Here is a 144,179-nt window from a genome sequence, read left to right as displayed (position 1 = left end):
TCTCTCCCGCGCAGCCACTCGGCTGGAAGAAGTAGCAGGAATTCGGGCGAAGTTTCCAACAAAAATCCCGGTAAATCTGTTTTCTTATTGGAGCTCATTGCAGCTGTTTAAAAAGAAAAGTTGTGAACCGCTTCCTAAAGCATGTGTGGGGGGAGAAGGAGCCTGAATGGTGTGGGTTTTACTAAGTGTGACTCTGTAATTAAAACAGGTAATTGTTGAGAGATACCATAGGGAGAAATACCTTCCCCTCCTGGACAAAACCAAATTCCTTGTTCCTGAGGAGCTGACCATGACACAGTTCATAACCATCATCAGGTAGGTACCGAGTCCTGCAGGGAGGGGTGGGGGAGTTGTGTGGGTTGTGGTTCAGGAGGGTTTGCTGCTGCTGCTGCTCTCTAAGCAGGTATTTTCTAGAACTGTCCTGAAACACCTCGCTTGATTTGGTGAGGAGGGGGATGAAGGTGTTAGCAATGGCTTCCCTCTTCTCCAAGTGTTTAAAAAAATCAGCAGGTATTTTCTGAGGTGATATTTTCCAGGGGAAAAAAAAATGTGGTCTGTGCTTTTTGGGTTCATAGTCTTCTCTCTTGTCCATAATTGTAGTGAGTAAAGATTATATTAGACTCTGGTTCTGCTTTCTTCTTGCTTGGTGATCATGGTACTGGGACACCAGTTCTGTTTTGTGGCTCTTACTGCTCCTTGTTGAACTTGCTCACATTCAAAGCAACTTGGGTGAGAGTGGCACAAAAAGTTCTTTTAAATTATTCTTTATAAAACATTAATGGGTAGAAGTCTCCCAAAATATTTAGTGATGGTCTCTGACAAAGTAAAAACCATGTGCTTTCCAGTACACTTTTTAAAGCATGGGAGAGATCTTTCTAACTACTGTAAAAATGCTTTTGGCTCTCAGACAACTTAGGTTATGATCCTTGTGTGTAATGTCTTTGGAAAGACTCCTTTGAGGGTAAACTTTAAAATAAGAGTAACAGACCCTAATGGAATATTTTGCCACAGCTGTACTACAGAAGCTTTTTTTGTTTCTGCTCAGCACTTCTATCTGGTAATTGGGAACTCAAAGCCCAGGCTCTGTGGCACTTGGGTCAGATGTAAGCTGCCCTCAGAGCACAAACCTTTCAGCTTCCAAGTGTACAATTTACTTTTTGCTGGTGAAGATATTAAGCCACAGAATTACTTTACACAGCACTTCTTGTGCATAGTTCACGGAACTTCTCTGCTTTTTGTATTTCATAGACTAAAGTCAAGACTTTATTAAATTTAATGCTTAATTTGTCTTCACTTCTCCTCCCTTCTTCAATTAGAAGCAGGATGGCTCTAACTGCTACCCAAGCTTTCTACCTGCTGGTGAACAACAAAAGCCTGGCCAGTATGTCCTTGACAATGGCAGAAGTGTACAGGGACTACAAAGATGAAGATGGCTTTGTGTATATGACATACGCTTCCCAGGAGATGTTTGGATGCTTTTTACCTGCTGCTAAAGGGAAAATGACAGAATGCCTTCCAAAAACCTAAGGTTGGGTCCATGTGCTGCAGTGAAGCAGTTTGCTACGAATCATGCCTGTGACATGAACCTCGGAGATGCTCCCTCCAATTGGAGCTCTTGAGCTCTGTAGTGGGGAGTCATGACCCAAAAGCTGGCAGGACCAGCTGAAGACAGAAGCCGTGGTACACATTTCCTAGATAATTGGATATATATTTTTTTATGTTTGAAGACACTGGGGTTTTTTTGAACTGCACCTCCACTATTTTTTTTGCAATATCAGTCTTTATTATGTATCTGATTTTTAAGGTGTCCTTAAAGCCTAAGTAAAATAAACAAGCTTTTAAATATTGAGTTGAATGCTAGTTTTAATCTGGGGAAAGCTTGTAAAAGTCTGTCTAGGAGAAGGCACTAGAATAATTCTGGGAATCTGAGCTCAAGTCCCTCTTAAATGAAGCATCGATTGCTCAGCAATTCTGAATTTTTGAATGCAGTAATAAACTTTCAGCTGGGTTATGTGGGAACAAAGTGGTTACTTCTGTGTGGCTGTCTTGCACTAATAATCTCTTGAACTTAAAGCTCAAGAGCAGACCTGCCTGAGCTCTGAGCACTTCAAGCCTCTAAACCAGGGGGCTTAGAGGGGTACCTGCCTTATTAAAGATGGTGTTTGCTAACTCATGTTTCACGAGCTGAGTTACAAAGAAATCATTGACCTGACTGACTCAGTGGAAAGGCGAAGGCTATGTCAGCATAGGTTATGAAAACATGTGGGCTTTGGAATCCCAGAATTTTGGATAAATTTCATTATGCTTGTAATGGAAACAGTTTCCATTGCACAAAATGAACTCAAATAGTCATTTGTTACCAGCCCTCAGGGAAGCAGAGACACCTGTTTGGCAGGAGCACCACACAGCAATGTTGAAAAGCTGTAGGAGTCTTGGGGTGGGGAGAGCAAGGAGAAGTCTTGCACATTCAGGCCCTCTTGCCAGCCTAAGAGCTGGGCTAATATCTGGCTTCACTGGCTTCTCTGTTTGTTTTCCTGTCTTGTGTGATACTTGGTATATGAAGAGAAATGCTCTACAGGTTCTTGGCTGGAGAAACTTTGTCCGACAGGCAACTTTCTTTGGTTTGTATTGTAGTGGCCAAGGTGTAAGTGTTGGTCCCTCCAGCATTTTTTGACATTAGGTTATGGTGTCTAACAGGCTGAGCCACAGATCTAGCCAAAAAAAATGGTACAAGGAGAAGGTCAGCTGCAGATGAAGACCATCATTATAAACCTGTTTAAACTGGCCTGCTGGACCTAGAGAGAAGTCCTGTGAGCTGGCAAAGCTTCATCACTGGGTAAGTCTAATAGACTTGCTCTTCTACAAGGTATTAAAGCAGATGGGATTAACAATCAAAACCAGTTTTCAACAAGTCTTGAAATAAACTAGGAGTTAGAAGCCCAAATCAGTCATCCTGCTGGTAGAGCTGCTTTGGTGTGACTAAAAGTTTTGGATTTAACCTATGGTCTTTTGAAGTGCAAGGAACAAGGATTAGAAAAGAAGCTAACAGAAAAACTTTGCTCTGACCTAAGTAGCTGAGATAGCTGCAGCTGCTTCCAATGTAGCTGCTATTTGTAGAGCTAATATTTGTTTGAGCAAATACCTATTGAACAGAGAGAGGTACCTAGTTTTTTGCAATGAAGGACAGCATGCTGTGGTATGTAAATTAATAGCTCTTTTCAGCATAACCCTAATGTAAAAAAAGAAGGCAGAGATGTCAATTACTGTAAAAGATCTTGATTTCTATATTACTAAATGAATTTGTGTTCTGTAAAACCCAAAATATCCACCAGAGAAAAGAAAATTCTGAGGATACTTTTGTTTCTGCCATAGACTATGCACTAAATCCTGGAATTTGGTGCTCTGGCTTTAAAGCACCTGTGTATGTACATGAAGTAACCTATTAGATTGGGTCCACAGCACACAGTCCCTTGTAAGATCAAGCACTGTGTTCTGTCTTCAAATAGAAAACCAATCAAATTGAAAGACACTGAATATAAGTGTGGGATGAGGGCTAAAATTGTCCTTTTTGTTGGGGTGTGTGTGTGTGTATTTAGAATTGTGTAGAACAGAGTTCTATGGAAGATGCAACTTTAATTAGTCAAGTGTAAAAAAACAAACCAACCAACCAAAAACCTCCCCCAAAAAAACTGTGAAAAAACCCCAGCTACTAAGCTGTTTTTTTAACTTCACGGTACTAAAAAAAGCTCTAATATTCATAAACAGAAATACTGATGGCGTTATTAAAAGAATCATAGAATTGGCTGGGTTGGAAGGGACCTCAGAGATCATCAAGTCCAACCCTTGATCCACTACTGCTGCAGTTACTAGATCATGGCACTGAGTGCCACATCCAGTCTCTTTTTAAATATCTCCAGGGATGGAGAATCCACTACTTCCCTGGGCAGCCCATTCCAATGTCTGATCACCCTCTCCATAAAGAAATTCTTTCTAATATCCAACCTACACCTCCCCTGGTCCAACTTAAGACTGTGCCCTCTTGTCTTGCTGAGAGTTGCCTGGGAAAAGAGACCAACCCCCACCTGGCTACATCCTCCTTTCAGGGAGTTGTAGAGAGTTTAATACATAAAGAGAAATACATAAGCAGCTACAATCTGAGGCTGCAAACTTGCTGCATAAAAATGGTATTTTAATGAAATGTCATTCATGTCCAATGTGTGTCTGCACAGTGACTGCTCTGGGAACAGGACAGCTTTCTTGTTTTCAGAAGACCTGAATGAACTTCACTTCTGAGACTCATGGTGTGGGCTTCACACACTCTGCTCCTAAGAGGAACTGGAGTATCTATTAAAGAAAACCACTCATGAGCTCTTGGGTTTGATAAAAAAAAATAATTGTACCAATGCAAGGGCATGGAAATAAAGTTTTTTTCTGTTCCTGTTAAGACTAGAGATTCAGCTGTCTGTACTTTTCCTTGTCACAGCTGATGTCCTACAGCCATCTACAGACTGTGTACAATACTTTCTAGAGTGCAAATTGCCATTTGCTGCAGCAAGGCAAACATAACCTCAGCTTGGGCTTTAGCACAGAAGCAACAGAGGGAGCTTTCCAAACTGTTTGGATTTAAAAAAAATACTTAGTATTGTGTGTGGTTAGAATAAATAAATAAATGGATGAATGAGGATACTAATCTTTCCACTCAAGTAATGCAGGAATAAATCTTGTGGACTTAGATGGGCTTTTTATTGTTTTTTTCTGTGCTAACTACTTCCAGATGGTGGTAGCTTCAGATTAAAATTATTAAAGATTCACTTTAACACACTAAGTGACAGACTGTATCCTCCTCTTCAAATGAAATTTTTGTTTTGCTTACATGAGATACAGTAAATTAAGAAGATAAAATATAATAGGACAGAAAATAACTTTCAGCATTAAGCTGCAGGTAGAATCTATGGAGAAAAAACCAAACCAAAAGACTTAACCAGGAGAGAAAGTATTTTTCGAACATTCTCTTTTAACTTTTGGACTGTAAAGTGGGGGGGAAGAGAAGAAGGGTTTCTGTGGAAAACTTCCAGGGGATCCCTGGAAGGTGACTGATTTCATGTATGTTACAGAGCAAGCTATGTACAAAGCTTCTAATGACACATACACATCTCAAGGATCAATGTTCCAGAAAAAGCTTTAGACCACTCTTCTGAGTTTTAATATATCCTCATCTTTTTATACAGTTTTGCATCAACCTGTCAAATTTTAGGTAAAGATAAAATTTATGCCCTTTGGATATGTTTAGCAGCTTTCCTAAGATTAAGATGCTTCATAACAGCAGCTGTACCTATTTTCTCTCCCTCATGTTTTTAGGTTGCTTCTTAAGAGCACAAATTTCTTAGGTTTCTGCTATTTGTTACTATAGAGTCCCCAGCATGCAAAGACAGTTTGGTCATATGATAAATAAATCTTACCCTAGCTTAGAGGAATGTGAATGTAATTTTAACGAAGGTTGATGATGTCCTTAAGGGTCCTATCCAAAAAGCCTTAATCGTATCACTGCTGCCTCTTGCTTTCCACCTGATGCCTCTCTTATGACTGTAATGTTCCTATGGCACACAACTGTAGCAGCACAGTCCAGGTGGATCTTGAAGAGCATACAGCAAGATGTCAGAGTTTAAAAAGCAGCACTGTCCCTTCCTCTCCCCAGCAACAGATCCTAGGGAGGGAGGGAGTGTGCCTGACCAGGTGCACATGGAGTTGCTAGAGGAGGCAAGGACTGAGGAGGGGCTGCTCAGGCCACTTAACACTTACATCATGTCCAGCAGGGACTGTAAAGAGCCTTTACAAGGCTGCTTATGATTTGTTGGAGGGTGGGCTTGGCTGGGGGTGTTTAATTTTGCAAGTATTCCAAGATTCTGACTTCACTTTCTTTCTGTGTGTAATGGCATGATCTGGATCCTAACTAGACCTTCAGCCCAAGCCTGTTGCAAAGATGAGGAGTCTATCAAAGGCACAGTCCTTGAGGTGCTGCAAAGCCAACTAGGTTCATGAGCCACCAACCAATAGATCCCTGGTAGACCCAAAGCTCATTTCCCATTCTCAAGAACAGAGTCAAGACTTTGTCCTGCCAGATGGATTTGCGGGGAAATCCATCTGGATTTGCAGATGGAGTGGGGCAATGTATTAAGCATGCATATCAGTGCTTCCACCCAAAGCAGCTGCAGCCACCTATTCTTCACAAGCCTGTGACTGACTGGAAAGCCTGAGCTGCAGTATGACCTCACTGAGGCAACTCTTACACCCATGAGCTCACAAAGAGAAGTTATGAGAAAGAAAACACACATGCTCACAGATGGAGGGTGGATATATCCATTTCCTGCATAAAAAGCAAACTCTCCCAATGGAAAAAAACACACAGGAGGGTGCTGAAAGGAAGACATGACAAGTAAAGAAATGCTGCTCTTGGTGCTGGAACTACTTCACAAGGACACTTGGCCTGTACTCTGAGAACTTAAAAACTTAATGTCAAGTGGTAGATTTGAATATGGACTCTGATTCCCTCCCCTAAAAGGGAGGAGGTCAAAAAAAAGGGACATCTGTGGTCAAAAATCAAAAATCAGATAATGATATGAGCTGCATATTTGTATGCTGGCTGCCTGAGGAAGGGTAACTAATTCTCCAGCAGCTTGATGCATTAGTCATCAACAAAATAAATGAGTAATCAATAGGAAAAACAGCTGCTGTGCTGTAGGTGAAGGCAGGATCACCAGATTAGTGCAGACACATCTGTGTTGCCTAGACTGTCAGGGTAACCCAAGCATTGCATGGGGTTATGAAGATAGTTTTGCTACACAAAACTATATTGGCTCTGTTATAAACCTGTCAAAACTGTCAGGAGAGGCCACAGGAGAAATACCGCATTTTTCCTGTAAGGCAGCTGGATTTGGTTTGCCCGTCAGCTCTTCCCCACCATCCTCATGCTCACTGACTTTTGTTCCCATTCTTTCTTTGGAAATTGAACACAACCTTCTGTGTTTGCAGAACTTGGGTACAAATTCCAAGATTGCTGAAAACTATGAATAATAGGCCCTTAGTTGCCATGTAACCAACTTTTAGGAGAATTCACAGCTGTTCTGTTATTGTAATTCAACCTATGTTGGAGCCACAAAATTTGGCTACACTTCAGCCTCTCTCAGGCTTCTAAACCTCTGTTAGGTCTGAAGCAGCAGTTTAAATGGGATGGCTGAAGCTGTTACTGTTATTTAGGTAGCTCCCCCCTTTCAGTGAATTTGGTTGAGACAGAGAAGGTCTCACATCCCTTCTTGAATCAGCTGAAGAACAGCTGTGTGTTTTAGCCTTGCTCAGCAGTGTGAACTTTTTTTGCTAGAGGCACATCAAGGTAGGTTAAATGAGCAGCTTAATTTAACATCCCAGCTGATCCTGCTGATTCTGCCATGGAAGGAGGGTGCCTCACATGAGTTCACCAAGTGGCAGGCTGGTGAGAGGTGACAACCTCCAGGGAAAGATAGGTACAGAGGAGGGATGTTACAAGAAACTGACAGGGGGAATGGCTACTGGTATCTGTAAATCTTGGAAGATGATATATATGGGTCTGCAGGCTCAGCCATGTCAGAACGTTAAAGGAAGGTTTTCTTTGGCTCTGACATCCAAGACTGCTGGTCCATTAGTCAAGGGTTGAGCAAGATTAGTCATGAGCTTCACAGAGTAGCATCCTTTATAACTCAATGGGTACAGCCTGGGGGAAGCCTTGCTATGATTGCCTTTTCTCCCTGAAGAGGCTGAGCCACACACTCCTCAGTATGCACTCCAGTAGCTCCTGTCTCCCTGGACCTGGCACAGAAAATTAACTTTTCCCCAGCTAGAATCTAGGACCTCTGTAGGTAATACCCAGTCAAAGCAGAAGTATGTGGCCAAGGAGAGAGAACCCAGCTCCCAAACTAGACCCCCAGCCTCCCTTTCCTTTCTGAAAATAACAACCCAACTGCAAGATCTGTGAGAGGCTTCAGTTTTACTAGTGGAAAAATTAGGCAAAGCTCTATAAAGCAAATGCAGCAATTCTCCAGTAGAAGCTGGAGCATGCACTGAAATTACTGCCTGGAGCCATAAAGGCTGCAGAGCTAAAACTGCCATGCTCCAGTTCATGGGAGGAAGCACTTATCCACAGGAGGTCAAGTACTGTAGCAGGCATGGAAGGTTCTCTCCCTAATTTTTTGTAAAATTTTTCTTCAGAATATGTTTTTTGTCAATTATCTTGTTTCTTGAATCACACTGCTGTATTTTTTCCCCAGTAGATTAATTTTACTTATGCTGGTTTGTCAGCAGGGAAAACCCAAATCTCACCTTAGGTTTAATATGAGGGAAAAGAAGAATGAAACAATATGCTTGGTGACTTTACAGTTACACCTCTGTAATTAACATAAAAATTTGCATTATATAAGAGAACAGACACTCAGGTAACACTGAAAAGCCACACCAGGGTTATTCTATTCTAGATATGTTTCCTCATTTTAAAATGTGGTGAAGCTTTTTGCTAATTCTCAGCATAGGAAGTCTTATGTTTTGTAGGGGGGTTTTTAATGTGTTTTGGTTACATAAAAATGAGACCCATACACTTTTTATCAGGCTATGTCTTATGATCCTTTTTAGTTTAAGTACTGCATAACAAGCTATAGTGGGATACCTGTATATTGCATTATAAAAACCAGTACATAGAGATGCACCAGGGAGCAGTTAACCAACACATGGAGGAAATAAATCTATAATAATTCATAATATTTTGCATGTGTAAGATCCAGGGCTGACCAAAAGTAATTTGCAGAATAGACACCCTACATACATTTTCATCAAAGAGAAAAAGTAAAAAGAAACTGAATAAAGTGAGCAGTTAGAAAAGATCTACTTTATCAAAATGTCTCTCCAAAAGTACTGGAAAGAAGTCAGCAGAGCTCCTGCAGGAAGTGCAGTGACATTGCACTTCAAAGTATCCTTCAACACTTTCTATCAAAAGGGGGGACAGAGGAAGATGAGGATGAATAGCTGAAACACATGCACAGAAAAAATCCATCCTGATGTGTGTGTGCAGCAGAAACCATACACCCTGACTGCTTGTTACTAATTATTTCCTCAATGCAGCAGTCCACTGTTTGGTAGCTAAATGAAATAACTACTTTAATAAGTAATAACCTCTTAACTCTCCTTGGGCTTATACAGAGATATAGAAACTCTGTTCTGCATCCAAATATTAGGGAAGTGCTGAATAGTTTATTTGAAAGAACTATGGTAAATGCAAATTTAGGAAAAGCAACAGCAATAAGAAATTAGACAATTTTGTACATTTGTGAGTCATAGTTCTGAGAACTACTTTGCCCATCAGTCAATTTAGAATTTTACTGAACTAAGAAAATACTAAACCAAGGCTGCCTTTAGAACGTTTGTAATCAGAGGAGCAAGAGTACAAAATTTCTTGTCAATGTATGTGAAACTCACTATGTTACTGTTGTTGTTGTTGTTAAACTCTCTGGAGAATGTTACAGTCAAATTTAAGTTATGAAAGTCAGTCACTCTGCAAACTAAATTTTTTAGATCGATGTGTTTAGCTTCTTATTTTCATGTAGAGCCTACCTTTCAGGAAATCTGTTAACAAACCTTTGTTTTTTGTGAGATTAATACTATAAAGGAGTTGAGGTAGCAGAGACAGCACCTATATTCAGGACATGTGAAAATAAAATCATTTGGACAGCCCAGGACTTTTCTCTACACTTCTATTTTCTGACCCTTTGACTAGGCCCATGAGTACTGCTTGTAGTATTCATGTAGTTATCAAAGTTAATGCCACACTGAAGTCTGCAACACAACCTTAATCAATAACTGAGATATTCTGAACAAGGTTATAATATGTAAACAATAGGAATGGGTGCTGCAAAGTTATTCTTGGTCTAGATCTGGGACACTAGACACTGGAGGAAATAAATCAGATTATTAATAAAAAAATGTCTGCAGCAGGCCAGAATTCAAGGCTCAGCCAGATCTCAGTGGTCAAAATATAAATGTCTTTCCAATTAATGAATCTGTTCCAGTGTCCATTTCACTAATTTTAAAAAGAAAACAGTGATTCCAAAACTGTAGGTTCGGAACTAATCCTGGTGTTTTGTAGAGTTTGAGGTGAACATGGTAAATCTAATCAGCTTGGCATCTTATCACATAGTTGTTGCTACACCTGAATACTTATGTCTACCAGTAAAAGAAGTAGTGATATAAAAAATATGCTCAGCATCACACTTACTGATACTTCTATTTATGCATATTTTCTTATTTCTGTTATAATCTCCAGAATAAATTGCTGAATATCTGTTTATTTAATGTTACTTTTTAAGTGTCAAAATTAAGCACTTTATAAAGACCGATTTTTACAAACCATTAGAAAGAGATGTTTTCTTTGTAACTAACTCCTTGATTACTTTGCACCAGAAGTCATGACTGCATTGCAAAAGAACACAAAGAAAAATCTATACAAGCTGGAGATCTTTCCCCTGACTAAAATTTTAATCATCTGCTTGACGTCATGGAACTTTACAAAGATTTAATCAATGTCAGCTCCTGCCTATTTCTTCTTAGCATGCCTTGCTTCACATCTGGTTTTTATCTCTGGTTAAACAAATCAGCATTTATGGAGTTTACTACACAAATTGAGAAGTTTCTTCTCTTATCTCCTTGTCCACATACAAAGTATTTGCAAATAGAGTTTGTGCTCGTCTAACACCCTTATTCTCTATGCCTTCTAAGCAAATAAAGACATAAATCCAAGGGGAAAAATTTCCATGTAATAGTTAGTCCTTGCATGTTGTTGGTTTTGCAGTAAGAAACATAGAAAATGGTGGCAAAGATTTTACCAGGGTGAAGAGGGCTCCCATTACTGCCCAGGGACTGTTAAAGAGGGGTAAATGCAGAAAAGCTAATTCAGGCAGGAACATTCAGCTGCACAAATACAGGATGGAAAACAACTGGCTGATGGCATTTCTTCTTAAAAGAGTCCATAAAATATACTGAATCACAAGCTAAGAATGAGTCAACACTATCATGATGCTGTGAAAAAAGCAAACACCACACTGGGATTTCTAAACTGGATAGAGCCTTGCAAGATCTGTGAAAAAAGCTGAAATCATGTGTGTAGTTTAGGTACAGCACTCCAAGAGGAATATGAAATAGCTGGGGATTCAGAGGTTAATGACAAAGAGCAGAGTTTTAGACTATGTCCTATGACAAAAGATGGAAGAACTGAGGTGGTTTAGCCTCATGAAGGAAAGGCTGGAAAAGGGATGTAATATGCCACACAAATGAAGGACTCTTTGAAAATGAAGGGATCTTTTTCTCTTGTTTACATTAGCTGTCACCACCCTCACAGTGAAGAATTTCTTGCTAATGGCTAATCAAAATCTACCCTCTTCCAGTTTAAAGCCATTACCCCTTGTCCTAGCCCTACATGCCCCTATAAAAGTCCCTCTCTTCCCTGTAGAACCTCTTCAGGTACTGGAAGGGCCCTCTAAGGTCACCCTGGAGCCTTCTCTTTTCCATGCAAAGGGGCAGGGGAAGATTTCTGGAGGCCTTTTCCAGCCCTGGTTTCCTTTGATTCTATATTTTCTATTAAAATACTTTTGTTCCTCAGACACAAAAACATTTTTCTTGGTAGAGAAAGTGCTTGGATTACAGTGCTAGATCTTACACATGTGTGTAATCAAAATGAAGGGGGATGCAGAACTGTGGAGGGCACATGGCATTCTCTTATATTGTTTTTTCTTTTCTCTGAAGAAAAAGATAAGCTAGTCACTGTAGCACAGGGGAGGATTTGTTCCAGGAAAACTTCTTGAATACTGACAGGCAACAACCAAGCCCCTCCATGCTGAGAGTTCAGCACTGATAACTGAGCAGCTTTGAGGTTTCTCCCTTCCTGCTACACTTGCTATTTTAGTGGCACTACCATGTGCAGCTATAATATATTTTTCATTTGTAACAGCCCAAATCAAGGTTGCCACTCAAATACTTCTGCATGTGTATGAGAGAAGCAAAAGTTGAGAAGGATGCCTAAGAAAAGGTTTGTGACACCATGAACTCAACTCCTTCTGTCATGTCCAGCCTGGCTAACCCAAACTGACAAAAAATCCTTAAAACAGACAGTTAATGCAAATGTGCCACAGATTACTTATTTTTTAGAAAGAGGTTTTCTGGACCTTGCCTATCTCCTCATCCTTCATCTGAAATAGGGAACTTCTTTATTTGGATTCTAAAAATATTTAGAAAGAAACAGCACACCACAATTGCAACCAGAGTAACAATGGCTGAGGTGTACCAGGCTGTTAATATTTTACAAAGCATGAGATAGGAAGTGAATTCATGACCATTGCAGATTATCTGATTGCTTTTCAGCAGTTCCATCAAAAAAAAAAATCAGCCTCCTCCACTGTTTCCGCAGACTTTCACAATTCTCTGTCTGGTCCCTGGTTTTGTATCTGCCTACCACCTCGGCTACATTGTGAATCATAACATTTTTCCCCACTTTTCAATTTCTGTTTATAAGAGAAACTTCATCCTTTGATATCTGTCATAAATTAGAGACACTGTGGGTGAAGATTTATTGTGATGTGTGTTTGTCTGGGTGTGCACCTCTACGATGCCTAAAATCTCTTTACAATCACTAGGCTGAAAACTTAACCAAAACCAGTTTCTCTTTACACATCACCAACTTACCACACACAAAGGATGTCCAGGCTACCTTACTTTTATAGCTCTCCTTTCCATAAGCTTATACAGATGCATGTGTATGGGCAGGGTTCCAACACAATATGAAGTTACTTAAACCCATGCTGCTGCTGAAAGTATTAAGGCTTGAAACTAACCTGATAAAATCCAGGTTCATGATCCTGCTGTCCCCATGAAGTCTGCAGAGCCCCTACAAATGGAGAAAAATCTTTGATCCTTTGGGCAGTCATGTAGGTGAATCCTACAATTAAGGCAAATATCCCTAATAAAGAAGTAAGGATAAAGAATGAAGTTATGCTGTTTTTGCAAGAGTCAGAATTGTAATGGCAATTACCATTGCTGTACCATAAACAAGTCACAGCTGAGATCACTTAAGACACTAGAAAATTCAGAAAGGACTAACTGAAAGAGTAAATGAATTAGCAAAGGCAAACACAGCCTGACTTGATCAAGGGCTTGATTAACTGAGTTTGAAGGGAGACAAATACTGATGCTAATGTGCTGAAAATATATATTGTCTAGAAGAATGATCAATAAAATTACAGTTTAGAATTAAACAGGTATTATATTAACATTCTAAGTCTTCCAATTAAACTGTCAGATGTCTGCTTTGGTAATACACAGCATTTTGAGTAAAGGACCTAGAAATATGTACTCGCTAGTAAGCAGATCTCATAAAAACTCTTGAAAATTGGGTAGTACCACCAAGTAGTTGTACTTCTAATTCAGTTCAGTATAGCCATGTCTCTATGCCTCTGCTATTTTTTAGCACAGCATTTTAACAAATAATCTACAAGAAAAACAAATCCATCTTCCACACCATAAATTTATCACTGGTAAATCCTGAAGTTGTCTCAAAGAAAACTGATTAAAAGTGAAGGGCAGGTCACTGCTACTGGGTGATGTGCAGGTGAACATACACAGTGGTAACAGAGCAGCCCCACATAAAGTCTGACTGTAATTACAGATGGCACTGGGCCTTGTCTTGTAGAAGAACACAATAATAATATTATAGTAGCCACCATGTGCTGCCAGTCCTCAAAAAAAAGATAATTCATCCTTGGACATGTGTACAGGGAAAATAATTCAGTCTTACTTCTGCACCTGGCACTGGATTCACTGATGTTATGACCAGTCCATTGCTTACAATTTAGGATTGATCTTGCAACTTGGAGAAAGTTCAGCTAATGGTCAAGGGAATGATTCAAGTGTCGGGAAAAGAAAACCCAACGTGAAGTGAGAGGTTCTAGGAACTCAACTTATTTATCTTACCTAGGACATGGATAATAGATGGCTAAACTATTCTTTTAAAATCATTGATAATTTAGGCTGGAAGTATTGGATAGTGGTTTTCTGTCCAGCAGATAAGTGGATGACAAGATCCAGTGGGAAGGCATTTTGTTTGGTTTGGTGAAGGTAATGAGTACAGACACAATCTATATAAAAGTAACTGTATTTTCTCTCTCAGAATTTTTAAATCAAGATTGGATGTTTTTTGAAAAGTGACCTTTAGTTCAAACACTCAATGTTAATGAAGCTTACAGCTTACAGCTGTTCTACAGTAAAAAATATATAACTGTTGAAGACCTTTTATTATATTTATGTGAAAATTAGCAAAAGAATAGGGAAGTAGGAGACAGAGCAAGGGAGAAAAAAATTGGAATAATCAAAATAGTCTTATTGCATTTAATTCTTGAATTGATTGTTTTGATAAAGGTGTCTCTATCCACTGCAGTTTTAATAGTACCTTTCATTCCTTTTCTTGAGCTAAAAGCAACATTATTATGCACTGTCAATGAGTAGAAGTAGTTCAGGCACACAGCTGGCTGCACCAGACAGGTCACAGTTTGTGTCCTGTTTGTAAAACCTGAGGCATGATTTAACTTCCTCTTTCAGTCACAGCTCCAAAGGGCCCAGATACATCCACAATTGAAAGCTAAGAGAGAAAAGAGAACGTTTTGCCCTTATGTTTTAGGATGACCTTGGGGTCATCCAACAGGGGACATGTGTCATTTAACATTTCTCAGTTCCAGTGACCAGGACTGACATGGAAGAATACAAGAGTTAGACAGAAGAATTGAAGGGAGATGTTCTATGTTATTTCTACTTAACAACCTATGGCTGCTCAAATGTGAAAATGGTACAAAAGTGTTGATTTCATACAAAGAGCAAAACACATTACTTTCATCCAAGACAATTTCTCTCTCAGATAAAACCAGCAAATACGAACTGTCCAAGGGAAAATGTAGTCATTTTCCATTCATGACAATCCTGTTTACGTGGTTTTATCACTGCCACTCTCCTTATCACCTTTTAAAAATACAAGCCCACACATAGCCACAGACTTCTGGTCTGTGCCTTTCCCTCTGACAGTTTCAGTGGGGCCAAGCCTTAAAATTGCACTGTGTGAACTCCTCCCAAGACACAGCACCATCAGTTGAAATAGAGAAGCATTAACTTCATCCTTTCAAAGAAGGAAGACTAAAGAAGGGATTAAAAGATGCTTTGATGCTCATGATGCAAGGGTGTTTCTTGCATCACTAGAAAAGACCACTCAACTGGTCTGGTTACCTCACAGATTGTCATTTAGAAGATATAAAAAATGGAATGGTGCAGGAAGAATTTTCATCTTGAACAAGAGGAACTAAAGCATAATGTACCTTTGAAACAACTTTTCTCTTGAAGTTCTGGTCCATCACTCCCAAGATCTCTTTGACTGTAATACCTCACATATTCAGCTTAATGTTTGTTCTGTTCCTACTCACAGATTTATCTTTATAATGTTCTTGCTACTTTCAAACACATATGTTGACACTGTTCTCCAAAGTGGAGTGACAGGCACAAAAACTTGGAGTAGCTGGAGTGGAACAAACACAATTCTCACCTGCTTATCAACTTCCTTGCAATAACTTCTAACTTAAGCCCCATCAATGAGTTGGCACAAAACCCTTTGCCCCTCTGAGTCCTGAATCTGATCTGCTGCTTTCTTACACCTCAGCTCCTCCCTTCCAGCTTTCCTCTTTTCTGAATCTTCTAGATAACTTCGCACTCTCTCTGCCTGCCTACTCATGGACACTTTGCCCCAATTAAAAAGCTAATTGTTTTAATGGAGCCATGAAGAGAAGATCTGCCATTTTTAACCTAAAAGTAGAACATGCTTTGTAGCTTTGTATTTTTCAACTAGTCTGTAAACTCAAAGAATCTTGGAAATTAAAGTTTGCTTTGGTTTCCCCTCTATGAGACATCAAATCTCACTATACTGTATTAGCGACAGCTGCTATTCCTGGCTTTATTCCACTCTCAAAATGTTTTCTGTCTTGAACCATATGTTTCACATAGAGTTATTTAAAGAGTATCACCAGCTAAGCCTGAGATGAATCATCTCTTCTACAAAGGTGTCGTGGGATATGCGGCAGAGTAATAAGAACATTAACTTGGTTACATAGCATAAATAAAATCCTACACGTCAGTTGTGCGTTGCTGTGATAGAAAAAATGACTCAAATAAGAAGAAATCCTTACTGATGTGGAATGAGCTTTCCCAGCCTAGATTAACTAAGAGTCAGGGAAGTTGTATCTTTAAATGGTAACATAATTAGGCCTAGTTTGTGCATATTAATTACAGGGGCAGTGTCAAACACATTGCTGGATTTAACTGCTAATATCTACAAGATTTTGTCCTATTTTTGTTTCTTGTTCTGGTCAAATGCCAATTTTACTGGCATAGAGGTGAATAATCAACTTTATCTCAGTCCCTCATTCAAGATGGCTGTCTGGTTTTCCTTAAGATATCTCATTGAGTTTAAATGAGATCTACATAAGATTTTAGAATGTCTCAAATTCAGTTTGCATTAAGGAAACTTTTATGCACATTTGGCCTTTGACAGTATGAACTTAAATAGATTTCTATTTTCTTCACATCTCCTGTTTGCTCTCACCACATCCTATTTTCTATGAAACATGCAAACTTTATGCCAGAGCAGAACCACAGACTCTCTTCCCAAGTAAGAATCCAAATTAGCTGACAAGAGCATCGTGCTCCTTCTCATATCCAGGTCTGTCCTGGGCAATCTGGAATGTTCTCCTCAGGCCTATTGCACCTTAAGGCAGTGGAAGGACTCCTCTGCATCAGCTCCAGGATGCTCATCAGCTCTGGGCTGATGGCACTCAACAGAAGTGGCAGATCTGTATCCTGATCTCTTTTTTTTGGGGTGTTGTTTACTGATGTACCATATAGGACAGGTATCCACCTCTACCTTTAACTGTGAAATGCTGGGAGATCTTAAGTGATCTTCATGCGGAGCTTGGGATTTATGATAGCTCCTCCCATTTCCTGATAAACTGGTCTCTTCTTCAGCCCTAGGTGTTGTTTTCTCTGAATCCTTGAGATCATGGATATTCTGGCAGTTCAGTTCAGTGTAAATCTACAATGCTCCATAAAGGGATAGTCCTTCCCACTTCTGCACCTTTGGGCCTTTCTGCTTATAAAGCAAAACTCTTGTAGCAGTTTTTTACTTGACTATTATTGTTAGTTTTCAGACAGCTAAAGTTCTTCAGCCTGGTTCAAAGGGTTTCTGTGTGCAGACTGGAGGTAGGACACAGAAAGCAGCAGGAAAGAGGCAGTGGGTTACTGGAGAGAAGGCAAAACCAGTCCCTTCTGGCAGCAGTGCAGACATGTGCTTCACTAAAAGTACCCACAGAACAATGGCCTAGGATACCTTCTCATACACCTGTAGGGAGTTTACAGTAAATTATAACCTAGCATTCTGGATTAATGAGGCCAGAAATTTACAGTCTGGTCAAATTGAGGCAGAAGGTGCTTTTCTACATCTCTTCTCTAGGCTATGAGCTCTCGATAACTTTGCTAGAATGTATTGTTTTGAGGACATACTTGCCCTGTTATGTAAGAGATGTTACCTTTCCTAAATATTTTAGAAATGGTCACCTTTAATAATACTTGCTCAAAGCAAAGTTCTTGTGACTTTCAAAAATAGAACAACTAAAATTAATAAAGTTTTGTTTGGAAAAAAAAGGAGTCATTAACGAAAGAAAAAAAATATATACTTCTGACTGAAAACATATCTGCCAGATTTAACCACTTACCAGCAAGATGGGTCCATTTTTAGTGGGACATATGCAAGCAAACTAAAAAGATTTCAAAAATAATCTATCATTCTTACCATGCTTTTCAGGGATTATTTTGCCTCACATAACCTGTAACAGGTATTTGGTGAGCCAAAGCTCTGGTCCAGTCAATCCAGGATCTAGAGAAGCCTGGGTAGAGCCACAGTAGTTTTGAGCAATGTTCAAAGTTCTCAGGTGGAGCAGCTACTCAGAATACAGGCCAATCCCTGGATTAAAGAATAGTTGGCTGCTCTAATTGATGCTTGGTTTCCCACAGTCCTGAAGTCCAAACTGAAAAAAAAAAAAAAAATTAAAAATAAAGTTTCTTTCAGATGAGATCTATGATAAGTAATGGGTTCTCCTGCAGCACAACTGGACTAGACCTCCCAATGCACAATGCCACATCTATTTTTGGTAAAAGACAAATGGAGCCAACTGAGTGATCTCACTGGCTAGTAATTTCTTTGAAATATTTTATCACATACATGAAAACACACTGCATCATACCACTTCACAAGCCATCTTTCTTTTATGTTTAATTAACTTACAGGATTTTTCTGGATGTTTAAACTCCAGTATATGTGACTTCAGTGGCATTATAGAAACCATTAGAAATCAACTCATTTTGTAATTACATACCCACGTAGTTGTCCAGGAATGAAGTGCTGGAAAAGTTATTTATACATATGCAAAATTTAGAGGTTGAGCCACAGGTATTTAAGAATTCTAAATGATTCCTAAGGATATTTCAGCCTCTTCATCTCCAGCATACATACAGACAATACACACATTCATACCTGAAGTCCATCTCATAATCAGGTTACCAAGTTTTCCAAGCTTAAATTGGTAGCACATAAACAAGGAACCCACAAAACCAAACCAACTCTTGATGCTGATTGCTAGAGCATGCCAGAGCATTGCAGAGCATGCATTTCACAACAGACACAAATGTGGGAGATTTAACATTTTTGTGCTCATTCTCCTGCAGACACAGCTGAGGAATGTTCAGACCATCTCAACCCCAGCCATATTAGGATAGCATGAAGTATGCATCTCAAGCTCAGAAGCAGTTTTTTAAGTCATACTGCAGACACTGGAGGCCTAGACATATAACTCACTGGACTGATGCATTCTTGTGTGTCGTCCATTGATTTAGTATTGTGCAAAACAGAGATGCATCTTTGCTCTCCTGCTGAAATGCAGGAACTGTTTTCCAAGAATATGTTTTTAATACCCAAAGTTATTTGCAAGCAGAACTTCCAGGGCCAGGATGAGATGCAGTGAGATGAATGCTTGTTCCTGGAATCACAGCTAGGGTGAGTTCTAATGGGCTGGACAGCCCTCCTGCTTCCTGTCACATTTCTCTACTATTTGATCCTTCTCTTTTTAGATTTCCTGGCATAGAAACTGAAATGTAGCAGGAGAGGAAGTGGTGTTCCTAGACTTCCTAGAAGGTAATAGTGAATTTATAGTCATCCTTACACATTGAAGGTTTTGGCTTACATGCTTACACCATTCTTATCTGACCATCTGAGACCAACAGCAGAGGCTTCCATTAGTCCTATAGCCAGGTTTCATTGCTGGTGATTTTCAAGGTACTTGTTAGAAGTGTAGGACTGGGAGTCAAGATTTTAAAGTATTGTTTTTGAGTCTGCCACTGGAAAACAGTAGATCAGTCATTAATTGTCCCCAGCCCCAATCTTACAGTTTCTGGGTTTTTTCTTTGTTTTTTCTTTTTGGTTTTTGGGGTTTCTTTGTAGTTTTTTTGGGTTTTGGGTTTTTTTTGGTTGGTTCTGTTTGAATGTTTTGTGTTTTTGTTTTGTTTTTAATGAGGACAGTACTGCTGAACTCCAAGCTTTGAGATATGCTACTAAAAAGTGACTGCAACTCAGAAAGTACCCTCACTACAGCTGTATGTGCCACAGTTATTCTGATCAGCATGTAAATACTCTAGAAAACATATATATTTAAGGAGATAAGAAGGTATATATAACACATATATCCATTATATATATACATATATATACATATATATTATATATACAACATGTATATTATAAAATAATACATATGTAATAATACATATATATAGCTCATTAGGTAAAATAGGATTGTTATGGGGTAACTTAATCTACCTGTCACATTTGATAATTTGTAGCAGCATTCCAAGCAGAGAAACCCAGCTTCTTCAACTTATCTGACTAGGTGTATTTGTGAATCACTGGTAAATGGTTCCTTCCTTAATATCAAATTTCTATAATCACAAAGTAAATGAGTCATACAAACACTATTAATTCCTCTCCACAGAGAAAAGAAAATCTATAAAGTCCAAGTTTCAGTTCAGAAGGCACAAGTTTAAATGTCGTTTATGTACTTTTAATGTGTGTAATTACTTGGTCTTCTGTATTGCTTATAGCTTCTTTATAGCTACAGTGGGCACTCTTCAGTAAATTTATCATTTAGTTTTCTAGAAAGAAGTAGGAATGGAGCAGGAAGATAGGGCTGAAAACTCAGCTTTGAAACATTCAGAATTACTTAGATTGATATAAAAAGGAAAAATCAGTTTCCTCATTAAGCATAGAAAGATACAGAAAACCTGGTTCAAAAGTCTCTAAAGCCACAACTTGGTTCTGGAAATTTTAATAGGAATAGGGACTAGGAATAGGCAGACCTTCAGATCTTACACAGACTTAACAACTATGACTGTGAGCAAAACTCAGGCTTCTGTTCAGCAAGCCACAAGAATACAAAATTCAAGGACAGCTTGAACCATTATATCCTCATGAGGTTTTCTTGCTGGTCTGAAAAATGAAATGAAAACCCAAATGAAAATAGACTGAAGTTCCTTACAATGTAGACACTCATTACATTCAGCTCCAACTTGGTTGCATTCAGCAGCTGGCACCCTGTCATCCCAAGTGGTCACAGCCTGCTGTAGACATCTGTTTGATAAAAAAAATCTTCAAGAGATACTACAGGGTGTATTGTTATCAGAACAGACCTGGAAGTTGCAACTTGAATAGTTTCCTTAGCTTTCACATCCTTTTCAGATATTGGCATTTAATTTTAAAAATTAAACTTAGCCAGAAAACTTTACTAAGCCTTTAATCAATTTATTCAAGGAAAGTTTAGCAATACTGAATCTTCCCTGCTGCAGTTTTCATTAATTATCCCATTTATAATTTATATGTTCTTTTTTGCAGAAACATAGCTCATAGTTATGGGCTGACATCCCATCCTTCCTTAGTCTTTCCTAGACTAAACAATGCCAATGCCTTCCATCCTCTCTCTAGACTGTTGTTCATTCTTTTTACTTCTTCCTGGATTGTCTCCAGTGTGTCTACATTTTTATTGAGGTATGGTGCCCAAAACAGTGCATTTTGACACTGGAGAGTGGAAGAATTAATGTGCACACAATACATAGAACATTTGTACTCTAGGATGGTTTTATTTTGCTTAAACTTGGTAGTACTTGGTAAGTACAGGGAACTTCTTTGTTTATTAAACTGCAAACTTATGTTTGGAGAGAAATCAATTTTGTTATGAAAACTGGGTTCAGGTATAGGTTTGTGATCTTAAAGCCAGAAAGCTGTAAACATTTATTTGCTTTATTAGAGGGAATAGCAGCAAACAGGGAGGTAACTCTGATTTACTGTCAGACAGGGTCCCTATTTAACAGATCCTCTGGCAGGCTTGGTATCCAGAGATGGATGCCAACTCTCCTATTTTGTGCTTTATTAGAATAGCAACAAATATTACTTAGCTTCCTCAACACAAGTTGTGAGTTGAATTGCAAGAGTTTTTCCTCCCAGGAATTATCAGAACATTGATAACTTCCTAGCTATATACACTGTTACAAATTATACAGCCTTGTTACCTGCAGGGTACCTTTAAGCTGAAACACTGTCTCGCTGAAGCAAATTGAAACTTGGATTTCACCATTAGCTCTAACACTTTCTAGGCACCAATTTGTTGTTTGTTGTTTTATATTTTGGTCTACCAAAATGGTCTTAGTGTTCTATGAAGACTGATGTAGTATAAATATTTATTCTAATGAAGAAAACAAAAAAAGAAACCCACTAATATTACTTTGTTCTGTTGCCTTAAATGACATAATTTTTCACAAATTAATGGGTTTTGGTACCAAAAGTTATGTAATATTTCCTGTTGAGAAAGAAGGTAGGAGAGATGCAGAAGGGCAAAGATGTCCTAAGTGTTGGTAACTTACTCCTTATTCTTCCACAGATTTCCTGTATTGCTTGAGCAAGTGATTTAACTACCCTGCTCCTCCTCTTTCTTGAGCTATTTCAGTAAAACAGGCTTATATTCTTTCAAAAGGAAGCATTTTCCCCCCCATTTATTGTTAGACTATTTTCTGACTGATAATAAAGACCATGAGACTTTGTGAGTTATCTTTGTGCTAAAGTTGTTTATACCCAATTTAATTTCAAGACTTTACTACCTTCAGGGATGCAATAACATTGTGATCCCATGTTCTTATCAGTATTTTAAGCCAAATTTACATTTTATAATTTTTTTTTCTTCTTTAAAGTAAATTAGGATACACTCACTAGCAGTGCTGAGCTGAATCAATAAAAACCACAGATAAATACTACCAGATCTGTAGCAGTGCAACCTTTGCATACACTCAGTTTCTTCTGTTAAACTGTGGTTCAAAATACATAAAAGCTTTGGGTAACAAAGTGGTCAAAGTGGTTAGAGTTTTAAGGCAAGTATTGATAACTGTTTTATGATTTAGCTACCATATTCTGATATTTCCTCAGCTTAAAGTTACATGTAAGTCTTCCCTTCTTTGCCCTAGTCCCCATTTTGATTTATTTATATGTTAAAACATCAACATTTCTTTTGCAGTGACAAGTGGAGGAAATTAATTTTGTGGGTTTTTTCTGGAGAAGTTACACGAACCTGCAGCAGTGATTTCCCTGAACTGAATGTTTGCATCTCTTCAATACAGTCTGCTGAAGGTTTCTGTAATTTTCTAAGGTATAAATTATTCTTCTAATCTTACTTATATTCAACCTTGAAAAGTTAGTTCACTGTAATTTCTGTTTTCATTCACACTTGTCTTTCAAGCTGTAGACTTGCTTAGTAGTGCTGGCATAAAAGTGAAATAATAACTTCAAATATACTTCATCTAGCTTTCTTCTGTTATAGCAAAGAACCAGATTTGACCTGCAATCTCACTTTTATTTTCCCATGCAGTCATACAGCTATATTAAGCACTAAGACTGAGTGACTGGATTCATGAGAAAGTTCCATTTTACTCAAGACTCGGTGACTTCAGTGAATCAACCTATGTGTCTACAAACACCAGCCCACTGTGCTGAATCTGTTCTGTCTTTGCCCAGTACTAAGTGCTGTACCTCTTTGATAATATTTGAGCAACAGCAATATTGTTAACTGTTCTGTGTTAAATGGGACATGAAACATTTCAAAGCATTAACTATATTTTTTATTCTGATCTATTTCCTTATTTGCATTTGAAATATTTGCACATGGAGCTAGAGGCAATCACTGTAAGTCACTCAGATGCCATAGGTACAGGACTGTATCTGCTAACAGGTTCTGGAGGATGCTCACCGAGAATGCTTGTGGATTCTCAAACATCATTTTCTATTGCCTGATGCAAATTTTTCTTGTTGAAGCTTTAAAATCATTGCTTTATATTTTATGCTAAGTAATATGTTCCCTACTTGGTTCTTATCATTTATGTACCTGGATAGGATGAGTGATGAAGGGCCTAAGTCTTCAACAGACCTGGCTGGCCATACAAGGGTTGCCATAAGCCAGTCTCCTCTCTCCCCACAAATGCTTTTGCAGGTATGTCAATTTATATATATATATTTTTTAATTTAACTTCAACTACGTTCTTTTATATAACCCATGCTGGAAATGCTTTGCAACAGTGTGCATTCAGCAATGCAGCATGATCAAACTGTGAATGAACCAGAGAACACCACAGCTTAACTTTAGTGACTCCTTGGTTTGCATTCTGTACCTCTCAGCCATACACAACTGGCACTCCCCCCCTATTTAAGCACAATGTTTTAAACATGAGTTTGCCTATGTCACAAATTATCCTTGGACATTGTAGATTTGTTTAATTCAAATTTCATATGGTTTTAATCTCTCCTGGAAGACAGCTGATTGTGGTAGAGCACTTCAGGAGTCACAGAATAGAAGCTCCTGTCTAGACATGCAGCAATTCACAATAATCCCTTACTTTGCTGATCTGGGGTCACATTTAACTCCACTGCAATTCCAGCAGCAGTCCCTGCCTACAAACATATTCAGTGTCCTGGACACCCACCTTCCTCACAGAAGAAAGGTTACACATGCTCTGTTCCATTATATTCTTTTCTCATCCTGATGCTGCTCTATGCTAGCTTTAAAAGGATGGAAACAGTAGAGACTGCTCCTCATTTATCCTGAAACACAAAATGAAGAAACTGCTAGAGCATTAGAATGGGTAAATTGAATTAGCAATTGACATTCAACACGATGCATTCTGAAAACCTATTAATTTGCTCAAAATACAAGTAATTGTATTTAAACCTGGAACTGCTTAGACCTAGTGCCGAAATGTGCTCTCACAAACAAAACCCTGTTTGTTCCTCTATAACTTTGTATCATTTAACCTTTGCTCCTTTTGAGAAGGGATGCTCTTTGGCTATAACAGCAGATTTCCAAAAGCTTAGGGTTTGGGTGGGGGTGAGGGGTCTGGGGGGGGTTGTGTTAGGCCACAAGATAATATTGGATTAATATTGGATAATACTGACCACAGTGTGGTCATTGTGCAGTGGTTTGGAGCCAGGGGTATAGGAGGGTAAAAGAACAAAACTGTACTTCTCAACACACCGTGGTGGCAGAAAGCTTTGATAATTCATCAAAAGTTAGAAGGTAGGATTCTAAATATTTTTTTGCAACCATATCCTGGTTTTATTTGTTACTAAACTGAAATTAAAACAAATGTTACTAAGTTTCAATATGGAAGAATATACGTAAATGTACTGCAATCCAAAAATCCGTGACCCTGGAGCATTCCCCTGTACTGGCACACTTCTGAAAAAGACTGAAAACATCCTCTGCTGTTTACATTCCAGTTTAATGTAAGCCTTTCTATATTAAAAACTGAAATTGCAATATTTCCACAAAGACCAAGTGCTGCTCTGTGATCTGTGGGATGTCTGTTAGAAAGTAGTAACAGAGAAGACAACAGAGTTCAGCTCCCCATGACCACACATCTTCCAGTGGTAAGCTATGGGTGATATCATTTCAGGACTCTGGCACTGGCAAAATGTGCATGCCAGACACAGGAAACCAAGAAAAATAAGACAAACCACAGAAGCATCCAAAATTGTATCATTTTTATAGTTTAGTGAAAAGATTGATGTCCTCACTGAGGCTGACCTCCAAGTACTAGATTTTTAAGCCAGTGCAAATATTCGCTTATTTTTTTAAGTCTCTGAACATTCATAGAATATTAGACACAAGAAAATCTGGCTTGCTTTAGATCAGCTTTTTAAACCATTAAGCAGTCCCTACTTTGCTTACCAAGACTGGATCAGAACAGGTTTTTTAATTTATTTTTTTTTAATACTCATTGCCTTGTAAAACAAAACACATTGTTCCATGGTTTCTTGTACTTAGCAACCATAATCTCAGAAGTCTGTGTTCTCTATATTTACTTTAGAAACTATTTATAGATCAATACTTACATTATTTAGTTCTAGTTAAAAAGTTTTAAGTGTTAAAGTTTCCAAGTGTTAAACTTTAACTGTTTAAAAGTTTTTAATTGTTGGTTGCAATTCATGTAAACATTAAAGATTTTGTATTTGCTAATAAAAAAACAGTTTAAATATATTAAGCTAGCATTAATTTTAAATGGTCTTTACTGCAGAAAAAAATTGAGAGGTAAACTAAAATTGGATTTAATTTAAGCAAATTATATAGTTTTTTTTAAAAAAATTATGATAACAATAAAGATGTGGTTGTTAATCAATCTCAAAACATACATATTTACATAGATTCATTGAATGAAGAAATTCTGTTGAAAGCATATTTGCCAACTATTCTACTTAAAGTTATTTCCATTTGTGTCACAGGACTGGTTTTTATAACAGGCATTTTTCCCAGTTTGGCCATAAATTCTAAACAAAAGAATAATGAACAAGACAGCTATGGTCTGGATTTTCAGAAACATTACCTTCTGTACTAAACCAGAATATTATTTTTAGCCAGTATTCCTAACCTCTATCTAGCATCAACTGCTTCTGTAGTTCCAGGTGTGACAACACTGCCAATTAGCCAAATTAAGGAGTCAGTACTTCATTCCCAGAATCTTTCCCCATTCCTTCTTAGTCTGATGAGTATAAATATAATGTAAATATATTTTTTTTCCTCTACTTACCATTAACAACTACAATCATTACCTTACTGGATAATAATTTAATGTATGTGCTGTCCACAAATTAATGAATTGTAGTAATGAATCAATACTAGATGCTGTTGAGCTTCTCTCAGATGCCAGTTCTTGGCTTTTTGAGTAGCAGCTTTCCAAATTTTTAAGGTTTGAGCACTTGCATGGAGAAGTGAAAAATAAAATTAAGTATCAATCCAAGTACAATAGAGTAGAATCTCCCCTACCATTGGGCTTTGTGCCATGTAAGAAATACTGTTGTTAGTCTAAACAAGCATTTAAGCAAGTCCTTAACTACTGTAAAAATAAAATGGTATCAAAAGGTTCCATGTAGCAGCCTTTTTTTCCTTTAAAGAAAGAATAAGCAATTTACTACAAGTGGGGTCTCAACTTACAAGCTTAAGAGAAGGAAAAATATTGAGAAGTGAATCATCCTTGTCCTGAGATTTGTGGTGAACCATAACAGAACCTCATGAAATGTGGGCTTCTCCATTAAGTGACCACAATTTGCCTCGTGTTCCACTGTATGTGAATTTGAAAGTATTAATGCTCTTAGTATATTTCTACATAATTCAGAGCATCATATAATTATGCTGCTGAATGTATAATTTTTAATTTTCATTTGCATTAATCTTGAACAACAACCTGCTGCCTGATTTATCATAATTCTTTTATCTTCCCTTTGAGCTAGGTATAGCAGAAAAATCATGTGGACAAGGATAATTTTGATTTCATTTTTTTTGCATCCCTTCAATTACTTGTGTAAACAAAGGTAAGTCACCTACCAGAATACTTCTTCATTGTAGTTCAGAACTGTATCATTTTGGGTAACAATATAGTCTCAAAATTATAAAGTCACAAATACATAACTAAGTAAATCAGGCTAGGATTTGGAATATGCCTCAAGTCCTTTGTCTCTGTCTCTAGACAGAAACATTCTTCAAATATCTGCATACTTACCCTTAGAGAGTAGAGCTGGAACATTTCTTATTGCACGAGGCAAAGCATAGGAAATGAAGAAGTTTGCCCAAGGTGACTTCAGCGAGAGCAGCAGAGCAGGAATTCCAATTGAGTTCTACAGACACATGAACAACTTCAGTCTCCTGCTGTTCCAATTTATCCAGCTTGAAAAGAAGCAGTAATCATCTGAAAAATGCCTTAGCCAACACTAATCTTGATAATTTGGTTAACTAACTATGAAATATTGTTAAGATGCAATTTATTTTCTGTTTAGTACTTGCAGTTCTCTCACTTGTAAGAAAAAAAAGCTTTTCCATAGCTCCTTCTTTAAAAAGAAGATTAATCAAGAAGGCTTTTCAAGTGGAGACAGCAGGAAGGGCAATTGTTTTGTAGGAAAATACTACCCTAACACTTTAAAACTGCTTACTGCAAGCACTGCAGGAATTAAAAACTTATTAGCCTTAAGTTAAAAGCTCTTAAAAAGCTCAAACAAAAAAAACCCTCATATCTCATGCATTTTCAAGTGCAATCCAACTCTGTTTTCCTCTCACTTGACAGCATTTCAAAATTGTTTGGAAGCTGCTAATTAGTAAGAATGTAGTAAAAAATGTTTGATTTTTTTTGTGGTTGTTTGAAAGTTCAGTTTAAAAATGAGAAAGCAGGAAACTTCTCTGCTGTTGACAACCAAAATATTTAGTGGTCTGAATAAAATTGATTCATTAGTCTCATTTATAACCAGTTCTGAATTGGCATAAATATACTGTGTAGTGGCAAACTGCAAGGGGCAAACTGCACAGGTTTTTTGTTACAAACAATACAAGTAGTTTATTTTAAAGAAAACAGTTAGTACAATTGCACAAAATAGTGCAAGATCTAAGCCTCCTTTCTTTCCTTTGCTGCTACGGAGATACTGACACCTTCTGGTAGGGAATGATGTAGCCAGCCAAGAGCTTTTGATCCACCAGGTGGTAAAGTACTGACAAAAATGAATACTCCCTTCAATTTACCTGTCTTTGAAAATACAGGCATAAGCAGTTTGTCTCTTCTGATGATCCACTAAAGCAGAAAACAAGTGGTCCTTTGGCTGGAAAGGCAGGCAACAGGCAAGGATGAAACATTCCAACTCTCACACTGATAAATTAGAGGAAAGCAGATTACTTCTAAGTTTTCCCTTCAAAAAATTGTTGTCATTATTATATTTGTAGCAACACAAGAATTCATTCTAGGCAACTGTTCTATCATTGGAAATATAGAGACATTTATCCCTGGCTTTTTGTCTCATCATATCAGAGAAAAAAAAAATCCTCATTGAAGACCAGTACTGAAACCCCCTGGCTTTCTGGAGTAGGGATTTTCTATCAGTGTACATGCAAGAGGAAGCCTGTCCTAGAGCATCATTGCTTTGACTCCTTATAGCCCTCACCTTCAGCACAAATGGAGAAGATTGCTCCCACAAATATACACATAATCTTCTCCTGTAAGCAGCTTCTTTGTAATTTAATATACCTGGACACCTTGGTTTCATAGATGCAAATTTTCTTACAGAAAAAAGTACAATTGAAAAGAAAAAATCCTGCCTTCAATAGGCAATTTCCAAACTTCACATTTTTGCAAAGAGTTGAAAGATGGAAAGCTTTCATCTCAGGAGTGGGAAGTACACACTTCACAGGTTAAGATATCATGTTGTACCTTCCTCTGCTGCAGAGAGATACTACCCTTTCCTACAAAAAGGGAAAAAAAAAGTTAGATATAACTTCGCAATTACTCAAATCCTAATTAAGGACAGATATCTGAAATCCCATCATATTATTTCAGGAAAATTTAGTAATCCAAAGCAAGGACATTAGCTTCCTGGATTCTTTTCTCTTAGCTGACTGGCTCTTGAAGACTGGTTTGTTGTGAGGACAATGCTCTTTCCTAACCCTTAGCTCTAAGGACTGATCTTTTGTTTAGAGATCATTCTATTAACATGAGAATTTGAGGACCAAATATTTGTGGTATTCCTTTCTGCAGGCTCCAAGTTATTCCTACCAATAACATGACTGTATTTAAAAAAAAATCATCTAACTGTTGAGAGAGCTGATCTTACTCTAAAAGGAAAAAAATAGTTATGAGAGTGCTGGAAGTATAGTGAAGGCTGTTACAAACACTGAACTGCTTTATTCCCTTCTTGGAGCCAGATTAGACTCAGGAGAAAAAAGAAAAAAAATATCAGCTGTTAAAAATTAATTTTGTCTGTGTAAAGGCAAAGCTATTGCTGTTCTAGAAACTTGGATTTTGTATGTGACCTACATAACATGCCCAGGGGTAGGTGGAAAAGGTTTGAACAAAAGTGTAGCATGGGACTTCAAATAAGAGAACATAGCCAAAGGATTTTATTCCATTCAGTACAGCACTATACCTTTCAGTTCATGCTTTTATAAAAATGATGACAAATTACTAGTCAGACTAAAATATAGAGTTGGTTTTCAAAGCATCTTTTCTATATTGACGAAATATCCAGAAGGTAAATTTTGACAATGATTAAAAGCACATCCAATAGTGTACAGCATAGGATTCATTGGAATATAGCTCTCTGAACATGGCTACATTCTGGATGATTAAAGATTTCTTCTTCTGTTTCTGGAGTGAGCTGTATATTATCTTTGATTGGAGACAAGGGATCTGACTTTTTACAGGAGGGAAGTTTTTCATACTCTCTGCATGAAAAAAAAAAAAAGACAAAACAAAACATAACATTATGATTGATCACTGAAAGTGATTCCAGCTGTTGCAGTTATCCTGTGACAGAATGATAGCTATTAGCTTTACAGCTGAAAGGCTGCACATACCCCATACAATTCTGGGTTCTACACCCTCCTCCTTAATATTTAAATCTTCTGAATGTCTGTAGTTTCATGCATCCCACAGTATTTATTTACCATCAGACTATATCATTCTTAAGAAAAGGTTAATTTAGAAGATTTTAAAATCCAAAACAATAAACAGAATACCCAGAGCTAAGTAAGTCATGGCAGTGAGAAAAACCTTTAATAAAATATAGAATTCCTTAAAAGCTAGTTAACAATTACTTTATTTACACAGAAGTAAGTAGCATATACAAAAATACATACCTCCAGAAGGTATCTAGAATTTACAGACCAACAAAAACTGGATGAATAAAATTTGGATGTTGGGACCCAAACCTTACGTTCATCAACAAAGGAAAAGAAAGCCCTCTACTTGTTCTATCTGTCCACATTCTGACAAACCAACACATGAATTTTCTTCCTATGAACAACCCTGATCACATTTCTAATTTGAAGCCAAGTAATAGAAACACACACACACACACACTTCCACTTCCTCTTTGAAACTGCCATCCTTAGCATACGTCAAGGATAAAGTTTTCTAAAAATGTTAATAGCACAAGTAATATTTTCTTTGAGAATAATCAGTTGTATAACAGTCTACCATATGGCCTAAACTTTTAAAAATATAATACTAAAATCTGACTTAAAACTTGCTTAGTCTCACATTTACTACCAGTGCATATCTGTACAAAGATCTCACTTTCACAAAGAGAACACTTTTTTCCTACTCACATTTGGTTCCAGGTTAGTAAAAATAATTAAAAAAATATTTAAATAAGATTTATTTATTCAAAAGTTAAGATTGCTACTTATAGCTGGGAAAACTTTGCCACCAGTTTTTACGGGAGCCTATGGGAACTGTGTAAGTTAAAAATACACACATGGGTTTTTGTGTTTTTGTTTTTGTTTGTTTTTTTTTTAATAATCATTGTTCTTCAAGTTCAGACCTTGAAGATAATTTGCAGGAACTTGAAGTTAGCCAAATCACCCACCCAAGGGAAAGGAATATCCTTTTATAATGTGCAAAAAGGTCTCATAACCAGAGACTTCAGCTGATGAAAATATTCCACCAAGCCACCATCATCTTGAAAGCAGAACAGTTCTGACAACCACCCATCTCAAACAGTGAGAAGCACATAAAATTAAATAGAAACAACACACTACATTTGCCAACTTTTATACAGCTTTTGCATTTACACTAAAAATGCCTTTTGGTATTTGATGTCAAACAATGATAATATTGCTTGTATAAATTATGTTAAACTAAGAACACTACATTAGATTAATTTTAGCTGAGAGTTCTTCCTGGTAGAAAAAACCCTACATAATTAGAAGAGTGTATTTACCACAAATCATACTTCATGGTTATATCAAGCTTAGGAAATTAGAAATGGTATGTAGAAAATGCCTATCTTAAGCTATTCATTGAATTGGGTGAAGACAACAGATGTAGAGTCTGCTTTGAGAATAGTTTTTTTTGCAAGAAGCATACAGAGTGCTAAGGTTCAAGAAACTCACCTTTTAAATTGGAAGTTTTTCCGGAGTTCACCAATGGTGATTTGGGGTCCCCTCTTATTTTCAGCATCACAGTGATTTTTCTTCTGCACAGGTGGCTGTTTCCTACTTAATCCACTTACTTTAGCTGGTATCCAGGGCTTGAGCTTTGTTACAATATGTGACTCTACACAGCTGGATTTATGTAAACCAGGAACCTGTGAGATTTTAATATAAAGCACAAATAGTTAAAATAGTAAAACTATCTACCAAATATTTTATTTCTAATCTGTTTACATGAGAGAAAACCAAAAACTCCTCTTAGAATTCTGAAAGCTGATATTGAAAAGCTACTCTTTGACACTGTGATATTAATGACTCCTTTTTTTATGAAATCTAAGCAGAGCACACATATCCATGTGATTCCAAGGATCACTAGACCTCTAGTTGGACTTACTTCACAATTTCTGTAAGTGGAACTCAAAGTGGCTGTGCTTGGCCAGAAGAGCTCTCTCAAATGCAACCAGTTTGAATATATGAATTAAAAGAAAAACACATGGCTTCATTATATAATTTATCCTAGCTATTTACCATTATTAGAAAACGTGTGCCTCATTTTCAATTCACTTACCAGTTTCCAAACAGTGAATCTATTTTTTTTTCTTTGTACAAGTACATGAAAATCATTGTGACATGACCCAATTCCTATGACCATTTCAGTCAGTGTGATTTTTACATTTTACATTCTCATCCCCTACCAAAACCTCTTATATTTCTGTCATTTTTCTAAGGTCAATATCAGGCTAACTGGCTGACAGCTAATCAGACTCCTGCTACCACACTTTCCAATACTGACACAACATTATTGATTGTTTTTGCCTGCTCAAGCTTCATGCTTGCTAACGAGCTTGTTTTAAAAAAAGGAGCACACTAAAGCTTGATCTGCTGGATTTTCTCCCTGTGAGTATAGCTTACATTTCATAAATTAAAAATTGACCTTTTGCTACTTGATAACTGTCTTCCCATTTGCACTATATGTGCATAGTCCTAGCACAGTACTTAATTACATGTAATATACTTTTATATCAAGGTAAAATTTTCTTTGCTAACTATGCTCACAGGTGGCAAAAGGCCACAAATGACTTATTCATATTTTCCACCATTTTTTTTCTTAAATATGCTTAAAGTTTTCCCCATTTTTTTAGGAAGAACTGGAAGAACATTTTACAATTTGAGCCCCATATTGTAGAATTACTGAAAATTACCAACCTCTAAATAATCACTCACTTCTAGCCAGCTATTTAGCTATTGTCTGTCATTATGTGGACTCAAACATTAATAGCTAAAGTACAATACCTGCAGAAGAGATGCTGATTGTCAACAGCTGTAAGTTATTTTACAGCTGGCTAGTTTAGGGCACCTAGGTTGTAAATAATGCTAATATTTCCCATTTGGATAATGTTAAGAAAAAAGCATTTGCTCAAAATGGATCATCTTTTCTATTTTGCTGAATCATCTTCAGGACAGCTCAGCTTACTTTAGGTGCTTCACTTAACTAATGCAAATAGCTCTTCCTCATCCAAGTATTTACTATAAGATATTGGCAGCCTTTTCTTCAAAGAGAACTTACATCTCAAAAATAACATTGCATTTTGTCATTCCCTCCCCTTGACATTTCTTAAAGGTTTTCTTATTGAAATAAGAATGTTTCTACCTTAATACAGATCTTGAAATTCCAAATAAAATTTGGGGGAAGAAGAAAAAAACAAAACCAACAACAACAACAAAAAATTAAAAGGCAGACTATAAATTGGATAAGAATACTAGAAAGAATAAAAATAAAATCCTAATACTTCTTGTTTTCTAGTATTTTGCTGGTTATCACCTCAGCCATTTTGCAACATGTGCAAAGTCACCCAAAATTCTACATTTCTTTGTGATTCTGAATTACAGCAGTTATGACTCCACTAACACAAATGTAGGCAAAGCTGCAAGTCAAACACCCACTAAGTAACCCCACTTCAATTCTGGCTGCTTGTGCCAGTGGTCTCACTGCACCATGACTCTCAACAGCCTGAGGAGAGTCTGGGCTGTCCAGAGTTCCAGAGAAAATAAGTGTGGGAAATTCCCCTAGTAGCATCTTGCTTTAAATCAACACTACTGTCCTCACAAATTTTCAGCAGATTGCTGCTGCCTGAAGAGCTCCAAGTATCCTGAAAATCTGTTTTTATATGATGCTTCTATTACTTCAGTACTTCAATACTGTGTATTCCCCAATATTTAGTTTATTCATTCTCCTAATATATATTTAAGGTAAAACATTAAACAAAACATATTAAATAAATTCTTTAAAAAAAAGTAATAAAAGTCTGAATCCCAGAATGATTTCATCATCTTTGGGAAAAGCAGAAAAATGCTAATCTCATGAAAAATAATAAATTTTTGTAATCCAGTGTTCCAGGGGAAAAAAAAAAAAAAGATGCACATTCCAGCTTAATACAGAAGCTATTGACAGTAACCACAAGATGTCACTATTGTACAAAACACAAATTTGTCAAAATGAAGCTTTTTAGTCTGTCTATGCAAAAGAATTTAGTAGGGGTGGATATAAAAGAAAAAAAGCATTTTTCTTTCATTTATCAATCTTTTGGCCAATTCTGACAATGCCTTAAGGAGTGAGAGTAGGTCTTAGAAGTGTTGTAAACTAGACAACAAAAATTGGTTAAACTCTTAAAAACTACAAAGACAAGGCACAAGTTTACTCTTAAAACATCTAAGAGACCACACAGAAGTCAAATAACAGGTGCTCAACCAATAGGAACAATAACTGAAACGCAGGCTCTGAAGTAAAATTGACTGTCCCTTCCCTATTGACTTGTTAGTGTCTAATAAGGCTTTTAACTAAAGCAACTGAACAGCAAAGGTTGGCTAAAACCTTCCCAGATTTTGAAATTTAAACATACTTTTTTATTTAAAGAAGAAGGAGACTACTAAACTATCAGATTTATCAAGCCAGGCAATGAAATTAGGTTGTATCTTGTGACTGTATCAGGATTAGGAAGATGACTGCAATTTTTTTTTTTTTTTGCATCATAAAACCTGTGCATTTAGCACATCAGAGAAAAATTAAGATGTTTTTCTTGCCTTAGGTTGGTTTATTCTTTTCTAACAAAGTTTCTAAAATCCCCAAACAAGGTACAACTGTGATATCAGTCATAAGTGGCCAGGTAACAGTTCATTTCAGCTCTGATACAGATGAGGAAGCATAGTTTTCTCTTTTCAACATGTGCATTACTTAAGATTCTTTCTTAAATAGTTCTAGAATGACCTAGGAGATATCAAGACCTGATTTTCAGTGTTTAGTAGAACTCATAGTAAACTTAAAAGAACTCTTACCTTGGTCTTTATGTTCACAATTTTTCTACCAGTTTGAGCACCAGAAAATACTGGAGACCGATTCCGTTGATCATCAGCCATTTTTGACTTGGAGTCAGATTCCTTCATTGAGAGAAAATTAATTTTGTTTTAAAAGTTAGGATTTTTTGTTGTTGTTTGTAGTTTGGGTTTTCTTGTTTTGTTTTTTTTTTCTACACACAATGTATTTTTTTGTGTCTACACGTAAAGGATAATGTTGACAGAGATTTTAAGAATTTATACGAAAAGCTGGGCTTAGGCTCAGCAAGTAACACTATGGTGACATTTTTTTTGAAAGGCCTTCTCCATGGACAAACAAAAGCAGAGAAAAAAAGCTATCCCACCAGATTTTTTATGACCCACCCACTGTTGTGATAGCAGGAAAGACTGAAATACTAAAACCAGAGAGCAAACTTGATTTCAGCTATTAAGTCAATCCATGCTACACAATGATGTTACACATTGAGAAGGTTTGTTAGCACAAGCTATGTAATCTGCAGGGTATCATTTCAAAGAGGAGACTTTTCTACCTAATTTATAATTTACAGGGACAGCAAATGCTGGAACAACATCTAGTTATCTTACTTCTGCATTTGAACTGTTGATAGATGAGTCTTCTGGTATTTCTGAAAACTCCAAGCTGCTCACTGATGTTTCACAAGACCTTTGAGACTGTGATGACGGCTCAAGTTCCATTACAGAGGATTCCTCCTCTGATCCATCACACACTGCCCCACTCTCTGGTTGTGCCCCACTGATCTGATCTTCCTGAGGTACAACACAGCTGCTCGTCCCCTGGTGAAGCTGCTGTGAAAATACAGTATGAGGTGGACCAGGATTTCCTGAATTATTCACAAGACTGCTCAGCCACCGGAAGCAACCTTTCTGGGTTTCTCCAGGAGGTGTACAGACAGTCCTTGCCAATTTTTCAGTATCTGAAAGCTGAGAAACATCTTCTGCAACATGTTTTACTTCCTGTTTCTGGCAATCCTGCTCAGCATCTTGAGTTAGATCACTGTCATCCTTCTTTGCTCTACCATCAAACATAATCTCGTTATTGCAGAAAAACCTGAAGTAAAAAAAAAAAAGGTGAAGGCAAGGGAGAAAAAAGTTACAGCAAATAAGTATTTTATCTCCAAAACCCCACAGGTGTCTCTATCCATCAAGTTGATTTTTAAAGTGCCCTTGCAGACACAAATTATTTTCACAATGGGCTAAATCTTAGTCCCTTAGGAAGCCATTTAACAGATAACAGTAAAAGCAGTGCAGAAAGTATCTGTAAACATGTCATTCATTGGCTGAAATCCTGGCACAAAGCCTTCTGCATCTTAATTTGGGACCACAGGTACATGTATATTATTGTATAAAGAAGTCCAAGGTATTATTTTACACAACAGTGAATATTATTTTGCTATTTACTAAAATATATTATGCAAGCATACCTGCTTCTTGTTCCTGGAACAATTACAGCATCCTTCTCTTTGTTTTTCCTTTGTAGAAAGAAAGCAAATTTATTTCTAACTCTAGGCAGGGAGTTAGAGCTTTCTTGAGTGACAGAATTCCCTGAAGAATCATGGCTTTGTATTGCTGAGACACTCTTTTGTGCTTGACCATCATCAGCACTCTCCTTCTTCAATTTTTTTGCTTTTGAAAATGAATATTGGTTCAACAGATCTCCATCTGAGATTTCCTCTAAATCAAAAGACAATTTAAGCATCACTGTTGAAGCAAGTTCTAGAATTAACCAGTTCTGAGATAACTCAGCATTACCTATTTACTCTCACAGGCTTAAAAATATTACAGAAGTCTTGTGGGAACATCCTTGACAGGACAGCTCAGAAGGCTTTAACACAGTTGCTTTCTAGTACATAGGTTTAAAAGTAATTTTCCATTGAAAGACAGATGTAGTGAAGTCAACCATGATATTGTCTGGGTTTTGGTGGGGGTTTGTTGTTTTTCTGGGTTTAACATTTTGAAAACCAAAATTAACTTGACTTAAAAGCAAGTTGCCAAACTACAGATTAATGAACTGAGGAGTGGGAAGATATCAGGAGTCAGAGGAACAAAAAAGGAGCAGTAGTACCATAGTCAGAAAGCAAAGGAAACAGAGGTAAACACTTAACATACCACATAAAGACAATGGGAACAAAGAAGTGCCCTTTCTATTACAAGCTGAAGTTTACTTCACCACCTGTACTGATGTGGTGTAGAAGAAAAGACAGCACAGATTTCCTAGGGAAAGTTGGAATTAAAAAACCCATACAAGGGACACAGGCAGCACAGTGTACAGAAAATTGTCTTTAAACTTTCTGTCTGCTCAAACCTCAGCTCTAGGAAATAGGCTGCCTTCATGTCTTCACAAGCCATTACAAGATGGAAATTAAAACAAAAATATCTAAAAATAGAACACTTACTATTAAAAAAAGCAAAATTAAAACCAAAATTATATAAGAAAATCTAAAACAAAGTTAAAATCAAGTGCTCCTGAAAGTTTGCTGTCTCCTTTAATCATTTCAAAGGCTTTAGTATTATGGCTGAGTCTCACAGCTTGTTGAAAACAGAATACAGACAATAGAAATTAGAGTTTAGACCTCTAAAACCTCATGCCATCAAACCAAAAATAAAATTGCTCCTTTCCCCACCATCTCTGACTTTTATTTATATACTTATTTTAATAAAAACATACCACTCCTTGGCCTTTTTGCAAAGAGCTCTTTGCCTGCAAATTTTAGGCTTTTAACACTAATTATCTTCTCCATGCCTCTGGTTGTTGGTTTCTCTGGTAAGTACATTTTATGAGGAACAGCATCTGCAGCAGGGTCAAGCTTGTAGTCTCTGCTCCAAATGCTATTTACATGATTTTCATGTCTGTCATTCCAGCCACGACTTCTCTGCTGCACAGGCTGAAAAAATAATTGATAAACAAGACATAGGATTATAATTTTGTTTTCAACATAAGGTTTCCTCATTTAGAATATTAAGATGCTTTCACACGTGCACACCAACTGTTGACATAATCTATACAAACATTTTATTTTTCATTCCACATCACTCATACTTCCTACATAAATTATTTTTATTTTGTGCTACCATAACTTCTTCATTACAATATGGCTCAGGAGAGCTGCTATTCATTTCAAAGTTAAAAGTTAAAATTTTATTTCTCTCCAGAAAGGCTAATTTGGGAAAATATTTTCCTCAGAGTTGCATACTTGGAAGGAATATACATTTCAAAATTTTTTTGAGAATTTTCTTTTTAAAAGCAGTTAGTTCTGTCAGTAATACTAAGGACTAATCATAAAAGCTTTAAAGTCAGACAAATATTAAAGTCAAATGCCTTGAAAAGTAAGATTTTACCTATACATAGAATGAGAAATGTTTTTGTGAGAGCACACAGTTTCTGTAACAGTAAAATACCTTTCACTGCCTACTCAGCTGTGGATATCAATCATTTTACCAAATCCAGATCTTAGTATATAGCTTCTGGACAAAATGTTACCTGTGCAGTGTCAGGATTATAGTTATCAATTTGTTCCATTGTATCAATATCAATGTTGCCAACAGCAATTTGAAAAGCAGTATCATCACCAAAATGTCTGTCCCCATCATATTAAGGGAAAATATCTGAACATTACATTAAATTTCAAGAACCTCAGCATTAAAGTTGGACTAGGAGGATCCCATTTTTACCCCAGCAAACACTGCTAGATTAACCAAAAGCAGTGATCCTACTGCACATGGCTCAATCTGATGCAACAGATCTGCAGCTTGCAAATCATGAAAGTCAAAAGGAAAACCTTCAATGATCAGCAGGAGAGTTACCATTTTTCCCCTTCCTAATTTCTGGACATGCTAGAATGACTTTAAGAACACAAAAAGGTAACAGCTACTTCAAAAGTTCTCCTCTTTCTTCATTCTTCTACTCTTCCATGCTGAAATTTCCTGACCCACAAATGTGACAAGATGCTATTTGTTCTATAGGAAAAGACCTCTGACAAAACAGGGAGTGCCTAGATTAGGGAATGAGTTGAACCCAGACTGCAAGAACTAAAGTGGTAGAGATTGTAACACAAAAAACATACTTAGAAATTAAAAAGAGTTGTAAAGCAACTCAAACAGTTTAAATATAACTTGTATTTAATGAGTGGTTTTCTAAAAAAAAAAAAAAAAAAAAAATTTGTTCATGTTAGGTTGCCCTGTTACTCCCTGGAATTTTTTTTACTAATTAAATCAGAGCAAAAGGGAAAAGAAAAAAGCCCCAAGCTTCCTAAGATTGCAGAAAAGCCAGACTTAAGGCAAAAAGAGATGTAATAAATAAATAGTTTAAAACTCCATACCTTCTCACCCTTCTTCCCCACCCACCTTGCTGTTTCAACACAAAAAGGATACCGTCCTGCATAAGTGAGTGCTTCTGGATCAACATCATCACCATACCCATTCAGAGGAACTAATTTTCTCTTGACAGGATCAAAAACTAACTGATAAAGGAATGTATTATTGGCTCGTGTAAAGCCCTGTATGTATTCTTCTGATACTGTTATATTCATCTTCAAGTACTGCCCCATTTTCTTGATAACCTGTCAAAAAGACATTGCTTAGCTGCTTTAAGTATATTACACAAAAAGTTAAATACTTGTCCATAATTAAGTATCATTGCTTTTCATTAAATGTAAAATGTGTTACAACAAGCAGAATCAGTCTAGAGGAGGACAAGCAGAAGCTTTGTACATAATTTTATTTCTCTCACGCCGAATGAAGTAACTTGTAGTAACTGCAATTATTTGCAAAGACTTCCTGTACAATAATTAAAAAAAACTTAATGTAAGTATGGAACATCTCCTTAAGGTACATTTGTTGAAATTAACACATATCAAATTCATATTACCTTCATATTACCAGAGCACACAAGCAATAGATGGGTGTTTTCAAGGTATGAAGAAGCAGAACTAATCAGATTTCTTTGCCACCCTCCCCCACTACTCATCATAAAAAGACCAGATTGATTTGATAGCTCCTCCTGTATATTGCTACTACTATTAATTCATCGACCTCTATGTTTTTCACTTTCACAGAATGCAGATTAAGTTCTTTTGAACATAGTGTTTGTCATACTGCCAGAAGAATCACTCCTCCCTAAGTAAAACATCAGCTGTGTTTTTGTCATGCATCATAAATACAGGCAAATTTACCCCTATCCTTAAGAAATAAGAGTTCAAATAGGCACTGTTGGACTATTTGATACCTTTGGACTGACTCGTGACTTTTCAACACTGTTGGAAAAGAGCAGTGATGAATTGCATGACAAATTGCTAAGTAAACAGCTTTTCAAGTTATTAAATACTGATATTTTGCTCAAAACAAAAAAAAAATATACAATAGCTTCAAGGAAATGATGATTTGTACAGGGAAAGTTTGAAGTTCCCTTTTTATTTCCAAAAAAGTCAACCAGACCAGTTGCTTTGATGCCTGCACTGTATAAATTTTTTCCCACAATACTTTAATATGTAAATGTATGTATCCATGTGTATGTCATTAAATGCAAAACAGGAACCAAGTAAGATTCCTGGTCTCTGACCCTTCTCCATGTTGACAGAAGTGTACTTATGCATATGTAACAGAGTTAATTAGCAGTCCTGATAACTAATGTGCAAAAAGAGAAAAAAGATCTGGTAATGGGAGGGAGAAAAAAAAATACAGTCTAAGAAAAAATTAAGTCTATCCTCAAATACAGTATTGCCTTGAAGGATTAGAAAAATTATTTAAGTTCCCAGTGGTATAATGAAATACATAACTTCAGCAGTTCAGTAAGTTCAGCTCAGCATAGGTATAAAATTCTTCTTTTAGCATTCTCCTCAAAATGGAGGAAGTCACGAACCTCTCTGATTTCAATTCAGGGTTCATTTCATATATACAAATATAGGCTCCCCCCACAAAGCAAAGCCAAGTTTACCTTTATAATATCTGGATTATTGGCTGATTTTAACAACTTGCATGCTTTAGCTAACCCAACTCCATGAATTGATGGGAGATAGTCACAGCCAGAAAGGATGCACATGTAGCGGAATTTCTCTTCTGTAAATACATTTCCGAGCTGCCTGCAGTTTCCCAGCCGAGCCTGATCTATCTCTAGGCCATTTCCAAACTTATCAATTTTCAGAAGCACCTGGAAATTAGGAGGAAGTGGAAACAATTTTCACCCACATAAACTGGTTTGTTGCTTAGTGTAAAAAACATGGTAAGTGCTATTCTGGTCCATTTTGTTTCCCTGTTTACCGAAGAGTAAATCTATACATCAAACACACCTAGCAACTAAGAACTCTGCTTTTGAGATAAGAGTGAGAATGAAAGGCTATTAATATATTCCTCCATACCTTTTTACATCCAAAAGCTAAAAGATCAGAGTCTTCTGTAATTATAGCTTGAACCATGCCAGTCTTATTAAGATAAGCCAACTGAGCGTCAGCTTCATAAGGAGCAACAATACAATCAACTCCCCGGGTTCGTGCAGCCTGTACACAAACAAAAAGGGTAATTAGTGGAAAATTATGCAAAGTACTTCTATGCTGAGACATTTGAAAGCAGAAGAACCCCCACTTCAAAGAACTGATGATGTTCTTACAAGCCTGCACTTCCCACCCCCTCCATTAGCCTAGTATTTCATTTTCATTTTAGACCTATATAGACAAGTTTACAAAAATAACCAGTCCTGCTTTTTGTATCTAAATACAGGTGCCAGCTTCAAACACTTCCAAATTATTCTAAAAGTGCACTAGAACAACTGGAATTCTGTTTTGATAAATGTGCTATGATGGCAGTGAAAGGATGACAAAAAGCTACTAGAAAGGTTTTAAAGCAGCTTCATTTTTTTCAGTAGTCTATTTGCAGGAACTATCCAAGGGAGAAAAAAAAAGCAAGCAAGCAAACAAAAATCATGCTTATTTTTTGGGTGACAAAAGTCAAACTGCAGGTTCTATCACAGTCAGTTTACAGCATTAACAGGAGATGTGTTTCAATTGACACTTGATCATTTTTTTACAACTGAGCATAGTAATTCCAAAGTTAAATTTTGTTATCAATTCCTAATATAAACCAATGTATGAAGGAGAATTAGAAACTAAACAGGGGGCATTGTCTTGTCTTGCCGACATAGAAGAGGTAGGGATGTAGCAATACAGAGTAATACATGCTACCTATTCTGTAGGGCTTTTTTATAACTGTATCAACAGCAATGACAACTTACTTTAATAACTTCATGAGCCATAATGTGTGTAACATTTACACTGCGCCCAAAACATTCCCTAGCTTCTGAGAGTCTCCCTTCCTGCAACAATTGTTTCCCCTTCAGAAGATTGGCCTGACGCTTCCTAAAAAATAAACAAAAATATCCACCAATCTCAGGTTATTTTTCACTTAAAACAACCAGTGACATAAACAACTAAGAGACATGCAGAATAAGGGGGAAAAGCAAAACCAAAACAAAAAATGTTTTGCAGATGAACAATTCCCAAATCTCTTCTACTGTGTAATACTTTAAAACTGCAAGTCATTCTATTGACAAGGACACTTAGATTAGCATGCTTATATTTATAATGTATTGTCAGAAACCAGCAACAAATGAAGACCTGAAATCAGCAGTGTAAAAGAATAGATGCATTAACACTCAAGTTGCAGTAAAATAGATTTAATAGAATCTGGAAGAATCTGACACCAGATACTTCTGAGTTTAGAGGACAGAAGGCATAATTTGCTTCATTTCATAAATGGGAAATTGTTCACTCCACAGTAAAAGAAGCACATGTCCCATGGGAATTTATAAATACAAACCACTAGTGAAAAATTCTCACTGTTGCAGTAAGAAGTCCCATTATACAGGGATGTGAATCCAAACCTTATTACTTGTAGAGATATATGAGGAAGGTGGTATTATTTTTAAATGCAATTATATTAGGAAGGAATATTTTTGAACAGAGATCAGAAGCAGGGGTAAACCAAAAGCCTTTAAAACTCTACAGGAACCAATACTCTGAGGTGTACTTCCTCTATAAAAGTGCTTTCATTTATGAAGTGCAATTCTATTTTTGGAATAAAACCTCTAAGAAGTTTGTGTAATTTTTTTAAAATATAATAACACTACATTGCAGGAAAAATTAGCAGATTACTACCTTACTGAATTTTGAGGTTTTTCAACTTTGAAAATTAATGATCCAGTTAAACATACTGCTTTACTTGAAAAATCAATACAGTTCAGTACTTACTCTCGTCGGGCCTTTTCCACTTCCTTTTTAGATGGTAGAGTGCATCCATCAAATACCAAAATTGGTTTAATTCCAAATGAGAGGAGCATATCAACAAGTTTCATACAGAAAGCAACATAACTGTATCAACAATAACAAGAGAAAGGAAAGATATACTTTATTGTTAAACAAGTCTATTGCATTTCTTATGTTTGCAGGAAAAAAGAACTAAGTTTAACACTAACTGTTGTTCAAAGATCTTAATGGGCTGTGTATTTCCCCAGCATCACAAAAAGGGTAAAAACATTTGAATGCTGTTGGGTTTTTTTCTTTTTTTTTTTTTTACAAGTCAGAACTGCTCCCTACTCTTACACTAAATTAAATAAGAACTTGAGTAGAAGTCAGTTTGACTTGCTGCAGCACGATTCAACACTGCCAATGGCTTTACAAGTTAAAATATGAATCATCTTTTTAGTTTCAGCATCTCAATTCATAATGGCCAAGGAAACAGAAGGCAGAATAGCACTGTGCATTCTATTTCCCCAAAGCCTTGTGAACAGCAGACTAAATGCACTTTAGGGGAGCTGGAGGAGTGATGGGGTATTAAAATTCTCTTTGTAGAGCTAACCTCTCCAGGCAGTAGATACACACTACAAACAGACATGAAACTATATCTTCCTATGCTAAAAATACAGGCACAGTACTGAAAATATTCCAGGAGTTCAGAGGAGAGTTCCTCAAACTCTGTTTTAACATTGAAAATGGTGTACAGACCAGGAGGCAATCCTCCACTGCCTTCCAAGCCTGTGCTTGACTAAAAATATTTGTAGGGGATGCCAGGCTTTATGTAGTCCTTAGAACATCTGAATTTCTTCCTTGTTATTTCTACAGATACATATGAGATCATTTAAGCAGCAGCACAGCACTAAAATCAAATAGATGCTGTAAACACTAAATGCTCAATAAAATAAAAAAATAAATCAAGATTATATATTGTCTTTTAAGGACAACCTTCCCAGCAGAGAGGAGAGGGAGTGAGCCAGGAGCACTTAAAATCTAAGGACATTGGCATCAAAGAAACCGTATTTAGAGCTACAAAACATAAACCAAAAATAGTGTATAATACCCCAGTTAAACCAAATTTTAAAGTGTGGTTATTAAAGTGTGGTTAGAGTGCCAGTAGAAGGCCAGCAATGACGTGTGCGGGGAAACAAGATTTGGTCATAAAATATTCATGTAGTTAAATTCAGCCACTGCAGTTTCTTATGACTCAGTGTGTCTCCTGTCAATTTCTTTCTCAGCTGAAGTGCATCCTATTCTCAGGACTCAGAGAGCTCCACTCCCTTGAAGAGCAGGGCTAGATGAAACTCTAGTTCTTCATACCAAAAGAAACAGGGGTCAAAGTTTTGAACCCATTGCAAACCACCAGCTCCTTCTTGACTCCAAACATTTAATCAAAATTTCATAAATTCAGGTCTGCCCTAGACTAACCAATGTAGCTTTATTTCTGAAAAAGACAAAGATTAATCTCTATTTAAAACTACATGCAACCCAGAACATGTGTTCAACCCAGTTTTCCACGGATGGGAAGAACTGATGCAATCTGATTTAAGTTCCAAAGCTGAACTTTCAATACAACCACAATTTACATTAATTTTGTTTCTTAAAATAACTGTCTGAAATACCCATGTAACATTAAAAAAGCTACTTACTAAAAATACACTATAGTATGTAAAGCAAAAAACTTGCACCTTGTTCGGAGCACAATACACCCATCAGAATTTCACACTATTGCTATCAGCTTTTGTCACAGCATTATTTACAAAATAGCAGCTTGTACAAATAAGGTTCCTGAAAATAGATGCTATGAATTGCATCTACAGAATCTCATCAAAGAGATTAGATTGTATTTGAGAGTAAGACAAGCTGGAAAAAAACCACTAAACTTGCTAGTGTTTTAAACAAAAATGTTCCAAACAAATATATTTTAGAGGGTACTTTTCTCTCAATCTACACTTGATGTGTATTTTGTACAGTGGGAAAGCTATTTATGTATAACCCACATACAATGGGGGTTGACAATCCAGAAGAAACAGTAAGAAGTGAAACTGCTTTAATTTAATTTTAACTCACGAAACGTCAAGCTGACAAAACTTTGACTGGTAAGAGAGCCGTGATGGAAACGTAACCAAGACTTACAGATCTGTGGGCTCTCCTCGGGCCAGCTTCTCAGCACAGGCATAAGCGCCTTTGTGCAGCCAGCAGTACGTGTCCACAGCCACCGCCTGCCCTTTGTATTTCTTCACGTGGGTTGGCTCCGCAGCCTCCTTGATAAACTGGAGCAGGCCCTGAATCCCCATAATGCTGCTTAAACTGCTGTCGGGAAAACACAAAAAGGAGAGCAAGGCTGAGCCTCCATCTTACAGCCGGGCAGGTTAGGTCAGGGAGCAGACAAAGACCTGAGACAGGAGAAGCGCCTGTGTGCCTGCACCCAGCGCAGCTCAGGCTCCTTCCCACCCTCCAAGGAGACCCAAAGCGGCTCCTCCGGCCCCGCACACGGCTCCCGGCAGACAAACGGGGCCGGGAAGGCGCATCAGAGCCTGCGGGCGTGTCCCCCTTCCCCCACTCCTACATGGGGCGGGCGGGGTCCTCAGCGAAGCCTCTCTCAGGGGGAGACAGGCACGCACCGGCACCGGGAGCGTCTCCTATGCGGGGCCGAGCGGGAATAAAGCGGGGCTCGGGGCCGCCTCTGCCATGGCACCGCCACCCCTATCCCGGGCGGGACGGCACTGCCTAGGCCGGGGAATGGGTGGGGGTGACAGAGGGGCCAGGGGGGAGAAGGTGGGGAGTGAGGGGGTAACAGAGAGCCCGGGGGGGGTGACAGAGAGGGCCGGTACCTGCTGCAGGGAAGCGGAGGCCCTGCCCGCTCCGCTCCGTTCGGCCGTGGCGCGCGGCGTCCGCTCGAGGCTTTCAAGCAGCGCGCGCTCAGGGCATTGGCCCCGCCCCACTGCAGAGCTGGACTACAACTCCCAGGATGCTCCGCGCGGGGAGGAGAGGGGTGTGAGGGGTGTATGGCGGCCCGGGAGGTGCCGGTGTTGGTGCCTTGTGTTGAGTACCGGGAGCTTTGTGGAACTTTTTTATTCGAAACCGAGCTTGAGAGGTGAGGATTTAGGGAGAGAGTGTTTGTAGGGGGAAGCGGTTATGAGGGGAGTGGCGTTAAAGGTGAGCTCGCGAAATTTGCGGCTGCAAAAATACTGTGTGTGCGTCCTGGGTGAGGAAATCGGGGTTTTAGTTTGGAGGAGAGGAGGCTGAGAGGAGACCTTGTTGCTTTCTGCAACTACTCGTAAGGAGGTTGTAGGGAGGTGCGTGCTGGCTCTTCTCTCAAGTGAATGATGATGGGACCAAAGGAAACGGCCTGAAGTTGCACCAGGGGAGGTTTAGAGTAGTTGTTAGGAAGAATTTTGGTTTTTTACTGAGTTATCCAGGCACTGGAACGGGCTGCCCAGGGAGGTGGTGGAGTCACCACGCCTGGAGGTACTGAAAATCCGTGTAGATGAGGCAGTTCATACTCTAGTGGGTATGGTGATACAGATATTTTATTTGGGAGGGGGATGTTGATGGTTGGACACACTGATCTTAGAGGTCTTTTCCAGCCGTGACAGTTCTGTGAAATACATGAAATACATGCAAATTCAGTTCTGCTTTCTCAGTAAAATGTTGAAACACAGTAAGACCTTGCTGCCCTACTTAGAGACTAAAGTGTGTGTTTGACAACTTAGTGAAGGCAGTGTTTCCTAAAGCAAGTTTTCTGTAATAGTGCACTAAGTCACTATTGGAGAAAACTAGTCAACATCCCCCAAAATTATATCATAGTATTACTGTTATTTTCAGTTCTTTCTCTCCTTGTTATCTGGTCACATCTGTACCCTGGTATGTAGAAAAGTTTTTCAAGTAATTGTCAATTAAAAAATTCCAACAAAATCAACAGGGAAACCCCCATAGGAATAAGAATGCATTTGTATCTCTTGCTTCTTAGAATATTTGTGTGTAAAGAAGGTAAACACCAGTGAATAAAAGTTACTGGTCTAAGTAGAGGTATGAAGAAGGAACTTCAGTAACCACAAGTTTTTACTATTGCTGTAACCAGTATTCCAAAAGAGTAATTTTGAGGTGGTGGGCATACTGAACTATCCATTTCTGACAATATTCCTCAGAGTGATTGCTCCAGATCATGTCTGACAAGGAACAGGAAAATTACAAACATGAAGTATACTGGCATCAAAAGGCATCACAGAATTTTGTCAGGACAAAGGAATGAATCCTGCAGGTAACCCAGTGAGAGTGGAAGCAGGTCACTGTTTCTAAAGAGGTGAGGGACAGGTGCTACAGTAGTTAAACCCAAGGGTTAATGTAAGAATTGATGGTCAAAGTAAGAATTTTAAACCTGTATTTACATACTCCTGTAACTGCTTTCATTTTAAAAAAGCCCTGAACATCCATGTGCATACTGAAATCTGAAGTGTGCACAGGGGAGTTTTACAGCAATAGTCCAACTGCACACAAAAAATCACACAAATAACATCTTTGTTTCACAGATCTGTTTAATGCTTTGGGACATTTCATGCATGGGATTGAGTTCCTACTTAAGCATTTGTTGCAATATCTTATTCTGCCTATTTGATGCATTAAATCCATAAGTAAGCCATAGTTTGATAGACAAAATGTGCTCTGCACATATCACAGACCAGGACAACGAGGGACTGCAGTGCCAGACTTTATTTCCTCCTATTGGTAACAAATAAGTAGAACCTGGAACAGTCTCAGACTGTTCTTACTCCTGATGTTTCTTGTCCTCAGGAAATACATCCTGCCTCTCTAAAGGGAGCAGGTGCAGTCTAGAAATTCAGTAAAGAATGGAGAAAGAATCAGAACAAATGAGAAACTATGAATGCAAGACCAAATTGTGCAAATTTTCTCTGCACTCATAAAAACCTGCATGGCTGCTTCATTTATTGAGCTTTTACTCAGTTAAGACTGGAACAGATACAATAATGTGTGCATGTTTCTAGCTGCAAGTAATGAGTTCACTGAACCAGAAGGCTTGTGAACACTCTAGAGTAAAAACTACTCCTGCACTGGAATAGATGTTTTTATTTATTGTTTTTCTGAAATTAAAAAAGAAAGCATGATGTTTAACTGGTTCATTATGTTGTAGTTAGTGGAGATCTGTGAATCTGGTGGTTGAATTCTGATTAGGGGATATGCCTGCTTCTATCAAAAGAGTTTGAGAAATCATGGTATTATCTTGGAACAGAGAGAAAACATTAGGGAAAAAAATATAGTACCTCATTTGAAATTTCATACAGTTTGAATATCTGGTCCATTTGTGATGGTAAGCAGGAAATTACTTATTTCTATGTATAAGGTTTTCCATAACTGAGCAACATGATCGCACATGTCCCTGAAGGCCTCATGGAAATATAAATGGCTTGAATAGCATAAGTAAACAAATGTTGCATAAACGCATCAGCTAGTAGAACTGCTAAAGTATGTAGCAGACAAACCTTTCTTGGGGCACGGCACTTCCAAGTCAAGCAGGTGTTCTTGCCCAGGTGCACAAACAATGCTCTGATCTTGCTGCCTTTAGACTTGGCTGGCCTTGTTCAGTGGCCTTGTTCAGTGCTTCTGCTCCAGACTCAGCTCACCTCCTCCTCTGGCTGCTCCAGAGTGAGATGAGCATGCATTCAGAAGTTCTCCTTTTATTGACCCCCCCAATGCTGCTTATGCACAGCTGGGATCAGCCCAAACTGGGCACAGGTGGGCTTAACACAAGCTTACCCCTCCCACCTCGTAATTAGCAACACCTGAGTGCCTCATTTCACTACAAAAGTACAAATTCACTTTAGATTACCTTGAAGAGGTTTTTTTTTGGTTTGTTTGTTTGTTTTTTCCCCTCAGTTTCCTCCACAGGTAGGAACTATGAGATGGACTTACTCTTGTGTCATGTATCTGATGTGTCCTGACAAGATCCTGCTCTCACTCCAGAAGGCCCAGCCAGGTGTGGAAATGAAGAAAACATTTCCTAACAGTGGGCTGGGCAGAGCACACAGTTCCATCCCCCACAACAGGATGAGTGTCAGCCATCTTATCAAAAAAAAAAAAAAAAAAAAAAAAAAGCATCTCAGGTGTTACTACTGCAGTTCCACTGCAAAAATTTAAAGTTAGAAGTTAAAAACAGATTTTCTGGATTAAAATGATAAATGATGAGTCTGAGTTTGAAATATGTAATGAAGATTCTTTTTCTTGTTAGTCAACAGAGAAGTATGCTTAAAACAAAAGTTGCACTGAGAAGTATATCTAGGTTGATATCTACCAGGTAACAGTTTCTTTTTCTGCTTCCCATTTTGAAGTCTATAGTTCTTTTAATAGTTTGACTCCATTACAGGGATGGCTGAGCCAGCATGGCAGAAAAGCATTTTTTCTGGATAGCATGGACAGGGAGGCTTAAAGTTAATGCAATTTGGTTTGACCACATCTAAATTATTAGTTCTTAACAATATTGTGTGTGCACTGAGAAATGTATAGAAATAATTGGGCAGTGGTAACAGCATAAGATGTTTTAAAGATAAAAATACTGATTAAATCCCTCTTCACTGATTCTTTTTTCCACTCCATGACTTTGCCTGTATTTGACATGCTCCAGAAGTTCTAAATTCAATTACAAGTAGAATTCTGTTTGGATTACAATCACTTCTCTGAATAATGTGTTCATATATCAAATCTGACTTTTTTTTTTTCCCCTCAAACTGCTGTTTTCATAGAATTATAGAATCACAGAATAGTTTGGGTTGGAAGGTTTAAAGATCATCTAGTTCCAGCCCCCTGCATGGGCAGGGACACCTCCCACTGGATCAGGTTGCTTCAAGTCCCATCCAGCCTGGCCTTGAACACTTCCAGGGAAGGACATCCACAACTTTCCTGGGCAACCTGTTCCAGTGTCTTACCTGCCTCAGTGAGGAATTTCTTCCTAATGTCTAACCTAAATCTATTTTCTTCCAGTTTAAAGCCATTATCCCTGGTGTGAGAGTAGACAATGTATCCATGTCGTTCAAAATTTCATCTACAATTCCATTAAATCTTTTTACTATTTTCTGTAAATTACATTGGAAATAGACATAAGGTGAACCTCAGAGTCAGAAGAACTGGAGCCTAGGAACTTGCATTGAAGGAAGCCAGAGCTACAGAATCCTTGCCCAGCTCACATTTTCTTCTTTGATTCCTTTATCAGAAAACCTGGATGCCTTGAGCCAGAGATGCAGTTTGCTACAAATGTCTTAAGCCTGCTTATTCATGACCCTCCTTCATTACATGTCATAACTTCTATAAAATAATGGAAATTGTAAACAGGGAATCAAAGGCTTTGTTGATTTCAGTAGAGTTGTCTTGACTTATCCTGGCTAATGCCCCAGAACAGGACTTGTAGCCTGTATGACTTGGAACACTATTCCTCTGCATCCCCTGTATGTTTTCCAGAAAATTCTTTAAATATTTTTCTGAACTCTCCAAGTCTGCCCAGTGTGTGGGCTGTGCCAAGTTTGGGAATTATATAGAGCTCTTCCAGTTGGGGAATTTTACAGAGCTCTCTCTATATATAACTCTAGGCATGATTGAGCTGTGCTAACAGTCTGTTTCAATCCTTAACAAGAAATTGCAAACAAACCAAACTGCCACAGATAAAAAAAATTTGGCAGGTGCTGGGAAAGGAACAACTGTGTCCGGGTATTTAAGGTAAGAGCTTGAGACAAAGGAAACCTGAGTCCTTCTCAGGCAGGTGAGCAAGCAGCACCCAGGAGTCCTTGCTGTTAATTTATTTAACTTGGTGCAAGGCCCCCTTGCACCTGAGGTAAGCTGTTCCTACTCTTACCTACTCTGCATGTTTAGTCTATTTTTTCTGAAGAAAGGGATGTTGAATAAGGCTTGGAAATATTCCTTTCTCCAACATTTCTGGTAATGGGAACTGTGAACTTGCAGCTGAAGTCTGTGTCTCACAGAAAACTAGGGAAGCATGAACCATACAAGGACTTGGTTAAAAGCTCAAGTAATTTGGCTAATGTAGATTAGAATCTAATGCAGATTAGATTCTCAGGGATCTAATTCCAGCCCACAGACATTTTTATGGGACTTTCAGCCCAGAAGAAGAGAGGAAGATAGATGTTTTCTTTTTGTGTGGCTCCTCAGTGTGGACCAACTCTGTGGGCACCAGAGGTTATCTCCAAAAAGCCAGCAGGATTCCCCTATAGGGGGAAATGAGTATTTTGCTGAATTATTAGAGTGAAATGGCCCTCTCTTTTTCAGGTGGCTGATAGGAGGGTTCTTCTATACTGCACCCTGCCCTCTGAGTATTACTGGCTGCTCTCATACATGCTCTCAGGTGTTCCTTACTGTCTCCCTTGCCTGCTCTTCTTCCCCTCTGCATTTCTGCAGGTGACACAATGATTGGGACAGGACAGACAACAGGGGACCCTGCCTCATCTGCAAATGCATCCATTTACAAACTTGTCATCTCCTATATTGGGCAGTTTTTCTAAATCATAAAAGTTTAAAGTATCCTTTTTTATTCTGCTCTGCACTGATATTACTCACTCATTTTACATCCATCCAACACAGTTACACTCAAGATTCTGATCTCTCTGGAGATGTAGTGCCTGCAAACCAGGAAGCACTGTCAGCATCTTGCTGAATTCCAGCTTTAAGGACAATGGCAGTGTTAGTGAGGGCTGAAACATATTTTGGCTCCTTTGAAGGGAATGGAAACTTGAAAACTAAAGAGTATAGAGTCACTCCTTAGTGCACTCACAGGTACCTATCTATAATGCTGTTAAGGCAGCTTAAAGCATGATGAGAACCAGTTTCCATTTGGTGTTTTTAAAGCTTGGTGGCACTTTTTATCAGTCTGCTTGTTTTAGATAAGCTGAATGCTGCTCTGAGCAGACATAGCATCTGGTTTATGTAACCATGTGGATAACAAAGATATTTTGCACAGGCTGATGAGATACAGATGTTCTATCAGATTTTGTTAAATTTTTTTTCCCATTTTTGTTGGGGAAAAAAAGTGATTTCATATATTTCCAGATAGGATGATGAAATAGGTTTTGTGCTTTCTGGGGAAATGAAGGAGGCTTAGTGACCTACCATTTCCCTTGCCTTGTTATTCTGGGAGAATCCTCTCTTTTGGAAATACTGCATCAGTTACATCTAACCACGCTGTCTGTTTCTTTTTGTTTCTCATTTAAGTACTGTTCTATGTTACATGGGATAAAATTAAAATAGATTCATCAGTAACTAGTTTTTCCAGCAGCAGCTGAACAGCCTCTCATGTCTTCCCAGCTATAAATGATCTAAAATCTGTCTCTTGCTTTTATGTAGGTACTGATATATTCCATATTGCTGAGTCTTCTAACAGCAAATGAAGAATATGTATCTGTTCCTCATTTCCATTTTATATTTGCTTTTGAAAGTCACTGGCACCAAAGAGATTATATTTGGTCATAATAATTTCACAGAATATCAAGTAGGTAACATGAACCTGATTCTCTCTGTCCCACATGGTGGATCAATGGAACCCAAAGACATCCCTGATCGAGAGGCTGGCTGTTGGGATGAAAAGACATCCTCTTGTATTTTCTGTCATGAGTGTCCTCTTGGAAGTATTAAAAATTCTAAGAAATGCAAAGTATCTACCAATCAAGACAGGTACACGATAGAAGTGGCTCGGGCTCTTGCTGAAGAAATCAAGAATATCACTAATGGCTTCTTCCCACATATCATTATCAACCACCTACAGAGGTTCAAGATGGATGCTAACAGGGACAAGGCTGAAGCCTCCTTTGGAATTCCCCAAGCAGAGCATGCATGGGAGGAGTATATGGGATTTTTGACTGCTGCAAAATCGCGGATGACAGGGGGCTTGATTCTGGACATCCATGGACAAGCACATCCTGAACAGTGGATAGAATTAGGTTACACACTTTCAAAAACTTCCCTTAATTCAGGCATCTATTCTGCATCATTTTCCTCAATTAGCCATCTAGCCAGTCAGCTAGTCAACGTGTCTGCTGAAACTTTGGTTGCAGGGAACAGAAGTTTGGGTAACTATATTGAAGAACAAAAGCACAGTTATGTTTGTGTGCCTTCTCCATCCAATCCTAGCCCAAATAATGGGAGCTATTATGCTGGTGGATACATAGTAAAGACTTTTGGTTCCCAAAGTTCTGGCACAGTTGATGCCATTCAGCTGGAACTACCCCAGTGGGTGAGGGCAGCTGAAGAACGCTCCAGGTTTTGTAAAGCATTAGCAAGGGCTGTAATGAAATTCTGGCAAACTAACTACTGCAGTCAGTACAACCAGGAATTTCTGCCGTGCTGAAAGAAGTTGTTCTGCTAAGATGCCATTCCATAATGCTGTAATGATCTGGAACAACAGAACAGCTGATGCACCTGGAGCATTTAAGCCTGCAAGGTAATTGTGGATGCTGGTGGAAAGAAGATAATCTGCAAAGGAGTCCATTAACATAGATAAAATCCACAGCTAATACCATCAAGTCCATTAACACACAGCTATGTACTCGAGCCAGCATTGAAAAGACTGCTTGAAGATGAGTGGGTATATTGGGAAGTATCACTTGCCTGGCATGCTTTTCTCTGTTTAATTTCTTTCTAGTAGCATCCTCTGTTCTTTAGCATACAATAAAAAACTATTCTTCTTCTAATGAATCCTGTGCAGTGACTTAGTAGTGTGTCTGTTCAAAGAAATGAAGAGTCTCCACTTTTCTTGTGACACTGAAGAAAGACACACTGTCATTGTGTAAAGCATTTGGGACTGGAACCAGCTTCCATTTGGTGTTTATAAAGCCCCAGAAGTTGGAAATTCCCCAGCATTACAGTTTACTTGAAGACATGCAGTCTGACCTACTTCAGGTTTGTTAATTTAATGGATTATGAAAAAACTTCTGAAAGGATTATAGCACTAATTTTTTCACAGTTTAAATATCACTGCAGTAGGTTAGTAATTGGGTAGAAAGCTGCTAAAAACAACACATACATGTCATGCATTTTGGACTATTTTCCTTGCAGTATGGTTCCCTCTGAGAGCTGACTATTGATTTCATTCAGCATAGGATTAAATACTTGATATTACTGGGAATAGTCCCTTCTGCACAGTGGTATGCATAGACATGAGTTCAAAGCAGCACTTGGAAAACAGGCAATTGATAAGGAAATAAGGAAATTAATAAGGAAATAAGGAAAACCAAAGGGAGTGGGTGACAAGACTGAAAATAGTAACATTTTAAAAATTAAGAACTTATGAAATTTTAGCAGTGTTAAAGGATTAGTTAAAAGGAAAGAACAAGTAAATAGTCCTGAGAAGGTAAATAAGCAGTTAATAAACTGAAGAGCAGTAGGATATCTTCACCTTTCAACCACAGTGAAATACTTAAGGTCTAACTATAAATAGGGAAAATAACAAAAAGAAAATCTTACACAGTTAGAAAACATAATACATAAGAGCCTCAAATGGATTAGGAGCTCTCTGAATCCTAATTGTTAATTTTTAATAATATTTAAAGACTAGGCGATTTTCAAGCAACTGGAAGAGAGCTGATGTAGCTGCCTTTCAAAGGCAAACAGGATTCAGGGAACTGCAGGGGTTTTACCTTTCATACAGTAACTGCTAAATCACAGGGGCAGAGGAAGGCAACACAAATAGTAAATGACAGATTATCCTTAATCTGGTGGTACTTGGTTTGTCAGAACATGCTTGATTTTAGTTTTAATCATGAGGTTGGTTAATGTGGGTTGACTCTAAGCACCCACCCAGTTGCTTGCTGCTTCTCCTAGTGCAATGAAGCAGAGATTTGGAAGAAAATAAAGAAAAGCAAGAAAAGTCATGGGTTAAGATAAAGACAGTTTAATAGGTGAAACAAAGCTGCACATGCAAGGAAAGCAAAATCAGGAATTCATCCACTACTTCCCATCAGCCACTTCCTGGGAAGCAGGGCCCCAATATGTATAATGATTATTTGGCAAGACAAACACCATAACCATGAATATGTTGATTTCCTCCTCCATTCCATGAGCATTTATTGCTGAGCAGGACATTAATTATATAGTATGAAATCTCTCTGGCCAGTTCAGGTCAGCTGCCCTCTCTGTGCTCCCTCCTAGCTTCTTGTGCACCCCCAGGCTACTCACTGGGGTTGAGAAAAAAAACACCTTGATGTTGTGTGGACATTGCTGATCAATAGTGATCAATGTGTTGTCAACTCTGTTTTAATTACAGATCCAGAACACAGCACCATAAAGGCTGCAATGAAGAAAATCAGGTTTATCCCAGGCAGACCCAATACAGTTGATCATAATAATTTTAAACACTTTCCCACAAGATATTTTGCTAAAAAAGAAAAAAAAAAAAAAAGCAATATTACCTTATAATCCATAATAGCCCTGTAAGGAGCCAAAGAGAGGTAAATAATTGTAAGTCATTGTATACTCAGCTCATCAGAAGACAGTCTTTCCAAGAAGGCCAGCAAATCAATCACTCTTCATTACCAATAATACAGAAAATCTGCTATTTTCAGAAAAAAAAAAAGTAGGTAATAATGGCACTAGTTACACGGATTACCCTAAATACTTACTAAGGTGACAGGCTTGGCAAGGATTCACAATTTATCCAGATAAAGGATGATAGAATACTTATTCTGTGACCTGTGTCATGTTATGACACTGTCCTGGAGTGCTGAAATGCCAGGAAGGATTTAGGGAATCATGAGAGATAATTAATTGACTATGAGCTCAGTATGTACTCTTCTGGCTCAGAGGATGAACATGGGTTTGAAAACACAAGCAAGGAACTAACAGGCAGAAACAGCAGGGCATTAACTCCTAGTCACTTATCTGATGCTCATGAGGTTGTGAGTATAAAGTGGGGTTCTGAGGCAGACAAAAAAAAAAAAATTATCATGGTAATGGAAAAAGATAAAAAGGCTACAGAAATCTGCCTTGTAATGACAGACTCACAAAGGTCAAGTTATTTAACTTTGCTATCAAGAGTAATTGGGAGGCTGACAGAACCTGGGTAAAGGAGATCACTGTGTTTTGCTTCTGCCTTAAAACCAGCCCACAGAGCACAAGCATTTTTGTCACTCCCTTGAGTTCCTGTTTCATAGGGGCTTTTTGGAGAACCCTGAATCATATACTGACCTTCCCTTAAACACAGCTACTGTGCCTTAGGCTTGGTTTGTTCTATATAATAAAAATGATGAAAGTAATTGGAGTCAATTGAGTTGACCTATGGTGTTTTCTACTGTTTTAAATCTGCATAGCTAGGATTTAAATTGGTCCAACAAGGGATCAGGATTTTGTCTACAAACTTGAAATGACTGGCAGTGAATTAATCAGAAAAACTAATTTTAAAAAATCATACCAAAAGAGAGTTTCCCTACTGTGACATGTTAGTGGATGTGTAAAACAAAGTAACTTAAGCCAGAAGGAATCTGAACTACTGAAAATGAACTTTTTGGGTAATATGACCATTTCATTCTGTTAAAGTTCTGGTCAAGGCATCTTCTGAACAAACAAAAATATTGGCACCAAAAGATATTAGAATGATAATTCTGAAGACTTGTCCACATAGCATTAATGAAACAATTGCAAGATTTGCTTGGCTTTTGCTTTTTCTGTAATTATTGTTTAATTAATAAAGTTAACCTAGCAAAAAATAGTTCAGTAAAAGATGCATGTTCTGTGATGCTGTGACCTAAATACAGGTATCTGTAAATAGGGCTGTTTCTCATTATTTGAAACTAGTTCTCAGTCTTCCTTGTGTCCTATTGCCACATGATTAACAAAGAAATCTAAATGTTTCTGGAAAACCATGAGTAGGATACTATGGCAAATGTGTGCTACATATGGAACATCACATCAAGCCTTTCCCTATCCAAGGACACCAAAGCTCCTGAAACGTAAGAGGAAGATTAGAGCAATACTTCTGGAATAACTTTTCTTGTTCTTCAGAGAGGTCTTATAGATAGCAAAAGAAGAATTTCTGCATATTTATGTCTGAATCTTCAAGTAGTTAATCATAGGATGATGCTTTTCCTTCTTAACCATAAAAAATGACTGAGATGGGCTTATCTGTGAGTATCTTTTTATAAGTATATACTGGATTTATTAGAAGTTTTTGTCTCTATGAAGGACTTGAGTAGAAGTAAAGATTTGATTTCTATATGTACTATTTAATAATGAGATGGATTTAAATATCAAAAAAAAAAAAAAAAAAAGACCTGCTAATCCGTTTTCTGAAGATGGATGCTATGTTTATTTGTCTTGCCTGTGTTCTCCAGTGGGAATGGACATCTCAGTTTTGTCTAATTGAAGATCCTAAAAATAAATTGCAGAATTTCAAGAACTAGTGACTTGATACTATTTTGTACAAAAAGTATTTGTTGTGCATGTAGCTCACAGAAATTGTCTGATCTCATTTTATTGTAGATCCATTGCAGTGCTATTGGCAACAGCATAGTTGCCCTTGAGCTGCCAAGGACCTCTGTGTTTTATTTTCTTTTTCTACAAGAAAATAAATCATAGATTTCCAAGGCACATTAATGGTCAGAAGAATAGCATCTGTGCTAATGATTTGAACACTGTGCTCCCAGCTTATCTGTATTCTGAAATACTCTGTAATGCTGCATGCACAAGCATTAAGTTGTGTATTTGAATGCAAAATATCCTATTTATGCCACCTAAGAAGCCATCTAGATGTTAGGAGTCTAATCCAAGCTAATTCTCTAAGTATCCTCTATAGAGAGAGAGCAGCACCTCTGCTAGGAGTGATTCTTTCTATCCTACAACAAATGGGATACAGAAGGCTGTGGAAATTCTGGTCTTTCTCCATAGAAGGAACAGTATAGGAAGCCTGGCTAGACAGCTTGCAGTAAAACACATTAATAGAACTTAAAAAACAGTATTAAATTACAATAGCCAAAGCTTTGTGTAGATAAGAATCAATAGTTTTTGGACAGGCTAAGAGCTGAGTCTGAGCAAGAAGTTGAACAGGAGAAATAAATGTCTGGAATTCTCACTTCATAGCATGCTCTCTGCTTTTGACTCCCCAACCTTCCACAAAATGGAGAATGGAGTTGAACAGGTAGTAATGCAAACAATGGTAGAAAATTAAATTTGGAAGCAGACAGTTAATAGAATTTCAGAGTATGTGATTGCAACCATTTCCTAGTGCGAATGGCTTCTGCTGTATGAATGCTTCTGCAAGAGGTAGAAAACACTTCTGCTTACCTCATAGAGAGGAAGAAACCCAAATGCTGCACCAGCCTCTCTGTTTCCAGACACGTAAGTTTCCAAGGGTTTTCTATACATCTGACCAAGGAAAAATCAGTGCATTACTAGGCTAAACATAATGAAACATTACTTCTGTTATTAACTGCATGGTAATCTTCATGTTATATGAAAAAAATCATTATTGTGTAGAGAGGTTATAGTTTATGTACAGGTTTTCTTTGTACCATGTAAAGGCTGCTGTGAACTTTTTTTAAAAAAAAACATTCTTCTGTTATAGAAAATGCATAACTCTCTAAGGGACACAAAATCAAGGCAGTTAAGAGCAAAATGCTTTCTATCACCTAAATTAAAGCTGGTTTTAAACACTTAGTTGTCTCACCTAGTAACACTTTGGATAAGCTCAATAAAAGAACCACTTTCAGTGTACTTGTCAGGTTGAGTGGATGTATGCTACCAGGAGATAGTGGAAATCTAGCCAAGAGGTAATGGTGTAAGAACTCCCTCCCAGATGATAGTTTCATTACAGGGTTTGTCAGTCTGCCTATCCTTTGGGCTTTGCAAACCCCCAACACTTCAGCAGCCAGTTAGGAGAGATGCAGATGAACAGCATTTCTGGTGTGAATTGTTGAAAACTTCAAATATGCAAAAATCCCTCAGGTACCTTGACATCCACACTCACATGAATTCTGAGACTTGATATAGCTGTGATTTCACAATTTATGGTCCTCCAAAACAGGAGAAAAAAAAAAAAAAAGCTCCTACAACTTGAAATTGCACAAAATTCTCCTTGTTTCTATCAAATTTGATAACATGTTTAATTGAACATGTTTATGTTGCTTTGAGCAACCTGGTCTAGTGGAAGGTGTCCCTGCTTGTGGCAGGGGAGTTGGAACTAAGACAATCTTAAAGGTCCCTTCCAACCTATGAATTTGAAGTGATTCAGAGATTTTCTACTGACATTTTTCACAGTCTTACTGGCACATTACTAATTGTGCTGCAGTAGTAACAGTTGAAGAGAAACAGCATCTTCAACAATGTAAAACATTCCAAAAGGCATCTGTTCTGGTGTCTGTTTGCAAATTCTGAGTATTACTCATGCATTAATTACCAGGCATTACCCATTTCAGATAGACAGGACAAGTGAATTATGGTGAGCTTATCATATACTCTAGGTGTTTTGCACACCCACTGAACTGCACACATCTGGTCTGTAGTGCAAACTGGAGTCCACAGGTTTGTTCTAGTCTATAAAAAAATGATCAAAATGAAACCTTTTTCTCTCAATAGCTCAATCAGAAGGGGACTCCAGTGCTAATGTGTACCAAGTAACTTCTGCTATGATACCTCCAGTGAGTCTTCTTTTCAAATGACTATGTAACACCCAAAGCACAGCCCACCTCTAACAACTTGTCCCACAATGTTCTCAAACACTGACTGTGCTACAGTAAATTTCCTGTGTCATATCCAGCATCAACATATTTTTCTCACTAGCACTGTTCTCAATTACACAGTGCTGTATCTACAGCTATGGAACAGCATGGGACTAATGTTCACCTGACCTTAGTTTGTAGTGCATGCTCCAATGGCACAAAAGCAGCTACATTGGTTTCCCTGGGGTTTAAACACAGGCCACTGGAGATTGTGGAGCTGTGCAGCATCTGGTGACTGGTATGACTAAGGGAGCACATCAGCTTGTTGTTGCCTTGGGGTGAAGTGACAGAATGCCTCTAAATTTTATGCTTGACTTTGCTTAGCAGTAAGTAATCCACTAGCTTCAAATAGTGAAGCACCCAGCTGAGATGAGCTGGGTGCAATGGAGGAGAGATTTCTGTTGGATCATGTCAAAATTCTAGGGTTTGGTTAAACCAAATAAGTGAATCAGTGTGTACTACCTTCTGAATTGGAACTAGGAAGTGTGAAACAATGAGAATTAAAATGTGAGAGCTCATGCTTAATTTCTAAGTAAGAAATGCAATAGCATTTCCTGTGTGTTGCACAGAACAGAAATGAATTTGTCAGATACTTCAGCTACCTTTGGAGAAGCCAGAGATTTGAAAAACTTCATGTCTGGAACTACATCTGTATGTTCAGGCTTTTTTAAAACTGAAGGTGATCTGGTCAGTGACTTCCACCTGTACACACAAGACAGCAAAGATCTGACACTGCTCTCAAAAGGGCAATTTCAAATACAACATTCTTAGCTGGCTTGAAAAAATTAGTTTTTAGTATGAATTATTCCATATACCTCCAAGATGCAATTTATATTAGGATCTTCATAAGACCTTCATAGGTGTCATGAAGTGCTTCACTAACACTTTGTCAATCCAGATATTGACTTGTCCTCTTTAGGAGGTTGGAAATGTTAATAGAAAGAACACGAGTTACCACAAGTGGGTGCTAACTTGCTGTCTGATAATGTTTTTTCAGGATTTCTCTCAGTTCTGATTGTAATTCCTGTATGCCACTTTCAGAGCAAATAAAGCTTCCTCTGCTTATAGATCTGTTTTGCAAAGTTTATCACAAAAAGAAATTATCTAGACCAGGGTGTCTGTTAGTATAGATTAACACAGTTTCCTTTATAATCAGAAAAACTGAGTCAGATCAAAGAAGATAAGTAATTATAAACTACAAAGAAACTGACATTATTTTATACGGGTACATCAACCTGATGACATTTTTCAATAGATCACCTGAGCTGCTTGGTTGAACTGTAAGGAGCTATGCTATTCAGCTGGGTTTTTACCTTCTCAGGTCTATGCACATTTGAAGAATATCTGTTAGTAGCATTTATAATCTGATTTGTTCAATGAAGTCCTAAAATATAACTTAGTAAATTATATGACAGCCATCCAATAAGCAAATTGTAGTATTATCTTGAAGATAACTGACTTGACTGAAGAGAAGGCCCTATATCCTGTAAAGAAAAAAACCCTAGTATCTGTAAGTAACACAGCCTTTTGGCTGATGATTGTCTCACTATCATCACACTTTTTAATACAATTAATCCAGAGCAGTTGAGTTAGTCCTGAGGTGACAGCACACAGAGTATATAAAGCACGATAAAACTGAAACTTTCTGTTGTGCAGTGTGCAGCTGCCTTTGGTTTTTTCAGTTCTCTGTACAGTTAAGCAGGCTTCTCATTTGCTTCCAGTCCATTTAATTAATATGGTTTAAATGTATAATAGCCTTTATTGAAATATTTGAAGGTTCCTCAACGAGTAGTCACAGTTTGACACAGGCATGTAGTTTATGAAAAGTTTCATTAAGGTTAGCTGGCTTAGTTTTAGTATCTTTGATTCTAGAGGTTCAAACTAGCTGCTGACTATTCAAAAGGACCACAGGGATTAATCATGCAGACACAGTCAAGCACTTCTCTACGTTCATGAGTTACTGTTCTGACTTCAGTGGGACTGCTCACAGCAGTAAGAACTCTGTGGAATAAGTGTTAGCAGGATACTGACTTAACTGGGGTAACAATAAAGCACCTTTGAGATTTCCCATTGTGCCAAAGTACTTTGATTAAAAGGCAGCCTAAGAATGCACATAATGTATGAAACCTTACCACTAAACCATGCATGGATTTTTAAGCCCTGAAGTAATGTTTCCCATATTTGGACTGCTTTGTTATAAATGACCATGTGCATCTTGCCTTTGAAGATTCCTACCTCATAATTTATGTCAGTTTGGTCAATCCACTATTACCAGGGGCTCCCGATGTGTACGTATATATACATATATATATGTATATATAAATAAATGTATGAGATCTTACTTGTCCCTGTCCAGAATTAGAGGATAGTCAAGCTTCTTCATCTCCATCCGTTTACTTTCCTCTTTCATTACTGTAGGAAACTCATGAACATCACAAGGCAAAATCATCCGACTGATGTCTGATAATTCAAATTTCCTAGATTGTCCGAAGTAACCAAGATAGTTTCCTTGCTTGGCATGCCAGAGCCTGGAAACATAGTAGAAGCAGTGCAGAAAGGAAAATTGGATACTTTTAGAAGGAGCAAATGTGACAAAATACCTGTCTACATTATCAAGTTCAACAGCTGCTCTAGAGTTCAGTATGCTAGTCATAAAAAAAAAAAAAAAAAAATCAACAAGTTGAAGTCCACTGTTTCTGATTTAAGTAACTCCAAAGTAAAAACATCTCAGAAGGATTTGGTAAAAATCATAAAGAAAATAGCCCACTTTCAAATGTCCTCTTTAGCCAAGAAGGAATTACAGTTATCTATAAAACATCTTCAAACGGCAGTGGTTTAATCGCATAAGCATTGGTTAAATGCAATTCAAAGGGCACATGTCAACCTAACAAGTATTGAAAGCTAAAATGGGATTAGAACAGGAGGTAATTTCTAAAATGATGAGGCCATTACCTATGCATTCAGGGTCGCCTTGCTGAAAGAAAATTATAGCCTGCAAAATGTCTGACTTCCTGAGAAAACTGGAAGTGTTATATTAAAAATTACTTCTTTCAGGTGCAGAACAGAAAATGGACCAAATATAATATTTTATTTAAATTCTAGCATATATAAAAATCCAACTAGAAGAGGAACTTCAGAGACAAATCAACTGATTGGCCATAACAGTAAGAAGTATTAGTCATTTTTTCACCTGACTGAACCATCAGTGGATGCTGTCACTACCACATTTTTCTCCTCTTCATAAAATAAGCCAACCACTTCATTAGCATGTGCTGTCCAGCAGAGCTCCTCCTTGATTTGCTGAGGGAAACAAAGCAACATAAGCACATTTCAGGCAATTCTGCATGCCAGCAGGGTTGCCAGCGTAGTGGATTTACTAGAACTACTTTCCGAAAATTAAGAGGTGAAAAAGTAATCCCTTCATGAAACAGCCTGCAAATGGTGTATAGTAGAAACATCAGTCAGGGGACATGGATAAATTAATTCTTAACATAGCCTTTTTGAAACCAAGAGAATAATGCTAGCAGCCTTTTACTTAAGTTTGTCATGTTTTTCACAGCATCAAGTTATAATTTCAAGCAGAAGACATGACCTTTATGTGCAGGAAACACTTTTAGTCCCTGTAGAGCTCTGAACCCATTTTTCTCTCTGTCTCATCTTGGTATACTCTTCAGGTTAAGAAATCTGTCAAATTGTTCCTTACTTTTTTACTATTTTGTGGATCTTCTAAGAATGAGGCAATGCTCCAGCACATAATATCTCCCTCTGTTTCAGAAAGGAAAAAAAAAACCAAAAACCACATCAAGACATTTCATTAATGCTAAACATCCACTCTTTGCTACCATATGCTCTTGGTAAACACCAGACAATATAGCAGAGACTACAGGTCAGTGAATGCTATTCTCAGGTGAATGTCACTATCTCATTGTCAAGCACAGAGTAGAAAATAATGGACCATTCATTAATATGCAAAGAAGTATGGATACTCCTCATGAGCAGTGTGTCCTTAACTGTGCAGGTTTGAAATGGAAAAACAAAGTTTTTTCCTTAAATGACAAGAGTAAAAAACTGAGAGACATTTTGTCAAAACAGTTATCTACTGCACAGACAAGGTATGAGAGCTTCCTGTGGATTAAACTATTTTTCAATTCCAGTAAAATGGAAAACGTTTGATCAATTGTGTATGTAATGAAAGCTTAATGTTTTATAACCTTTTAGCACCCTCTTTTAAAGCTAGAATCAAAGAATCACTTTCCTTATGGGCCACAAGTGCCATCTCCTGCCTAGGTTTTCTCTTTCCCAATAAAGTTGCCTCTTATCTCTTATTTCTACCACAAATCAGAAGAACCTTCTGTGTAATTCTAACCTTCATACTGGTCACATTTGGTTTCTAGGACTTTACATTGCCAAGCAAGCAGAGAGGCTGACAGGGCAGCTGACCTTTTCCTAACATGGAAAAATCTGTAATAGGGACAAGAAATTGGTAGTAGTGCTGCAGAGAAAAAAAAAATGGTGCAGAAGGCAGGAAGAGCAAGTGCATGGTGTCACAAACACAAAAGGACAAAAGGAGAGTATTAGAGGAATAGGTAAAAGGGTGGAAACATTTCCACAACTAATTAAAATCCTGTTCCGTGCGTGCTGCCTTCCTGAACTCATTTGCTGAATTGAATCAATGGGGAATGGAAAATCCTCTTAACTTTCAGCATTAATGTCAAGCTACTGCTGGGTTTTGAAACAAATGTGAAAAAAAACCTTTGCTCCATCCAACTTCTGACATTGTAAAAGAAGGAAGCTGGCAGGAAGAGTTCTAATAGGTATTTTAGAAGAAAAGTGACACATTAAAGGATAAAAATCTCATATAAATCTTATATGACAGATGTAGAAGAAGAAAATTGCCCGGATGATTCTAAAGGTTTGGAGAAAAATCAGACAGCAAATAAATTCTTGGACTTTCTGCCAAAGGAAAGCCAGATTTGGTGCAAAATTAAAAGTCTAACAATGAGCTCCTAGCACAGACCACATGTGCTTCTTTCCCTACTTAGCAGAGTACTGTTGAAGCCAATACTGTGTACTCCAGATCAGTGCCAGAATCATGGTCTTGCTACAGCCACAGGTGCAGTCTTTAACTTGTTTTTATTATAATTAATGTGATAATAAAACTGATAAAATTTTTCCTTGTTTTTATCAGTAATCTTTGCCCTTGGTATTAATACAGTAATTCAATTGAAAAGTATATGCAGGGCTTGTGAATAAAGAAAATTGTAATTCATTTATGAAAACAATTCCACTGATAATGATATTAATGTCATGCTAAGCTTTAAGCTAACATCTTTTCATACCAGAAAATACCCTTTTCAATTATTCAATTATTCTATTATTTTCAATTATTTAATCATAGCTTTGATTAAGAAAATCTGGCATTTGGATTTTCGTTTCCACATTTCTGGCTCATTATCAAAAGGATATTTTTGGGTTCTCTAAACTGCCCTGAACAGGATGACTACATGTTTGCTCACCCTTATTGCCTGCCAAAAGCATTTCAGTGGAGATGTCTGTACATAATGCTGTCACAGGAACTGAATCATATTTTGAAAATGGCAGGAGTTCTTTCAGTAAATTTCCCTAAAAGAAACAAACAAACATAGACATATTTCTCTCTATAATACATAAATAAAAAATAATAATAATAATCCATGCATTAGAAGATGAATGTTATTGATTTAATCTATTCAGTGTTACTTAGCTCATATCTATTCAGAAATCAGCTTACAAAGGAGTTTCCTAATAGTGAAGAAGGCTGGGATGTATTCTTCTTCTGCTTGCTATCTCTTCTGCATCGAAAGACCAAGCTATTTCACTCTTTAAGCAAATAACAGTCCATCTGTCCCCACGCCTGCTTTACCACTTTTCTCTCATTTACTGTGGAATATCATCAGTATACATCTCATTTGGTACTGAAATATAACTTCATGCTGCAAATGGACCCATGATACCTCCGCAAATTTGTTATATTTTCAAGCAAGGTTTTTCTCCATGAATGTATCTTCAGGTTTAAGAGGAAGTGTGAGAGAAAATCTGGCTAATAAGGGCAGTTTTGACTGTCAGACAGGTAATGATGATGACAATCATGTCAGTGATCACAACACCATCATCTGAACTTGGAGATTCCTAGAGGAATCCAAGCACAGTAATATATCAACCATGAAGGAATAAAATGCAGCAAAGCCCACACTTACTGTACTTGGGAATATTTACTATATTATATTTTTGCATAAAACATCTGCAAAGACAACTCACCACCCTGAAAACTTACAATAATGACTTGCCTTTGATGGGATTCCTGTTAAATCCTTACATGGTTACTGTGATCCCTGTCTACCACAGTGACCTATTATCTACCCAGTCAAGTTATGGTACTCCCCCTTCTTTCTGCATTTATTCTTTATCTCTTTTTTTAGAGTAAAATGGTATCTGGAACAGTCTTATATGTTTATCTAAGGTTATATGGCAACTAAGCCATTGGCTTTCTGTTGTATGCTTTACAAGCTGATTGTAGCTGTAGACACTATTTATTTTTACACTATTCTCTATTTGTAACTCTGCTAGTGCCAGCTGGCTTGTGCAGTGTTCCAGAAATATTTAGTCACTTCTGAGAGTAGGACACTCTGCCTTAACTATCATCCTTTCTTAGAAGGTAAATGAAGTGAGTGAAAAATCAGCATCTAGGTGTTCACATAATTTTACAGTAATTTTTTTAATAAATATTTCAAATCATGTCTCTTTATTGTCCACTTGCCATTACCTTCTGCCACAGTCATTAAAGAAGCACAAATTTGTTCCTGCAGAAGAAATTAACGAAACCAACAACAAATAAAGCAATACAAAATCTAATTAAAAAACATGGTTCCAAAGATTAGAAGAGTTACCTTCTCAATGATCCAGTCCCATCCCAAAGACATTGAGAAAGATACCTGAATACTCCATATGCAGATACAGCCATCTTCATGAGCAGAAGCCAATAGTGGTGAGTGTCCTGCTACATGTTTGGATAACTGTGCCTTTGTCTTCAAGTATTGGGTATTCTTATACCTACTTGTGACTCCTGCTTTGGAACACAAATGATCATAAGTTTTCTCAACAATTTTAGTACTGCTTTTGGATGCACAGAAATTACATAACTAGAAAGAAATAATTTGATATTAAACTCCACCATCAAGGCTCTAAAGGCATTACAGATGTGCATAAAATACAACTGAAAAGAAATCAGCACAGTCTTCATATCTTATCTAAACCAGCATGACCTATTGCTTCATGGTGTGGGGGAACCTTATTTAGAGCAGAGCAACAGATACAGCAGAAATTGCAACCTCCAGTGAGAGTGGAAAAGGAGCAGAAGACAATGGTCACTAGGACAGCTGAGAGGGAGTTCTGCAGCCTGTGCATGAGGCTTTAAGAGATTACTATTGATTCATCAATGAAATAAGTAAGTGCCACTTAACAATTCAGGAATCACAGCTTTCTATGCTTACTTATCAAGCTCAAACCTTGCTAAATGCAAGGTGATGGTCACAAAGAACCCTTTTTAAGTTTCTGCTGTGATATCCACAGAGCTGGAGATACTGAGGGTCCCATGAGGGTCCTCAATGAAATGGACTTTCAGTGGATGCAGGACCTAACAGGAGTGTCTGCTTCATTGAGTACCTACAAGGCTTAGGGATATACTATTTTCACTGGTTTGCAAAATAAAATCAGCTTAAATCCACATTTCAGATGATCAAATTTCTTGTTATTGGGAAAGCCCATTTTCCAGAAGAGGCTATCTAAGGGATTCAGAAGAACCAAGAGGATTTGCTTCTTGTGAATTCACCAACTCTGTTGGCACAGCTTTAACTGACACTTTAACAAGTCCTTAAGAAATTGGCTTTCTCTTGTTTCTGTTGTTTTGAGGATATATACTATAAAGAAGCTTTTTGCTTCTAAAATTCCATCTGCTTTTGCAGATTTTGTTGGGCCATTCACTCATACATGACTCAAGCTGGCTATTGCTATACTGTTTCAATAATTAATTACTTTATTTTTGTGGAAGATAGTTGACATTCTCAAATTCTGACTGGTTTTTAGCATCATGTTAATTTTGAAAAATCAGCCATTAAGCCCTTGCACATCCTGGCGTGGCTGTTGGGAAGCAAAATCAAGGATGAGTAAAAAACATTTTTGTGTTTCCTCCATGTAGCAACTGTATCCCAAGTACTCTAAACATACTTTGCCAGACAAACAGACAAACTCAGTTTCTGTGGTAATCTGGGCAGAATTTAAGGAACTAAATAATGAAGAAAATGGAAACATCTTTCATACCTGCTGTTAGTTGAGTATAATTTGCATCGCTTCTTGAATTTTCCTAAAAGCAAGGAATAAAATGTGACAGAATTAGAAAATGGAACTTGGGTGTAACTACAGAACAGCTCTCTAGGTGGAATTATTTTAAGAACTTATTTTTTTTAATTAAAGGATTCAAATGTTCCCTCAATTCACATTCAGTCAGAGACAGCACTGAGAGAAACATTTCATCTGAAGAGATCCAAAATCACAGATGAGCAAATTGCAAATGAAATTAATTGGAATTAAGGAGCATGCTGAAGGTAAATTTGAATGAATAGCATTACAAGCAAAGTAAGTCACTTACAATCATGTGAACATAACCTAGATCTGTTAGAGATCATGCAGTCTTGTCACTGCCTTGAGGAAAGATGAGCAAAGTACATAAATAGCACTAATATTTACCCCATCTGAATCTTCAGCATCTGAATTCTCATAGTTTTTCCTTTGTGCATTACTGTATAGGCTTCTGAAGTTCCCCAAGGCTGCCAGTAATCAGTATGCTGGCCTCCAAAAAAGCCAACTCAAATAAGGCAGGAAAAACTATGCAGCCATGAGAGATTGAGGTGTTTTAGAAGAGGAAAAGCCACTTCAGTCCCATACTGCCTATTGATCTCTAAGGCTTGAGGTGTTAGGTTTTTGCAGAACTTTTTAAGATCTGTGAATGACAGTCCATTTTCTTATTCTAATGACTAAATAGCACAGGACATTGTATACTTTATTTTATGAATGACTTTTAGGTCTATGTCTACTGGGGTATCTATGACACCATCATGCTCTGCTGAAACAAGATGCTGGAAAGAATCTGAGAGGTAACAGGACTTTCATCTTTTTTTGGCTACTTGCTATTTGTGGCTCTGCAGATATAGCATGTTCTCTGGCATAAAAGGACAAAATGTGTCTCAAAATTGTAATGCAAAACTGCTCAGATTGAGACTCTAGCATCCTGATGGTATATTATAAAAAGTTCTCATGCTATCATTTGAAAGCAATATATCCAAACAAATGTGGCTGCAATGTAAATGGAGTTCCACTTTTATTCATGTATTTCATGATTTGTCTGCTTTACCTTACCCTTTGAGTTCTTCTATTCTTCTGTTTGAAAGTCAGGATTGTAAGTGATATGCATTTGATGAACACTTTGATAATCAGCTGTTCCAGCTATCATAGAACTATCTGCCTGACAATATATTCTTAACTTCTCACTTCATTCAGCTTTCAGCTCATTTTTCTAATTCTTGATGTAGAGTTTTGTGCATGACTTTATGGAGGAATTTTATTAAGCTACAGAATTGTAAAACCAAAATGAAAACAGAAATATGTCTTGAATGCTACTGAATCCATCAAGTGACTATACCTACCATATGATGGTCCAAAGAATTGCTCTTGTACTCTGGAGTGACACTGGTACTGTTCCTCACAGCAGCAGTAACAGAGGGCTGAAACCTTTTTTCCCTATGTGAGAGAAATTATTTAGATCACTGACATTCCTGAAGATACTGTTTGCTATCTGGAAATCAACATCATCCAGTGTAATAAAGCATAATAAAATAGTACCTGAGTTGATTAAACTAATGGTTGTTGTTTTCAAAATTAATCCAAGTAACCAGGCATTATATGCATATTACACAGCCCACCTCTCCTGACAGGATATTTGAACAAATTAAATCCAGAATAAATCAGAATTAACAGTGGTGTTCATCTGCAACAAGTGAAGGGGAAAAATTCCACGCGTGCCAATGGCTTTGTTGCCTTGCATTTTATACAGTACTTTGCTCTGCAGATAGTTTCCAACTAATCATTGAAACTTTTTTTCAATCTGTTAAAATAATGATCAGAAATGGGATTATGTAGAAGAAACTCAGGAGAAAAAATTGGACATGATCTACAATGTTTGTATTTCTGAGTCAATTAAAGTTCTGACTGTGCTAATAAGAGGTTCTGATGACATAACTTAGACCAACATCACAGCTGCTCTATTGTTGACAAGAGTATCAGAATAACTGAAATATTGTGAAATGCAGGAAATGTGCAGCTGGGGTACTTCACTTAAATTTAAACAGGTGGTCACAACTTTGTAAATTATCAGTGTTTGATTTTACAAACTTGGTGCCATTCTTGGACATTGTGTGAGTACATATGACAACAATCAAATTCATCCAGGTACCTTCCCAGTAGGTACAAAACAATTTAAACCTATATTATTCAAATACTTTGTAGGATCCTCCTGCTTAAGCATAATTGCAACTTTTCTTGATTTTTAAAAAATTCTGTTTGTGAATTGTAATCACCACATGTTAATTTAGCTACCACTTGTTAAATTATTAAGCTAAAATGTCAAAAGTCAAATTTATGTTCAACTAAGTGTTCATTGGTACATTTAGGCTTGTAGTAAATTCATAAGATACTCGAAGGTTTTACAGGAATGTAGGACCATAAACCATCTTATCATTCAAGAGAGCAAAAATTCTGCCTAGTTGCTAAAGACCTTAAAGCTGCATAGGTATTTAAACCATACCAAGACCTTCTGGCTACCATTACCTTTGCATATCCATGGGAAAGCAGCACTTTTAAAGTCATATACATGTGCAAATTCTTTCTCTTCTAATGAGCACATTTGGCTAAAATTTTGTTCCCCATCCAACACTACCAACCTTTGCCAGCTTCTAGTTCATTTTAAGAGGCTGCACAGTTCAATGAGCTTGACTTTGCTGAGAATATGCTAATGTTTGCTAATTGCTCATGTATGCAGCATGTTTGCTAATACAGTGAGGGCTGTATCAGGTTTAAAATAAAGAGAAAGATTTCTGCCACAGAGTTATCTCACAGAGATAAGAACCAACGCATCTACAGTACATCACAGGAAAACTAATACCTGACAAAAGCTGAGTTCACTTGAATCACTCAAAGGAATTGAGACTTATGAGGGGATTTAGAGGGCAAAAGGATAGCTTAGTGGAGTGGTGAAAAAAGAACATGTAATATGGATTGATAAGCATTACATAAGTTTAAGGATGAGAAACCCTATTAACTGGCTTAACTCAAATTGATTAAATACAAAGAAAATCTCAATCTAAATCAGTTATCTTGGACAAACATTACATCATTCTACTACAGCAAAATTCCAAATGGCTCTGTCCTGGGGTAAGATAAAAAAATCATGGTTACCTGGAAGAGGAAGAACTACGTACAAGGAATAACATGGCATTGACTCCAGATGCTTGAAGAACAGAATCCTGGCTGCCTTCTTCATTTCTAGATCTGAAAATAAATATATTTGTACAGGTTGTGTCCAATAGGTTGTTTATTTTAAAGTTAGACTTTTAATCTTAGAGTTTAAACATTTCATTTCCCAGAACACACGTCACACAGTTTTAGGCACAGTTTTTAGAATCTGTTTAACAGTAATGATGGATTAATGTGAGTGAAGGCTTGGTACAGAATGTGCCTGTGCCAGGAAAAACACAAATCTGATGGAATGATTGACATTTCATTTAGCCAAGTATTTTCTTGAGAATTAGCAGTTAGGAGAAAGGTAAAGTAATTTCTGTTAAGTAGCTAAATAATGTTAGAAAGTACCTCGTTTCTGGCATTCAATCCAGCCATGTAAGACTGGGTAAAATGTTCTACTTGCAAAGCTTTTCTGTCTTCCATGCATCCACATGAATTGACTCCCTCATACATAAGGATGCAAAAGCAAAGGAAGAGCCAGAGCCAGAACTACAGTTCTGATTATTTCTCTTGGTACAGAAAAACTCAGCTCACTTTCTCACACACATGACAAGTTTACACGTGAAGGATGCCATGAAACTATTGGGTAGAATAGTTAAAAATTGACTTAAAAAACATGTATTCCATCACCAACTCAGAAAAAATGCCATCCCACTGCTCTCAGTCTAACCAGACATGTTGTTATTGTTCACTTTCTTGATGAAGCAGCTTCATCAGCGTAAGAATATCTGGAACCATCCTATGCTAACTGTGTGTCCCTTTCTGTGAAAGACTTTTACTCCTAAGACTCCAATATCACTTCAGATTTCTCCTTGTTGCATGTGAGTTCTGGTCTTCTAGGTATGGACAATGAAACTGATGATGTGGAATATCTGCCATTATCATCTGATGTAGCATTGTTCCCAGATGTCCTCCTAAACTTCCAAAATAAGGATGTTTGAATAGCTCAGTAGCAGCCTCTGTTCACTGACAGAATGACTTAGTAAGAGTTTCCTTCAGTGGCAGTGCTGAGTTATGTTAAAACATGATTCTGAAATATCTCATCCATCCCTCTAATCACTCTCTCTTGATCACTTCTCCAACCTGCAATGTCAGGACTAGCTAGCAAAGTAATTTGAAGTGGGAGAGAGGGGGCCCACATAAATTGCTACTTTGACTTCTTCTTGTCTGTCACTCTTGACAGTTGTGTATCTTAGAATTTGAAAAGTTAGTATGAAGTGCTGGAGATAAAAATGCTCCTGAAAGCAATACTTACAGGCATCTCACAGAGGCAGATCCAAAATTCCACAAATTTATTGCACCACTTGTACTTCCTGTAGCTATCAAACTCCATCCTTCTACTTTTAAAACATCAAAACACTTCATTTCCACAGAAGATTCCAAATTCTACAAAAAACATTAAAAGAAATTCAGTAGGAGCTATGAGGGCACTGGGCAGTGAAATGTTTTAACTATTAAATAAACAAGGTGCCTGAATTGACAGATTGTTTGCCTTAATTCACAACTGCAAATTCCATCCTGTTCTAACACTGTTATTTGAGCCACACAGAGGCACCAGAAGAAGCAAGGAGTGATAGCACATCCTGCTGCAGAAGACAGAGGTCTCCAATTAGCAACCTGACCTGCTATCTACAGCACAGCTGCAAATAGAGCATGTAAACAGTAAGAACTGAAGATGAATCACAAGTAGGTATCTATGGAGATAGGCTCATGAGGTTAAAGTAATAACTCACTGAGCAGAGATATAATGACCTTTCCAGAAGTGTAATCCAGATCCGTTACAGAGTTAGTGGAAATACATAAAACAAAATTTAAGCCTTGTGGACTGCTCAAGTTAAATTGTTTCAAGAATTGAAACATAAATTTGACATTTTAAAAAAGCAGTAATAAGAGAAAATGCAGTGACTTAATACCTAGCTTGATCTTTATGTGTCATTATTACTAAAGGTCAGTCTAACTATAGTTATAAATGGCATTTCATTTCTACAAGACTTTATACAATAACCTCTACTTATTATCTTATACAGGAGTGTGAAGTATATGTCCAGAGCAGTACATTTAGAGCAGTGCTTAATCATGGTGACAACCATGCAATGGATTATTAGGCAGACCCAGCCCTTAGAAAAGATCACATTCTTACATGATTTATTTTAGACCTTCAGTGTACTGGAAATTAGAGAATACTTCTTTGGTTCTTATGCTGTTGTTAAATATGAAATCCTTGAGGGCATAGTAAACATTTTACTTTCTAATTTTCTGTAAAAGATGTGGAACTTTGAAGTGTTTCTCACCTCTGTATCACTCCTCAGAGGACTGGTGTCAGAACGCAGCTGAACATCTGGAAACAAACCAGCTGTTTCTAAAGTGTCAGGCTCCAGTGACAGCAAAACAACTGGATTCCCTTGTGGAAATGACACTGCTTCAGGAAGCATCCATGTGACATATAGATGTGCTTGATCTGAGTTACCCTATTAAAATAACTATCTTAATGAAAGAGGAAGTAAATTATTTCTCTACTTATAAGAAAATTACCAGCAAACATGTCTCAGAGGCTTTTTTTCTCTGACAAAATACAAAAACTATTACAGCTATCACCCAGTGTATGCATACACTGCAAACTGAAGTACCAGCCAGATGTTACAGCTGAATTTAAATTACCTGCTGTTGTACTAGAAGCTGTCCAATTATGGAGTCCAGAGCTTTTGATTTTATTCAGTTTAACTACCCCCTTAAAGTAAATTGCCTCTTCAATTACAGCTGCTTATTTCCAGTTCATATCCAGTTCATATCTACCATACCAGCAAAAGTATGGTTCCAATTGTGTGATAAGAACAAGCTGTGGTCAGCCACATCCCAGAGTCATTGATCCCTCCTCATTGTGCCTAGAGGCATCTTGATATTTTTTCTGACTCTAACAATTCACTTCAGTATCTAGTTTCTGCTTTAACTTTTATATTTCTGTTCTCTTTTGGAAGTCTTATTGAAATCATCCCCTTAGGTTTTCTACTGTTTTCATAGATGTCTTCAACTTCAGAAAGAAGTGATGATTAAAATTTTAGTATTTCTTATGATGTTAAGTTTATCAAATAAGAAATACCTTTGGGGAAGAACAGAAAACTGAGAGATCTATAGCAGATTCCTGCAAAGGATGAACAGGTTTTGGGGTGCCAGTCAAGTTTACCTTGGTAACTACTACATTCAGAGACTCTATACAAGGCAGTAATAACAATGACTGGTATTACTCATAATCACTGAAACATTTATATAAAAAAGGTATTTCTGCAACTATGTGGTATTAGTGCACTTGATTTATAAAGACTTAGAGGAGACTCATTTCCTCACCAGCCTGTCAAGGTGTACTTTCACATTGTGTTAATGATTTAACTATTTCAGTAATAACACTGGGGTATGATGTAGTAATTAAAAAAAGTCTGACTTTCAAAAGCAAGCACTGTATGAAACAGCTTTTTATCAGCAGGAGGCTCAAAAGGAATAAACTATTTACCAAAATGAGAACTCGGTTTTGTTTTTTCTCTAAAAGTATCATCTATCTAGTAGAAGTTATTACTTTTCACAAATCTTGCACTTGTTCCCTTGCACATAGTGGATTTAAAGTTTTGGAAGGATTTTTCCCAAGTGCAACATTCCAATCTGAGGAAGAAAATTCTACAAACACTTGGTTTGTCTGAGAAATTAAATCCCAATTATTGTGAGCTCCAAATGTATGCTGTTACTTTTAGATCAGGGGAATCAGAACAATCTCTCAAAATCAAGCCAAGCACGTCAGTCATCTGATTTATTACTGTCTTTTAAATTTGTATCACTTCTTATGCAGCCACTGTCATACACTAGTAATTTTAGACAAAAAAGAATAAAAATCCTTCAGCCAAAATCTTCAGTACTGAGTATTATGTAGGATAATACCATGGTCACTTACTCTCCATAGAGGAAAAATATAACAAGAGGGGTATTAGGCTGCAGTTGATGAGTTTCAAAGTGATGCAAGTGTACAGGTCTGAGGCTTCTGAGGCTTGTGAAACCAAATCCTGAGTCATGGGAGCATCCTATGAGTAAACATTAAATGAAGCCTCCATGGTGTACAAATGACTTGGGTGAATCAGCAATATCTGAGCCTGAGAACTTCATCTACTAAACTGGGACAGTGATCCCTAACAAAGGACAGGTATCCAGAACCCAAGTAGGCAATGCTGTGTCTTCTGCTGGCAAGGAGCTCAGAGAGGCTGAAAGGCAGTGGTGAAGGAGGAAAAGGCACAGCTGCCCCATGGTAACACAGCCCTAGGCCTGAGGTGCTGTTAAAAACCAGTGCTCTGATCAGTGAATTGGGGCTAAATTCATCAACAAGATTTGCAGGAACAGTTCTAGGCAGTCTTGGCTGCTGGTGTACTAAGGCCTCTTTAAGCAAGGTAGATACTGTTTATAAGAAAAACAGCAATATATTAAATCTTTAACTTTAAAGGGTCTATAACTCCTGAAACTTCGACCTCAAACAGAAAAGCAAAAGCAAGGAAAGAAATTATCAAATTGATGAAAATTAACAGTAGAATAATGAACATATTAACACTTTAAAAGGCAGAAAGCTAATTTGATGACATGCAGAGACTGGATTGTGTCTTGACAGTTTCTAAAAGTTTATCTGCTGATTAATGGAAAGGCTCTATTTTACCTTGAAAATCATGATCTACATAATGAATTTTGGAGAAAAAAGAAAACAAGAAGAAAAACCTGAATAATTTTCATCTTGCCACTCTTCTCCAAAACAAGAAGTGCATGTTGACTCTCTTTAGCCTTCAGATAAGCTATCTTCAGCAGACAACATTCATCTTTGCTGTGCTGGGCCAGAGGCAATGCTTTAACTTCCTGTGCACTTTCAAACTCCCAAATTTTCACTGTTCCTACATTTGGATGAGAAAGATATACAAAAGGGAATCACCTGTGCTTCAAAGAAATTTGCACTGAATCAAACAGGGAAAGAAGATTTAAAAATAAAATCCAGTTGAAGGTTCAGCGCTAGGTGACTGATACTTCAAAACTGTAGAAGTGAACGTCTAAGGAAAGCACCCTTAGGGCCACAGAACTCACCAGAAAACATCCTCACTAGTAGCCTCACTATTTTTCCATGGTTTTTCCCATGTCAGTTTTATAATTCAGCCTGGGATAAAAGACCAGTCAAGCAGAGTGTGTGCTGTCAGGCAAATCATTTCAGTTTCTGAGCTACAGCAAGGAGCGGAGGGACCTGATTGCTGGACTTGCCTCACAGAGCTAGCGAGGAGGAGGAGCTACAGTATTATCTCAAGTGGAACAGTTATTATGTGTGACTTCACTTTTGTAAAACTTCATAGCATTCATCTTCTCTTGTGCTCTCAAGACCGCTAAAGGGTGCAGTCTCTGCTCCCAAATATAAACAAAAAACCTTAACCAGGTATGCTGTGTGGAAAAGGCCATCTCCTCTTCCTGTGAGGCAGCTTTCATGTATTTCATACATTGAGAGTACGTCGGGTGTGTACTCTTGAACATTAGAATGTGAAAGGAATTATTCAGTCATGTTAACAGATTACAAAATTATTAAGGTTTGCTGCAGAATTCATTGTAATACTTGTGTATTGGAGAGGTCTTGCCACATTACCTAAAACTGATGCACACTAACGTGCATGCAAAAAATTCAGGATACATAAAGTTATATTCTAGTGTTCAGTGCCTGCAGACACTGTAAAATTGAGCTTACATACAAAAACTGAGCAACTACTGTTCTCCGTGTGCTGCAAGTTAGTTACAGTGGGGTGTACAGATCTAAATCCTATGAGGAAACTAAAGACCAAGAGTTTTGAATATAGTCTTCAGTAGAGCCATTGGCTAGCAAACTACCAGACCCCAAGCAGCCAAAAATCATCTTGATATGATTTTCATATCAAATAAAACACAACCAGGACAAGACTCCTCCTGCTGCCTTTTTCCTCAGACCAATAGCTGTGCATTCCTCTCATCTTGAAAGAAAGTCAGTATTTATTCTTCTGTCAATGCAGTGGTCAAGCCAAAGAGTTTCATCTTCTCAAGCACTATATAATTTTAAATAAAGGTAAGAAAAATGGAGTATAATTTTAAAATTGTTTTACCGTCATATGCCCCAGTAGCAAGATAAAAACCATTTATATCAATGGCTGCACAGGTCACTTCAGTATTCCCATGTGCATCTTCTATCTGATATATTTGATATCCTGTTTCTAAGTCCCAGACCTGAAAAATAAGACCATAATTATTTGTACTGCATCCCCCAAAACTCACCACAAAATGTGCTGTAGCGTGATTGAAGAAAGACAAATACAAATTTTCACACCTCTTAAGTAGGTTCTCTGTTACAAGAGCACACTACCATGCTCTTTTATGGAAATATTAGTATGATTTCCCTGAAAATGTCCCTCTCCTCAGAGAAGCCATTCTGGCAAAGTTTGAATCCATTTAAGAAGACCCTTCTTAAGTCAGACAGACTCTTAATAAATATAATGAGTTTTTAAAGTGCAGAAGCATAGAAATCTAACTAGAAAGAATGCTTTGAGCTCTTCTTTCTATGCTGAAATACTATGTTTTAGCCACATCAGACTTTAATAAACATTTGGTCCAAACATGTAGGAATAATTACATCTGATAAAAAAAAAAAAAAAAAAAAAAAGCAATAACAAAAGCTGAGACTTTTCTTTCAGTTTAAACTTACACTCACCTTCAATATTGACTTAGAGCAGATAGTGAGAACTTGTTGAAAAGCTCGGTTATAAACCAGAACACTGATGTTTTTTTCATGTGTCTGTGGTATTTGTCTCGTATCTTGTATCATATGAGTTAGGGGATAAATTTCAATGACATCTGAACCTGCAGAAGGTGAGAGGAGTGAGAATTTATACATTTTATGGATTGTACCAGTTACTTTCACTGGATATAAAAAGACTTGTAAAAACTGTAGGGTTTATTTGAGTTCTTCTGAAGAGGGTAAGGAATATTGCCTGATTCTTGAAAATATCTATTCTCTAAACCAGAAAACATTCCTATATGCTCCCCAAAAAGCACCAGTTAAAGAATGGAAAAGTATTTCCCCTCTTTGAACACCTCCCTGCCCAATTTTGACAGTGTTGCTACCCTGACTCCAAATCACTTGAAGCTGTAAATCTCCCAGTGCCAGAGTGGGGTGTCACAGAATGGAATGAACCCAAATAAATAAATCTCTAATAGTCAGATATATCACTAAATTACATTCTGGTACCTTCCTTCTTTGAGATAAAGCAATTCTATCTGCAGACAAAGATGATGCCTTTCTAGTACTCTCCTTCAAAAGTCAATGCAGGTCTGAATGTTTTTTTCCAAACACTTTCCAGGGCTCTTGGATCAGAAAGGTTGCAAAGACGGAGAAGCAGGTGAGGAATAAAAGAGAGGATGAGGTTTTTAGCATGCAGGCTCACAAGCCAGCCTACACCTTCAGCCTCCTATTTCAATTCCAGTATTACTCCTGATCTGCCAGCATCAGACCAGCAATCAGCAATGAGCGTGCAGCAAAGGACAAAATTGCCTTCTACTTGGCATGAAGCCAGGCATAAGAGGCCAGCAGCTTGGAAAAAGGCACAGAAAGAAACCTGTGGCAATATTCAAATGAAGCATGAAGGTGAGATGTAATTTATGGATGTTAGTGAACTGCTAACTGAAAATCTCTCCAAAGTCAGGTACATAGTAATGAGAATTAATTCTCCCACATAGAGCCTCAGTCTCTTGCCCTATGCAAGGAGGCAAGAAGACATAAAATTAGCCTTCTCATGGACACATTAGCAGAGTCCAGAACCCAATTTTTACAGATATTTAGGCACTACTCCAATCATTTTTTATAATGGCAAAGTTATCTCATTTTGTCAAGGATTTATTAATGTACAATCCCTACATTGCCAAGCCTTGAAAATCTCACTGACTTAAATTTGAATTCCAGATCACATCTATATCCCTGAATGACTAAAAAATATTTAAAACTAGACTGATTAATATTCTAGTCATTTTTTAAATGAGACCTAGAATATAAAGAATCTTAAGAATTGCATTGCTTACCAAATGCCTAAATACATATAACAATTGGAGGGCTCTAGTCCATGTATACATTTTGTCTCCTAACACGTTTATTGGTACAAAGATTACGTAGAAACTACCAGGTCACTGAAAAGAAAAGGTTTTTACATTCATCTTCTCAGATTTTACAAGGTTTGCAAACTTTTTGCCTTGTTCCTAATGCGATGACAGAAAAAGCTCTCTCCAAAGACAATTACCTTATTGGCTCATGTCTCAGGCCTCTGTAGCTCCAGAACAGGCATAAAAGTTGTTTTTTTTACAGTGACTGTCTCTGGGGCAGACAAACCTTGCTTATTTCCAGAGACTCTACCTTAAATACAGAAATCTAACATCCTTAGTGACATCTGTAAAGCTCTGGTCCCTCAGAGTCTCCAGGTTCCTTGCTACAGAGTCATGAAACATGACACAGAGCCCTTGGGATGGGTTTCCACAATATTTCATTCCTGATCAATTGCACAGTGGGTCTTTTGATGCCAGAGACTGAGGCATGCTCTGCAGCTACTGAATTAAATAGGGAATTTGGACACACTTGTGAGAGCTCCACAGAGCCTACAATATTGCTTTGATCTCCAAATGGGAGGAAGGTGCTAAAGGAAGAGCTAGGGGAAGATTAGGAACTTAGTAGCTTTCAGGAAATGACAATGCTACAGAACAATATCTGTAGTTTAATTATTCTACGGAAGGCTTATCTTGCCTTCTGAGAACCCTTTCTCATTTCCTCTGGTTCTTGCTGTTAATTCCCATGCTGCATATTTTCATGCATATTTCTATATTGAAATTAGCACCATGTGTTACAAGACCCACTTTAAAATGGTCTTAACATGCAAATACCCTTACCTCTCAATCTTCTGTACATCTCACATATCTTATTCCTGTACTCAGCTTCAGTTAAATGTAATCATAATTGAAATCACATTCTAGGAGGAGGGGGATGCTCCCACACATCCACTGCAGTAACGTACCAGTGATAAGTGTGCCATGATCATTGTCAAATACCATGGCAATGGTCTCCAACTCTCCAGGAGTCCCTTGATTATCATAGAAGACCTGCAGTAGTGAAAGGGTCTGTATATCCCACACTCTAAAAATCTAGAGGGAGAAAGATGACAGAAAGTCTAATATTTAATCATGACTGGATTTTCAACTTCTTTTTTGCTTGTATGACAGTATTATTATAGCCTTCAATGAAAATCACATTATTAAGCATGTTACATCTCAAAATAAGCAAGAAAAATACCAAAGCTATCTCTATGCCCTTTTTAATAAGAATAAAAGACACGGGAAGGCTGGGTTTTGTAATCCTGACTTGACAAGTCCACAGCAGAGCCAGATCTCCTGAGAACTGGTTCTACTCCCTCATGACAAGAACTCCATTGACTCCTGCTTTTCAGTCATTCACAGATAAATGCTGAGTGTTTAAAACTTGTCTTTGAACTGGAGCATCAAACTGTGTGCAACAGCACAAAGAAAAATTTCATAGGGTTCTGGATAAAGAAATTACTTAAATCTTTGAATGGCAGCAGATCTTTGGGCAAATAAGGACCAGGACATACTGCAGAAGGATCATTTTTATGCATTTTAGTTCTTATGCTCTCCATAAGCAAATGCTACTGACCACAGCTGTAGTACTACCCTGTAAGGAGCACTAGATATATTGGATATATATGATCTTTGAGTTACAAAAGAAAATATAGTACTTGCTTTAAACTCCAGAATTACTTATAAATAATAGTATGCTAGTAACATTTATTCATCCTATGTAATCAAAAGCTGTGTTGAGTTTACTGCTATCCTATGCAAACTGCTCTTGAACCTGTAAGAAATTGTCACTTTTTTCCTCAGATTCCATAGGTTTTAGTGTGGTATATTTCTTGCAAGATAATTTTACCATGCTCTCAAAAAGCAGAGCAAAGAATGTAGAGCTCTTTCACATGTATTTCATAAAAGTTTTAATGCCATAAGCTGCTTGCTAGGACCATTAACAAGTTATGCCCCAGGAAAGGACTTGCAGAAAGCCTTGTATCAGAAGTGCTGAAAACTACTATTTGATACTTAACCCAAATTCAGTACAGTCAGACAGCTACTGACCTAGAAACGATAGTGACTGGTGGAAGAAAGGTGGACTAAATTATCATTGAAGACATTTGATTTACAAAGCAATTCCTTTTAGCTCATATTGCCTAACACCAACCCAGACAATCTGATGGGAAGAGCTCTGAGGAGAAAACAAGAGCATGACTTCTGTCAGCCTTATAAAGAAAACACAGTTACAATCAAATTCACTGCTGAAAACTCAGGAAATTCAATTCCATGATGTTACTCACCTTTTAATACAAAGAACTTTGAAAGCCTGAAAAAGCCCTGAAAAACAGTGTCTGCAAATTTGGGATTAGATGATTTTACTTCTGCAGAATACCACCTTCATGTGCCTCACTGATCACATCAAAACTTTTTTTTTTTTTTCTTTTTCTTTTTTTTCTTTATGTAACTTCTCCTACTTCTATCGTTTCTTTCCCAGTTTGTGGGCAGGGATGGGGAAATTACATACACCACATTTCCACATGAGTAACTCCCACACATTAGCAGTACACACACCCATTACCACATTACCATTACCAGTATGGCCACCAAGTTCTGTTTCTGCTGTTTATCTTTATGAGCACACAGGACTGAACACAAGTTCAGGCACAAGGAGCAGCAGTGAAAGACATGCTGACTGGGAAATTAGGTGACTGGGGGGAGCTGCCTTAGGAACATTTAGTTAACAGAAACTTTACTATTCTGCTTATTTATTGAAGAACTTCCTACAACAACCTGACAAATGCCTGGAGCCCCTGAAGCCCACAGAAAACACATTTTTTTAATAGCAGAGTATTTTTGGACTATGTCTTCTAAAATCACAGAATACAGACTTTATTCAAGCAAACAAATTATGGAGGAGAGGGAGTGTGGAGAGAATGACCTTCACTCCTTTTGGAAACAACTTCTTTGCCTCTTCCTACTGCTTCCACTTCACAGGACAAGCTGAGTTATACTGAGCTACGTTCTATCTACAACAGTGGCTCATATAAGATGTGTATATTTGCATAAATAAACATTTTTCTCTCAAGCACCACTTTCTTTCGATTCCTGAAACTAAAAACACAGAAAAAAAAAAAGGCTGAACTATCTTTTCCATCTGATCTAAAGCCTGTTTTATCAGCATGCAAAAGTGGCACCACCCCTCTCTCCCGTTTTGCTTAATACATACACAGAGGTAGACAAAGAGCAAAAGATTAATTTTATCAACTAAAATGGGAAGAGCAGAGGGACACAGAGTCAAGATGGGAGATAAGGCAAGACAGAACTGGTAAACAAATATTTTACATGCTCTCAGTTCAAGCTCAGGAACACTTATCTCCTGCTGGGTAGTTGTAAGGATGCCACTGTGGAAACATGCTTTGGCTTTGGAAGAAGTGAATCCTCTTCTGCCCCTTTCTATCTGTAATTAACTGAGATAGAAAAGCAGTAAAGAAGACCAGGATGTGCTGACACCCCCTCCTCCCTGAAAAAAGATAATCCCTTCATATTACTGCTGGTTAAGAATAAGAAAGTGACCTTAAAACACTGCTCTAAAAAAGATATCAACAACTCTCAAAATAAAACAGCAGCTTTCTTTTAGTGCTTCTAAACTCTCATATTCTGCTGATACTTTTGGTAAGTCAGGGAAAATTTGTTTTGGTTTTGTTTTTTTTAAAAAGACAATTTTTCTCAATTTTACAGAATGACAATGCAGCAAGTCTTTTAAACAACTTATGCAAAAACATTTGTGCAGGAAAAATCAAAATCCAACCACTCCAGAGGCAGAAGGCAGTTGCAGAAACCACAGCATTCACTGTAGGTGTAGGCAGAAAGAGTAAACAAAAATTAAAGCTGATTTTCTGTTGGGGTGGTTTGTTTATCTGTCCCTATTTGCTAAACTATTCAATTGTTTCAGAGGGTCATTGAAGGCATCATGGTCTAAATGAAAAAATTTACAGAGGATATCTAAACCCTGGAATAAAAAAATCATGAGGCATGACACAGAGGTCAAACTGCAGTCCTGCTTCCCGTGTTATTTAATAGAGTAAGTTGTCTGCAGAGAGTGCCATTGTGAGTCTTGTGATCCCTGAAGGTGATCCTGCAAAGTACAGAAACTCCCTGTAGTTATTAGAAGACTTAGGAACAAATTGATGTCAATGGGATTACTTGGGAGGCTAAGACAAGAAGGATTTAGCTCTAAGCACATTAATGCAATGTGGTGCAGCAGATGGTACTATAACCAGTGCCTTATTGAGACTGTAATTTGGTGAAGTTCAAAGTTATGAACATTTCAAATCACTTCCTCAGATAATATCATTAACCTGGTAATATATAAGATCACTTTCTTTTTCCCATACAAGGTGGAATACTAACAAGAAATCAAACAGGATTATATGCAATACTGAGTCTAACTATATAGGGATGAGACTGCAGGAAATTTACTCTGTGCTATGCAGTGACTGAGCTTGTGTACAGAATCTGGATGTCTGTCTGCACAGTGTGCTTGGTGTGCTGACAATAGACCTGACTCCTAATACAAGGATGAAATAACCATCAACACCTCTGGAGAAAAGTTTCATGCGTATTTAGATGATGTGGGTCGGAAACAGGAAGCTAGAAGTGTAGGACAGGTAATTGCCCATGAAAATCTAGATCAGAAGAGAGCAAAAAAGTCATGTCTCTCCCATCAATCTTCAGCCAATCTTAGAATAATGTTGTCACCTTAGACATAGTCTTTGAAGTAATTTTCAAGTATACAACATTTCATTTACATTTTTAAGGTTTGTTTTTTCTTCATTCCTCCAAATAAAATAAACAACCAGAAAACTACAGCTCTAGAAATCTATTTTAAAACCAGCTTAAACCCTAGATTCTCAGTTTTCAGGCAGAAGAACTATCCAAATCAGCACAGATTGAATATAGATCTTGCTCTGTTTCCATCTGCAGCAAATACAGATCCACAGAAAGCCAGAGCTTGGAAGGGACCTTGAAAGATCATCTAGTCCAACCCCCTGCCAGAGCAGGGCCAGCTACAGATTATTTAATACTTTAACCATCAAACACTTGCCCAGAAATAGAACATCTAATGGATCACTTCCCTCACTTATGCTGAGAATACAGGACAAGCTATTCATGAAGGAAATTTGTGCATTCTCAGATATGCTGAGAAACAAAACAGTTTTGCCAAGATACAACCATAGCTAGGACAGATAATTTTCTCAAACAGTCCAGCTGTGTGCTGGCTGTAAGCATGTATCTTATACACCACATAAACCTAAGAACTACAGAAGGAAAATGTATGTGCCAAAAAAGTACATTTAAAATTAGTCCTAGAATAAGAGAATTTTTGAGGCTGGAAAGGACCTCTGGAAGTCCTATTGTCCAACTGCACTGTTCAAATGGGGCCACCTAGAGCCAGTTGCCCAGGACTGTGTCCAGATGGATTATGAACATATCCAAGGATGGAGACTCCACAACCACTCTGGGCAATCAATGCCAGTCCTCGGTCACCATCACAGTAAAAGAAGTGTTTCCTGATAGTTCAGATGGAACCTCCTGTGTCCCAATTTCAATTGCCCCTGGTCCTGTGAGTGGGCACCACTGAAAAGAGCGTGGCTGCAACTTCTTTGCATTCTCCCTTCCAATGTTTATATTTATTGATGAGATCTCTCTTAAGTTTTCTGTTCCATAAGCTATTTTTTAGATCTTTTTTTCAGACTACCAAGAGAAACAGGGTAATTTGCATAATGTTAAATGGGACAGGAACAAGCAAAAAATTGGTTGTTACACTGAAAGTCCAAAGAAGAATATTTGATGTTCTTGAAGGATTATGAAATATAAAAGAAGAATAAAATCTGTATTATCTGGAAGGAACAAGTAAGCCAAAGAGAATAAAAGCACAGCAGAAAGGAAAGGATTAACTTTTACTTTCAAAGAAGGAAACAAAAAAATGATCTGATTTAGATGTGGCCACATAATTTCTGTTATGAATGGCTGGAACAGATTTCCCAAATGCTTCTTTTCCAAATTATCTTGATTCAATTTAATATTTTTGAAATACAGTAAATTTCAGTAACCACTGTGATTAGCAATGGTCTGACATAAATTAACATTGTGTTTCCAGCTCAGTTGCTCTCATTTTTCGGGAAGAGAAAGCACTGTTTTATGAATATATCCTTCAAACAATGCCATATGCTTTCAAAATAGGTTAAATAAACATCCACATTAACCTAAAAAGGCACTGATATAATCACCTGCTCAGCTCCAGACAGGCTAAAGACATTTATGACTTCCCACTGGGATATCACACAGACAGTTTTCCCTTATCAGATCTGGAGAGAGAGGTCTAGAGATTAACATTAAGGTTTGAATAGATTTGCAAAGGTCAGAAAATACAAAAATTAACAGCGTATCTTGCCTCCCTGTATCTTCCCTAAACCACTAAAAATCTGCCCTTTGTTTATGTAAGAATAAAACTAATATATATATATATCACAGAGTTAATTTATTACGGGCAATCTTCAGCAAAGAAGTGTTCATGTGCTTGCATCAAGTTGCATCAGATTTTAAAGAAATTTTGAATGGAATGAAGCTCTGCCATGCCCCAGAAAGAGAGGTGAGAAATCAGCCTGTTTATTGCACTCCTCTCCAGCCACGTGTAAATGTGTGCACTTCTCTTTCCATATTCACTGCAAATTAAATCACTTTTTTAAGGAAAAAAACCTAAGATTCCCTTCACAAATTTGTGTTGTTTAAAAAATTACACTGTACAGTGGTATAAAGGCTGGGAATATGCTCTTTAACCTAGCCCTACTGAACATCAAACAAAATTGATATTGTTTATATTGACTGAAGTCTGTATGCTCAAATCTTGCTCACTGACTCATGTAAGTCAACCTACACCATCACTGGAGGTGTTCTAGAAAAGTCAGTGGAACAAATGATGAAGCAAGTTTTGGCTTACTGACAACCTGACATTGTACCCTCCACTGTTCTAGCTGTGTGAAAGAGAATGGTTCTCACTGCTTCACAGCCTTTCAGCACAAGGACTGTGCAGTCTGCTCTCATCCCTGACATTTGCCTTCATTTTCTTGTTTCCACAGGGTGTTCTGAGTGTAAGATCATCTTTCAGTGATGTCCTGCTTCCTGCCACATCACCAGGTTTAATAGCCACTGTTGTGCTGTCCCTATGACTAGGGTTTTTTCACCTCAGCACTTCCTGAATGTGTTCATGCAATTCTGTAATGTGAAAAAATGAAGTAATAAACATTTCAGGCTGCAGGATGAGAATAAGAATGGGCAAACTAGTTATAGAGAAGAAGCAGAAATGAAGGACTGAGTGACATGAAGGACAGAAAAAAATAAATACAGCAGAGATTTTCTTCTGTTTAGTCTGGAGTGTCAGGACAGTTTTCCATTATTTCTCTACCCCACAGATTGCTCTCATATTCCCATACACTCTCCAAATTAATTCATCTGCTGATCAGGAGAATTAAAAAAAATTCTACTAAGCTAAAATATATTTAAATATACTAAGTTAAAATAGTATTTGCAGAAAAATGCTGCAGTGTCAATGAAGCAACCAGGCAGATCAAGTACCAAGTACCTTTGTACAGAACATTCTTGCCTTTCCTGGCTTGAAATATCCATCTCATGTTCTGTTTTATTGTGTGTCAGTGTATTCTGAAGCCAAGTCCAAAGACAACACTTTTTAAACACACATATTCTACCAGCATTTTTCTTCAATAAAAAAGGTGTTGCTTCAGTGCTTGAACAAGACATATTATTTTACTTTTTACTTCCTCAGACCTAACAGAAAAGGTGTAAAATCATTGTAATAGTGGGAAACACATGGCTTATTACTCTTCTCTTAACTCCCCGAGGGTACATATCAGTGAAATAACATCCAGAAATCAAGACAATGGCCTGTTGCAGTAATTTTGGAAAAAAATATTCCCTGACAACTGGGTTAGTAGCTTCTGCAGAATAATTCCAATCAGAATTAAATACATTTTTATTTCCAGCTAAATACATACACTTTCCCTTTCATGGCAGTAATCTACTCCATGGCTTTAACATGTTGACACTTTAATAAAATGTCCATGTCTTATATGAATACCTGAGACTGCATTTTGATGCAGTGTCAGAAAAGACAATACTTTCAGACAAATTTAACAATATTTTCTTTTTGGAAATATATTCAACCAAAATGAAGTGAAGGCAGGCACACTGTAAGGGTAGTTGGGGTGAATATGGTTCCTGTTGCTCTGTGGCACAGAATGTAACACAGAGAACAGTTTGTGTTTGTGGGAAATCTCAACACAGGGCTGCAATGTGTTCTTATGGTCAGGAACAAATAGATCACATTGATATTTCAGACTTCCTAGTAAATTCGCTTAACTGAACAGCTAAAGAAAAAGACATGGCTGTGTACTGCAACTGTGATTGCACCTGTGCACATGGTTATTATTAAGATCTTCACAACCTGGAAGATTAGGAATAAATTTATTTCCAAGAATATTATATTCTGAAACAAGTCCAGAAGCACAGATTTATTACAATCCCTGCCAGTGCCCTTCCCTCTTTCTCAGTGTCACTACTATAGAAATACTAATTCACATGATTAAAGGACGTATACAAATTGTTTAATTTTAATTAAAAGAACTGATAAGCAATGACATTAAGACTATATACCATCAGAAGTATTTACTCAAAAATAGATTCCTATTTACATCCATGGCAATGATTTCCATAAAGTTAAACAAAATGTTTTACCTTTGCAGTGGAAAGGCTGATAACATGTTGGTCTTTTTCATTTGTTACAATTTCCACTACACTATGTTGGTGTCCTGATAGCTTCCCTATAGGCTTACTATTAATAACTGGATTCCACAAACGAAGAAGTTTGTCGTGACCTGAAAGAAAAAAAAAATAAAGTAAAAAATCTGAATAATCACAAATAAACTCTGTAATGGAGAGCTTAGTGTTGATAAGTCCCTGCTTTCACCAGAGAGGCAACTCCCACATAAGGATATGAACTTTTCAATTTATGGCAAATTCAATTCCAGCTCATCCCTAAATTTGCATTAAAAACTCACAACTGATTTGCCTTTCAGAGCCTTTTTATTTTGCTATATGAGTACCTATGAAGATCAGATTTACAAAAATGTTCCAACAATATTTGTTTCCACTTAGGAAGTGAAGGGATGATCAAATTTATGGAAGAAGGAGGCCGTGCAGCAGGAAGGGAAGCAGGCTTGAAAGTCCAGGGCAGATAGGAAACAGTAATTGCTGATGAGTTATTTTATGTCGTGAAGTAAATGACTTCAAATATTTAATATTTTAAAGATATTAACTTTCACTCCTGGGTTCAAGCTCCTGGGTTTATGTAGTATATGTGTGAATCTGTGATTCTATGATCCTATTGATAGTACCTGACCAACTCCACTATGCACTTGCTGGGCTTTTGAGGAACAAGTAGTTCCTTAGCCTTGCTAATTACTCTGTTCTTTATATTCCTGGGGTGACAGATATGGATGGAGGAGAGGATAGAGACCTTCAGTTGTTGCACTGTTTATTTTAAGAATAAAATCACTAATACATGTTCTTTCCTTGAGATATTAACAGGAAAAAACAAGTGTCAATAGCAAAGAAAACCTTTCCATACCTTAAAAATGCTGTTTGCTTTTTATGTGAAGTAGTAGATTTATTTTTTTTTCCATTTACTGATGCTGACATAAAGGTGAATTTGTTTACAGTAGATGTGTTCTCTTTCTGGACTAATGCAAGATTGGCCCAAACTTTCACTTCTCCACTGGAACATTTATTTGCTCCATGCTCTAAATATGACTTCAGGATTCAAAATCTTGACACAGAAGGCTACAGATGGGTACTAAGCACAGTCAAGAAAAGCCTGAAGTTGATTAATTATCTGTCTATATATCAGACAGTGTATTTTCAAGATTCTGTGAAAGCAATGAATTCGGTCAAAATGGGTTCAGTTTTTGGCTCTGTCCATTACAAGAAAATTAGTTATGAAAGTATATATTTAAAGTTGTTTTTTTTTAAAGTCAGATTCTATGACCACAACTCTATTCTAGCTAGATGTTGTGGATTCCAATACATTCTTTGAAGAATTCATTTGTCAATTTGTCTCCCTTTTTAACACAGCTTGATAATTTGTGTAGTATCATGAGTCTACTAAAGGGTCTGCATTTCAGTAGTTTTGAAACCCATTGAGAACAATAACATTTTGGATGGAAAAAAATGCTAGGCTTAGCTTGGTGTCCTCTGATAACCTGTAAAAGAAAATTATGACTCCTAGTTTCTGTCTATACTGTTCCTTGCAAGCAGAAGGATCTATAATAACACGTCCTTTAAAACAACTACTTGTTCAAGCATGCCTTTTAAATAATCTTGGGTGATCATATCTGCAAAATGTTTTCAGAATTGTCAGACATCTGGTAAACTACCACAAGTTCACACACATCATATTGATCAATGTCTTTCTTTTTCTGTGCTGCCTTGCCTCCCTGTGTATATTCTTACATTTATATGGAATTGTAGAAAAAAAGTCTGCTTATGTTTGTCAGGGCTAGTTTTAGTGGAGTCCTGAGATATAACTTCTATAACTAGGATTCCTGGGAATTTCTGAAAATGTCAATACCAATGTGCAGTGCCAGTAAGGAAAAAAAAAAAAGAAAAATATATGTTTTAAGTTATTTCACTTGTGCCAGGAATACACAAAGGATACAGAGCAAGCACAGAGAACTTCCTTTTATCAGTCTTAAACTGCCAGTTCTACATTTAGAAATCAGTAATAGTTTTTCTTCTACTTTATTGCTCACAGAAGAACAATAGCTGGAGTTGAAGAAATAATACTGTTAGAAGTTGATGCATCATATAATTTAAAACTGATCATCTCCAGATTTTATGAACATACATAATTTGATTTTTACTGTAGCTGTTCCCTGAGGTGATGATTAAGGCATAGTTGGAATTTAAATGGATACAGAATAAGAGGAAAATCATATCACTCAACCATTTGACATCATAATGCAAAAGGCTACACAGAAAAATTAGTCTTAATTGCTATGGGCTCCATACTTTTAGCCACTATCAGGCTTATATCATTTTATGGATTGAGTAAGTTCAGCTTTTGACATGAAAAGTAAATGCTACACCACGTTTCCTTACATTCTCTTATTCAATATTATAAATACCAAATTTCCAGAATAAAAAAATCAAGTTGTGTCACATACTGACAAACTCATTATCATATTCAAATACAGCAAATAAACTATGGGTGCTAAATTAAGATTTAGAAAATGAAAGGTAAAAAATGGTATAAATTAAGGGTGTTAAAACATGATTTTTTCAGCAGTCACTTCCTATGGAATTGTACACTGTGGTATTTTACATATCATTTGTGCTCTGCACACCTGGCTAAATAACAAGAGACTGGCAGTGAAGTGAGCAGCAGATTTATCTTCACTGAATACTTCAGAAGCTTGCCTGCTTTCAAAGGTTCGATTTTCTTTTTCTTTTAATTGCTGAATGTGGCACAAAGATAGTTTTTACAAATGCTTGCACATGTCACCAAGAAATCTGTAATACATGATGCATGAATTATTTAACTGCTCTGGGCTTTGTTTTTTAGGGTCTGTTACATCTTTGCTAAATTGCAAGGCTTGCTAATCATCCAGACTAGCCTATGTCCATTTGAAACAGTTTAATTCTCTCATTAAGTGGATTATCAAGATTTGGCTTTTAAGATACAAAGGCAAACAGAGTGCATTCTGGTCTGACTGACTGCAGTGCCATTGTGAGCAGTGTATTTTATTATTAGAGCACTGAACTCTAAAGCTCAACTTTTAAAGACTTGAGTAAGTGGATATATCAAGCTCTGAAGGGTTATTCTTAATTCTGTGTCCAGCTCCATAGATCAGCCCCTGGCTGATCTAAATTTCACAGTGAAATTGAAAGAGATGATGCCACTCTGTCATTGCCTTTGGCAAAGCATTCCCACTCTCTTCTGTGACTCCTAGTAATCCATCTCAGGATTTTGTGTTCCAGGGCTAAGCACTGGGGATGGGTGAGAAAGGCAGGAAGATGTCTATTAATATCAAGATGAAAGCCAGTGAGTGAATAAGCAAGGAATTATTCCAGTTCAAGTGTAATGTTACAATCCAGAAACAGACTGGAAAATTGTTAGAAGTAAGTACAACTCTTACACATCTTCAAAATTATTATAGAGTCTTTGAACACAGTATTATTAAACTTTTGTCACGTTGCTCATGCTTTTTGTAGTTTTGTGCACTGAATGTCAACTGGGGCAAGTGTATACTCTGCCATGGGTGTTTATTGCTGGTCACTGACTATGAGGGTTTAGCAGGGTAGGCAGACTTTTGGTCTGGCCTGCCACAGTTCTTCTTATTTTCTTAGGACACTTAGCTACATTTTTCTCTTCTGCTATTTCTATAAGAAGAATTTTCAGTGTGTAACAGAAATTTGTATTAGTTCCTGAGTAACTGACCTCCCGTTCAGAATACTCTACCCTATTTTTCTTCTTACAGTAAAATCGTCCCGTTCTACCTGTAGGGAATATTAATCCTATTCTATTTTATAGGGTCTCCCAACTTTAGTTCATCAGTAAATGTCTCCAGACTACTTTTTGTAATGAGGTAGGAAATGGAAAAAATATATTCTGCAAGGCTGAGCATTTTCACAAGTAACTTTGCTATATCCCTATTCCTTACCCTTTAAATATCATGGGGAGAAAATTGATAGAACTGTCTGATACTTATTTTGATATGTGTCACAGTTTTCCCTTTGGCATACTGCTAACATTCAACAGGAATTGTCTTATTTCCCACGTCTGGGTCTAGTTTTTTGTTTGTTTTGGCTTTGGTTTTTCCTCCAAATTTATTTTACTGTCTTGCATATTAGGCTGTACAGCAGAATCCTGGCCATTTTTTTTTTTTCTTTTTAAATATAGACACAAAATTTTCTATGTGATACACTGTTCAAAACAGTTTTTAATAAAGTTTTAAGCAAGACACTTAGTTAGGTTAGGAGTTAGGCAGCACTGATGTCACTCCAGACACCACCCTGTCAGACAGAGTGCACAAACAAGACTGCTGCCAATCTCCAGACACCATGAAATATGACCAGTGCAATAGAAAGGTTCATAAAATTATTGAATAACAGAGTAGAAATGGATGTAAGAATGCTGTTTCTGCAGTCTGCTTTGAGAGAAAGAGCAAACAGCAAAGCTCTGGGGAAACATGATCGGAGAGAAGAGCAATGGGAAGTGTTAAGATAGGCCAATGGGATTGCTTAAGACAGGAAAGGATGGGAGCCCTGCTGCTACTGCAAGGGGTAATGTGCATAACCTGGCCAAGAGAGTCCCAGTCATGACTTGGAAAGGTGCCATGCTTGGAAAAGTATGTAGTTCAACATACTGTTTCTCCTTTATACAAAACCCATGATATCTGCAACACACCCAGACTGAGTCCTTGACAGGTTCTTGTCAAATATTGTATCTTTTCAGAGGGAGGCTCCCAGCAATTAAAAGCAATGCCTCTGTTTCCTATAACATAATAGAGAAGCTGTTATTTAAATTTGTAAGATGCTAAAGCATCTTTATTTGATCTTATTTAACTGACAAAAAAAATTCACAACAGAGGTCTCTTTGAAAAAAAAAACCAACCAAAACCAAAACAACACAAAACCACAGTACTTACCCCCAGTGACAATGGTTTTCGCTTTTCCACAGTATGTGAAGGCATTAACCCCTTTAGGGACAGAAAATTCCCTTACAGGTCTGCAATCATGAATAAAACAGTTAAGTAGGTAAAAAACATTAGGAAAATACAGTCTACAGTCATTCCCCTTTTCTGCTGTATATAGAATAGTGGTTGGCATAATGTATAAATCTTTTGCTCAAAGCAAGTTTATAACAGTGTCTTAGATACTAGCATCAATAAAATGGGAAGAGGATACACTTTCCATTAAAATAATAATTCTCTGATTTGAACACCTGAATCCTTTCTCAATCATAATTGAAAGAGGTCCTGAAATGGTAGCTGTTGCTAAAGTAATCCTCCACACAGGTCTGAGTGCCTAAAGCAGTTCAGCACTGAGGAAAAGTATAAAACTAATGTCTTTGTTCCAGGCAGGTATATTTTAACCTTTATTTTGCATAAAGGTTGTGCAATCACTTTTTTGCTGCTTCTCTATAATGTGCAATGCACAATGTCTATTTTGCACTTTCTATTGTTTAGTACACAGGAAGAGACTGAAAGTTTCTAAAACTGAATTGAATTATTCTGTAGCCTTCACTGCAAAAGCAGAGGAATCCAAAGTATCCACATAGGCTGAGATTGCCTCAGTGCCCCTGATAAACTCATCTTTTGAACAACTTCCACTTGTCTCTTCATGTTTCATACACTGCTACTAAAGAGTGAGCATTTTCTTGATTTTTGAAGTCAGCAATAGCATGGCTAAGACCCATCTCTTCTAGGAAACAATAATTGTCAGTGTAATTTGTCAATTACAAATGTCAAAGCTACACAGAATTAAACAAGCACACATTTAAATTTTGCTTTGAAATTCAGACAAGTACATAATTTGGTTGGGTTTTTTTGGCAGGGACAGTTTGGGGAGGTTCTGGGGTTTTTTTCCACTGAAAAAAAATTGAAAATCATAACTAGTGATGACAGGAAATTTGACAAAAGTCTCTGGAAACTTTGAGGATTAATGAAAGAGCTTGTTCTTTCCAGGCACGTGTACATAAAAGACTGGTCACTCTCTTTCACTTTGAGGGAGCAAAGCTTTCTTTCCATAGCACTAACAAAAGAGTCGTAATTCCCTTGATGATATAAAATAACAGGCAATTGATTTAAATGAGAGACTTTCTGATTTCCTCAAGATTTCTCATATTTTCCTGTATTTCTTAAATGTAGTACTTCTATATAAATATTCATTGATTTTTTAAAGAAGAATCTTGATAGTCTTCTAATGTCAATGTGAATATGAAGTTTCAGCAGCATAAAGTCCTTCCCAAGTCATGGCCTTGCTATAGAAGTACCTGGTGATCCCATCCACATTTCCCTTTTTTTTAGATAGTTTACAGGAAAAGATCAGGACTTTTCAGCAGCCATTATCCACAGAGAAACCTAACAGTCACATAAGGACAAGATACATTACATCCATCTTCAAGAACAATAAAACTTGTTTGCTTCAAGTAACTTGGGGAAATTTATTTTGCTAGCACCACAATGTATTTCAATGTATTTCAAATAAGATATTTCAACTATAATTACTTCTGGAATGGACATTTCAAAGTTCTTTGATCCATAGCTATTTTTAGAGTTATTAATTGCATTTTAACCACTGTGTAATTTTTCAGTTGTCTAAATATAATTTCATTTAGCTTGAATGAAGCTGCTTAGAGAAATGTATTTATCGGAACTGGAGACAAATCTGTAGTCAATGTATAATGGAAAAAAATCCTATCAACATATTTGCAGTCGATGTCCTGCATAACAGTGTATAGTGGTAGCATATATTCTTTTGACTAAACTTTTGGCTCTGCAGTATTTTGTTTTGATTTTTTTCTCCTTAAATTAATTCTATTTTTCCCAAACTCACAGGAAAATAAACTAGGATTTCTCAGCTTTTCTTCTGACACAGTATATGACCTTGGACGAGATATAATTATTTCATATTTAAATTTTCTCATCCACGACAGATATAAAATACTCTCCAAATCTAAAGTTATTGAATTGATGCAAGAAATACTATGTGAATATTTATTTCCTGTGTTATACAAGAGATAAAACAGATTATAATAATTGTTGCTACTTGCCTCAAAAATCTATTAATCTCTCACTGTACCTCACAGACAAATTGTGTAGATGCCCTAACTTATAGAATGCTTTGAGATATTGGGAAGAAAACTTTATCTATATGTTATTTATAGTTCATTTCTGTATCAAATTGATATATGGTATACATTTCTCACTAAAATTTGCCTGCTGAAGAGAAGTTGGAGCAGACAACACTGCCAAAGCAACTTATTTTTAAGAGTTGTTATGAACACATATGGACAACCCTCTCATGTATCAAAAGCTATAAAGCAAAACTGCTCAGGTATTTAAGTATCTGTATTATTGTTTGCACTAACAATACTTATATAGAAGACATCTTAAATACAACAGAATGGCACCTTGACACCCATACAGAGTTATAAACCAAAATGTCTATCTTTTCAGAAACAATCAGACACTTACAAGTGGTCCTTTAGTCGCTGTATATCATCCAAAACAAATGAATGAATTCTGTCAGAGGAGCAGGATCCAAAACAGCCCAGGCCAGAAATATACTTAACTTTCACAACCCAGTCATCATGTAGCTTGCGTTTAGCACTAGGGTAAAAAATTGAGATGTTATTAGGATATACAAACTACTGTATTATGCCCAGAGGTGGGTAGAGATTTTATCAGTGAGATTATACACAAACAATGATAGCATTTAATATCAATGGCAGATAAGAAACACTTTCCCAGTTCAAAAGCAAGCAGAGCTAAAATTAGTGTTGAATCATGCAGTTCTCTAGATGCAATTATGCTTCCAACTAGTTGGGTGCAATAAATCTGTGCTTGTAACAAATTAGAAAACAGCAACTATAAATTATTCCCTGGAATTTTACTCTGTAGCCCCTCTGCAAGATCTCTTACAAGATCTCCTACTGAAAATTATGACATTTCCTTCACACATGAACAACCAAATCATGCTTGAGCAGTTTGAAAATTTTCCTTTGTTAGGTGGGGTTAATTTATATACAAAAGCTAATCCTCCACTTCATCCAATGAAAATCCAAACTGGTAAAAAAATGCCATATTGATAATTATTTTATCATAAATAACTCACATGTTTAATGTTTTGGGGTCCAGGACCTGAAACTGTGATTCTTTTTTGAATTTATGTTGCTGTGATGCAAAGTCATCACAGGTCAGAGTGAGCAGATGAACACAACCCTTATCATCTCCCATTAGGATATGATCCTTATCAGGGTGGTTGGACGTAGTCACAGTGCAAACACAGAGCAGACAATTTTGTATTGGTTTGATGACAGAGCAATTATCCTGTGAAATATGATTGATAGTTTGTTAGATATTGCACACAAGCCCTTATGTTACCTGACTGTATCATGCTCATCTACTTATATAAGCATTCTATTCTTGACTTGGTGTTTTAAAGCTTCCCCTGAAATAGCTCATTCCTGGCATTAGAAGAGCATCACCAAGTGAAGTTAAATGCAAGCTTCAAGGATTTCACTGAGGTTTAGTTTCATATTTAGCCTTTTCCATTTTGGTTCAGGAATATTAATTGCAAAATTAAGAGAGGATACCACCATTCTAAGAGGGATGCTTAGAATGGGTAAATTGCTAAGACAATGTATGGTTTGCTGTTCAAAATTAAGATGATGTCTACAAGCAAATGAGAAATAGTCGAATTCAAGAATCACTACCACCAGAAAATGCCACAGTAACACACAGATAGAAATAGTATCAAAGTCTCAGTTATTAATACAGCTTGGGAGTACCAGGTGTACTTGTAGGGGAAGGAGTTTGAATTTTCAGGAATTGATTAGTGGGAATGAATACAGCTGCAGACACTGTGGTATTTTGCTAGACTGAGAAGTCCTGGGAATGGGATTTTGGGTCACCTGCCTAAACAGTTTTTTGGCTGTACTGTCTGACTCCACCTGTTATTCTCTTAGAGTATCCTTCCCAAGCTTAACTGTTCACATGCCACAGGAATTAACTGCTTCAATGCTGTCTGTGTAGCACAGGAACATTAGAGATATAACACAGATATAGAACTGTCTATATATTATTCCTGTGGTCTAGTATGAGAACTGCTCCTATTTAGCCATGGCACAGTTTCAACTCACTGATGTAATGACTGGAGAAAACATGGAAAATAATGATTGGAGAATACATTTTTGAGCCTTCCTTCCCGGGAGTCTGCTTGGAATGACAGGAAGACTTCCACTGATCTTTCTGAGCTTGGAAAGATGTCCTTTAATATTGAGAATAATTTAAAAATAAATAAAAAATACTAAGGGTTGACTGTATCCTAAACCTGGGATTGGTGAGAAAATCCACAGAAAAAGGAGGAAAAATCCAAAGTCTGGGTCAGAAATCCTTGGTAAAATTAAATTTTGTAATAAGGCATTCAGGCAAACTAACTGTTTAGACATGAACTGTTAACATCAAGATGCTTTTGCTCTTGCAAAGTCCTGACCAAAACGCAGGATATGAAGAAATGCTTTCTGTAAACCAGAAAGTTATTCCAAAGGAGTATATGTTAAAATCCTCAGGAAACCCATCCTTTTATTCTTAATACATTCTAAGATACAGATATGCACATGTACACACATTGGCTATTCATATGCAAACATATTCATTAGATAAGAATAGAAAAGAAATTCTTTGGGATTTTGTTTGCAACATAGAACAAAATGTTTTTCTTCAAAGTTTTTCAGACCCTCTACTAATCCCACTGTGTGAAAAATTTATTCCTTCTTTAGTAAAAATTCCACTGTTTCACTGAATTCCTACAAAGACAAAAATTTATGCTTTCATCCTGCTAGACAAAAGGAACATGAATGTACATTGAAAACAAAGGCTTCCTCCTAAACATTTGCCTGATCCAACACACTACCAGACTCACTTTTGATTTATAGTCCCACACAATGATTGTCCTTTCAGTTACAGCCACGACACATTTCAGCTGAGACAGGAAATCACATCCAGTGATCCAAGCAGTATCCTGATGAAAGTAAGAAGGATAGCTAAAGAAGGATTTTCTTTCATAATTTACAACCTTTTTTGTTAGTTAAGCACGTATTTTAAACCTCCACTTAAATTCCATATACTTTTCACTAGCTACTACTAGGTTCAGCCTTTGTTAAGAGAACTGAAAGTTCAGTTCCACACAGGTTAAACCAAAAGAAAGGTAAAAGCCAATGAGAATTTCAGCTACAATAATATAAAACCTACTGAAAATAATGTTTACAAATATAAGTAACTTTTATTAAATAATTTAAATTCTCCAATACATAGATCAAGTACTTAGAAATATTTACAGTACCTCTGCCCACATTAAGTCGTATTTCTGCAATTATATAGGTCTTAATGTAAAATATTTTCTCTTGCCAAGTGTAAGATTAGGAACTCAAATTCACCACTACACTGGCCAGAATTTTAGTAATTTTTTTTTCTTAAACATTAATAGCTGTTTTTTCCCCCCAATATAGAGGACCTTCCTAAAGGAGAGATGGATTGAAATGGAAAGTGTTCCATTTCATTTCCTTTAGGATACATTTTAAAAATCTTATTTCAACAATCTTATTTCAAAGTTTATTATATAGGCTTTTATATTTATCTTGCTTCTGTACTAAGTTCACATACTGAAATACAAGCTGGTTTTGTTATGTCTACAATAGCATAATTATCTATTGTTTTAAAGTAGTTCATCAGATCTATAAAATTAATCTTGCTTCTCTAATTAAATTGACAAAGAAACATTTCACACAGAGTTAAACAAGACTTTTCTGTCATTTCTTCAAGTAAACAATACATTCCTGCAGTTTCTAAAGTGCAGTTCCAAGGAAAGTACCTGGTAAGCAACTAAAGCAGAGCTCCATGTTGCTGAAGATACCATTTACATCCACAGAGTGAATTAAGAAGCAAAAAAAGCACATGAGTAAACCCAAGCTGAACTCGAGGAAGCCTCTTGATGCTTCTACTTTTATTACCATTGCTGTACACGATATTGATTTTGCTTTTAATGTAAATGGTCCAAAATCCTGACAGAGTGATGTCAATGCTCTATTGCAGGATAAAGCTTATTTCCTTCCTAATGGCTTGTGGGCAAGTGATAATACATTTGCAAGGATTCCTTTTGCTGCTTTCTACAATAAACACATGGAAAATATTAGTCTTGCAGGTGCCTTATGGATTTCTTGGTAATTCTTACAGAAGATTTGATTATCTGTGGCTTTTTTGAGTCCTTACAACAGTGTCAGATAACAGTGACTAACTGGTAGGAAAAAGTTGTTTTTACATTTGTAGTAATTAATGATGGTTTGTGATGATGCAGTCAAAGTAACAGTGCTGGATCTTGCAAAGATTTTGCAGGCTGTTACAGGTACAGAGATGGTATTAAGGCAAAAAGAAGATCAAAAGCAAATGGTGAGGACTATTCCTTTTTTGCTTTGTAGTTGAACTTAGGTAATAAAAGAAGCCCTGCTGAAAGGACTTGAAACATATATACCAGAGGAACTGTTCACATATCCAGCAGTGAACTTCCAGACAAGTTTCTTTAAATGTCTCAAAGAACAAATGTTTTTCTTTAGCCTCTCTATCTCAAGGCCTCCTATCAAAGTCTACTTTCTTGAAGCTTTCTTTTAAAGGAGCTATCGGGTTAAGTATTCTCCATAACAATCCTAGAATAAATAGTAAATGAACTGTACTCATAGTTCATGTTCCATTTATACCAGCATGATGCTGGTTCTGATGGCTGCCATCTACTGGATTTTATTCTTAGAACTACTGTAATTCACAGCCTTTCTAGTTCAAACTTATCAGGATCAAAGCTTCTGTTGCTCTGGTTGATTAAATCTTCTGAAACACCTTAAGAAAGAGAACACCAAGTGGTAGAGGGTAGAGGAACCAAAGGGTTATTCTCTTTAGCTATTCAGTTAAAGATATTCAGTCAAAGATTTTCCCGTGAAAGACTTTACACTCTTTAGTAAAGACTGCCATGTTCAGTGATAATGTTCCCAATTCATTCAATGATCCCCATCAGCAATAATAATCCATCCCAAGGGGCTGGATACCAAACTTAGAACTAGTTTGGATTGAAAAAAGTGGATTTGAACAAAGTGGAAACCTCCCAGCTGGGAAAGGGTGGGAGAGTGGCACATGACATCAGAGACAGCAGATCAGGCTGTCAGACAGACCTGGTACAGAGCTGGACAGAATTGGGTGCTTACAGATACTAAACAGGGATACATTTGGATACTAAAACTAGGATTTTTGGTATTGTATCAGTTTGGAATCATAATCCTAACAATTATGGTATCATGCCTTAGTGAGGAGAGATACCTACAGGTTAAACATGACATACATCCTTTCACTTTTTTTAGGGCTGAGGTGTCCTTCAGTGGTGTATAATTCTGCCATCAATGTCAAGTATTGCCCTACTGCCACAGCAAAAGGACCTCCACATCCAATAAGGAATCGTTTGAAGATTAGGGCTTAGTTCTCAGAGAGGAAAAAGACCCTCCAGCCTCTTATTGCCCACTGCAGCATCAAGCTGGTTCTCCAACTTCTTCCCCTTGGTGTAGCACTAGAATAATTCTCCATTTCTAATTATTTCACTTTAGTACCTGCTGATTTCCAGTTCAAATGATTTAACAGAAAGAGGAAAATTAACTTACTTCAACAATGGTTGTTGCCAGAACCTGCATCTGAAAAATCAAAAAGAAAAACCTAAAAATGTCATCACAATAACAAGTTAGCAACTAAATTAGAAGTCTGAACACAGTGACCTCTCTTGTATCACAGGGAGAACATGACAATTATAGCCCACAGGAAGAATTTGTAGCTAAGATCTTCTAAAAACACCTTTAACCTATGTACTGTCTGCATCCCTTTAAACAATGAGGAATTTAAACCCCCTCTTTCTCTCACTATTTATGGTTTGTTTGTTGGTCTGTTTGTTTTTTTTTTTTTAATCGAGATGTTGGAGTGAACTGGAGAGCAGTTGTCCTTTTCATGGAATTGTGTTTCTAATGATCCTTCTCAGAGAGAACACCTCCTACTCCTGTTAGAGGTAGGATGTGGCATACAGAAACCCAAGCTAATGCTGGCCCACATGACATTTCAAGTAGTGAAAGCCAGCAAAATTCCAGGAATTCCTAATAGAGGAATCCTATTAGGCTGCAAATAGGAATACCCATATTGGTATGGAATGTCAGCACAGAGGATGTGCTCAGAGAATTTTCCTAAGGCTGCCTACTCCAAGGTGTTCTGTGCTGATCAAGGGAGCACCCTTGTCTGTGATCCCGAGAAGGGTAACTCTGTGCCTCATATTCTAGAGTAAGTAAGAAATGAGCCTCCTGGTCTGCTGGTCTTTGCTTTCACTGCAATTTCTGATGGCTACAACTATGCAAGAGAATATGGGATTTCTTATCACAGCAACCAGGGTTAAAAAAAGAGTCCAAGCTCTTTTCTAGACAATAATTAGATTCACTAGCAATTTATATAGTGGAGGATAGAAGCTTATCACTGGTGAAACAAGACAATTTTGAAAGCTATCCTAATGTATACAGACAAATTGAGCATTCTTATTGCCATCTAACCTGACTGACACCACGTATTTGCTGATTAAAAAAATCTGATTTATTCTTATTTAACTGAGGTTTAATAGATCAACAAGCTGTGTGATCGTTTGCAACCTCTTAATTGATCCTATTCTGATTTTTCAGTCAGGGTTTTTTTAGAAGTTTTAAACTAATCTTTAAACTACCCAATATCAAATAAAAATTCATCAAGATTGTCAACTGACTCTAAGAACATAACACAACCATTAAAGAAATTTTCAAGATATATTTGCTTTCTAGTAAGCAAAGAGAATAATACTAAGCTGATCCTGTGGAAAGCTTGATTATATGGAACATCACTTTACATCAGATTGAATGAATAGAACATGGCCCTATCCCTTTCCTCACATGTATGTTTCTTACTAGTCCAATGTCCCAGAAGTGGCACATTTATATTCTGTATTATATTAGATTTACTAATTGTATCACACCAAATATTATTCATTCATATAAATGGAACACACTGACTTTTGTGGGATATATTTGCTTTAAAAATGCATCAATTATACAAAAACAAGACTCTGTTTACTTTTCAATATACTGCTCGTGAGCTCATATTTTGGTCCCTCCTTCCAAAGCAGAAGTCCTGAAGCAGCAGCTTTAAGCATCTTCATATTCCCTTACCAATATGCTGCAAAGCCAAAGTAGACAAAACAACTCACAAGCTGAGATTTGAAGGCCAGGACTCTTTAAATTCTTGGCCTTTGAAAGAATAAAAATTATGCTGAAGCTGCCAGCTGTATTTTCCCCTTTGTGAAGTGATATTCTAGCAACAGGGCTCAAAGGACTGCAATAGTCAAGAACTAGAGTTTCCCTTGCATGTATCAGAGCAATTCTGAGGAAGTCAAAATTCATTTGCTCAGTTCAACTTAGATCAGGGGTCATAACGCAAGTAAACAACTGCTGTCTAATGCCTTAATTTTTAGAGTGTACAGTTTTATAAGTTAGAGTGTTATGAAGATGAGTACTAAGTCATTTACACTGTAGTCACCAATATCAGAGTGACATCAGTCCAGTCCATAAAGAGGCAGTAATTCAACTTGAAAACAGCATGGGGTGAGGAATAGAGCTATTTTTAACATTATACTTTGTGAAATTGTTTTTTCATAGGTACGTAAGAGGGATAATGCTCTGGAGGAGAGATAAAGAGGCTTTCAGATACATTATTTCAGTATTTACCAAACCTGTATCATTGCTTTGTTTAATCATCCACAGGAGTCCTTTCTTGTTTTACATCCTCAAGTCATAAGCATTATGCACTAATTAGCCAAAATCCCCAGAAAGCATTAGTGCTGCTTTAAAGCTTTATTGCAGTGACTAAAACAATTTTTAATAAACCAGCTAGGTTAAAATTGTACAAATGCAAAGTGCCAGTGAGCATAGTTGTGATTTACCTCAGCAACTAGAAATGCATTCCTCTAGTAATGTAATTGTCTGGGAAACTCATTTGCAAATTCTATATTAACAGCATCTTTAGCCTGAAGTTCTACTTAAAATGCTACAGATCTCCTCATACTTTGCTGATGAAGGGAGTAACTATGAAGCACTGGTATGTAGACTATCAGAAAATTCTAGACTTTTAAGCTTCTAGATGTTGCTACATTTAATAATTTATCTGAGAGTAATTTATAAATATTTTTGTCTATTGTAGATATTTTCCCTAGGTGTAGAAAAGGATTCTCTGGCTTCCACTGCACATGCGAAGTTAATTCCAATAGTATGCTTTATATTAATGGAAGTTTTTTCTAAAAAGAAAAGCAGATTATTATCTTACTATGTATATTTCCTACTGTACTTAAAAAATTGACCTTAATAAAGTTAAATTTAATTTTAAAATATCTTGCTCTTTTTTGTGTGTAAGCTGGCATGCTAGATCAAAGTTCATTTGGTTTTCATATATACCACCTAATGGAATAATAAACAAGTTTGTTTGAGTCAGAATTACCTGTTTATTGAGAACAGTTAATATTCCCTTCTCAGAGCATGTTACTGTGTAATCCAGATGGGGCACTTTCACTATACCCTTAATGAAATCTTGTCTCTTGACAACTGTCAAAGAGAAAATATTACTCTTCAGCTTACAGACAGAGGAAAATAGAACCATATTGTCAAGAATATTTTCACTTCCTGAAATGCATATTTGTACGAACTCCAAGACAGTACTACACTAACTCATAGGTTATCCTATAATTGATTTTACCATGTTACATTTTTAAATATCATTAATGCATTATGGATGTGCTAGTTATTTCTACATTATATAAAAATACAGAAATGAAAATATTAACTGCATAAACATCTATCCTGAGACAGATAAATTCTTAATTTCAAAATAATTTAGGAAAATGGAGAAATGAGCAAGGCAATAGTGGATGTTCAGATGCAATGAGTTTAGTACAATAATCAACATATATTCTAGAACATATAATAAGAAGAAGCATGTGTAGTAAGCAGTGACATACATGAGATCTTATTACTGTACTTTCAATAAAGAACACAACACACAGCATTAAAAAAAATTGTTGTGGACACAAGATGAAGCATTGCACCTGCATGAGGAAGCTGCTGTTTTTCAGATACAAGAAAAACACTGTTTTCTTCTTTCTGCTGGGGAGCCACACTACCACTTTCTTCTGTGTAACAGCCAAAAATCTAAACAAAACAAAATGGAGTAAAACAAGCACTATATAACAAATCTACTTCTGAAATATATGTATATATATATATCCTACTATTTATCTTACATTTTTATTATTGAATATTCTCTGATGAAGTTTATTAGTATCATTTGCCATAACCATTAGCTGTGAATATAACTTTAGATTGCTGTGTTCTGCTACCCAGACACAATATTTCTTTAAGTTTGTAAAGAAACCAGCATACACAGGGCTTCTAGGATAGAACCCATCTAATTGATAAAGGTGTTAGAACAACTTTGCCTTTTAAAGACTGTTTGTAATTTTCCTTTCTCCAGCTTTACCTACTAGTGCTTCCACAGCAAGATCTCAGAAGAAAAAACAGTAAAAAGCAGGAAAAAACAGATTTCTCTGTATTAACAAATGAAGAGACTCAAAGCAGTGAAATGTTTAGCCTACACAAAAAAGCTTTTCCATAAATATGTAGATTCCCATTTGCCTGAAAAAAAAAAATTAATACAATGTCCATTTTAAAAAATCTTTTCTTCAGCCATCTCCCAAAGTGTGGAAATTTTCCATGTAACCTACCTAGACCTTACAGAATTAATTCTAATTAACTTTTCTTACCAGACCTCCAAGAGTGCTTTATAAGGACAGATAACTCTCAGAGATGGAAAGAGTGGAATATGAAAAAGCACACATATTTGGAACAAAAAATAGTCGTTCTCACTGAAATAATAGAACTGGTTTTGTAACCAGAGCAGTGTGAGCAAATCTTACACTTAAGAAGATGCTAAAATTAGCAGCACAGACTTTCCCATGAGTTAAGCTGTTCTGTGTGATAAATTTGGAAATCTGAAATTAGCCAGAGATAGTGAGCAGAAAATCCAGTAAAGGGAATCTCAAATCTCTTAGCAAGGAGCTTGTAGAGACAACACTGTCATTTGGAAAATACCCACCTGTTTACCCACATGGAGAAGGGGGAAAAGGCAGGGCTCAGCAGAGATCTAACATACTAATTCTTTCTTAACATGATGACCCAAAAGGACTAGTCCTTACTCTAGTGAAATAGGTTAGGGATACTTCTAGAGTTTATTTTAATATTTACAACTTCCACATACACTGAATACCAACAATCTGGTGCTCAAGCTTCAAATTCCTAATCTTGGTACTAGGAGCACAGTTTTTTTCTTACTTGAACAAAAATTATAACAGCATAAGGCACAGACTAACACAAGCTATAAAGAGTTAAATTTTATAATAATACAATACACTTGTATTACTTTATAATAATACACTTTATATATGTATAATACACTTTATAATAATACAATACAATACAATAACACAATATACTTTCTTTGGGTCTCAAGGCTAATACCAGAATGGATATCACCACTCAAATTTCACAAAAGAAATTCCATAAACAGATTTTACCTTCCTGTTTTCAAATGTCTTCCCTGAAAACTTGCATTTAACCAACAAATGGACACTTGCAACTCTAAATTGCTTCTTTCTAAAGATGGTGCTTCTTTCTTTCTCAGCTTGTTAAAATTGAACACCACTTCTCGAATAATATATCACAGCAGCAAGTAAGGTAGTTGAAGCCAGTTCTTAAATTTAGCTTTTGTCTTGATCAACCAAAATAATACATATCTAATTTTCTGGGTTCAAAGGCATACCCATTTCCCAAATACTTTGTTGGAGTTTTTTTAGGAAACAAATAGTGATATGGATAAATACATAAACAACAAGAAAACACTTCATTGTGCATGGAGCTCATGAACAACAGACTCATGAATTACACATAATCAACAGCTTAATACTGTTACCTTTTCAGGTTCCTATTAGTTGTTACTAATTAATAAAGTTTTAGAAATCCTTACCTCGCACCATTCTATGCTTGCATCAAGATTGTTGGTAATCTTCCTGAAAAAGACCTTGACATTATGATCCTTGACTTCTGGACCAAAAAGTGCCTGTGTGGTTGCATAGAATTTATCATAGTCTATCTTATCTGTATGGGAGGAAAAGTATCCACAGTTGAAATGTGGCAAGTTTTGAGGCTTCCTTCCTTACCCCTACTACCTCCTGTTTTATTCCTCCTTCACTACCAATAGTATGCAAGTTCCAGCTTCTCACATTGTATTCACTGAAGCATTTAAAAAAAAAACAAAACCCCAGTATTAATATTTAGCCTTTTCAAGACTACCTGATTTGTCATACAGGACAGGAAACAGATAGATTAAAAAATAGGTACAAAATTTTCACCTCTTTCCTCCCTTACTCTCATACCACAGTTCTGGTTTGTGGTTGTGAACCTGAATGGTGGCCTGCAATAAAGTTTATCCTTTCATATAACAATAGGCACTGAGGAAAGCAAAACTTCACCCTGATTATATTCAGGATTTACTAAGTCAATGGGATCGTGATTTTGCAGACCACTAGAAAGATTGCAAAATGCTAATTTGTATGAATGGCAACTTTGCCAATTTTGTTTTCTGACCACTCACAATAACATTATAATTTGACCATAAGTTCTAATAGGAGGAGGAAAATAATCTTATAGAACAACCCATCCATTTCCTATAAAAATTAATAAATCACAGTTTAAATATAAATTTGGAGTCTTATAATTTCGTCTCTACAACCCCCTCCCTATAAAAATTACACTTTTCCATTAGAAAGAGTACCTCTTACCATCATCAATAAGCAAGCCTAATCTTTCCTTTTTCTTCTGGGTTACTGTTTTTTCCACAAGCTGCTGAAACTGCTTCAAAGCATTACTGAAATCTGGGACTTCAAGAGCTGAGCAACTCGCTTTAGCACAATCTTTCTTTTCAGGTGTCCTGTATTAACAGGGGACAAGGTAGGAGAGTCAGCTCCTCTTACAGCCTGATCCAAGTTTTGGTTTGCAGCCTAAATCTTAAACTCCTATATGAGTTCCCATGGGACACAGCTGCATGACAGATAACCAAGCACTACATGTTGAAAAAGAGGTCTCTAGCTTGCTGTCTCATGCTAGTGACCTGTTGATGGCACAGCCCCCATTATATCACAGAATCCCACTCAGTGAGCAACTCTAGGTCATGAACCAGGATCACTAACTACCTAGCATGTGAAATTATTTCATGGTGTCTCATGTCAATGGTGACTGAACAGGCATGAACATTCTAGCTTCCAGAAACAGACAAGTGTTTCATCCAGTGTTCAGTTCTGCTACAGCTGTCACCACTTCAGCAATATGAGATCACATTCTCCAGTAAGAAAATACATTTCAGTCTAGCTGTTTCAAGTTTGTCATATCCATCAGACTTCTGTACTGAGAAGAAAAGATTATACCAGTTATCACTACTTTTCATATTATCCTCTTACCCTTTGTATTATTTTCAAGTTTTCTGCCTAAGGCCACACTGCCACTAAGAAACTTAGAAACAACTGTAACTGTGTATTCCCTTGGATCCATGCATCATTTGGATGCATGGACAGAAAGACAGAGACAGTTTTCTGTTGATATCTGATCTGTGGCAGAACTGAGAGACCAACCTGAAGATATTCTAGAATATGCTACTGCTGCAAGGCTTGGACAGGGATTTCAATCTATGGGAGGTTGCCTGGCTTTACAATAGCAATAAGAGCATTTTACCAGGGATGTTAAGTTATGAATCAGTATTCACATAGTACAAAGAGGTCAACAAAATTCAATTCAGTCTGAAAAGAACAAGAAAAGCACTTTTTGACAGTTACTTTTTTTGCAGTAACACTGAATGTTTACAAGAAATCCAACAATGGAGTAGTAGGTAGATATTTAGTTATTTTCATCTGTCCACTTGCCTCTTCCATAAGCTCTTATGAGCAATTCAAACTCCCTTAACTTGTCTTAATTAACTTCCAATAAAGTTACTGTTTCCTTCTTGCTCCTGACAGACTACTAATGAGCCCAGAAATTAAGTGTTGGCTCTTAAACTGTGCCTGGCCAAAGCTCAGCTATATGTATTAAATGGTGATGGCTTTGAAAAAGGTCTGCATTTAACTTGTACCTAAGTTCAGTCAGGATCTCAAAGTCAAAATACTCCTATACTATGGCACACATAAAAAACTCCAGCAAGATGGAGCTATTCAGAAAGCAAAATTGCAGCTACCACTTTCTTTTGAAACTGGCAGCCTAGACAGATCAAAGCTGTTTGATGTTCTACCCAGTGTCTTGACATCAGGCATAATTTTTGCCCTGCAAGAGCACCCAGTCTCTGTGCTATATTTGTGTTATCTTTCTATCTTGCTACATCTTAAATTCTTTACTGAATATTGGAATCATAGGCTGTTTTTCCACTTGGAGTGGTGGAAAAGTTAATTTATTTTTCCTCCAGCTACAAGAGAATTAAGTCCAAACCTATGCCCTGAATGAGAAATACAGCAGCTACTGAAGAATGGGCAAGTGCCAGTTCTTGTGAAAATACTATAGAGAATCAAGCTTCCTTCATTCTTTGGAAAGGAATGATGCAAAAAGCTGTCTTCAAAGAAAGGTTTAGTGCAGTGAATTTTAAGAAGTAAGCATATTCCTGAAAAACATGTGCTTGAAAATAGAGGTTTCCAGTTTGCACCTGTGATCACTAGTAGTCTTCTATTGACTAAACAGTCACAAGTTGGTTTTTTTTTTAAAGGCTATAGGTATTGATAATGAATATGTTAATTACTTCGGATCATGTTATGATCACAGATTCTCTGCATATGGAAGCTAGTTATCTTGCTCAGGGTTCTGGATTCTATGACATATCAAATGGTCAACTTTCAGTTCCTATAGCCCTTTACTGTATCTGACCCCTTGTGCTTGATAACATTTTGCAGATTGTAAAGGCATACCAAGTTCTGAAACTGCCACGTAGGACAGAGTGTTCTACTGTGAAGTCAGAACTGTTTTCTTGTCTTCGACCTGCCATCTCTTCTTTCTTGGTAACCTTATCAGGTTGCTAAAATCTACCTGTAAAACAAGGACAACATCCCAACTCTGAATTAGTTCCTTCAAAGTACTACTAATCCTTGTAAGTTAAGGTCTACCTTTTCAGTGTGTGGTATCTATGGATCCTTCTGTAATACTACATAATGCTGACAGTAAATTCTGGTATCTTTCCATTTACCAGACTACTCCCATCTCTGCTGCACATTTGAATGAATATTATTGGCATAATAACTACAATTGAACTCTAACTGAAAGTGAACAAAACTGTTCTTGGCATTGGCTATGCTTAAGAAAATATGTGTTTCCATTTATTCACTGATCTTCCTGTTAATAAGGTCATTAATTCATATTAGTTCACACAATCACATATTTATATGAGCTATAAAATTCTAAAGTATTAAGAGTAGCATATCAGTGATAACAAATACCTTTTGTCATTAGAAAAAAAATGGACAATGAAGGAATGGTGAAAAAAGTTGTCTCTCTTTTTATCCCTCTCATCAAAGCAATTTACATAATCCTAGATTATTTTTATTTTTATGCCAGTGCAGATATTAGTGTTTTATTAAGAAGATGATTAAATTTTGGATGAGAGAATCCAACTAGAACAGGCAGGCTAAAATATCTCTTTTGACTCCAATTAGTGTCCTTGCTCCCAGATTTAACAGAGGCATCATAAATTGATAAAATTTAAATCCAAAAGAGACCTAGAGATCTAATTTTATATCCTCAGTATTAAAGATCATTAAATAACAGCCATTTCTCACTATAACGAGCCAAACAACTTTGTTCTAAAGTGTGACTTGCTGAAAGGTATCAAGCTGTAGTCTGCAGAAACAAAGAGATGAAGAATCCACCGTATTTGTTTCAAAATTTAATTGCTCACATTATTAAAATTTAAGTCTTCTACCTGAATTTGTGTGGCTTCAGCTTCCATTCAGCATTTGTTGGAATATCTTCACTGCTTTGGAGTAATAGTTGGCATATTCTACTCGCTCTTCCTTCTGAATTGTTTCTCCATTTTTTAATTTTTTATTTTTATCAAAGCAGATTGATCTCTCTATATCCTATTTTAACAATTTCCTTCAGGTCTAAAGATACAGTTTGTGATACTTTGCTGCATTTTTCAGCTTTTCAGTATCTTTGGAGAATGCTGATGCCATTTTACTGTGCCATACCATAATAAGAAAGTTAGTACTCTGGTTGAATACTGAATTTTTGTCTATTTGTTAAACTTACTTTTCACTAGACCATGTTGATCAATTTCTTTGTATTATTCTCTAGCTATAGATCTGCAGTTCAGCTTTTCTATTGATGTAAGGGTTCATATAAAATGCCTGCTAGTAACTGCCTAGGGGTCATATTGACCTGATAAAGCTAACATAGAATGCCTGTTTAGTAGAAACTAAGACATTGTTTGGGTAGTCATCACCTTACAAGGGAGATATATGTACTAAATTGATAGCTATAGCAACCTTGAGATAAGAAATAGAACATGTTGTCAGCTTGGCTGAAGACTGAAGGAATGTGAATGCTCAGAGAAGAAGAGGTGAAAAGTTTATCCAGAGAAAGACCTTTGCTTCATTTTTACTTCATCCCCACGACCCCCACAGCCACTACCAAGAGACACTACACAAGTGCAGGAGGGAGGAGATTATGGAAATGACCTCTTGGGACTAATTGTAATATGAAGTGGGAGTAGGTGATGCATATGCATAGGCATATTGCAAAATCTAATGAATATGCACAGATTCAGTGTATGTAAGAAGAGCCTAGGCATGGGCTTGGTGTGCAAGTTAGGAGGAGAGATCCCCCTTGAACCCAGCACTGGAATAAACACACCTCTCTATAACTTATCAAGTTGTAGAGTTGCCTTTCTGCAAGTCATTATGTGTATAAGAGATGAAAAAACCTCAGGTATTGTTTGCCAAGACAAAATTCTGTGAAAATTCTGTTGCTTCCAGAGCTGACATGTTTGGTTTTGTTTGTTCTTGTTTCGTTTTGGTTTGGTTTTTTTGTTTGTTTGGTTTGGTTTGGGTTTTTTTTCATCTAAACCAATAATAGATCTAAACTGAAAGTTTTATTTGGACCCTCGTGAAGGCTGTCACACATCAGCACATATGTAGGCCAGCTAGTAAAGCAAACAAACTAGAGGTCTTCCTGTGAGGAAGATGTTTGGTCTGGCAAGGTGTTTTAATCTTATAGTCATGCTGAACATAAACTACTATTATACATCATGGGACAGGTTGGTTTGGAGGCAGTGCAGCCACCCTAGCACAGATGGATGTCAGTGCAACACCCTGACTACCACCAGCTAGAGCTGTACAAAGGCACAATGGGCATTCCAGTGCTGTTTTCACACAGCACAGACTGACGACAAAGATCTAAAAATAGGTAATTTTGTAGTGTGAACCTTGGTATCTTACTTGCTCTGTGGCTGACAAAAGGGCATTCACTTGTATTACAATTTAGCCCAGTCCATGAAGCTGTTGGTCACTTCATGATGTTGCAACTACTGGAATCACCTGTAAGCACTATGGGGAAGTACTTAGAAGAAACTCAGAAAGTCTAAATATTGATTTAACAGTTTCTGCTTCTTCCTGGAGCCGTGCACAAGCGAGGTCTGCCCAAACGCTGCTTCCCAGAGGGCAGCGCTGCTGCCGGCAGCCCCAGGCCGGTCATGGGCGAAGCCACCCGAGGGCGCGCCCTCCGTGGGCGGGAAGGCGGAGGGGGCTCCACCTCCTCCTCCTCCTGGACCCGAGAGCAGCCTGCAATGGGGCTAGGAGCGGACGGGAAGGCTTCGCCACGCTCCGGCTCGGCTATGAGCGGCGATCCGTGAGCCGTGAACCATGCACACGGAGAACAGCACCGGCACGACGAGCCGCCCGGACCCCGCGGCGGGGGAGCAGGAGGTGCCGGGCGAGCGGCCCCTCTTCAGCGCCGGCACCTACGAGCTGCTGGCGCTGCTTGTCGCTACCATCGGCATGCTGGGCTTGTGCAACAACTTGCTGGTGCTGGTGCTCTACTACAAGTTCAAGAGGCTCCGCACGCCCACCAACCTCTTCCTCGTCAACATCAGCCTCAGCGACCTGCTGGTGTCCGTCTTCGGCGTGAGCCTTACCTTCATGTCCTGCCTGAGGAGCCGCTGGGTGTGGGACGCCGCCGGCTGCGTGTGGGACGGCTTCAGCAACAGCCTTTTCGGTGGGTGACGGCACCTCCTGTCCCGCTGGGTCCCTCTTCTCGGCTGCCTTCGCTCTCCTTGCCCGCTTTCCCTGGGGGTTCCCTGCCCGCACCCCAACCCTCACGGCCCCTGCCCACAACCCTCACGGCCCCTGCCCCAACCGTCACGGCCCCTGCCCCAACCGTCATCTCCCTCCCTTCGGCGGCGGCCGCGTCCCTTACAGCTTCTTCTTAGGAGTTTCGTCCCTTGATCTGCCCCCCAGTCCCGTTTGGGTTAGGGACGCTCTCCCTCGCTGTTCGTTGTCGGGGCAGGAGGAGGTGCTTTTGTTCCCTTGGAGGGGGAGCCGGTGTCCGGAGGGCGGCCCTGAGGCAGTGAGGTGGGCGAGGAGCTTCGGCCGTGAGGGATCGAAGGGGCCGGGGTTGGGGGCCAACTGCTGGCGGAGCCGCAGGGCACAGTTTTGAGGAGAAAGTCGGGAGGCTGAGGAAAATGATCCGGTGCAAACAGCAAATTTATCACGAATCAGTTTCTCGGCCTTCCAGCCCTTGCCGGTGTGTCAGGAAACTTAAAGGAAAAGACAGCAGCTTTGTTAAAAGCGGTCTCAGAGTTGACGGAATGATGCGCAGACTTCATAAGCGTGAAAGGTTGTATTTTAGATGAGTAAATGCTGCGATCTGTGCATAAGGAGCGCGCAGGACACTCTTATGGGGTCAGAAGTGTCCCACCTCGGTGGAACAGGTGGAGACCTGGCAGTATCCTGTGGGAAGTGCTCCCTTGCTGTCTATAAAGCTACCCGGTGTCTGGCAGTGCCTTCAATTTCTTTATCCATGTGTGAAATTCAAGTTCTGTCTTTCAGTTATAATGGTGTTACCGTTGTCTTTTGAGAAACCAACGGGTTCCCGTGAAAAGAGGCTTTTAGCACTGCAGGATTACCTCTGCTGGTTCCATTTTCAAAAACTGTAACCTCTTTACTCTTTCGTTCCTGAAATTCATCTGCACCATTTACAGAAGTCTGTAGGAGAATAAGTGCAATGTGTTAAAAGGAATATGGCTTTGTTTTTACTCATAAAGGATGCTGTAAAGAACCAGGATCATGTTTCTAATGGTAAAAGGAAATGTTTGGCTAAAGAGTAACGAAATCTAAAACTCAGGTCAGTTTCTCTTTTTTTCTGGCAGGGATGTATAAACTAGAGGTGGATCCCAGTGCACCCATGCAATATGCATGCACTGAAAATGTATCAAGGCAAGCTGAAGTCTTTAGTAAGCTTTGTAGCTTTTCTGTAAAATCTTTGGGGGTTTTTTGTAATGGCACTATATTCAGCCTTTGCTGGGCTGCTGGGATGAAGGTGCATGGTTGCTCATGACTGATTTGACTGCTGCTGCATAGTGCAGCAAAAATCTGATGTCTTGGACACTGTGGTGGCTGCAGGATGGAGTCAGCCATTTAAGCCAGGTTTGGTGTGTCATGATTTCTGCAGTACACAGCTCTTAGACATTTCCTAGTATTTTCAGGGCAAGTGCTAGAGAACCTAGCAAACTTAAGGGTGCCTAGAGCATTCAGCCACTTCAGATATTTGAAAAACACGAGCACCTACCAGCCATGCATCTGTACATTAAATTTAAACAGAAGTGTAGTTTTGCTTCTATTTTTACCCCTTACATGATATACTTAATGTTTTTTATGAAGACATTTTCCATATAGACTCAAAAAATTGCATACTATGAGTATAATGTTAAAAAACATACTATAATAATCTCTTGCCATCTTCCAAAGATAGAACAAATAGAAACAATGCCAACAACAAAGTTGGCAAGCAGATTGCTTAATTGCACATGATTTTTAGTTTATTTTGAGATGAGCTACATGATTTTTCAGTGTAAGTGTATTCAGTGTTGATGCTTTCCTGCATCCCTTTTTTAAATAAACCTGCTCCCAAAGAACGTTATGTAAATTCATGGGCCTTATCTACAGAGTAGCCAAGCTAGCACCACTGGTTTGCAAAATTACTTCCTTGTGTGCTCACATTTTTTCCTCTTCCATAATGTGTTTCAGTGGGAAGATTTTATTTTTTCCTATGATGTATTAGAAAAGTGTGTCTGTGTGTAGTCTGTCATATGGAAGTGGAGACTAAATGCACAACTTCAGGAATATCTGATGCCTGAATTTACTTTGTTCAGTTGCCATGTAAAGTAATAGAAAATGTTTGTTGGCTATTATAATTTGATGCTAACCTCATAAATTATTTTCTAATCTTAAAATTTCCTTTTGTACATAGTAGTGTTTTCAAATTCTCAACTAGAAAGATTGTTCTTTTCTGTTTGTGAAGATAAGTGTTTCCCTACCTAACTCAGTAGGATAGCAGTGGCACATCAATGCTGAGAGGGAGGGGGGAATTGTGCCCTGCAGGTAGCATCCATATGGACTTGTGCCACCACAGCTTCTATTTTATTTTCTTAATATGCCTATGAAGACAGAAGTAAAAAAGTGCTTCTCATTTTACCAGCCAGTCTAGCAGTTTGGAGGCATGTGAGATCCAGAACTTAGGCACTTTAGGCAGATGTTCATGTTCTAAACCTTTTCAGTTGACAGAGATGGCAACAGAGCTACAAGCTGTGTCTGGGAATAGTGGCTATTGTTTGTGTTCCTTGCAATAGTCTCCTTCTGTGTTATAAACTCTTCATTAGGCAAGCCCATGTAGTTATATCCACTTGCTGTGCTATATTGGGCTGCTCAGAACTTGGTATCCATTCTACCCTTGGCTACTTTTTTTTCATTGAGCTTTTAGAACATGCAGAGAACTTGCTACAGTGCAAAATTGATCATTTTGGCTACTGAACATCTCTAGTTGTCACTCACCTAACAATCCCAAGTTTCTTATACACATTAGATTCTGAAGTCAAGATACAGTTTGGGTACACATCTTCACAGCAGGGGCCATGAAAATGGCTATTGCAAAGCCATTCTTAGCACCCCATATACTACTGTGGGGAAAATTACATAGATCAGCTGACCAATTGACATGTCTTATTCTTACATAGATCAGCTCACCAGTTGACAAGTCTTAGTCTAAGCTCTGATGATGTTGATTTTGATCTGAGACAATAATCCTCATTAGATTTAGTTATACTGAGTTCTAGTAGTTTTTAACAGGTGATGTATCCTGCTGGAATATAACAGCTATTTCAATTAAGTGATGTATTTAATACATGAGGGTCACCTTTCCATGAAGGCATGCAGTCCACTGTGTGCTGGTCCCCCTGCTTGTGTCACCCTCTTATGTAAGAGCTTGTAATTCTTTCCCTGACTGTGTTTGAGCAAGCTGCAAGTAGGAGAGATCTGTGTAATCTCCTTATCTGATTTAGTGATACAAACCTCAGAAGTTTGCTGTCTACTACTGAGAGTATATGGTTTTGGGTATAATTGCTAGAGAAGATACCTGACAGCTAAACATACCCAAATGCCTTGTTAACAGGTAAAGATAACCTCTTACCTGGGGCAAAATTTGTTTAATTATGGAATATATGCTCAGTGTATAATAATCTTTATGTGCATCTCCTGGCTTTTCACAGCCAAAAAAGATTTTTTTAAATGACAGTGATTGCTGCTGAACTTGATGTACACAGGAGAAGTGTCTGTGCTGTCTGTCCCCAGGGAGTGGGTGTCTGTGCCTATGCCTCTGTACATAGGAATAGGTCCTGAGGGTTCAGAGTAAGGTAGTCTGATCATGTGGAACATGCACACTTACCTACCTCTCAAGCATAAATCACTTCAGCTCAAGTGATGGCCTGTAGTGGTGTTCTAATGCTTTCTGATATATCTGAGCAAGGAAAGAAAGAAGTGGAAAAACTGGTTCATTACAGCAATTATCTTGAGGAACAAGAACCAAAATCTTTGTTTCTCAGGCAGTCCCTTGCATAAGAAGATTGCACAGTAAGGGTGTACTATGGGGTAGGCTTTATATTATTAAACCTTTATTGTGGTTGAAAGGCTAGTTTTACTGAAGTGTGATTAGAGACCTCTGTCTTTCCTTATTGTAGTATATTCTTATAAGGGTAAATAAACTACCAGCTTTTAGTGTAAAATTAATTGTAAATATTATGACCCTTCAGGACAGGTAACCATTGGGACATAATGGTTAATGAGATCCAGATGTATTTCCTTCCAGTGTACAGCTGAAGTTACTTTTTTTTTATAGACAAATCGATTTCCCCTCTCCTTCTCACGCACACACACAATACTGACATCAGGATCAGAGACTGTCCTTTACATCTTGTTTTAAAACAAAGCAAAAACATTAATCTGTATTGTGAGCTACTTCATGTACTTTGCACACTGAAAGAACGATGCTCTGTGCAAGCCTCTTGCATCACCAGTGTATGCTATATGCACTGATTTAATCTCACTAAAAGCATTTTCTATGGTTACTCAGCAGACAGTTTTAGGATCTTGTCTTATAGACAGCTGGAGGCTCAATCAGCATGCTTTCAGCTTTAGCAAATTTTTTAAAGTGAATTAATCACTTGCAGGATTGAACATGGAAGGGATGATTAATTCCCCTGTAGTTTTATAGGAGAGGTGTATACAAAATATCCTTGAAGTCTGTCGTGTCTGAGAGAAGTGGTTTTCATCTACCTAGATTTGTAGGCAAATGCTAAAATTTGTTGAAAACTCAGCAGTGATGCATAGCTGTCACCTAAACCACCTGTTTGCTGAATTCAAATAGACTGGTTATATAATACAGAACTACAGAGTGCAGTAGTTTTGCCATGATTAAGGAGCTGCTTCTACTAAATTGCTGCTATCTAGCTTTTCAAATGTGAAGGAGGTGAGGAGGGATTGCAGAAGAGTGTCCTTCCCATATACCCACTCTGTCCAAATTACAAGCCATGTTTGAGAGGGCAGTATGACAAAGCAGTCAGTAGGTTGTATATTGCATAGAGAGGGACTTCTTAAAAAAATCTCAAACAACAAGAAACAGCTTAAAACTTCTTGATTCTTAGTGTCTGGCTACTGGAGAAGAGAGAGACTTGCAACATAAAAATTGCATGCTAGTATCTTACACAAGAAAACATTTTTTCTACATTTGACATTTGCAGCTTAAACAGGGATGACCCTGTTCATGCTAGGTAATTCCCCAGGCTTAAATTGGAGCTAAAACTGGCATCTGTAGCTCCCAAACACAAAGAGTGTTTGTGTTTGTAGTCAGTACTTACAGAAAGGAGTATTCTCTGAAATGAAAATCTATAGATCAAGCATTATCTGTGAACATGGAGCAGTCAGGTCTTTCAGAGTTAAGAAGACTGATTTGCTGGAAGAGTAAATCAACCCTCAGAGTCCTGGGCCTTAGCCTTGAATCAAAATACATAGATTTCAACCATTTCAAGAAGCTCTAAGCATAATCTGAAAGGGACACTGAGGTCTTCTGAATACCAGTTTCACACAACCATTCATCATGAGATAACGTTGAAGAGAACACACAACCACCACCTTCCCCTGCCTCTGAGATGCAACCTCACAGAACATGAAATCTCATAGCTCTTTAATGCCCAGCAGAGCTATCCCATCCCATCCTCCAAATGCATCATATTTCAGATGTGCATCCTATTGAGATTAATTTAATAGCATTAATTTAATAGGTTTATCTGGACCACAAATGACCAATGCTCTTGATTGCTTTCTACACAATCCTACTTTTAAGTCCCCTAACCATGATCAGCTGACAGTTCCCTCCACCCTTCCTGACATAAGCATTTAGTGTTAATATTGGGCAAAGATACAAAACTGTGAACTTGGCATGGAGAGGGATGCAAGGTAAACCTTGTTTTGAAAGATAAAATGTTTTGAAAGAAGAAATCACTAACAGTGGAAAGAGGACTGAAAGATGTTGAAGTGGAGACTAATACTCTAATCCAGAAAAGGATCTTTAGAATGAACCTCAGAAAGCTTTGGGGTAAGATCCAAAGTGAATAGTGAATGAAGTCCTTATGTAAAGAGGCTCTGTTAGTATTTCATACGAGTTTGCTTGAATGAAGGCTTCAGAATTCACTTGTGAATGCTTTGCAGTGAACTATAATAAATTTCACTCAGCCTCCTCTGTAGCTTCATTGACATTTAATGGGAAAAATCTGGATGACAAGCAAATAAGCACTGCATCTAATGAATGTATAAAACAAGTGAATCTTTATGTCTTTGTTTCAAGCTCTAATTGTCTATCTGAAACCATTTTTACACTTCTGCTAGTTATCTTGCACAACAAAAGGCATCAATCTAGAAGATTAGCTTTTATAGAAATTGTTCTGATGTAATAGCTTCAGCCTCAAGGGCAAACTGATAAGCATGTGCATTGCAAGTTTATTGATAGTTCTTATTGATATGGAAACTCTTTTCTTTAAATATGGAAAGTTGATTAAAGACTGACTTTTTGACCTCTGTAGACCCGACCACAAATAAATCTGGTATGGCCAAGAATTATTAGAAGCAGGTCCTTTAAGAAATGAGCCCATAAATCAATTTGTGAGTGATTTCAAAATGAATGACTTTTTATGAAACCTTTTGAACTATGCATCTAGATAGGTCTTGTGGAATGCTCTGTTTTACCATGAAAACCAGATGAAAACCATTTGCCCAGGAGTAACTCATATCCATCACTCCTTGTGTTTTCTCCATCTTCTTGGTATTCACCCTTCAAGTACTAGAACATGGTGATGAGGTCGCTCCAAAGCCTTCTTTTCTCTGTCAGGCTTCCCTGTTCTTTGTGGCCTGACAAAAGCTGAGTAGATTAAGGTAATGACTTCTTTACCTGTGCTCGTGATGCCCTTGTTGATGCAACTCAGCATCCTCTTGCCTTGCTTTGCCACTGAAGCACACTGTTAACTCATGTTGAGCTTGCTGTCCACCAGGACTCCCCCATCCCTTTCTGCATAGCTGCTCCCCAGCTGGGTAGATCCAAGTCTGTGCTGCACTCCTGGATTGTGTTTTTCCAGGTGCCAGACCTCACATTTGTCCTTGTTGAACTACTTATTAGCCTCCTCTTCCAGCAGGTTCAGATCTTCCTTGAGGGTGGCTCTTCCTCCTGGAGTGTCTGCTTCCCCACTTGGTGTTGCCTGCAAACTTCACCAGGGTGCACTTGATCCCAAACATCCCGATCACTTAGAAAAATATTGAACAGCAATGGGCCCAATATTGCTCCCTGTGGACCTCAGTTTTGATGGGCTGTCAGTAGAAAAAGGAGATATTCACCACCACTCTCTGTGTGTGACCTGTCAGCCTGTTCCCCATCCACTGGACAAACTGTCTAGACTGTAACATGTCCATTTCTCCAGGATGAGGCTGTGAGGAGCAGTATTGAAAGCCTTGCAGAAAAATCCAAGCAGGCTATGCCCACTGCTTGTCCCACACCAGCAGAACAGGTTACTTTGTTGCAGAGGGTGATAAGGTTTGTCAAGCACGATTTGCCCTTGGTGAATCTGTGCTGGTTTATCCCAGTCATGCTTCATTTGATTAGTGCAAGCCTCCAGGAGGATTTGTTCCATAACTTTTCCAGGGGCTGAAATAAGTCTGATGGGCTTATAATTTCCTGAATTCTCCTTTAAGCCCTACTTGCAGATGAGGATGACATTAGCCTTCTTCCAATCTTCTGGGATGTCCCTGATCTCCATGACTTCCCAAAGATTATGGACCGCAGCCTCACTGAGATGTCAGCCAGCTCTATGGATACCCTCATGCACATAAGGTCAGGGCCCATCCATCTGCAGGGGTCAAGCACCTGTAACAGTTCACATACCAGCCCTTCCTTCACTTCTGGTGGGTCTGTGTTGCATCAACCTGGATTTTTGTTCCCAAGGACTGAAATTAATGTCGAGTAGATGGAAATAGTTCTAAAAAAGGACAGTCTACAGATTCTTAAGGAGTAATGCATGTTTAACTTCAGTAATGAGAATTCATCTATAGAATTTATATATTAAAAAGATGTACAGTCAAATTTACAACTCTAACAAAGTTATTTGCGTACTGTGGGAGTGCAGTAGTATTGTGTACACCTTTTTTTTCATACTTTTTTTTGCAACATGAAATGAGGGGCCAAAAAAAATCAGTGCAATCTTGGACCTTCTTGTGTTAAATAACTTCTGAAATGCTGATGATGCTACTCAGAAATTGTTCCTCTGGCTATTTCTGTTCCACTCAGCAATATCTGATTTGTGAGAGATGCTGCCTGTAGTTCAGTTCTGCTTGTTCAGTAGCTTATTGATAATCCTTCATCTGAGAGTTGAAAGTGCTTATCTGCCCATTTAAAAACATGCCTACTTAGATGTGATGAAGCAAGATAAATTCTACCCACTGAATGCACTTATGTTTTCTTATGAATTCTTTCATTATGTAGCCCTATCTAGAAGTTACAAAAATGACAAAACCCAAATGACTCTTTAACACCATCATCTGCAGCACCCTCCACCAGAAATAATGTTGAGGTTTTTCCCTAGTTACAGGCTTTATCTTTCTAATACACATTTTAAAACTCATCTCCTTAAGGCAGATCTCAGTAGTCCTGTTCTTACAAATATTTCTGCATGTCATCTACCACCAACAAACAGGCAGCTCATGGCCCCCAGAATATGAGGGGCTTTTTTTTTTTTTTTTTGACAAAATTCCCTACATTTTATCTTATCTAGCAAAATATCTTGCAAAGACATTTCGTTTCCAGTTTCAGGTTTTGTGGCTAGCTATTTCAACCTCTGCTCTTACCAGTATGACCTTGTTACAGAGGACATCATGCTTCAAATAGGCAAATAAGAATTTATTGTAAAACACTGACCTGCATTTCTTGCCTCATTCGTGAATGCTACCAGACACTTCTTGAATACCACCAGAGCAGGGATTTGCACTTCAGTACCTACTGTCCATCAGGCTAACCAAGGTCTCTTTTATGGTTCAGAGAGGAAACTCAAGTATCCCTTTAAATGGCACTGTTTTCAGACTGATAGGAGCTTGATCTAAACCTGTTCAGAAACTGTTTTTAGATACATTGAGCTCATGATGAATTCTTTGAGAATGTTAAACACTCAATAAGTTATTGCCTCTGAACACCTGTACTTTCAACCAAGCATGTGTGCTTTTGATTACTGTATCCTGATCAGAATTCAGTACTTGGATATAAAAGCTGATGAGGAAATACTAAAAGTACACAGAGATATTTGTCATAGAATGCCATTGCAGAGAGAAGAAAGGTGATAAAGGGTAAGAAGGTTATGTAGGTATTCTGACTCACTGTCCTGAGGAGCTGCTCTTTCTTTCCATTGATCACAGACGAAGCCTCAGTGTATTATGTTGTGAACAAACAGAGCCTACAGTTGTGATCTGAGAGCTGGAGACCTGTCAGCCTGACCTTGCTGCTGGGGAAAATTGAGAGGTTCATCTCTAAGGTGCTCACATGGCAAGTGCAGGACAGCCAGGTCCTGCTTGAGCAGCCTGATCTTCCATGACCAGGTGAACAGCCTCGTAGATGGGGAAAAAGCTTCGGATGTTGTGTACTTGGACTTTGGTAAAGCCTTTGATACCATCTCCCACAGTGTTCTTCTATAGAAGCTGTCAGCTCATGGCAATGAAAGGTTAAAAACTGGGTTAAAAACTGGCTGCATGGCTGGGCCTAGAGAATGCTGCTGAATGGAGGTAAATCCAGTTGGCAACCAGTCAGTAGTGGTGTCCCCAAGGGGACATGATATGCATTGAAGGTGCATATCTATGCTTTAAGTTGTTGGAGGCTTTCTTTGACTTCACTCTCAACTAGGAATTCCTGAGGTACCTGATAGATTTTATTAATGCTGGTTATCTGATTTTTATATTACAGCTTTCTTTAAAAATCAAACAAATTCCCCCCCCCCACACACAGATACACATTTTCCCCCAATAGCAGCAAGAATTGCCATAAAAAAATGACCCTTGGAGCATATGGTTCCACTTAATGAAGTGACATTTAGGAAGAAGTACTAGCTTGGTCTCTTTCTTTTTTTTTTTTTTTTTTTTTTTTTTTTCTTGTCTTACTTCTTGGCCATTATCCTTCATGGGTCAGATGCCAGCATCCTATTCTGAGTAGTTCTGAAGTTAATGATACTGTTTGAGCTAGTAGTTAGTGAGTAATGGGGTTTGACCCAGAAAGTTTACTGATTTTAAAGTCATAATATGAGCTCGCTAATTTTGAGTTAGCCTGATAGCAAAGAAAACACTTATCAAGAGGACTTCAGTCCAGTTTGCAATGTTTGTGAATGATTTAAGTGATTTTCTTTGTTTTTCTTACAGGAATTGTTTCAATTATGACTCTCACTGTTCTTGCCTATGAACGCTACATTCGAGTAGTCCATGCAAAAGTGATTGACTTCTCTTGGTCTTGGAGGGCTATCACATACATATGGCTCTACTCATTAGCCTGGACTGGAGCACCTCTTTTGGGCTGGAACAGATACACTCTGGAAATTCATGGATTAGGTTGCTCAGTGGACTGGAAGTCAAAAGACCCCAATGACACCTCCTTTGTGCTCCTTTTTTTCCTTGGCTGCCTAGTAGCACCTGTTGGGATAATGACCTATTGCTATGGCCATATTCTTTATGCAGTAAGAATGGTAAGTTGATTCATAAAGACTTCTCTTAATGTAACACTTTCAGTGAAAGATGTTAATTCTGTATATTAAACTTGGATCATAGGCTAAATTTGCACTTTCACTTCCTATTCAAACTTTTGAATGTGTAATGTTCATTAAAGTCAGAGACACCTATAAAGGATCTTTAGTGTCAGAAAGTGTTAATATAATATATCTTGTGCATAATTACTCCTGATCCATTCAAGTTTGTGGTCAGCAGTATAGCAGTATTAGGACAACTGATAACTGTTGCAGAGAACCCTCATGTACCTGTCCCACCTGATTTTCTGACTCAGTCAGATAACACTGAGAACCTGCTGTCCAGTGTTCTGCTCTAAACAGCAATTTCTTAATTTTAGGGTAACAAGCTGAATGGCAGAACAATAGAGAAATTGATTTATAAAATTTTCTTTTCTTGAAAGATTACTTATGACACAGATCTATAGGACTGTCTAAATAGTCAGATAGAGGACCACTAAGTGTAAACTGACCTTGCTTATTCCAGTGGATGAGAACAAGTTATTTTCCTAAAGTACCTAAAATTATAGGTGCAGCACGCTTTGTTACATCACTGGATATGTTCCAGGAGGTTTCCTATTCTATTTTTCCTCACATTATATTTTTACAGTTAATACACACAATACATTTTAGGGAACCATGATGTGAACTTCCAGAAGAACTGTGATTCCCTAGGTAAGGTGTATAGTGTCTGTGTCTAAAGCTAAATCAGTTATTTATAACTAAATGTAGAACTGTTCCATTTCAAGTAAAATGTAGAGCTATTTTACTGTACCATTTATCTTTTCCTTCTACAGCTTCACTGTGTGGAAGATTTTCAGACTGTTCAAGTGATCAGACTTCTCAAATATGAAAAGAAGGTGGCTAAAATGTGTTTCTTAATGATCTCCACTTTCCTTATTTGTTGGATGCCCTATGCAGTGGTCTCCCTGCTCATAACATATGGCCATAGCAACCTTGTAACTCCAACTGTAGCTATTATCCCATCTTTCTTTGCCAAGTCAAGCACGGCCTATAATCCAGTCATCTATATCTTCATGAATAGAAAGGTAGGAGCATTAAAGGTTTTCTTATTTTAGTTACTTGTAGCCAATACTACGATTGTCCAGTTTAGGACACCTTGATGGTGGTTAAGTACTGCCTTATCAGAAATTTGACTTTAAATGTCTGAGTTCACACATGAGCACTCACAAAAAAGGAAAGGGGAAAGTGTGTCAAAATTTGTCTGGTTTTGGCAGTTTACCTGTGAAGTGGACTATAAAGAGAAAACCTCATTTGAATCACTCCATTACCTCAACAGAACTCCATGAGAGAAAATTCAGAATATCCAGTGTCTGCTTTTCTTGGAAGAAAAAAACTTGTATCTGACTTTCCCATTATGGCAACACAAGGAACAATTGAACAGCTTGGTGTAGGAATTCAGATATTCCACCAATAGCATTTCTCAGAGCTTCATTGTACTCAAAGCTGGAATCTTGTTTGGATGGCACTGAAATGCTTTTTGGAAACATGTTATATGCTGTTAAGAAGTTGTACCTGTTTATGAGAAGCAACTTTTTATTTTTGTCTGCTTTTGTAGGCTTCATTATGAAAAGTAGGCTGCTGATTTAATGGTGGTAACTGGTTCTTTTCAGTGCTTTATAGAGCAAAGAGAAAATGGAAGTATTTGGAGTAGCCACTGTCATGTCAAATGCATGGAAACTAGAAAGCTATAGAACTTTCTGTAAATCATCAGTACTGTGAAGATAACCACTGAGTAAAGTTAGGCAGTGCTGCTAAATTTATTTAGACATTTCAATGCCTTCACTATAACCCAGGACACTCACTGGAAATGCAAACATGCACATTGTGAACTTCTGAAACCAAAAGTGCATAGACTTAAAGATATCTGGAGTTTAAGGGAACCACTTGACAAAGGGTACAAAATCATGAATGATTGCTAGATATCCCTGTTTTTTTGTCATATTTTAGCTCATTATAAAAATGGAATTCTCTGTGACTTCCTACACTGGCTTACATTTGCCAGGCAGGAGCCTGGGCCAGCCAGCAATCTTTGGAATCTCCAAGACCTCCACGTGACCATTCTCTTGCACCAGATTATCTTGCTCTGTCATCTTGTAGCTTTCTAGGTTTCCTTCTGAACAGGACCTATTACATTCCCAATGTCAAAATAGAATTAATTCCATATAACAAAACCTTGTTCCCAACTGGCAGGACAAAGAGCTTCTTGAATAATAGCTGAAAAATCAGTCACTTGCAATGCAGAATAATACACAATAATCCTTAACACAGGCAAATGGAAAGCTGTTTAAAAACATGTTCAAGTAGGGAGTAGAAAAGGTTGGGTTTTCCCCCTACATCTGTTTGTTGTTGTGGGATTTTTTCTTGGTTTGTTGTGGTTTTTTGTGTGTTTGTTTTTGTTTTGTTTTCTTTTACTTTCTTTTAAACACTCTTTTACATTCCAGGCATGTCTTGGCTTAAGTTATTAAAAGAGGAAGCTGCCTACTTATTTCTAGTAAAAACAGAGAATTTCCCCCAATAATCATATTTGTGCTTCAGATGTTTACAGACATGCAGCTACTGAATGAATGGATCCTTTAACCTCTATACTTGAGTGCTTTACTTTGTGAAAAGGAGGCCATAATTGGAGCATTTAAAACAGTGCTACTACTGGAATTGCCATTCTATATGGTAAAGCAAGATTTCACTGAATAGCTTGCATTATTTAGTCACAAGGTAGTATAGACTTCCTTTATCAGAAGTGGCTCCTAGTTAACTGGAAGACTTCTGTTTCTTCGATGTTCAATGGAACATTTTAGCTCTGTGTTAACAACTGTTGAAATTTCATTTTACATCTATGACATTCAATACTTTTTAAAAATTCCAGACCTTGGAGTTACTTAAAAGAAAGAAAATATCTCTTGGTATCCCTTTCTTCCCCTTGTTCCTTCCCTCTGTGTCCTCCTGTGAAGTGTTTCTCTGAATATTCTTCTTCTGCTAGATCAAATGTGTGATTTCTGAAAATGAGAACAGTACCTGTACCACACTTTGAGCCATGTTCACTTAGCAAATTATTGATGGCAGATCTCGCTACTGGTAAAATACTAAATTGCATTTCAGTGCCCTCTACTGGCTGCGTGATGCTATTCAGCTCTTTGGGGAATAGGAAAAAAAAACAAGCAAACAAACAAAAATAACTAAACAAAACAAAACACTAAAAAGCCATCATGTTTGTTACATCACGGAAACTAAAACAAGGTGGGGAAGGGCAGAAATCTCTTGTTGTGATTCATTTATCTCAATGCTGTGTTCACTGTATCCTAGAGAGTGCTTAGGAAGTTGTAGCTTCATTCTGTTTATTCTTCCTTGCAGTTCCGACGATGCCTCCTGCAGCTCCTGTGCTTTCGCTTGATGAGGTTCCAGAGGACTGTGAAAGAGCCACCATCAACAGGGAATGACAAACCAATAAGGCCAATAGTTATGTCTCAGAAAGCAGGGAACAGACCAAAGAAGAAAGTGACTTTCAGCTCTTCGTCTGTCATTTTTATTATCACCAGTGATGACACTCAGCAAATAGATGATAACAGCAAATATAATGGGACAAAGGTAAATGTCATCCAAGTAAAATCACTATAGGGATGAGCTAAAGAGATTGGAAAATGAGATGGACTTCAGCCAGAAGACTCTTTAGATTGGAGACTAGATTCAGTGGCACTGTACAGTAGCTGCCAAAAGAAACCATATTCTTAAGCTGTGAAAAACTGGAGGGATTCTGCCACTGAAGCGTGTAGGATTGCCATTCAGAACTTGGTCAGGTTGGAGAAATGTGCTGACAGAAATGTTACAAACAGCGTGGGCAAGTGCAGGGTCCTGTGCTTGGGAAGAAACAGTGCTACAACACAGCAGGTCTGCTGAGGATGCAGCTCTGTGGAACAGGACGTGGAGTCCTGTTGTTCAATGAACAGGGGATGATCCTGCAGTGTGTCTGGGCAGCAAGGAAGGGCACCAGCATCCCAGGCTGTGACAGGATTGGAGCCAGTCTGAAGAAACTTTGCTCTCAACTCAGCCCTCATTAGACTACATTTAGATATTGTATCCAGTTTTGGGACCCCCATACCACAAAACATCTGTAAACTGGGGTGAGTTCAGTGGAGTCCCCCAAGATTGTCAGAGTCTGCAGGAGAGAGGCTGGGGAAGCTGATGACTTAGCAAGCCATTCTCTCAGTGCTACTTGGTAGTACCCCTGAGCTACACAGTGGAGAAAATCATGCAAATCAAAGCACCAATGAAAAAAAGGTCAGTGATAAGAGAGAACAGGGTTTGTTTTGTGTTTTTTTGTTTGTTTGTTTTATTTTTTTTTTAATATTACGTGCTTTATTCATCTTTATATTAATCCTGAACGTGCTCTGGCATTATGGTGAAAGTAATGGTGTAGAAAAGAGCAGTGTAGTATTTGCCTAAGTTGCAGTGTGAAGAATGTCTTACTTGGAGCTCAGTAAACAGCAAATATAGATTTTTATCTCCCCCCCTCACCTTTGTAAGTGTTGCTGGTACAAAATGGCAACAGGATTCTGCCTGAGACACAGCTTCCTGTCAGCATTAGGTGAGTAAATTAGAGAACTAAATCTGAACCAGAGCAGCTGCTAAATGAGCAGTGTGGAGCTGCAACATGCAGCATTTCTGTTTTCTGTGAAAGCTCTAAGAAAAACAACCAAGAAACTTTGTTTCCTAGAGGAGGTGTAAAGCAAACACTCTGAATGACTGGTGGCAATGTAACTACTGGTCCTGTAGTCAAGAATAAAACTTAGAAAACAAAGAGAGTAAATCAGGATCTGAATGTAGAAGCTTTCAGCTACTTCCTGGGAGTAGGGAGTAACCTCAGCTCAGACAAAGCAGCTGTGTCTGTGCTTGTTCCTGAGCCTTTGGCTCAGGCAAATTCCTTACATGTGCAACCCTCTAGAGCCTTAGCACTGGTGAGCCAGCTGTGTGTCATATTTATCCAGAGTCTACTCTGGTTTCTAGATTAAGAGAAACTAGATTGAGAGAAAATAGATAATAAAAACTTGTCTTTTTTTCTTTTATATTTATTTTTTTTATTTTGCTATGAATAGATAAGCTGTTTTACTATGTCAAAGGTCTGCCTTTACTAAAGCATGTTCATTGCTATGTCAAGAACTACTTTTTCAGCAAGTGATCACTATATCTATGCACATTAATATCTATGAAAGGAGGAAAATGTACATTAGCATTCTATGTAATGATTCCATCCTTTTAAAAAGATGTTTGATATTCTATTGTTTTCTGTATATTGAGCCTTCAATGAGTTATTAAATTTACCTTATTTATATCAATGTGTTTTTGGTGAAGTATTTTTTTGTCTACTGAGAGGGAGATGTTTTGATATCATCACTTGTTGGATACAGCTTGAAGGGTAGTATTAGGCCCTGACAAAACAATAGCATTTCAGAATTCCATCAGACCTTTGTAAAGAACTGTAAAGATGGACTGTAAAGAGAAGTTACTCACTGTTCAGATTCATGAAGGTAACATTTGAGTAATTTACATTAACAGTATATGATCTTTGAAATAATTAGTGTACAAAATACCACTGTAGTGCATAGCACACTAACAATAATGTATCAGTAACATGAAACTGAACACTAAAAAATCTTGCAAATTTGTTATCTTGGCTATTTGGTGCAAATTGGTCATCTAAAATGATAAATTTTGTGAAATATTTGAGTTAACTTTTTCTTACAACTGTAAAGTGTCACTAGCTTTAAGCTGTCCATATGAAGTTAGCAAGCTGCAGTCCTATTGGCTTACTTTTTAAGCTTAACTATTTTCTGTGGGTAGCTGCACCACGGATGCAAAATTCACACCCTGCTACAGAATTTAAGTATTGTGATCAGTCACAATATCAATTTGAGTATCCCCAGGTTATTTACAGATTTGTTATATGTTTGTAAAATTTAAAGCCCATCTTTGGCCTAATCTGGGGATGTATTTGGGGTTGCAATAAACTGGCAAGTTTATTGCAATGGAGGTGCAGAGATTTATGTGATACATTTCTCTCCCATTACAGGAAATGGAAGAGGAAGGTTGTTAGCATTAACAGCATTCACAGCATTAACAGTTGTTCCTAAAGTATCAGAAATGCTGACTAAGAAAGGGGAGAAGGAGAAAGTGTGAAGGGCAAAAGCATAAGAGGAGATGAGAAGGGTACATTATTTATGAAGAGTTTAAATAAACTAGTTGCTAAGAATTTTTATGATCCTGTCAAGCGGAGGACAGTGGAAGGTGTGGTGAGTACCATGATAGCCTCAGAGCTAATCCATTTCTCTTAATGGTATTTCACTGATTACTGGAAAAATACATATGATGATTTAGCTGGAATGCCATCTATAACTTGCAAATGCAGGAGGCTCAGTTAAATTGCTTCCCAGCAGCTGGTGTGTCAGGACTCTGGTGGGAGGCAGTTCTGCATCTCCTTCCTGCTGGAGGAAGGATCCCCTTTCACCCTGTATTTTGAGTCAGGAGTCCTGAAACTGTGTCCATCAACCTGCCAGTGCAAGGGCTTCTGCTGCTGCCCTGAATCCCATGGAGGCAAGAAAATGAGGAAATGTATGGTGCAGATCTGTTCCACAGACCTACCTTTCTCCTTTTTCAGCTCCCAGGAGAAGCCAAATTAATGCTGAATGTGTCTGACTTCATGCAGAGGAGTCTAGTCCTACAATACTAAGACAATATCTTTTATCACAATAATCACATCAGCCAGGAGATCAGTATGCACAAGCATTATCCTTTGTGCTCCTGTCCCTTGCATAACAGCAGTATCCTGCTTCTCTTCCCTGCTAGAATACTGCAACAACTAAGTGAAATAAATATCCAAGTACTATACTGTGCTAAACCATCCAGGAAGAACAGCCCCTAAGAATACATTTACCCTTAGCTTATATAAAAAACCTTCAGCTCAAGAATGGAATTTTACTTAAAATATTTAGAGGTAAGAGATGATAAAAAGCTTCTGCTGATGATGTATTGCACATAGGTCACTGCCTGCTGCTCTGAGCTGGTTCTGCATTTAATTTATCCAGCTGAAGCTGAACATCATGAATGTTTTTTTGGTTTTTTTCTCTCTCTCTTTCTCTCTCTCACCCTTAACATGATTATTACTGAGGAACTAGTTGTAACACATTAAAGCTCAAGAGGAAATTAAAACTATTTCAGGAGAAAAGTAGAATGCAGGTTGTTAGCAACAGCCTTGGCACCACTCTCTGGACCTCGATCTTCTGCGCCTCCTTTGGTTGCCATTTCTGCAGTGTTTGAGCTCCCTCGTGTGGCCTGCTCAGCCCGGTGCCTGCTGACAGAAGAAGGAGCCCGGTTTCCTAAAAATCTGTTTTCATTGCACATTTTCCCTGCACATGGCAAGATTCACTGTTTCATGTCTGGTATATTTTGTTTATATTTCATGTACTTCTGTCTTTGAAAAAATATGGGAAATGGATATCTGTTAGGAATAGGGAATCTGGCCTGTCACAGCAATGATTTGAGGAGCTTGTGTCTTTGTTCTGGAAAAGGAAAGTGGTTATAAACACTGAGTAGGCATGGTGCTCCTAACTCCAGGTTTTGCCTTTGCTTTACCTTCTCCAAGGGAAGGTACAATTCCATCAGCCTGAGGTCTGCTCTGAGGGAAAATAAAATGGATGTACACTGGTTAGCCATGTTAACATGGTGTTAGCATGCCATGGTGGCATCCTTGCTGCCACCCACCTCTTTATTTATATTAACTGAATTTCTACTACATTAGTGAGCTTCTAGGTGTAGTTAAAGGGGGATTTTGTTTCTATGATGGATGTGAGACAGAAATGAGAAAATACTCTACACCTTCACAAATCCCATTGTCTTTGTGGTTCATCTAATTGACTTACACCAATTGAGGACACCCTCAATACACTGTGTCTTACAGTTTGCTGTGCTGGTGTGAGGTGTGTATTGAGGGCATGGGATGGGCCATGGCTGGTATCTTGAACACAGTGTCTGTGCCAATCCACCTGCAATTACTCTTTCCTAAGGCCTACTGAAGCCTTCAGAAAGAGTCACTTGCACAGCTGGGCAATGTTGTCTTTTCTTATGCTTTGCTTTTCTTATGCCAAATACACATTTATTTTAGCTCCCTTTCAGTAAAATCTCTGCCAAGCAGGTCTGAGGAAAGCTTAAAGTATGCTGGATGAGCTTTTTAACATTAATTCTAATTATCTTCCTAGAGGTAAACTACAGAAATTTTTTTCCAATTTTGAACCTTCTTCCACCTTGAAAGATCTTTTTCTGTAGATAGAATTAGTACAGCATCTAGGTACCTCAGATGATACCAATCTACACCTTCACTTCACCTCATAGATTCTATTAAACCTGATTCATGGCTTTGAAGAGATGACTGTAAAATCAGCGTTTTCTTTGAACCCATCTGAAAACAATGAAGCATTAGAAATTACATAACTACATGTAATTTTCTCCTTTTTGGTCACCTGAAAGATTCTAAATGCAGGACAGAGAGGGGGAGGAAAAAAAAAAAAACACATAGGAAGACATTCTTTTCTTCTAGTGTGACAAGATGATGATAGCCCTATGTTTAGTACACAGGATGTTTAAGAGTACATAGCAGCATCTGGAGATGCTCAAGTAAGTAGACAGTGCATGTAACATATCTATTTGTGGCTACACAAAATAGTCCAACTCATTAATATTAAATGTATTTAAAATTTCAAGTAAAAGGTTAGATACAGCTGTTTCTCTCCTGCCCTGAAACTGCTTCTGTTACAGTTAACAGCATGTCAGGTTTCCAGAGAATTTCTATGAAATGTACTGAGAGTGGGGAGCATTTGCTTTGATAACTATTGAAATAGCTTATTGGTACCTACTGCTGCAATAATGTCTGACAGAATAATAATCATATTTACTTTGAGTTTTCTCCGACTACATTTTATGCATCTGGATCAGGGTACTGTTGTAAAAGACACGCAGCTTTTAAAAGAAGTGTGGGAGATTATATGCTGCCAATTTCCAAGGTGAAATGAGAAATCAGTGATTAGAAATGGACATGTTGCTGCCTGAAGTGGACAAAACATTCCCCAGGAACAGTACGTCCCAAGCCTTGCCTTTTGAACATCATTTCCTAATATCTAGTCCTTGAAAAAATATGAAGAGGCGTATAAATGATCATGTCTGTCTCATGAAGATAATGAACAACCACAGAAATTAAATCTAAAAAGTCAAATATTGGAAAATTTTTTAACCATTTCTTCCTTTCTTTATCTAGGCATTTATTCTTCTTTGAAATTGAATTTTTAGAATAAAAAAAAGCATTGGCTTTCCTGAGTGAAGGCCTTTCCATGTTCCTGTGTTTTCTGTTTTTCAACCAGTTATAATATTGTTTCATTGGGATTGCATTATTTTCTAACAGAAAGTCTCTAATGTCTGGATTCTGGGTGAGTAAAGAGAGAAGCACAACATGCTTGGTATCTCTAACTTATTCCAAGGAGGTTTCTGAAGACAGCATCAACTTGATGACAGCTGGGAGAGGAACTGAACTGATATCTAATGAAATTTCATAAGAGTTATGGAAAATGAGACAGCATTGGCATGTACTTTAAACCTAATATATCCTTCTTTTTTTTTTTAACATAATACCCTATTATATGTGAACATAAGGGATTAACTGGTCCTAAGAATATGCCAACTTCTGTTGGAAACAGCTTGAGATATGCATCAGTTATATGGCAAGACCCTTTTTTATTAACATAAGGTGTCATCCTACAGAGGGAGCTGTTGGGTTATCAAGCCAAACATGATTTATATGTTTATTACTGGAGTTTCACTTTTTTTGTGTTTTGGTTTGTTTGTGGTTGGTGGTTTTTTTTGTTTTGCTGTGGTTTTTGGATTTTTTTTTTTTTTGTAGTGAGCTTGCATGAATGCTTACGGATTTAGTTTTCTTCAGGCTTCACTACATTTCGCAGAAGCTCATCTCTCTTTGTCCTTCCTAGAGGTGACAATTACATGCTTAGTGCATTCTCTACAAATGAAACAAGATAGGAAAAGAAGTCCATCCTGTTCCAGAGTACCAAGGACAATGCTTAATTTGTATAAAATGCAGCAGATCTCACAAGGGTACAAAGTGTCCAAGCATCATATCTGGGTATCATGCACTGTGCAGCTGGGAGCAGCATTCTGCTGTGGCTGAGGGAAGGAGAACTGAGTTACTTTCATGGGAAAGAAGACTTTCTACCAAAGGCAGACTTAATAAATGCACAGAGAAGAGACAGTCTTCACTTAACAGAGTTTTGTTTTATAGTTTCTAGATTTAACTAGACTGTACCCCATCATTGCCAGTCTTCCCCCAAACTGGAAATCTGCTCTCCTGGTGACTGTGTCTGGCATAGCCTCAGATGTTGGCAGTAGACACAAGCCCAATTGTGATTTTGTCAGACTGACAATCCCTCTTGGGAAGCTAAAGCTCTTCCACTTATATTGTATGTGGACTCAACTAGAAAACAGAGACAAAGTGATTTTTAATTGCAAACATGATTTCAAAAGATCTTTATGCTACAGCATCATGCTACTTGTAAGTGAACCTCCTACCTCTTGCTGTCAGATATTCCCTGTTTAGTTAAGGTAGTTATTTTGCTTTCTTCATATGTAAATGTGCTACCAAATTAGAAACTCCACTCATTTCAGAACAGAGAAAGTATGAAGAAAATAGCAAGTACATTTTCAACAAACCATGTCAGTTTATTTCTTTGTGTTTGTGACACTTTCCCCTTCATCTTGGAATCATTTAGCATCTATGAGCAAGGATGTAGCTGTGATCTGCAGGACTTCTATGTTATGGCAGAGGCTCACAATGTCTTTCTTTGTGTCAGTGGGAATCCAAGGAGAGCTGCTGTTCTTTCACAGGCACTTTAGTTAACTCTTAGCTGTAAATTTGTGGTGCTTAGAAATAGATTTCCTATGTTTTCTGTCTTCCAGTCCTCCTAAAGTTTTTTTGTTTTTGTTTTTTTGCAAGAGGTCTCCTCTGGCTCTTTTACATCCCAGTTTAGAGAGTATTGCAGTTATCTCCTCACTGCTTTTTTGCCTTCTAGATGAAAGAGGAGCATGCTTCACTCTTTAAGCCTGCTAGCTTTTCTATAGCATGTTGTATTTTGAGTCCAAAGTTTTCAGATGTGGCTAAATTCTGCTCAATTCATAATGAGACTTAATAAATCACAGAAAATTATATATATCCTATATATTATTATAATAACTTCTTTATTTATTGTATTATTTAAAATATAAAAATATTATATTTTTCCTAGTGACATTTCCCAAATCTCACTTGCTTAAAATTAAAGACAAAGACTTTTAATATTTTCTCAAGATGAAGAATATACATCAAAGGCCTGAAAAGTATACTAGGAGAGCAGAAAATACCAGTGGGATGGGGAGGCCAGGAAGCAGTATCAGTGCTGCAAACTGTTCTCCATATTCCCTTGCCACCCAGTGAAGCCCACACTTCTCCTGCTTCCCCTTCTCCACTGAGTCATTTTCTGTCCCAATTTAAACTAATAACTCATAAAGGCAGAGTAAACTTTTTTCCACATCTCTAATGGATCCAATTCAGTATTTGCTCCCTGTATTCAGTATTTCAGTTTGCCATGTAAACATGGAAATCATTCAGAGCAGTTTCACACTACTTTAAAACTCTGTGCTAATACTTTAGTTAGGTTTTGGCTTTATTTTTTTAACTGCTCCACATGTGTCTTTGTAGCCCAGACATCTCATTGCTACTGCAAATGGACTTGGAAAAGATAACGTCCATTTAAGCTATTGTCTTGAGGGCTTCCATATGAGTTTATAATCATGTTTCTTTCCACTGAAAGTCAGGAAGTTCTGAAAATAACAGCAATATGTTTCTGGCAGATCTTCTGGATAGATAGAAACAGTTTCTTGCACTCCCTGGTTTGAGTGATGTTACACTGTTATTCAGGCAAACCTCTGTGGTACAGACAATGATTTTACTCAATCTGTTGCTGCCCAGGGGGCTGGCAGCAAGAACCTGTGAAGCTCTGATGATTCTTATTTCCCCCCTGGAAACTCAGGTACTGAGCATCTACACAGCATTATTTTAAAGTAGCAATATTATTAAAAAGAAATATTTTCTCATTTTTTGCTCTGCAATGTTGTTCTTAAAAAAAAAATTAATAAAAAATCACAAAAACCCCAAACTCTAGTCCTTTCTAAAAATTACATCCACCATAATATCAGAAAAATGCATGGTTGATTCCTCAGTTGCAAATATGATCTGATACAGCATTAACCAAAGGCCAGAGAGCTAGGGTCCTGCTGACTGTGGTTTAACAGGTTTCAGAACATTCTCTGAAGCAGCCTTTTTACTTTTGCCAAGTAAACCAGTCAGCTTGTCTATAGATAAAGCCCTGGCCATCAAAGCTGGGATCCAAAAGCACACTTTGCACCATACTACAGAAAGATGATTTAATATTATGCATGTAGCATGACTGACCAAAATGCAGTGACCCAGCACTGAATTCAGGTTTTGCACTGATCTCTATGGATTCTGGCCTTTTCCAGACAAATGGGTGGTGTAGAATGTAGACAGCATTCATGCTACATTTCTCCATATTTATCTTCTTATTGTACCAGAGGTACTGCAATCTAAAATGCTGAACTGCTTTTGTTGGTTGCTACTCTTTTCTGCCTTCTTATATGATTTTGTAGTTATTATGTGTTTGCACAGACATACACATATATATATATGTTTAAATACACTTGCACTGAGAATACCAAGCATCTATTTCATAGCTGCCTTCAGTCAATCACCTGTGAGAAACAGTTCAGGTTGCAGAATGAATGTTCACTCTCTTCTGACTTAGAAAGTTAAAGTCTTGATTTTAACACTGCACTAAAACGTGGAGAGAGTGAAATGAGTTAAAAACCACAGGAATGACTGATGGGAGCCAGTCTGCTGGTTAAGTAATGCCCAACCAAACCAGTTTTCCACAATCCCAACAAAACCAGCATTCCACAATCACTGCAGAACAGCATAGGGAAGATGCAGGAGGCACGAAAGAAACTCGGTCTGTAGGAAAGGTGTGTCAGGCTAAACAAGGCAACTTTGGTGCAGGTTGCAAAGGAAAGAGTCACTAAGACATGAGTGGGGCTGAGGAGCCAGAGACATCTTGTGCTTTGTAGTAGAGAAGAAGGGGTCAGTGCAGGTGAGTTCTGAAACACTGGCCAGGGAGTGCAAAACCCAGCAACTGGGTGGTCTGGAGTATCACCAGTTTTAGGCTGGAAGAAGTCTTTGTGCTGTTATATGAAAGTTCTCATGGCATGTGTTTGCATACAGGTACACAGGAGCTCTGCGGGCACAAGTCTGGATTATTTTGTGGACAGCAATGTCCATGTGAGCTTGTAAAAGGCCTTTGGATCTCAGAGCCTTTTGAAGTGTAAGAGTGAAAATAGAAACATCTATCCCTCCGTTCATTCACCAAAATCAAGAACCATAACTATGAGATTATGTAAAAATGGAGATAAAGAATAGCTTGCAGGCCTGTGTCAAAATCATGCCTCAAATATATTGCTGCCATAAAAGAGGATTACATTTTCATATTTCCAGGTGACCGGGTGCTCAGATCTTATATCTCATGGCAGAGAAGTTATTGCCTGGCAAATGCAGAAAAAAATGAGATGCAGAAGACTTTTGCTAAAATGGGCATCCATTCCACCTGCCTCCCATACATAATGCTGAGTGAAGAGAGCTGCACATTTCTGAAAGAGGAATGCTTCTTCAAACAGCAGCTGAGGCTGCCTGGGCCATCCATAAGTCAATAGCTATGTGTGTCATGGACATCTTGACTGAAAGAGAATGCTTCATGGTTTTTGGAGTCCAGACAGTTGTTCAGCTTATTTTGCAGCAGATACATATGTTTGATTAAATACTAATTCTGTGGATTTTGCTGCCTTTATTGACTGAAAATTGTATTGACAGTGAAGCCTGCTCATCACATCCACATGGCCTCAAGTTCCTGCTCCCTGGGAGTACAGATCTCCTGGGTGTCCTGTATCAAATCTATCAGCCATCTGTGGATGGGTTGAATAGTCTAGGGCATCTCAAGTGGCAACTGGCATCTACATGGGTGTAAAAGTATGAAGACTTAGATCTCCATGGACTATGATGGAAACCTATAAATTTAGTTCATGCCCAAACATCTAAATTTTTTATGCCCAAATACGCGTGTCTGCATACGGGCTTGAATCTTCTCCATCAATGACTCTGTCACTTCACTTTGTAAATAAATTTTGTTGAGGGCTCCTGTTTCCTTCTCCTCTTTCTATTTCTTTCTTTCTCATCACTTCCTTGTCCTCCCCTATCCCTGAGCAGAATACTGTGAACTTCACCAGGACAGCTTAGTTCCCTGGCAGCTAATCACCCAGCATCCAAGCTATCAGATGCAGTAACATATCTTCCATATGCATTATCTGGAGCACTTTTTTAGGACTGTGTCAGGTGGCTGGCATGTTGAGGCAAACTGTTGTCCAGACTGTAGACTGTGTGTATCATGATCATTGATCATTCCTATTTTCTCCTATGAGTTTGACACTAATGAATGCAGTTCCACTAAACTGAATAATTTCCTTGGACTAGTGTTTTCTGACTGAAAAGTAGAGCACTGAAGCTTTTTTTTTTTTTTTTTTTGCTAGCACTACTTGAAAAGAATGAGACTAAGGTCTTCGTATTTTCTATAAATAAAAAGTCTTTGAACATGCTTATGCCATCCCAAGTCCACAGGGGTTTCTGTCATTTCAAAGTGAGCAGCTGCTGAGGTGTTATGGACATCAGCTAGAGAGAGTTAATGCTACTATAAAAGTAGCAGAAGAGATGGAGGTAAACTGCAGAGAGTATTAGCCCCCCAAAACATGTTCTAAACAAAATACCTTTTCTTAGGAATAGTCATTAGTGTGAAAAACACCATTTTGACTTCTACATAGATTGAAGCAATGAAGCACCATCAGCTGACAAATTTACTGTTCCTGAAATTCTTTCAAGTCCAATGCTGTTTATTCCTTCATGCTCACAGCAGTGTTCTGAATATAAAATAGTTTTCAACTTGTTTTTTATCACTTTGTTGGCGTCCATTGGAAAGGAGATGCAAAATGCTGTCATGTCAAGATTACAGGACTTTGCACACGTTTAGATTTTCTGGGGAAACTAACTGCATGGGATACAAACCAAAAGTGACCTCAAAGTAAAACTACTCCAGTAGAGTCTTCTTCACATCCTGAAGCAGTGGTATCTCTCTATGGCTCCTCCATCACTGTGCTGGATCACCCCAAATTATCCTCCCATTTCCGTACAGTGGGACAATACTTTATCTCACACCAATAACCAAGATGAAGACAGGCCCCAAAGGAAAGTCTGTTCAAGAAGAAGGTCTGTTTTCCTGAAATGTAGTGTTTTGTGAACTTTCTTGATCTTGAAAAGACAACCTCTCCAACAGAGATTTGAACCACTTTTTTTTTTTGCCAGGCAAGAAAGAAGTTATGTTTACTGCTGCTAACAAGGAAGAAGAAGAAAGCCTGCACAGAGGCCACAGGGGGGTGATTTTTGTGGCGGTGAAAGTAATTGTCTTTCATTAAATAACTTACAATCCCAAACTTAACACTGCTTTCCTTAGCAGCTATTTTGGGATTCAAGAACATCTGAAAGTTACATTTAATTCTAGTGTCTAATTATTTTTTAATCTCCATTTTAAAAGGCTGTTGAAATAAAGGTCACAAAATGCTAACTATAGATTTCCCAGATCACTGCTTTTCTATGACTGGTGCTAGAATGAGCAACAGTGTTATGACTATAATACGGATTAAATATCCCAAAATATATTTTAAATCTTACTATCGTAGCAAACATGAAGATCACAAGGCATAATGATTTAATTAAAATTTTTCTATGACTTGATCAACCACTGAACTGATTTAGGAATCCTTTTCAAATACAGTTGTTAATAGTAATATCAATGCCAGACATTTCTGTTTACCAGCAAATGGCTTAGTTTCATGGGACACTGGTAGACATCATGGCTATCTTTTTCTGTGGTGTGGTACAGAATATGTCATTATCAGAAGTTCAAACCTTTAAACTGCTGACTAGCTTTGTCTGCCTTGGAGACAGACATTCTGTTAATTTTGTGAAAACAAAGCCCAGGGATTGAGTGCCTTCTCAGCTTGTTGTCTTAGTTAGACTTCATCTTTCAGATATTCCTACAGTCATTGTCACATTTGGCTCTCAATATGACACTACACCCCTAAGAGCAGTCAGATTTGGAAAATTATTAGCAGGAGAACAAGAGTCAGCTCTTTTTTTAAACTTTTTGGTTTATCTTCATATTGTTCCCATCTTGGTTAATATTGACCCCTACATATTTGACAACCTACATTACAAAGTGTGATGTCATATCAAAAGGAACAGCAATCTCATTCATTATGCTAGAAATCCAGCTGAAGGAAATTTTGGCACATGGAATCATAGCTCCAAATGGACAAGACAGATTCCCTATAGAGACTCTTTGGATGGCCTAAACTGACCCTGAGTAATAAAATAAAATTTCATGTTCATGGACACAAATCCATCATGGAATTCCTTGGTGGCAATGCTAGAAGCAGGGCTTCAATCCATGCAGGGTGGATAAGCAAGTGTGCTGTTAAGCGGGAAAATAAGTGTAGCTTGAAACAATGTGTTACAAGCACTTGGCTGAAGCAACTCTCAGAGAAAATAGGGTAAGCAAGCAAAATCTGTTTCTATCTGTAAAAAAGGTTTTAGCCTGAACAAGGTCACTGCTTAGCAGCAGATAATGAAGCATCAGAGCCACAGTTATGGCAGAGCAGAAGGGACACAGCAATAAAGGTGCTTGCCAGGAACTGGGCAGGCAGGTCTATGGCAGAGAGATGGACAGGAGCTGAAAGCAGAGGAAGCTTAAAGTATCTGGCAGGAATCTGATATGCACTGAAATATCTGTCTTCTCTCCCCTCAGGCTATCTTTCTGAAAGCAGGATAGCTGATGACTGTGTATCTCCTCTGTTGATGATATACAGAAACTGTGTTTTAGCTGCTGATTTGCCAGAGATGTCACTCAAAAAAACCCTGAAATCTGTACCAAAAATAAATATGCAATTCTATTTAGCATGGTCTGAAAGACAATTTTACAGTCAAGTTTGCTGAGTAAGAGGAGAATACATCTCATGGGTCAATTGTTTGATACCAGCAGTGCTTGCTCACCACAGAAGAGGTTAAAGGTAGTGGGAGATAGGTGTAGGCAGTGCTCTTCAGACTTATACACGATGTTATCTGTTAACAGATTAAATTGCCCTAACTATCTGTGGATTTTTAAAAAATGAAGTTATACCATTCCTCCTCCCTCTATTTTCATTGGTTTTGACAGCTGCTGTTGTTTACAGGAAGCATTAGGAGAGGAGCTAAGCTCCAGAGCCAGCAGAGCTCCTCAAGGTCAGCTGGCACGTAGCTGTTGTCTATAAACAGCATTGTGCATATGCTGTCAAGGTCCGTGGGCTTTTCATTCCCAGGAACTGCCATTTTCTGTTAGATGTAATTGGGAAGTAAATCAGGGCCTTATGACACATCAAGCCGCTGAATGAGAGCTTCACTTCTACTCCCTTTGGTTTGCATGAGCACCAAGAAGCAGTTAGGATGAGTTTCATATTAATGCTAAAAACTGCTTGGATATCACAAGAAGCACTGGATTTCAAAGGTAGAAAAACTACAGCACAGCCAAAGGAACATATGTATGTTGAGGCTTTAAGAACAACAGTAAGGAAACCAAATAAGAGGCTACAATATGAAATACTCTGGGCTGTCTGCAACCCACTCAGTAGAGCAAATAAAACTGAGACTAAACTCGTTAAAGTTATGTGTAACAGGAAGCTCAACCCCATGCTGGTATCACTTTGCATTAACATTAGGGAGAAGTAGGGCTTCCCTTTCCTTTATCCCCTACTGTGGAGCAGATCTGGCCACAGGGAAACCCCAGACCTAATTTTGATGCAATGATCTCACTTGGAAATGTTAAACTGACACCAGATTGTGATGACACAGAAGACAGAGAAGCAAAGAAAATGTCAACAATAGTTCCATCAGTCTGTGACTTTAAGCATCTTTAGTGTGTGTGTAATTCACCCACAAGAAAAAGTTATCAGTGCTTCATGTTAGCTTCTGGCTCTGCACGTTGGCCTTTCCTTTTTCTTCAAGGTCACAGTCCTTAGGCAGTAATGAACCTGGCAAAGTTTGACTTGTTTGTTCTTTTTTTTTTCCCTATCAAGAAACCAGTGGTTTTATGCACGGGCATCTTGAGCCTGTGGGGCTGCCTGTGAAAGAAAGTAATACACTTGCAGGATTGAGCCTTCAGCATCTAGGATCTTGTTTCTTTGTTACCCATAAACCAAATTTTTTCCAGTTCCAGGTCTGCATTTCTTCAAGTTACCACTGGTCAGGGTCTGAAGTGCCAGCCTGTGTCCTGTTCCTTCTCACCCCATGCCTGCACTCCTTTATACTGCATCAGGTGTTGCCATTGCTCAAGTCCTGTCCCATTGGACCTGTGCTACATCATTATGTTAGACTCATAAATATATTTTTCTACATAAAGTGTTCTTTTTCACTTGTAAATATTATCAATATAAAAACTTCAGTTGTGCCACTCAAAGAAACACACAAGTAAACCAAATTGACCTCAGTGACTTGATAATTGGAAAAATGCAAGCAAAACAAATAAAAACAAAGCTGCAGGCAGATCAAGAGAAATTCAGGCAGAGCAAGCCTGACAATCCTCAGTTGTGAGGCTGTGCAAACACACTCTAAAGCATGTGGCCTGTGAGTAGCAATGGCAGCACTTTCTTGGTGTGTGCTGTTTGTAAGACACATGGAAAGTTGCCTGCTTGGTTTGTAGCTTTTGGCTATAATGTTCCCAGTTCATTCCAGTACCTCCATTCCAGTCTGCATTTATATTATATCAATGCTTTCTCTTTGACACCAGCAGTAGAGTATTCTGTCCTGGATTTCTTTCCCAAACTGCAAAATGTCAGAACAGACTTTTCTCTTAAACCATAATTACCTTGGGTACAGACAAAGCATGAAAGGTTTAAGCTGAAAAGAAATATAATAAGTGAGGGGTGTCTTCAGTTAGAATGCTTAAATAAGGTTTTGCAGTCCTGATTGCCTCTTGCTACCTGCAAAAACCATAATGAAATCTCTTGTCTTTAAAGCCAGAATTGCCTTCTGAGCTCATGCTGGGAGTTCAGCTTGTTAGATACCAGAAGATAACTCTTCCAAGTGGAACACAAATTTTGCAGAGCTGAAAATTGGGGCAAGCTCCTTCCTGATGTCATTCATTAAAGACACACCAGTGCTGAACTCAGTGTTTAAAAACTATCTGTTGGTAGATCAATCAAAACACCTGACTCTTTAAGTCTGAGGGGATGTTACGTTCTTTTTCATTTCCATGTCCACCTACAGTCACTCTGCATTGTGGGTCATCCTCAGCTACAAAAGACTAATGAAGATGCCAACATTTAGTTCAGGCAATGTACCCTTTGGTTTCAGCAACAAAACAGCTGGAAGTTTCTTCACTCCCAACCGTAAAAGTGTCCTACAGGGAGAAAGCGTTACCTGACTTGGGGCTACAGTATTAAGAAACTGTGCTTTTCCACTTTTTAATGTTTTGAATCCCTGATTGAGTGGTATTCTCTCAACTCTTTCCGTCAAGCAGAGGTGGCATCTTATCCAAGGGAAATGGGCTGGCAGCTGACAGTCGAGAGATGTTATAAAGCCCTCACAGGTAGCATTTTGCTGTCAGCTGCATCAGAGGTGTCATGAATTGAAGTGGCCTGCAGAGTGAATTTTCCTCACTTGAACTAACTTGGTGCTGCTCAGCAGTGTGGCTAAAACCAAATTCTGAAATCCTAAGCATGAAGTATGGTAAACAAAGACTTGATTGCTCATGTTATGAGAAGTGAAGGAAACAGAAGGGACAGAGATAGGATACACAGCTGAGGAAAGGAGAAGCCATTTTGCCTCTTCTGCCACCACTGGGTGATAAGGAGGGGAGTCCAAAGCAACTGGTGGGTCTTGGGTTCCCTTTCTTCCCCCTTCTCCACCTCTTCTTTTCCCTATCTCCTTGTCCCCTTCAGTATCTCCCACCCTACATTACTCTTTGGCAGAACATGGCATATGCCCTTGGTGGCTTTCCAGGACTCATGTGAGGTAAAATAGGCATTGGGTACATAGACATTTCAGTACCCGTAAGCAGTTCTGCCATTCTCCATATTCCTTTTTGCCTCTACCCAGAACGTTGCTGCTGATGTGGGGCAGAAAGAGTGTGCTGCTGCCTGTGT

The 144,179-nt window shown here is 37.7% G+C and overlaps 5 protein-coding genes across 6 annotated transcripts in view; 3 read left to right on the top strand and 2 right to left on the bottom strand.

Annotated features, from left to right (window-relative positions):
* Positions 1-1,527, top strand: part of MAP1LC3C (microtubule associated protein 1 light chain 3 gamma) — a 1,657-nt gene extending 130 nt beyond the window's left edge. Inside the window, exons 2-4 of the mRNA XM_008494024.1 lie at positions 15-70; positions 209-315; positions 1,317-1,527. Of these exons, the coding sequence (XP_008492246.1) occupies positions 15-70; positions 209-315; positions 1,317-1,527 (374 nt within the window). The remainder of the gene's footprint in view (positions 1-14; positions 71-208; positions 316-1,316) is intronic.
* Positions 1,528-29,842: 28,315 nt separating this feature from the next.
* Positions 29,843-46,223, bottom strand: EXO1 (exonuclease 1). Its single transcript, XM_030447929.1, has 14 exons — positions 46,177-46,223; positions 45,479-45,655; positions 43,301-43,420; positions 42,286-42,409; positions 41,417-41,554; positions 40,996-41,208; positions 39,435-39,622; positions 38,545-38,641; positions 37,732-37,948; positions 36,488-36,737; positions 35,631-36,114; positions 35,028-35,129; positions 31,656-31,849; positions 29,843-29,984 (listed from the first exon to the last, which is right to left on the bottom strand). The coding sequence occupies exons 2-14, from the start codon at positions 45,637-45,639 to the stop codon at positions 29,843-29,845; spliced, it is 2,430 nt and encodes an 809-aa protein (XP_030303789.1). The 5' UTR covers positions 45,640-45,655; positions 46,177-46,223.
* Positions 46,224-46,352: 129 nt separating this feature from the next.
* On the top strand, positions 46,353-54,026 carry LOC115598093. 2 transcript variants are annotated; one of them, XM_030447832.1, is made up of 2 exons: positions 46,353-46,439; positions 52,706-54,026. In XM_030447832.1, exon 2 carries the CDS (start codon positions 52,746-52,748, stop codon positions 53,703-53,705), a length of 960 nt encoding a protein of 319 aa, XP_030303692.1. In that variant the 5' UTR covers positions 46,353-46,439; positions 52,706-52,745; the 3' UTR covers positions 53,706-54,026. The 2 variants fall into 2 exon arrangements, with proteins under 2 accessions (XP_030303692.1, XP_030303693.1); XM_030447833.1 differs by lacking the exon at positions 46,353-46,439 and adding an exon at positions 46,448-46,501.
* A 722-nt stretch (positions 54,027-54,748) lies between these two features.
* Positions 54,749-109,880, bottom strand: WDR64 (WD repeat domain 64). The gene is made up of 27 exons (XM_030446734.1): positions 109,804-109,880; positions 107,644-107,792; positions 106,830-106,960; positions 104,857-104,959; positions 104,253-104,356; positions 101,363-101,392; positions 98,581-98,688; positions 96,781-96,995; positions 96,141-96,275; positions 93,591-93,670; positions 88,621-88,760; positions 80,748-80,874; positions 78,404-78,552; positions 77,802-77,922; positions 76,414-76,583; positions 73,962-74,138; positions 72,926-73,056; positions 71,608-71,700; positions 69,801-69,894; positions 67,035-67,241; positions 65,580-65,685; positions 63,767-63,828; positions 63,254-63,363; positions 62,406-62,591; positions 60,666-60,765; positions 58,631-58,711; positions 54,749-54,784 (listed from the first exon to the last, which is right to left on the bottom strand). Exons 1-27 carry the CDS (start codon positions 109,878-109,880, stop codon positions 54,749-54,751), a joined length of 3,222 nt encoding a protein of 1,073 aa, XP_030302594.1.
* A 2,869-nt stretch (positions 109,881-112,749) lies between these two features.
* On the top strand, positions 112,750-127,380 carry OPN3 (opsin 3). The gene is made up of 4 exons (XM_030448110.1): positions 112,750-113,101; positions 123,373-123,692; positions 124,526-124,777; positions 127,101-127,380. Exons 1-4 carry the CDS (start codon positions 112,750-112,752, stop codon positions 127,362-127,364), a joined length of 1,188 nt encoding a protein of 395 aa, XP_030303970.1. The 3' UTR covers positions 127,365-127,380.
* Positions 127,381-144,179: the final 16,799 nt, after the last annotated feature.

Source organism: Calypte anna, chromosome 3 (genome assembly GCF_003957555.1).
Source record: "Calypte anna isolate BGI_N300 chromosome 3, bCalAnn1_v1.p, whole genome shotgun sequence".
Lineage (NCBI taxonomy): Eukaryota > Metazoa > Chordata > Aves > Apodiformes > Trochilidae > Calypte > Calypte anna.
Note: the sequence above shows the minus strand (reverse complement) of the source record. Positions and strands in the feature narration are given on the sequence as shown.

Bases quoted from the DNA above. Each gene is read 5' to 3' on its own strand.
- EXO1 (XM_030447929.1), bottom strand. From the start codon at position 45,639: ATGGGGATTCAGGGCCTGCTCCAGTTTATCAAGGAGGCTGCGGAGCCA. The intron at 36,738-37,731 runs GTATGTTTTTAT...CTTTTGATTTAG, and splicing joins TGCAAAAAGGCCAAGGAGTG to AGGAAATCTCAGATGGAGAT. The intron at 36,115-36,487 runs GTATGCTTGCAT...TTTTTACTTCAG, and splicing joins GTTCCAGGAACAAGAAGCAG to GTTTTTCTGCAATAACGAGA.
- LOC115598093 (XM_030447832.1), top strand. From the start codon at position 52,746: ATGAAGAATATGTATCTGTTCCTCATTTCCATTTTATATTTGCTTTTG.
- WDR64 (XM_030446734.1), bottom strand. From the start codon at position 109,880: ATGGCAGGTCGAAGACAAGAAAACAGTTCTGACTTCACAGTAGAACAC. The intron at 101,393-104,252 runs GTAATTCTGACT...TTGATTTTTCAG, and splicing joins TAACTGTTCTCAATAAACAG to ATGCAGGTTCTGGCAACAAC. The intron at 98,689-101,362 runs GTAAGTTAATTT...TACTTTCATCAG, and splicing joins TGGCAACAACCATTGTTGAA to GATACTGCTTGGATCACTGG.
- OPN3 (XM_030448110.1), top strand. From the start codon at position 112,750: ATGCACACGGAGAACAGCACCGGCACGACGAGCCGCCCGGACCCCGCG. The intron at 113,102-123,372 runs GTGGGTGACGGC...TTTTTCTTACAG, and splicing joins CTTCAGCAACAGCCTTTTCG to GAATTGTTTCAATTATGACT. The intron at 124,778-127,100 runs GTAGGAGCATTA...TCTTCCTTGCAG, and splicing joins ATATCTTCATGAATAGAAAG to TTCCGACGATGCCTCCTGCA.